A 144,179-nucleotide genomic window follows, 5' to 3' on the forward strand; every position below is an offset into this window, starting at 1 on the left:
CCATGTTCACACACCACTCCATCCAATGAAATATTCACTACACTTCTAGAAGATTCTAATGGGTATAATGATGGCTGCCTTGTCAGAAACCACCTCCATGAGTGTCAGAAGTGATCAAAAATACTGAGGATGCCATGAGAAAGACCAGTGACACAGTGCCTTGCTCCCCTGAACTCAACAGGATCGTAAACTGCCTTGAGAAGGAGATGACCAACTGCTTATTTCTGTGGAAAATGCAGAAGGGAAGACTCACCTACCAAACCCGCTGAAAAGGAAGATTCACAAGCTATAAGTACAGCTCCCTTCAGACGTAGAACATTTTCCTACAGAAAAGATTATCCACAGAGACAGCAGCTGGATTCAGTGACAAAGACAAGGGATTAAAAAGTAATCGTGCTGGGAACAGAGCTCCACTTGACCCACAGACCCAACACCTTCTTAATGAGAGCGTGGCCACATGGAGAGACGGAATCTAGCCCATGGTGGCTACAGTCAACTTACGAGGGTCCTCTGGGCCACCTTTCAACGACCATCCCTGAAATGGCTGCTAAAATGGAAGGAGGAAAGTGTAGGGGGCAAACCTCATACTCACTGTTGATAAACTGTTACTAATAATTCATTACTGGCTGGCTCAGTTCATAGAACATGTGACTCTTTTTTTTTTTTTTTCAACGTTTATTTATTTTGGGGACAGAGAGAGACAGAGCATGAACGGGGGAGGGGCAGAGAGAGAGGGAGACACAGAATTGGAAACAGGCTCCAGGCTCTGAGCCATCAGCCCAGAGCCCGATGCGGGGCTCAAACTCACGGACCGTGAGATCGTGACCTGGCTAAAGTCGGTCCCTTAACCGACTGCGCCACCCAGGCGCCCCTAGAACATGTGACTCTTGATCTTGGGGTGATAAGTTCTAACCCCACGCTTGGGGTAGAGTTTACTTAAGAAAAAAAATAATAACAGGGGTGCCTGGGTGGCTCAGTCAGTTGAGTGTCCAACTTTGGCTCAGGTCATGATCTCACCGCTGGTGAATTTGTGCCCCGCATCGGGCTCTGTGCTGACAGTTCAGAGCCTGGAGCCTGCTTGCGATTCTGTGTCTCCCTCTCTCTCTGCCCCTCTCCCACTCATGCTCTCTTTCTCTCAAAAATAAACACTAAAATTTTTAAATAATAATAATAAACTACTTTTAAAATCCTTACAATGTGTCTAGCAATTTACATCCATTGATTCACACTTAACTCTTACAACCAGGAGGTAGAGTGTATTATCTACTTTTATCTGTTTAGGTAGCAATTAAAACCAAGTCTAGCTAACTTTAGCCTAAAAACGCATTTCCTGAAATATTACTTACTACCTCACAGAACGGAAGGTAAAGTCCGGTGACCAGTATTTGGAAGGCTAACTCATTCATTGGTCAAAGATTCATCAATAGTCTCCACATTCTTCCTGCCACTGAAATGACTGTTAAATCCACTTTCCGGATCTCTGCTTCTGTACCTACATCTCAAATTCCCAGGAAGATGCATCTTATTGGTTTAGCCTGGATCCCATGTTTGTCTTGTGATGGCCTTCCCAAAGCTCTTCTAACAGCTAGGAATAAGTTACCTGTCCCCACCCCCACCCCCCCCACCGCCACCCTCACCCCCCACCCAGGCAGGGAAACAATTACCTCAACAATAGGGAGGAAATTAGGGGAAGAGAAATAAGAGAAGATGCACCCACTCTCCCAAAACAAGTCTCGGGTAGAGAAACTGAAGCAAAAGCATTATTTCATTTGGTCAACATCACACAGGTTGTGGGCAGCAGCACAGGAATCATGCTCACCTCTATTTGATTTTCAAAATAATCCCCAAATACATAGCCTTTCCTATTCCACATCATAACTTTGTAGCAGTTTGTATTTTCCAAAGATGGCTCTGCACACGTGTGTTTTATCCCGTATGTTCTTCCTGCAGTGTGACCCTCACTCCTCTAAGCAGGAGTCAAGGCGTATATTTCCTTCCCTGGAAATTGCTCCAAGGCTTGTTATTGCTCTGACCAGTAGAGTAGAAATGATGCTATGTGATTTCTGAGGCTAGGTCATATTGTGGAAACAGCTTCCCCTCACTCTGACTCTGACTCTGTCACTCCCTCCCCCCACCCTGCCTGTCTCTCTCTCTTCCTTTATCTCTGTGTCCCTCTCTGTCTCTGTCTCCCTCCTTCTCTCTTTCTCTGGGTGCCTACCCTCACACCCCAGCCACAGCAGTATCGTAAGGAATCCAAAACACGTAGGGAGGTCACGTGGGCGCACGTCTGCTGGGTGCAGCATAGGCTACCAGATGCACGACGGATGGGGCAGAGATGAGCCCTGCCCACGGAGCCTTGCACACATTACAAGATTCTTCGGAAAAACTAATATTTTCGTTGCTGTAGGCCACAGAGTTTTGAGCTGGTGTGTGACTCAGCCGGGGGAACTGGAACAGATATGGTAGCTCAAAGTGGGGGTCTGCCGCACCAGATGGAAACATGTAGCGACGACTTCGAGATGGGGCCGTAAAAGGCAGCATGAAGCATCGTGAAGAGGTGGCTAGCAGGAGCCAGGGCATGCTTGCCAGGGAGGGCTTAGGAGAAAGCGGGCTTAGAAGAAAAGATTATTGGAAGCTAGAGCAAAGGGACCCTCGTTAGAGGCAGGACACGTTGCATCGCCCGTAGTAATGCAGAAAATGGAAAATTTGCCTGATGGGCTGGGTGGTCCAGGCAAGGAGACTTTCTAGGCAGACTCTTTCGAGCAGCACCTGGCTTCTTCCCACTGCCTGTAGTAGAATATAAGTTAAGCTAAAGAATAAAATACAAAATATAAAGAAACCAGGAAGTTTTGAGTTCACGAATGACAAAACTATTTCTCACGTCCAGCCTCCTTCCGTGGCAAACACCACTAAAGTTAAGAAATGGCTTCTGGGAAAAGATAAACTCCAAGACACTGGCAGGAATCATGGCCTAAGATGAAGCTAAGAATGTAATTATAAAACCCTTTGTTAAGACCTCAGAAGGCACCTAAAATAGACGAGGGCTTTGAAAGCAGGCCTTGGAGGTTCTCTTCACTAAAGCAATGAGACACCCAAGGATCAGCAAGGTGTGCTCCCTAAGCAGTCTTACCGGAAGCTCAAGGTAGTGAAAGGCTGATCCTGATGGCCAGTGCTGACTTTTTACAGACCAAGTATACCTAATGCAATTCACAGGAAATGCAGAGGTTTGTAATGAGAACTGATTTGCAAAACCACGACCAGGTAGGACTAAAAGTGACAGAGACAGTACAGAATGAAAAGATGACCACGAAACTACTACAGGCAGAAAAGCTCTCAGAAAACTACCAATCCGCGAGTGCCAGGCACTTCTTACGGAAATGAAAGGTCATTCGTCGTGAGCCATCAAGAGCCCACAAGGAGGACCCAACGGCCGTGGAAAATGGTCTCCGGGCCACGGGATGGTATGTTAGTCACAGAACTTCCAACATCATCTAGCTAGATTTCAGAATTACTACGGACCACTCCTCTGTTCCTTTCATCGCCCCTCCCCATTTTGGAATGGGGGGCTCTAGAGTGGTTATCCCATGCATGCATACTGGGCACACAGGAGGGGTGGCGAATGCCCTGCACTTCCCAGGGATAGAGAACAAGAGAACTGTGCTCAAATAATTGTGAGGAATCACACCTGATGAGCCTCTGCCCCATCTGGACCTGATGGAGATAACAGCATCTTAGACTTTGAGCTTTCAGTCTGATGCCCAGAGGGGAGTCTCTTGAGAGTCCTGGGGGAGAGCAGCAGTGAGTTTCTGCACGGGTAAGGGATGTGAGGTGCTGCGACCAGAAGGCAAAGTGTGGTAGGTTGTCCTTTCCAGAGATGGTTGTGTTGCATTCTCCTTGTTCCTCCTGCACTGTGACTGTGGTTCTCCCACCGAAGGCTGGCATCAATTTTCCTCTCCTTGAATCAGGGTCTTGTGATTGCTCTGACCAATAGTCTATGATGGATGTGAGAGGGACTGAGCCCTCCCTTACTCTCTTTCCTTCCCTCCCACCCTACCATTCTCTCCCTCCCCCTTTCTCTCCCACCCTTCCTCCCTCTCTCTCTTTCTCTTTCTCTTTCCCTCCCTCTCTCTGACACCCTCCTTTGGAACCCAGCCACTGGGTTATATGGAAGCTGAGGCTAGATCATAAAAAGAAAGGAAGTGACTCTCTCTCTCTCCCTTCCTTCCTCCCTCGCTCTCCTTCCCTCTCTTCCTCTCTCTACTTCTCTCTCTCTCCCTCCCTCTCCCTGACACCCTCTCGTGGAACCCAGCCACTGCGTTATGTGGAAGCCCTGTACCTAGATACTCACAATCCCAGCTAAAGCTTCAGCCAGGAGACAGCCTCAAAACCGGATGTGTGAATGAGCATGCCTTTAGATGATTCCAGCCCCAGCCTTTGATTCGGCCAAGCTGCTGCTGAGTGGAGCAGAGACACACTCCCAGCCCCGAGTCCTCCAGAAGTTGTAGACCCATGAGCAAAATAAACTTTGTCATTTATTAGGTAGCCATAGTAACATAAGGACTCTGTTCATACTAACATTACCTCACTTTACCCAGAGTGAATATTCATCAAGACACAGAAAGCAGTTATGTCTTAGTTAAAGGCCTCTCGAGACCTAAACTGATGCCTTATGAAAGCCCTGAAATTACTTGATCTCGGGCTCTGAGTGACCTGTGATCTTAGGTAGACTTAAATGCTCCATCCTTACCCCAAAGCTCTTATGTCTTGCTATTATAGCACCAATCACCTTGTATCTTACTTGGTATATACATTTTTGTGGATCCCCACTTGAACACACTCTTTAAGAATAAATGGTTGTTCTTCAGTTCTATGCCCACCACCAAGCGTAAGTCCTAGCATATATTAGGGACACAGATTTCTGAGTTTCTTACAGAATGCCGGTAGCCTGAAGCTGACATCTCTGAACCAGAGCAGAAGATCTGAAGAACAAAATGCTGAAAAGAGGATGCGAAAAGGTCACACAGACGTGGGTCAAATCACAGTGTTGCATCTGGGCAGCTGTGTGGCCTCAAGGAAATAACTTAAGTCCTGGTAAGCCTCAGTTTGCTTGTCTGTTAAATGTGTTTAATAATGCCCGTATCTCAGAATTGAGCATGAAAATGATCTGACAGAAAACACCTATAGCTCTATATAAACGGATTGAGTCCTATCAAGGAAAGAAAACATTGTAAGTTGTGCATTAATATTCATACGCAAACCATGCTTTGTGAGTCCCATAGAACCCATGGCTTTTTTTTAAAGTTTATTTATTTATTTTTGAGAGAGAGCAAGCACAAGTGAGGGAGGGGCAGAGAGAGAGGGAGACACAGAATCTGAAGCAGCTCCAGGCTCTGAGCTGTCAGCACAGAGCCCGAAGCGGGGCTTGAACCCATGAACCATGAGATCATAACATGAGCTGGTCAGATGCTTAACTAACTGAGCCACCCAGGTGCCCCTCCCAAGGATTTAATAATGGAGTTATTGACAAAATTCAACATCCTGTGCGTGCGTGTGTGTGTATATATATATGTATATATATGTATATATATGTATATATGTATATATATGTATATATGTGTGTGTGTATATATATATATATATATATATATATACACATATATCCACATAGCACAACACCTGATACATGGTAAGAACTCTGTAAGTATTAGTTATCAGCATCATTATTATTATTATTACATGTGGCAGATAGTGATACTTTCCTACCCAATCCTCATTCTTGCCTTCATTCTCAGTAGTAGAATCCTGCTTTTTACTTGTGGGAACAACGTGCCGAGATAAAAATGACACTTTCAGCCTGCCTGATGGTTAATAGTGGCTCAGTTCTCACCATTGCAGATGGCTTCCGAGGGTTTTTTGGTAGAGGAAGATAATCTCATATTTTGTTTGGGGAAGTCACGTATTCAGCCCAAAGTGCGTGCTCTCGATCTCTTGTAGCTGAAGGTGGCCATGCAACCCCATTCTGTCGATGAGGACACATCACGTTTCTCCTGGGTATTTGAAACAAATTTGGCCTTCCTAATATGGGCACCATGTTTTTTGCCTATTATTTCAAACTTATCTCTGCTCAAGACGTGTCAAAGCCTGGGTTCCTCAGGCAGCAGACCCTCAGAAGAGAGTGGCATACGAAATATTCTTAGGAGCTCTCATCATATCAAAACTTACAAAAGGGAAGGCAGAGAACTGGGTGGAGGAGGATGGGTCGTGTCAAGGTAATGTTGACAGAAGACTCAGACGAATCAACAAGGAGCAGCAAAGACAAGACGACCTCTCAGGACCATCCCACGCAGCACAAAAGGTCTCTGCTCTGTGTCGGGCAGCAGCTGGGTGACCGCCACCCCAGAGACGGGGCACGACTTTGAGCTGTGGCCAGCCCTGAAGGGGGATGCCAGCTGACGGCTACTAGCCACACTCCTGACCTCCACTCCCAAAGGGCGAGCTGAGCAGGGCTCCACAACACCCTGTGGGAATACGAGGCTAGAGGGGCAGCAGCCATCTTGAGGGGATGAGGCAGAGAAAGGAGGATGAAAACCCTACACGGAACAGAAGACAGAAGGGTCTTCCGACCTTGATAACATTGTGGGGTCATTTCACCAACTTCAGATGGACTTTCTCTAGCCTTCTTATTATAAATCTTAAAAATTTTAAAATAATAAAATCTTAAAATAGCTTCCTACTTGCTTAAACTACCATACACGTAACTCTGATATACTCGTTTTCTCATTTGCCAAAGATACGTGTGTAATAACCAAGATAAAATTATGAATGCTTTTTCCATTGCTCTAATTTATTTTCCAAGGTCCGTCCTACATCTTCCCCCTTGCAGGTAATAGTTTCTTTCTTATTTAAAAAAATTTTTTTAATGTTTATTTATTTTTAGAGAGAAAGAGACACAGAGTGTGAGCAGGGGAGGGGCAGAGAGAGAGGGAGACACAGAATCCAAGGCAGGTTCCAGGTTCTGAGCTGTCAGCACAGAGCCCAACGTGGGGCTCGAACTCATACGAACCGCGAGATCATGACCTGAGCCAAAGTTGGATGCTTAACTGACTGAGCCATCCAGGCGTCCCTGTTTTTTCAATTTGTTTTAAAAGTTTATTTAAGAGAGACAACAAGCACGAGTTGGCGGAAGGGCAGAGAGAGAGGGAAAGAGAGAATCCCAAGCAGGCTCTGCACCGTCAGTGTGGAGCCCGATGTGGGGCTTGAACCCATGAACCGTGAGATCATGACCTGAGCCAAAATCAAGAGTCTGATGCTCAAGTGACTGAACCACTGAGGCGCCCCTCTTTTATTTATTTATTTATTTATTTATTTATTTATTTATTTATTCGTTCATTCACTCATTCATTCATTCACTCCTCCAGGAAGCCCACCACCATTCACAGTCAGTGATCTCCTGTGGCAGCTGTTCAGCAGCCCTCATGGCATGCTTCATTCATTCAAAAAGACAGCGTATGTTTCCTTTGGCTCTCGTGTTCTGTGCTCAGGCATGTGCAACCTGACTGTTTCACGCGCCTCAACAGGTCTTCCCCAATTCTCCCAATGTCAGCCATTCGAGGACAGCTCTTACACCACGCACGCATGGCCTTTGTGTCCTCCTCCGTGTCAATGCCTAGTGATACGCGGCGTATAAAAGTGAGTGATCAGTACTTGCTTAAATGCGCTAGAGCTCTAAAAGCACAATGTGAAATCTACGTGAGCTCTCTGTTAATATGATAAACTCATAAGGTAGCCCGTCTCTTAAAAGAAACAGAATAAAAGGCCTATACAGTAAGACTGCTTCATTTTTTTTGCAGCGAACTTTCATTGAAATGAAAAGGGTATTTGCACACACTGCTCTCCTCTCCCAAAGTAGGCAACACTCGGCCGGAATACTGAGCTTTGTTTTAAATGCCCTTGGAGAACAAAAGGCAAGCGAAAGCAGTGACCTGACATGCTCTGCAAAGAGATCTCATCAATAGTAAATAAGGCACAGACCTCAAGGAGTGGTGGGGAAAGCGCCCTCCTCCTCCATATGCATGGAGACTGCCTGCTCCACGAGGGTCCAAGGACAGAGTGCTTCAGGGACCTTCGGGTGGTGTCCTGGGCCTGCCTTTTCTCGATTGCTCCTTTCAGAGCACATTCGAGAGTCACTACATGACTCACCGCACCCACGGGGGCTGAAGAGAAGGGCACACACATCAGGGCAGGGACGGTCCAATGCCAGATGGCGTAGAAGCTTTTGCTGATGACGTCAGCAGCAGCAGCAAAACACTAGTGTTCACCCCAAACCTACTTGCTCATTACCGTTGAAAAAGGGTCTGAATCACCCCTTCCACTCTGAGGATTCATGAGGGAGGGAGGCGGTGCGATCTCAGAAAAACAAGGGAGTTTGGAAAGAAGGAAGCAGAAAGGGAGAAAAAGCAAATACAGACTGGCAAGTGTGTTCCAAGAGCAAAGTCCATCAGAGGCAGAAATCAAGCAAAATGGATCAGATGAAGAAATTAAAAAGAGTATGGTAGCTTGTAAAAGTGTCATGGTTTTAAAATTTTAGCCTTCCCACTCTTCACATGGAATATTTAGTAAGTAGTGCCTAGGTTAGGGCTTGGGAAGCCTTCCTGAGATATCGGTGTGGTCCAACAGCAGTTAGTGATAAATCTGGGAGGGAACAAATAAAGGAAGGAAATGTTACGTCTCTGGATTCTGCCACTTGATACTAAAACCCTGAACTCCTTGCGCCAAAAAAAAAAAAAAAATACAGAAAGAGTTTTGTATATGTATGTGAAAAGCCTGATGCCATTTGGCATAATATATGTGACGTGTGGGAAGAAAATAACTAGCAACCTAGATATTCTACATGCAAAACACCCCTCAAAAAGAAAGATACATACTGTTACTTCCACTGACTTTTCATTGGCTAATTCAGACCTGCTTTCATCCTGGGGGCTGGGAAGCGGGGTGGGGGGGGGGATGGTAACATCCACAACAAAGCGCTTGTACCCAGAATATAAACTCCAAAAGTAAGAAACTAAACAATCCAATTAGAAAATGGGCGTTAAGACTGGGAGAGCCGCGTCATCAAAGAGAATGTATGGATGGCAAGTATACACAGGAAAGTTTCTTTTCAACATCACTGGCCATCAGGGAAATACAAATTAAGGCCACCAAGAGATACTGTCACATACCTACAGAAAGAGCTTACAGACAAAAAGAAAAGCAATATTAAGTTTTACTGAGAATGTGGCAAATTGCAATTTACCTGTTTTCAAATTCACATCCAACGGCATACTATTTCAAAAACAATACGTTTTCTTTTTTATCTCCATTCTTCTGTTCAGCCATTCCATTTTTTGTTTAATATTGCCTTTTTCAGTTTTAGAATTTCCACGTGGTTTTTTTATAGCTCTTGTTTCTCTGCTAATATTTCTTATCTTTTCATTCATCAGCAGACTAGCTGACTTGCTAAAAACAAAGCTATAACAGCTTTCATTACCCTTTTCCAAAAACCCACATCTGGGTCAATTTCAGGTTCATCTCAGCTGAATGTCTTCACCTTTATTTCCCTGGTTTTTGGTGTGGCAAGCAATTTTGAACTACAACCCACACATGGTGAGACTCTGGACTTTGCTGTTTTTCTTGAAAGGCTGTTGATGTTTTGTTAATAGGGCACTCTTGGTAGGACTCAAATTGCAAATTCTGTCTCTGGGGATGAAGCTCAAATGTCACTCCAATTCATTCATTTTCACCTATTTTTCTTGTGCATGTGTGTTTCAAGGACCCACCAGAGATCAGGGAGGAATTCACACACAGAGTTTGAGGTCTGTCCTCACTGGCCCCTTCCTTCCTGAGACTCCCTCCTCGCCTTCCATTGTCTTAGCCTCTGCTCTGCCTTCAGATGACAAACTGACTATATGACCATAGTGGGATATTCCCTATAGAAAACATACTATTAAAAAAATCAAATCTGGAATTGTTTTCAATTGTTATATAATCGGGGGGTGGGTAATAACAGCACTGTCTTTTTCCATTTCACAACTTAGGTTGTAATTACAGGAATGTTTGCCTTTCAGTGATTCAGTGAACCATATACTGTTCTCTCATCTATTATCTGTTTGTGTGATACTGTTCACAACAATAAAAATTTGATGCTCAAAGCTGAACAAGTATATCCACTGTTTACATTTGGCTAAAATGACTAATGCCATTGTTTCAATGGGAGTGAATTTGGGGATAATGAAGATTATATGGGACAGAAATTATGTGTTAATTTAATATCTAAATATATAGTCTTGGGGCACCTGGGTGGCTCAGTTGGTTGAGCGTCCGACTCTTGATTTCAGCTCAGGTCATGATCCCAGGGTCATGGGATCTAGCTCTGAGTGGGGCTCCGTGCTGAGTGTGGAACCTGCTTGGGATTCTCTCTCTCCCTCCCTCTCTCTCTCTCCCTCTGCCTCTGACACTCCCCCTCTCTAAAAAAAAGACTATATACATATATATATATATATATATATATATATATATATGTATATAGTCTTATTATATGGTTGATTATAATTATTTGCCTGTGTTTATTATATTGAGAGGCCTCATGAGGGAAAACAGTTATGTTTATCTTCTTTACCGTCTCTTAGCCCACTTATTCATTGTTCTGTCAATAATCAGATATTTATTGTTTATTTATTGAGTTGGTACCATTCTTGGCATGGGAGGTACAAAGGTAAATAATGGAGGCAAAAATAATGACCTCATACAGATTACATAGAAGTGGACCATGAAAAAAATTTTTAATCAATATATAATGCCAGGGAATGGTTGTGCAATAAATAAATCAGACTAAAATGATATAGAGAGTTGAAGAGTGTGATAATTTTTGTTGGATAATCAGAGAAGATCTTTCAACAGTTGATTCTTGAGTTGAGATCAATATAAAGTGAGGCATAGGGGAGCCCGGATGGCTGAGTCGGTTAAGCATCCGACTTCAGCTCAGGTCATGATCTCACAATCCGTGAGTTCAAGCCCTGCATCGGGCTCAGTGCTGACAGCTCAGAGCCTGGAGCCTGCTTCAGATTCTGTGTCTCCCCTCTTTCTCTGACCCTCCCCTGCTTGCACTCTGTCTCTCTCTGTCTCTCTCTCAAAAATAACTAAACATTAAAAATAAATTAATTAATTGATTAATTTAAATAAATAGTGAGGCACTAAGGCAAAAGAATGTTCTAGGTTTGGGGAACAAGAACTACAAAGGCCCTGAGGCAGGCATGTACTTCACAAGTTGGAAGAAGAGTATGGGTCAGTGTGCTTGTAACACAGCGAATAAGGGAATATGCGTCAGGAAACAGGGCTAGAGTGTGTTAATCCTTGTATATCAGGGTGTGGCATTTTATTCTCAGTTTCATGAAAATCCATTGGAAGACTCAGCAGGAAATGACATGATCTGCTTTATATTTTAAAGAAAAGACCGAGGGGGTTGCCTGGGTGGCTCAGTCAGTTAAGCATCAAACTTCAACTCAGGTCATGATCTTGCGGTTTGGGAGTTTGAGCCCCGCATCAGGCTCTGCGCTGACAGCTCAGAGCCTGGAGCCTGCTTTGGATTCTGTGTCTCCCTCTCTCTGCCTCTCTCTCTCTCTCTCTCAAAAATAAATAAACATTAAAGCAATCTTAAGAAGAAAGAAAGAAAATACTGGCTATTCTAGTTGCTATGTAGCAGCAGGTGGTAGACTTGAGCAGGGAGGTATTCGGCAGGTAATCATGGAAGCCCAGTTATACGGTAATGGTGGCTTACACTGGGATGGCAGTGCCGGAGATAGTGAGAAGTATGTGGGAACTGGGTAGGTTTTTGAAAACAGACTCAACGGTATTTGTTGACAGAGTACGTAGAGAACTGGCTAGATTAGTACACTCATCAAATGGACACTGTTGCAGACAAGCACATTGGAGAGCATATAATCAAGAGTTTGTGTTTAGGTAGGTTGCACTGTGGTCCTATTAGTATTTAAATGACTAGATGGTTTGTTACGTGTTCTGGAACAGAAGGGAGAAGTTAAACATATGGAATGTATTCAGAATCATTGGCCTACTGAGTATAAAGAGAAATAAAACAGAAAAGAGGGGGTCTCTCTAGTCTAAGAGACGACGACTATACTAGAATAGGGCAGTTCATACCATGGTAACAAAATGACTAAATCCTTCAGTGTCTGAAACGATTGGGCCTCTTTCTTGGTCTCACTGCATGCCCTTGCTAGTAAGCTGGAAGTTAGTTCTACATTGCCCTTACTCCGGGACCCGACCTGATAGAGCTTCCATCATCTCGAGATGGCCAGATGCCATGACAGAGAACAAAAAATAATGTTTGCAAATCATCTACTGGTTCTTAAAGCTTCTACCCAGAAGTCACAGTGTCACATTTTCATTGGCCAAAGCAAGTCACAAGGCCATGATAGACTTCAAAGGGCCAAGCAAGTGCTGTATTAGCCTATGCCCAGAAGACAGAGATCCAGAAATACTGGAGGAACAGCATTATTGCATGACACACACTGACAGTAGATGTCAGGATGAAGTAAAGTAATTGAAATATTTTGTTTGATGTTTCACTGATTTCGGTATCTCTTCAACCTCAACACCACCAAATGACTGATTATTTATAAGATGTCTAAAAAAACCCTCCATACTTTCAGATACAGGCAAGGTATTTTCAAAAGAGTGACAAGGACAGAGAGTGAAAACAAGAAAATATTTTAACAGCAGAATCACCATCCATATATGACAAGATACTGAGTGGCATCTTTCCTGTTGTTTTAGAACTGTGGCTAAAACTGGGGGCAAATGGAGCTAAGCACCACATAGTCTAGGTTCAAAAGCTTCCAGAAGTTGGAGTCAGACATTTCACAGATGACTCTGTGACCCATGCAAGAGCAAATGTGGTCCTGCCACTGACCTCCGTCTCCCACTCCCAAGTCAACCCAATGGGAGGACTGAGAAGTCAAGGAGGTTGACACTTCTTTGAGAATGGAGTGCTCCTAAGCAGACCATCATCACACCCTTCTGAGGAGGAAGAAGGAGCCACTGACCCTTTCAACAGCAGGATGGTTCAAAAGATTCACTTTTAAAGATCAAGAATGGCTTCAAGAATGAAGGATGAGCATTTTACTCCCTGCTTGCATGGATGGATGGATGGATGCTTACTAGTGGAGAAACTACATTCTCAATATCTTATGTGGTAGGAATTTTCCAAGGGAAGAGTGAGCATTGACTGAGGAAGGTCTTTGGGCTTGGGCCATCTTTCTGGCACCCTACCAATAGGGCCATCACCCAGACGAGGAATCTCAGAAGATGGGAGCTATCCTACAAGGGTTAGGGAATGGTCGAAGAGGTCACACTTAGGCCAGAATGTTCACATCACAGAACAAGCATGAGGACTTTCTGTAGGGCTTTCAAAAGACCCACCCTTGCAAAACAGCTAGCATTTTGGGTGGTGTCTTAGTTTCCTGGGGTTGCCTTAACTAAGTCCCACAAATCATGTGGCTCAAACAACGGGAATTTATTATCTCACAGTCCTGGAGGCCAGAAGTCCAATGTCAAGCTGTCCACAGGTTGGTGGCTTTGCATGCTATGAGAAAGAATCTGCTCCACACCCCTCTCCTACCTTCTGGTGATTTGTTGGCAAATTTTGTTAAGTTCTTGGCTTGTATATGCATCACTCTAATATCCATCCTCACTTTTACACAGTATTCTCCTGTCTTCACATCATCTTCCTTCTGTGCAGGTCTGCTCTGTGTCCAAATGTCCCCCTTTTATAAGGACACCAGTCATGTTGCATTAGGGACCGCCTAATAATCTTATTTTTAACTTGACTACCTCTCTAAGGGCTATTTTTAATTAAGGTCACATTATGAGGTGATGAAGGTTAGGACTTCAACAATACATTTGGGGGGGGGGGCACAATTCAACCTATAACAAAAGGATAAAGCACAGAGGTCCATGTGGACAGTTCCTTACAAGGCCAAGAAGCTGGAAAAACCAACCCAGGGGGGAGCTGGAGGAACGTTTAGTCATTTCCTCTTTCCTCGCCCTTTGCTGCAATATGGCAATATCTAATAGCCGCAGTAGAGGAGAGGAAGAAGAGTATACAGGATGACCCCCTGTGCCCTCTTCAAGACAAATCGGCTCTGCTCTTGGAGAAGAAGGAAAGTTTTATCTTCAGGATGGTGTCCCTCAAGTGAAATCTTTAATGTTTCTATTAAAATAGTATAGTTTTCAAGTTTGGCGTCTGCTTCGAACATAAAGAATTAAATTCCTTGATGCGATGATTCACATTTCACTGCTAATTTTAAATTTGATTTTTCACTTTGGTTACAATTAGCTTAATGTCCTTACATGGTTACCAAAAAAAGTATTTAGGCCAATACTGTTAGGATTTTTATCCAAACTCAGTATGAAGTAATTAACTCCCCAAGTTAATTCTCCCTTTGTTTTTAGCCTGACTCTACAGAGACAAAAGGAAATGTAATTCTCTTTGATACTTGAAACAAATTTACTTACCTTGGGTCCTGACAAAGCCTTTGTTAAGATCTGTGATTTTGAAAGATGCCACAAGCCTCTTGACAAGTGTCGGCTGAGTTTATAGCATCCTATCAGATCACACTGAAACTTGAGGTACATTATTGCTATTTTAGAGGAAGAACAGAGCTATTCAGATACAATTGATAATTTATTTCCTTGGGAGCCATCTACAATTAATATTCTCTTCGGTAAGTCCCTGCACATCATCCTGATACTTTGAGATTTCCAAGACAAAAAGATAATACATCGAAAAGCCTGGTCTACAAAGGTTCCTTTTTGGCATCATAAACCCTAGAGTCCAAGGTTCAGTTAGTCAACATGAGCTAGAAAGAAAGAAACTTGGGATAAATTCAGAAACTGCAAAGTGGCATCCTGAGCCAATTATGTGTTGAATTTCCCTGATTCCAGGAAATTTTGGTGCTTTTTCTTTATAATGTATAGACTCAACAATACGAGTATAAATATACTCCCTTTGGGACCCCGTCCGTAGAGAAACATAAATAGAGTCGAAAGTGTTTAACTAGAAATACATTTTAAATAACAATATATACTAATGAGAAATGTTCCATCTGATGCACTCAAAGGTAACTATTTTCACTCAGTGAATTGACTGAAGGCTTCTATTGATGGGTGCTGTGTAATCAACACTATAGTCAGGAACTTCTTCAAACTGTCCAAACTGCAATATTCTCAATGCAATTTAGGCCTCTCACTCATCATCAGTATAAATGGAAAATTAAATGTATTCTCATATATATCACATATTTAAATCAATAACCTTTGGGACGATACACTTGGACTCTATTTAAAATAGCCAGCAAATAACAACAATTTCCTAGGAATAACCATAACAAGTAATTTCCATATTGCTCTGAAGAAATCATAAAACTTTACTGAGGGTCATAAAAGAAAACTTGAATAAATGGAGAAATATATGATAGTCCTGAATATGAAGGCGGAATGTTGCAAAAAATAATGGTTCTTTCTAAATCAGTGTGTGGGTTTAATATGATCCAATTAAAAACTGAGTGGAATATTCTTACGGTAACTCGTAAGTTTATCAGAGTAAATGAATAAGAATATTCAAGGAGGCGTGTCTGGGAGACTTAGTCAGCTAAGCATCCGACCCTTGGTTTCAGCTCAGGTCATGATCTCACAGTTCATGAGTTCGAGCCCCGTGTGAGGCTCTGTGCTGACAGCTCGGAGCCTGGAGCCTGCTTCGGATTCTGTGTCTCCCTCTCTCTCTGCCCCTCCCTCACTCATGCTCTGTCTCTCTCTGTCTCAGAAATAAATAAACATTAAAAAATAATAATAATAATAATATTTTGGCATCACAGATCAGTTAAAAATAAAGACTCCATATATTGCAGAGAAGTCAAGTAAATTTTGACAAAAAAGGGGGGAGGAGAGGCTCAAATGAAGTTTCATGTCAATTCTTCACCAAATAAACACAACATGGGTAGCTGAAACATAGGTATGTTAAATATAAAAATAAGTATAATCTTAGTGTTTTAGAAGCTCTATAGCAACATCAGTGTGATTTTCATAAAAATAACAAAGAATCACAAGGGGAAATCAGCATAAATTATGGCACCAAAGACAAAAATATTCTCTTGATCAAAAGGCATCATGAGTTGTTAATTTTAGCCATTCTGACAGGTGTGAGGTGGTATCTCATTGTGGTTTTGATTTGTATTTCCCTGATGACGCGTGATGTTGAGCATGTTTTTTCATGTGCCTGTTGGCCATCTGGATGCCTTCTTTGGAAAATTGTCTGTTTATGTCTTTTGCCCATTTCTTCACTGGCTTACTTTGTTTTTGGGCACTGAGTTTGGTAAGTTCTTTATAGATTTTGGATACTAACCTTTATCTGATACGTCATTTGCAAATATCTTCTCTCATTCTGTGGGTTGCCATATAGTTTTGTTGACTGTTTCCTTTACTGTGCAGAAGCTTTTTACCTTAACGAGGCCCCAAAAGTTCAGTTTTGCTTTTGTTTCCCTTGCCTTCAGAGACACGTCAAGTAAGAAGTTGCTGCAGCCAAGGTCAAAGAGGTTGCTGCCTGTTTTCTCCCAAAGGATTTTGATGGTTTCCAGTATCACATTGAGGTCTTTCATCCATTTTGAATTTATTTTTGTGTCTGGTGTAAGAAAGTGGTCCAGGTTCATTGTCTTGCATGTCGCTGTCCAGTTTTCCCAGCACGATTTGTTGAAGAGACTGTCTTTTGTCCACTGGATATTCTTTCCTTCCAAATGTCCATTGAGTGATGAATGGATAAAGAAGATGTGCCATATATGTGTGTGTGTGTGTGTGTCTGTACACACACAATGGAATACTGCTTGGTGATGAAATCTTGCCATTTGCCACAATGTGTGGAACTAGAAGGTATTACGCTAAGCGAAATAAGTCAGAGAAAGACAAATATCATATGATTTCACTTATATGTGGAATTTAAGAAACACAACAGATGAATGTAGGGGAAGGGAAGGAAAAATAAGATAAAAACAGAGAGGCAAACCATAAGACATTCTTAAATACAGAGAACAAACTGAGGGTTGTTGGAGGGCTGTTGGGTGGGGGGGGGGGATGGGCTAAATGGGGGATGGGCATTAGTAAGGGCACGTGTTGGGATGAGCACTAGGTGTCATATGTAAGTGATGAATCCCTGGGTTCTACTCCTGAAACCAAGACTACACTGTATGCAAACTAACTTGAATTTAAATTTAAAAGAAAAAAAGGCATCATGTAAAATTTGAAAGGCAATGAGCGGCTTTCCGACTTCTGATACATTCTTTGGCCAGCAGTCCATCACCGAAGCTCTCCCAGTTTCCCCTTACAAACTCTTTGAAGCCACAGAAAGGATAATACCAAAGCCCAAGACTGACAGCCAGCATATTACCAGAATCCTGGAGGATTGCTTACTAGTTTATCTAACTTATGGGACTGAACTGACAAAATGACAGGTAGCTGGCCCTGCAACAAGCCTTTTCTTTGAAAAAGAACAGATTTGGTAGGTAGATGCTCTATATCCCCCCCTCCCCCATGCCTGCGGTTTATTCGGAAGTCCAGAGTTGGCTCCAAGCAGGACACCAGGCCTTGACTGCCCTCCCCAGACTGGTTCCCTGGGCCCTCACCCAGCCCACTCTAATGACCCCCCGAGAGAACCACAGGACATTAAAGAGACACACTCTCAAAGGCCTTTGCGTTCTGTTTAAGGAGGTCTTTGCTATCCTATGATAATTATCAGAATTCACCTTTAAAATAAGTCCATGGATAATAGGAACCACGTTTTCTTTTTTTTGTCTTTTAGTATTTATTTTTGAGAGACCGCAAGCAGGGGAGGGGCAGAGAGAGGGGGACAGAGTATCCGGAGCAGGCTCTGTGCTGACAGGCTGACAGCAGTGAGCTGGATGCAGGGCTTGGACTCATGAACTGTGAGATCACACGACCTGAGCCACAGTCAGACGCTCAACTGACTGAGCCACCCAGGTGCCCCTAGGAACCACATTTTCAGTGTATAATAACAGAACAATTTGATAGGTACTTCACATCATGAAACAGGACTAAAATTTATCAAGGGGCACCTGGGTGGCTCGGTTGGTTAAGTGGCCAACTCTTGATTTTGGCTCAGGTCCTGATCTCACGCTTGGGTTCGTGAGATGGAGCCCCCTGTGTGGATTTGCACTGGCAGCACAGAGCCTGCTTGGGATTCTCTCTCCCTCTCTCTCTATGCCTCTGTACTTGATCACATGCGTATGCTCTCTTCCTCAAAATAACAAAATTGGAAAAAAAAAAAGGGACTAAAATTTATCAAGATCCTGCCTAAATATTTTTTAATAATTTTGATAATGGAAAAAATAGGACGTTTTGTGTATATTTTGAGACAAAATTATAATGACAGCAATTATATGATAATTATGGAACAGTTCTGAGACCAGTGTCCCCTAATGTCACCCTTGGATCACTTTACCTACTTCTCCCTACTCCTACCCCACCCTTGATCCCTGCTAACCTCTGGCAATCACTAATGTATTCCTTTTTTTTTTTTTTTTCATTTCAGGAATGTTATGTAAATGCAATCATACAGTTAAGCGTATCATGAGTTTTTCCTTTTTACTGGGCTAGAGGGACAAAAGGCCCACCTTTGAGAAACACTGCATTAGGAAATATTCAATTCCATGATGTTTTGTAGTTTTCCTCTGTAACTCCTATAAGTAATTGGAATTTTCAATTCTTCCACTACAAGGACCCATTTATACTACTTGAAAAGGTTAAAGAGTTGGTGGAATTTGTTCAGTCCAACAGAATGGCTCTAGACATACCTGTGGAAATGCTGATAATTATTTCCCAAACAGGCAAACCACCATGATGATTATAGAGAGAAACAAATTCCATGCCACTTAAAAAAATATTTTTTTAATGTTTATTTATTTTTGAGAGAGAGACAGAGACAGAGCATGAGCGGGGGAGGGGCAGAGACACAGGGAGTCACAGAATCCGAAGCAGGCTCCAGGCTCCGAGCTACCAACACAGAGCCCGACGCGGGGCTTGAACCCAAGAACTGTGAGATCATGACCTGAGCCGAAGTTGGACACTTAGCTGAGTGAGCCACCCAGGAGCCCCTCCATGCCACTTTTTAAGTGTTGTCTGTCTAGCTGCTTCTAACAATTGAATTTCTGAGAAAAGCAGGGTAGCACCTGAAGCAACAATGCTATTACCCATTCTAGATGAATACTAGATGCTATTCTGCTGATGTTTTGCTTGGATACAGCAGAAACTATGCTGCCTAGAATTTCTAGGAAACTGTTCTGTAAATCCTGCATGGTTGACAGTGAGTGAATTGAGTCACAGGTAATCCAGTCACCTTGTCTGTTGCTAAACACTGAGTCTGGACAAAGTTTTCCTCGTCCACATGTGAGTTAAGAGAAAGAAATAGTAAAACAGAGTAAATAAATATCACTCTGATCCCTCCAGGAAGAAAACCCTTAATATATTAATAGAAACAAATTAAATCCAAGATTTTCAGAAATATTTAAGAATAAGTTTTCCACTAATAAAAGTTTAGCATATATACTGTCTAATCCCAACCAAAAAAAAGGAAAATTGTTTTCTAAAGGTAAAAACATCAAATTTTCATTGGTAATCAAAGAAATGATGTAAGGTAAACACAACAACATTATACTTTATCAAACTGTCAGTTTATTTTATGGTATTAAATGCAGAGTTTTCAGTAGTATAGATATTATACTACTAATAGAGTACTATATACTATATAGTATATAGTATACTATATACTACTATATAGATAGATAGTATAGATAAATGTTTTAAGTGCTAATGATGAAAATTAAAAAATACCCTAGTTAGTGGGAAATTATCATATACATATACAAGACATATACAAAGAGTCTTATGCATGATTATACCTTTGGCCAGTAATGTCACTTTTTTAACTCTGTCCTAAGACAATAATCAAAGAAATACAAAGGGCATCATGTATAATATTTTCCATAGTTAACTTATTTATATTATCAATAAATCATAAAAAATATAAATTTTCAAATATATTAATATTTAATGTAACTTTTGTGCCTTCATATCATGAAATATTATGTGGTCATTAAATGCCAAATTTTAAATAACATTTTATGAATTGGCATAATGTATATAACACAATGCATTCTCATAAAAATCAGGATAAAACCTTTAGTACAATCCCAATTTCAAAATGGATTTACATGTAAAGCAATTTTATGGGGGCCCCTGGGTGGCTCAATAGTTTGAGTGTCCAACTTCAGCTCAGGTCACGATCTCATGGCTCATGGGTTCGAGCCCCGTGTTGGGCTCTGTGCTGACAGCTCAGAACCTGGAACCTGCTTCAGATTCTGTGTCTCCCTCTCTCTCTGCCCCTCCCTTGCTAGCACTCTATCTCTCTCTCTTCCCAAAATAAATAAGCGCTAAAAAAATAAATTTTATGTATATTCATAATTATAGTGCTATTTCCAATGATAAAACGTGAAAAAAATTGCTAAGTTTCCAGCACAAAGCTCTGTACTAGAAGATAACCATAGCATGTAACATTATGTATGTACTAAAAATCATGTTAAAAAATTAATGAATTGACAAGTTGCTCATAATATAATGAGTGGGAAAAGTCAGCATAATAAATTACATATAGAGTATGTTTCTTGTAACACAAAATAAACATAAATGCATATGTGCTTTTACTGGAGAAATAAGTACAGAGAATAAATACTAAGGAAATATAATGAATGGCCAACAACGATCTTTGCTCAGTGGTTAGATTAGTTTCATGTGCCATTTTTTTTATGTTTTGCATAGTTTCGTTTGGTGTTTTTAAAATTTTTACAGTGAGCATGAATTAGCTTAATGACCAGGAGAATGAACTGTATATACTACCTGTGTGTGCTTAGGGAGTATATATGTGTGTGTTCTCTAGAATATATATTTGTATATACACACATAGATTTTATTCAGATTCATCTCTATCTATCCATCGATGTACATATCTATTAGCTACAGAAGATGAACACATGTACACACACATTATATTGGTTATTCTAGAGACCATATTCGTGGTGATTTTTTTTCCCTTGGTTATGAAATTGCTATGTACTTCTCTATGATGCTAAGTAAAAGCTCTTGAGTTTTTTTCTTCCGTGTTCTTTTTAAAGGAAACCGCTTTGTGTTCCAAGAATGTTAAAAGAATTTTTCAATTATTTCTAAAGTACAAACAGTTGTAGAAGGACCACTGGGTAATTAATAACAACATGGACACAGGCATGCACTGAACTCTAATTAATTTATTCTGTAACGTGACTTGAAATGGGTGGCTAATTTTAGCTACATTAGATGCATGTTGTATCATATTTTCTTTCTGTATTTGCAATTTAAACCAAAAGACTTTGGCGGGAGGCATTGTTTTCATTAATTCAAGAATAAAGGCTCTGTATTTGTCTTCCTACCAGCTGAAATGAGGTAAAGACAGTAGGAGACCAATTAGCAAAGCGCACATATTGAGTAAGTCCAAAGTAAAGGAATGGACGGGAGTCCAAATGAAGAGACTTTCTACTCTTACATGGCCATCGCAACAGATTTAATGCCGTGTGACGTGCACGCTTCTTCTCATGAGTCACCGGTTAGAGTTTGATCCTGGATTTGGTTGTAGAAAATGAACATAAGTAGCATCACTTGCGCATCTGTTAAAATGAGACACAATGGTCTTATTCAACAGATATTGGCATCCCCAATTCTAACACAGTAGACAAGGCTGATAAAAAGGATTTTGGCAAATACGGCCACTCTGTCCTGCATGCTTCAGTTTACTTGAAATGATTATGAAGACTTGTATTGATGCTAATATTCCAAAATTCCAAAATTATGAAATCACTCTGAGTTTTCTTTCTTAAAGAACAAATGAAGAGTTTGTTTAGGAGTAAAAAGGGTGAGACAAATTGTAATCTTGGGGTCTGGGTATGAAAGCTGCCTTTCACAATTTTCCTTCATGACATAAAAACACATTTGATTTATTATTGAGTGTGAAGGACATTCACTCATTCACTTCACCCAAGGTTTTTCAGTCTTTGTTGGGGTGCTGTCCCGCATGCATCATAAGTTCTCCGGCAGCATCTCTGGCCTCTCCCCACCACATTCCAGGATCAGGCCTGGTTTTAACAACCAAAAAGGGCTTCAGATGTTGCCAAATGTTTCCTAAAGGATAAAAATCTCTACTACCAGTCAAAAACTCCTGCATTAATTCATCAGTCAATTCTTAAACATTTGGAGATCTTACTTTTTAAAATTTTTTAATGTTTAGTTTTGAGAGAGAGAGAGAGAGAGAGAGAGAGAGAGGGAGAGAATGAGCAGGGAGGCGCAGAGAGAGAGGGAGACACAGAATCCAAAGCAGGCTCCAGGCTCTGAGCTGTCCGCAGAGCCCAATGTGGGGCTTGAACCCACAAACCATGAGATCATGACCTGAGCCAAAGTGAGACACTTAACTGACTGAGCCACCCAGGTGCCCCTAGATCTTACTTTGTGTGTAACACCGTGCTGAGTACAGAGACAGACCTAAATAAAATGCAGTCTTGGGGCACCTGGGTGGCTCAGTTGGTTGAGCATCTGACTTTGACTCAGGTCATGATCTCGCAGTTCAGGAATTTAAGCCCCACATCGGCCTCACTGCTGTCAGTGAGGAGCTGGCTTTAGACCCTCTGTCCTCCACTCTCTGCCCCTCACCCACTCACACTGTCTCACAAATAAATAAACATTTAAAAAATGCAGTCTTGGCTTCAAGGAGCTCAATTTCAACACATGAACAGACAATCAAAGAATGGGTGGTGTGTAAGTGTATATGTGTAAGTATATATATGCGAGATGTGTAAGTATATGTGATGTGTGGGTATATATATTGTTCACTTCACCTAAACAATCAGAGAAAGTTTCCTAGAGAGCGAAATGCAAGTTTTTGAGTTCTGAAGAATGAGTAATAGTGAGCCAGGTTAGGAAAGTATACAAATTTATATATAAATTATACAAATTACATATTTAGGATCTACTGGGTGAGCGGTTGGAGGTCCAAATGTCAGATTGTGGTTGTAGTACGTAATGGAAACACTCTGGTTCCTGTCATCCACTCACCTCCGAGCTTTTTCTCAAGCAGAAGGGATGAGGGAGAATGTTTTATAGTTCAGATTCTGAGTCACATCTTCATCACAAGAGAGCAGAGGTTGTTTATAATAGGATATTATACATTAATATACATAATTAGATCAAAGATGTGCCTTAAACATCAGATCAGAAAACAATTCACCTTTAGGATTTATCAGATATAAACTTGAGTTGACAGAGGCCAGCAGGCAAAGAAGATTCCTGGAATTTGGGTCATAGTTAGTTACAAGGGAACAACAAAAAATGTTCATGACGTAGTCAGGACCAGGGGGAGAGCTGAGTGTCTAGTGTCAAGGTGTGATCTTCCTCAGCACTTTCCTTTCTTATTAATCTCACACCAGTCAAATAAAACTCTTTGGCTCCACTAAAAGTTAGAAAAAAAAATTCCTGGGTGGTCCATAAAAAATAGATTTCACTTACCATGAAATCATAGGGAGATAGATACATGATGAAGTTAGTGAAGATTAAGCTTCAGGACACCTTGTATTTATGGGCCCCTCCTAAGAATCTGGGGGGGTGATGGGGTCCTAGAAAAGCCCCCTCATAATCACATCTTTTGTAAAATTTGTAGAAATAATTAAGCTCTTTTAACTAAAATCTATGAAGATTCCCATCATTTTCTATTCCGACTTCCCTTCATCACGTCCACACTTGTGTAGGGTACACCTGAAGTCACTTTCTCTTGCGGACCCCCATGTAAGTGAAAGTGTACCCAGGAATGCACTTGGTTTGGTTTTAGGGGGATACATTCGTTTGGTGTGCAGCCACTCCCACCAGTGGTTATAGCATCGCTAAGTCTAAGTCCATGAATGGCTTTCAGGAACATCCCTTCCTAAGACTGTGTCGTCCCATGTGGTACAGAGGTACCATGTTTACAGTACCACACACACACACACACTTTGGGTAGTGGAGAAGAAACAAAGCTGACAATATAGGGAACCAAGTGGCAAATCATGTCAAAGCCCCTCTCCAATTTCTTCAGATCCCATTGTGCCACTTTGTACATCTCTTCTCTTTGGTGTGGAGAGCCAGAGTTGCCTGGTCTAAAAATTCAACCAATTTCTGACTGGCCTGTGTAGGGGGAGGAGTACCCAGATCCCTAGGTTTCTGGGCAGGAAACCTGTGAGGTCAGGGCATGTATCTTCTGGGGACTCTGCCTGAAATCCACACATTCTTGGCCTCCTCCTCTTTCCTGGAGGTAATACCTTCTTTAAATCCCTTACAGGAGGGGCGCCTGGGTGGTGCAGTCGGTTAAGCGTCCGACTTCAGCCAGGTCACGATCTCTCGGTCTGTGAGTTCGAGCCCCGCGTCGGGCTCTGGGCTGATGGCTCAGAGCCTGGAGCCTGTTTCCGATTCTGTGTCTCCCTCTCTCTCTGCCCCTCCCCCGTTCATGCTCTGTCTCTCTCTGTCCCAAAAATAAATAAACGTTGAAAAAAAAAAAAATTTAAATCCCTTACAGGAAAACCCTAATCTTGAGGTCTGTTTCCAAGAAACCCAATCTGATACAAGCCAAAACTATTCGGGATGCTTGTAACATTTATCAGCTTTTTACAATTCTAACTCAAGGTTATTTATTTTATTACTATAAATAAACATTTGTTCCTATGCCTAAATTTGTCATGCTGTGCTCTTTTTCTTAAAGAAGGACACTCAAACTGTGTAAGGTTCAGATCCCACAAAGCCAGGACCTTCTCTGTGTGGGTTAGAATAGGACTAGTGTTATCCATACAGGGTGGAGTCAAGGAGAAAGTGAAATATCAGTTTTTGCAGACATGGTATGAAGGGACATGTGTACTCTCCCCATTAGAAAGCCCAGAGAAACAGTCCTTGGAAGTCCCTGATCAAAATCCATATAACTGATGACACTTAATGTACATCATTAAGTTACCTGAATATTTGGCCAGTTATTTAACTAGCCATACTCAAGAAGAAACCAAGGAACACTTGGATTATAGAAAGTCAAATCCAGAAGTGAAGACTGATAACAACAGTTCGATATCAGAAGAATAAAGGTAATTAGGTCTCACCACTCTTAAATGTAACGATTTCATACAATCTATGCACTCTATTTTCCTAGAAGTACCGAAGTTCTGCTAATAAGTTTAATAAATAAAGTCCACAGCATCTGAATTAGATACAAAAGATATTCTGCTTTGAATATCATCTTCTACACTAAACAATGTTAATGTTTTATTTATAATGTTTTACTTAGGATATTACTATACACTTAAGATTGAGTGAGTTACTTAACCTGATTAATGCCCACAAAAAACTTCCTCTTTTATCTGTGTTTTAGAGAATTGTTTATGAATTATGTGATCCTTGAAAGATTTTTAAATGCAACTATAAAATCATGTGGTCCTGGAGAATAGCCGAAGCCTGATAATTTGAGTATCTTCCATAAATGTCCATTAAGTTTGCGAATATTTTGAGTTATTTCTTTTAGTACTAGGGATAAGTCATTTAAGAAAAATAATCTTTTTGTTGATGTTTTTACATTTCTTATAGAAAGATTTACAGATATTTAATCACAATTTTATACTGTACTAAATCGATTTGTCACATATTTTAAAATTATCATACCCATCTTAGCATACCTAAACATTTGTTTTCACTTTTATCTCTCTTTCTCATGTACTGAATATTTTTTTTAATATATGAACCTCATCACTAGTTTCTCATTTTAAATGTCAATGTTATTTCTTCAGGATCCTCTTGGCATTTTTTATTCTGAGTCTATTCATTGTAATTGTTACTTGTATAGAAATACACATGCTTAAAGGCATACATTTTCCTGTGACCACAATTTTCACTATACTCAACATGTTAATATACATACTGTTCTCATGAACATTACTTTCCTAAGAGTTGATAATTATGTCAGAAATTTACTCTTGAACCCAGAAACTGTTGAGAACAATGTTTTCTTTTCCTTTTTGGTTGGATATATTGTTTACATAATTATTCTCTACTTAATTTATATTGTATTAGACTAGTAAAGGCGGCCTAAAGAGAACTTATTTTGTGCACCTATAGAAGTTTCCTTTGAATCTATATTATGAAAAGTTTATTTTTTTTTGGTTTTGTTTTTGTTTTTGTTTTTTTTTTTTACTATCCAAGGATTCTTACAAAGGATGGAGTGGAAATTTGGTATTATTCTCAAAATTATCCTTGTTTGTTACATTTTTTTCAAATGACTTACAAATTCATTTATTGTCTACTGGATCTTTCAAGTGGTTTAGGAAAGCCTTTCTTCTGCTTTTTTACTCCATAATTCCTATCAGCTCTGATTTTTTAATAAAACATTTCAGTGTATTTTGTCACTCTTGAATTCATCCTCTTACAACTCATTTTTCCTTCCTTTATGTTTTCTCTTTTTATTTTTTAGCTTCTTGTTTATTTCCTACTTCATTGACTTGATGTTTTCTGACACCTCACCTAGACTTATGTGCTCACTGCAGTCTCAAGTTTTGATCCTCACGTAGTGCAATGTCCTTGTTAATCCTTATAGACGTAGATTAGAATTTATGAATAATTTTCTGTCGCAATCCCAATAAAAATGCCACCAGGTCTTTTTCTGGAGAAAGTTACAAACTGATTCTGTCATTTACAGGGATAAGAAAGGATCAAAATTATTCAACATGATTCTGGAAAGCTATACCAAAGCTAGAGAATTTATGCTACCATATCAACAGATTTACTCCAGAGCTATAGTCATTAAGAAAGTGTGGCAGCTTAAGAACAAGGAAATAGAGAATCCAGAAGAAGACACATACCTGTATGGACAAAAGTAACAGAGTAAAGAAGCTTTTGATTTTCTTTTAAATAAGTCAACATGGGAAAACTAGACTTTTTTTTTTTTTTGGAAATACAAGTGTATCTAGCTTCTTTTTTTTCTTCTAATATAGATATTATTCTAAGGGCATTACAGATATAAATGTGAAAGGCAAAATCAAGAAGTTTGCCAGAAGATAGCCAGGGGTAAATATCTTCATGAACTTAAAGAGAACATAAAAAAGTATTTGCCATAACTAAATGCTCCAATCAAAAACTATAGGGTATAAGAATGGATAAAAAACAAGATCCATTTATAGGCTGCCTAGAAGAGACTCATTTTAGACCTAAAGACACCTGCAGACTGAAAGTAAGGGGCTGGAGAACATTCTATCATGCTAATAGACATCAAAAGAAAGCTGGAATAGCCATACTTTTATCAGACAAAGTAGATTTTAAAACAAAGACTGTAATAAGAGATGAAGAAGGGCATTATATCATCATTAAGGGGTCTATTCACCAAGAAGATCTAACAGTTGCAGGGGCATGTGGATGGCTCAGTCGGGTAAGTGTCTAACTCTTGGTTTCAGCTGAGGTCATGATCTCACGGTTTATGATTTTAAGCCCAGTGTTGGACTCTGCATGGCTGGGGCAGAGCCTGCTTGGAATGCTCTCTCTCTGCCCTTCCTCTGCTCTCTATCTCAAAATAAATAAACTTAAAAAAAAAAAGATCGAACAATTGTAAATATTTATGCCCCAAACACGAAAACACCCAAACATATAAATTGATTAATAAAAAAATGTAAAGAAACTCATTGATACTAATACAATACTAGTAGGGGCCTTTAACACCCCACTTACAACAATGGACAGATAATCTAAGCAGAAAATCAACAAGGAAATAATGGTTTTGAATAACACACTGGACCAGATGTAATACACTAACAGATATATTCAGAACATTTCATCCTAAAGCAGCAGAATACACATTTTTTAAAAATTTTTTTTTCAACGTTTATTTATTTTTAGGACAGAGAGAGACAGAGCATGAACGGGGGAGGGGCAGAGAGAGAGGGAGACACAGAATCGGAAACAGGCTCCAGGCTCTGAGCCATTAGCCCAGAGCCTGACGCGGGGCTCGAACTCACGGACCGTGAGATCATGACCTGGCTGAAGTCGGACGCTTAACCGACTGTGCCACCCAGGCACCCCAATACACATTCTTTTTGAGTACACATGGAACATTCTCCTGAACAGATCACATACTGGGTCACAAATCAGCCCTCAACAAGTACAAAAAGATTGAGATCATAGCATACATATTTTCAGATCATAAAGACATGAAACTTGAAGTCAACAACAACAAAAAATTTTAATTTTTACTAAATGTTTTACTAAAGAAAGAATGGATTAACCAGAAAATTAAAGAAGAAATAAAAAATACAAGGAAGCAAATAAAAATGAAAACATGACAGTCTAAAACCTTTGGGATGCAGCAAAGGCAGTTCTAAGAGGGAAGTATATTGCATTTCAGGCCGATCTTAAGAGGCAAGAAAGGTCCCGAGTACACAACCTAACTACACCTAAAGCAGCTAGACAAGGAACATCAAATAAAGCCTAAAGCTAGCAGAAGGAGGGAAATAATAAACATTAGAGCAGAAATAAATGATATAGAAGAAAACATACACACACACACACACACACACACACACACACAACAGATCAACCAAACTAAGAGCTGGTTCTTTGAAAGAATTACAAACCCCTAGCCAGACTTATTAAAATAAAAGAGAAATGATTCAAATGTATAAAGTCACATATTAAAGAGGAGAGATCATAACCAACACTACAGAAATACAAACAATTATAAGAGAATACTATGAAAAGTTATATGCCAACAAACTTGGGAATCTGGAAGAAATGGACAAATTCCTAGAAACTCACAAACTACCAAAACGGAAACAGAAAGAAATAGAAAATTTGAGCAGACCCATAACTAGGAAAGAAATTGAATCAGTTATCAAAAATCTCCCAACAAATGAGAGTTCTGGGACAGATGGCTTCCCAGGGGAATTCTACCAAAAATTCAAAGAAGAGTTAATACCTATTCTTCTCAAACTGTTCCAAAAAAAACAGAAATGGAAGGAAAACTTCCTAATGCATTCTACAGAGCCAGCATTACTAGACAAAATCCCACTAAAAGGGGGAATTATAAACCAATTTCCCTGATGAACCTGGATGCAAAAATTCTCAACATTAGCAAATTGAATTCAATAGTACATCAAAATAATTATTCACCATGATCAAGTGGGATTTATTCCTGGATTGCAGTGCTGGTTCAATATTTACAAATCAATCAATGTGATACACCACATTAATAAAAGAAAGGATAAGAACCATCTGATCTTGTCAATAGATGCAGAAAAAAACATTTTGACAAAATATAGTATCCATTCTTGATAAAAGCCCTCAACAAAGTAGGGATATATGGAATATATCTCAACATCATTAAGGCCATATAGGAAAGACCCACAGCTAATATCATCCCCAATGGAAAAACTGACAGCCTTTTTCCTACAGTCAGGAACAAGACAAGGATGTCCATTTACACCATTGCTATTTAACATAGTAGTGGAAGCCTTAGTCTTAACAATCAGACAATAAAAAGAAATAAAAGGCATCCAAATTGGCAAAGACGAAGTCAAACTTTCACTATTTGCAGATGAAATAACACTATATGTATAAAACCCAAAAGACACCACCAAAAAATTGCTAGAACTATACAAGAATTCAGCAGTCACAGGATACAAAATCAGTGAGCACATATCTATTGCATTTCTATACACCAATAAAGAAGCAGCGGAAAAAGAAATTAAGGAATTGATCCCATTTGCAAATGTATCAAAACCAATAAGATACTTAGGAATAAACCTAACTAAAGAGGTGAAAGACCTATACTCTGGAAACTATAGAACACTTATGAGAGAAATTGAAAAGGACACAAAGAATGGGAAAAACATCCTGTGCTCGTGGACTGGAAGAAAAAATATCGTTAACATGTCTATACTATCCAAAGCAATCTACACATTTAAAACAAATGTTTTAATCTAAATACCTATCAAAATACCACCAGTATTTTTTGCAGAGCTACAAAAAATAATTGTTAAATCTATATGGAAGCACAAAAGACCCCGAGAAGCCAAAACAATTCTGAAAAACAAAACTGGATGCATCATGATTCCATATTTCAAGCTATATTACAAAGCTGTAGTTATCAAGACAGTGTGGTACTGGCACAAAAGCAGACAAAGATCAGTGGAAAAGAAAGCCCAGAAATGGACCCACAACTATATGGTCAACTCATCTTTGACAAAGCAGTAAAGAATATCCAATGGGGCAAACACAGTCTCTTCAACAAATGGTGTTGGGAAAACTGGATGATAACATGCAGAAGAATGAAACTGGACCACTTTCTTACACCAGACACAAAAATAAACTCAAAATGGATGAAAGACCTAAACGTGAGACAGGAAATCATCAAAATCCTAGAGGAGAACACAGGCAGAAACCTCTTTGACCTCAGCCAGAGCAACTCTTACTAGACACATTGCCAAAGGCAAGGGAAACTAAAGCAGACATGAGCTATTGGGACTTTGTCAAGATAAAAAACTTCTGCACAGGGAGGGAAACAATTAACACAACTAAAACACAGCCTACAGAATGGGAGAAGATATTTGCAAATGACATATCAGATAAAGGGTTAGTATCCAAAATCTATAAAGAACTCATCAACCTCAACGTCCCACAAAGCAAATAACCCAGTTAAGAAATGTGCAGAAGACATGAATAGACACTTTCCAAAGAAGACATCCAGATGGCTAACGGACACATGAAAAGATGTTCAACATCACTCATAATCAGGGAAATACAAATCAAAACCACAATGAGATAGCACCTCACATCTGTCAGAATGGCTAAAATTCACAACACAAGAAACAACAGGTGTTGGTGAGGATGCAGAGAAAGGGGAACTCTCTTGCACTGTTGGTGAGAATGCCAACTGGTACAGCCACTCTGGAGAACAGTATGGAGGTTCCTCAAGAATCTAAAAATAGAACTACCCTAAGACCCAGAAATTGCACTATTAGGTATTTACCCAAAGGATATAAAATACAGATTCCAAGGGGTACATGTACCCCAATGTTTATAGCAGCATTATCAACAATAGCCAAGCTCTGGAGAGAGCCCAAATATCTATCGACTGATGAATGGATAAAGAAGATATTGTGTGTGTATGTATGTATATGTATAAATATGTAATTGTGTGTATATGTATACGTGTGTATGTATATATACGTGTATGTATATACATATGTACACATATACATATACATACATACACATAAATATAATGGAGTATTTATTACTCAACCCATCAACAAGAATGAAATCTTGTCATTTGCAATGACATGGATGGAACTAGAGGGTATTATGCGAAATTAGTCAGAGAAAGACAAATATCATATGACTTCACTCATATGAGGACTTTAAGACACAGAACAGATGAACTCAAGGGAAGGAAAGCAAAAGAATATAAAAACGGGGGGGGGGACAAAACATAAGAGACTCTTAAATATGGAGAACAAACAGAGGGTTACTGGAAGGGTTGTGGGAGGGGGAATGGGCTAAATGGGTAAGGGGCATTAAGAAATCTCCTGAAATCATTGTTGCACTATACGCTAACTAATTTGGATGTAAATTTAAAAAATAAAATTGAAATTAAAAAAAAAAAACAACAGGAGAGCAACAAGAGAAACTAGAAGTATTATCATCTATGTAGAAAGTTCCAAAGAACCCACAAAAACAGTTCATGGCACTAATGAGCAATTATGGAAAGCTTTTATTTTTTATTCCCAGGCTTTACTTTTATTTTTATTGTCAGGTGGTCCTTTTGATTTAGTTACACCCCAAAGCTCAACCATTGCTTCTCATCATATAACTACTGCTTTATAGTTAGATATTTTTTTTCTAGAATCAGTCACATGCTGTGCTGAAGCCAGTTATCCTCCTGAACACATGACATTATTATATTTAGCCCATACCCTTGGCCTAGACATCCCCCATCCGCCAAGACAAATTCATCTGAGCAATCTCATTATCCTTCACTGTCGCTGGGGCTCAGTCAAAGCCACCCTGATCCAAACTGATTGGGGGTAGCGTCACTTAGGAACTTGCCTTCCAGAAGTTCTATAGGATCATTATGCCATAGTTTCAAATATGAAAGGGAGAAAGAACTTTTGATAAGTCTCACTAGACAAAAATTGTTACAGAGCATTTTCCGTAAGCAAAGAGGTTTATTGTGTTAGGATATAGAACTAACAGAGACTATGTGGAATCCATCTTGCCAATGCAACCACTAATACAGGACTACATAGGAAGAGGTGAGCACGTTTTCTCACCAAAAGCAAGGGAAGTAGGTAGATCGACCAGTAGGTACACAGAAGTTAACAATCTCCAGTAGGCTGTGCCATTACATCATCATTCAGGGGCAATGAAATGCAAACAGGACAGCTGTCTTGACTGTTACTGTATAAAAGATGTCACTTAATACCTACTGATCTCGTCAACTTAAATATATTAACAAAGGCATGAAAAACTCCTTTTATAGATACAAGATAGGGAATATAGTCAATAGTGTTGTATGGTGACAGATGGTATTCACTACATTTGGGGCGAGCACAGCCTAACATGATAGATTTATTGAATCACAATGTTGGACATCTGAAACTAACGTAATGTTGTATGGCAACCATACTTCAATAAAAAAAAAAAAACCCTCCTTTTGGGGTACCTGGGTGGCTCAGTCCATTAAGCATCCAACTTTGGCTCAGGTCATGATCTCATGGTTCAAGAGTTTGAGCCCCACATCGGGGTCCACACTGGCAGTCCAGAGGCCGCTTGGGATTCTCACCTCCTTCTCTCTCTACGCCCCTCCCCCATTCGCACGTTTTCTATCTCTGTGTCTCAAAATAAATAAAGTTACAAAAACACCACCTCCTTTTATAATTCTTTTATAATTGTACCCAAGTCCTGCCAAAGGAAATATGCCTAATTTTAATTTTTTTTATACACACACACACACGGTACGGTATACACAATGCATATGTATGTATATATATGCATATGCATATACACATGTTTGTAGACATATGTATACATATGTTTTCAAATACAAACCAGAAACAGCCACTGTTAAAACTGTTCAGTTAAATTTAATAAAAGATCTGAAATCCCAGGGTCCTATGGAGTTTAAAGGTTCAAGCACCCCACCCTTGAAGTGTTTCTATTTGTATTAGTAATTCAAGCAAACACAGAGGGCTCTTGTGGAAATAGCCATAAAATGAAGCTCTGTTGTTATCTGACAAGTTATTTCCGGATCTGGTTCCCTCCTTTCTCTTCCTGATCCTAGTTTCTTTAAAGTTTCTTCCTGGGACATAACTGCTATTATTTCTTGTGGTAGAATTCTACTTCTCCCCTGAATTAAAAATACAGTAAAACCTTGGATGGTGAGTAACTTATTCTGTGAGTGTTCTGCGGGATGAGCAAACATTTCTAATAAATTTTAACTTGAAAAACGAGCAATGTCTGCCAATATGAGTAGTACATGATGGCGAATGTCACATGACCACAACTAAGCCAATGGTTCTTCTCTCTCTCTCTCTCTCTCTCTCTCTCCCCCCCCCCCCCCCCCCCCGTCTTTCTCACTGCAGGATTGTGGATGAACATCTCCCATGCTCGAGTGATCAGTCTCAGGCCACGGTGTTTGGCAGAAATCAGTGATTTTTCAGAACATTGGAAGGTGCCCACAACTGGCACTGGCGTATTTTTTGTCACTTCCAAGCACCTGTGGACAGTCCTTTGCTCTTCCAGACAAGAGTGAGCCTAGGAATGCTTTGCTTCATTCTAGGTCAGGCTGCCTGCAGACCTAGACCCTTTCCTCTGCTGCCTTATTGCCAGTCACATTGCATACAGTACATGACAAGAGTTTATTAATACTATACTGTAGACTACATCCGTGCAAGTGTATACAATGGCCCCATGCAGAAAAAGATTCCATTGAGCCCACAGATAGCAGTAATTCTGTGAAAGTCGTCCTACACACTAACCCTCTTTCTCTCTTGTCTCTCTCACACCAGCCACGAAGGTTTTCAAAGGGAAGCACAGATTTATTTTTCTTTATATTTTGCATTTTCTTTATCATTTTGTATTATATTACAGTATCGGAATCATTTTTATATGAATAGTTTTGGGTTGTGGAATGAATCATCTGAGTTTCCGTTATTTCTAATGGGGAAATTTGCTTTGATATGTAAGTGCTTTGGATTACAAGCGTGATTCCAGGGTGAATTATGCTCGCAAACGAAGGTTTGTGAAATTACACAAACCTTGAAATAAGTAGTGAAATTACATCAAATGCTCTTACACCCAGGAAAAAAATGAATGACCATATAAGATCTGTTTTACAAAGATATCAAGAGGGGATAAGAAGTGCTTAAAATTGGCCAAGCTTTTGTCTTCACGAGAATCAGCATGTTGCAGTGGCTAAGAGAAGAATCCAGGCAGTGAATTCAGCTTGCCTCCCTGCTCTTTGGGCAACTGGCTGCACTTCTGTAAGCTTCAGTTTCTCCAGTGGAAACCTGCAGCCAATAACAGGAACTATCACCAAAGGCTGCTGTGAGTAATAAGCAAGAGAATATCCATGACCAGCTCAGGGTCTGGCACAAGAGGATTCACTCAGTGTCAGCTGCCCTATTAATATTTTACACTATCATTGCTATTGTTATTCTTATTTTGTATACGCATCAGTCTCCACGTTTGATTCCATTTGTTCAACTACTCATTGAAGTTTTTAAATACATGTATTTTGAGGGGCACCTGGGTGGCTCAGTTGGTTAAGTGGCCGACTTTGGCTCAGGTCATGATCTCACGGTTGGTGAGTTCGAGTCCCGTGTCAGGCTCGGTGCCGAAAGCTCAGAGCCTGGAGCCAGCTTCAGATTCTGTGTCTCCGCCTCTCTCTACCCCTCCCCTGCTCACGCTCTGTGTCTCTCTATCTCTCAATAATAAATAAATGTTAAAAAAATTAAAAAAAAAATATATATATATATATTTTTTAGTAGCTCCCTTACTCCTCATACTAAAACTATAGTGGCGAATGAGTGTGTTGCTGTATCCCAGCAGACTCTAAGCCAAGGGTGGATGATGGCCTGGTGAGGCCAAAGACTTGGAGACAGTGATGGAGACATAGGTTTATTGGGGGAACCTACGTACAGGGAGTCCAGGAGCAGCCGACTGGACAAAGCACCTGCTGCTGAGATCTACATGCAGTGAGCTTTTATGGCATAGCAACTGAGCCTAGCAACTATCCGTAGCCTCTCTCTCCTGCACAGGCTGCGTTCCAAGGAGATCAGGCCTGCCATCCAGACATTCTTTGTTACAAAAGGAGATGCTCCAGATTGGCCACCCGCAGAGTCCTTGACCTCCAACGCTGAACTACACATTCTCCTACACATTCTGCTTGATGGGAATATAGAGGGAGGGTGGGGTCTGCACATTCTCAAGCTCGTGATTAACAGGGGCATTCACGGCGTGCTTGCACAAACCCGCCTTCGAGAGCGTATCCTATAACAAGACAGTATGGTCTCGGCCCTGATCAGAGTTCTGTGCCTTTGCTAGCCTGTTTACTGTGAGACAGCACAGTCACATAGAGTGGTCAGTACGTTGTTTTGCCTTCCCAGAGAGCCTGAGTACTGAGATCATGCTAGAATAAAAGGGAATGGACTCTGTATCACATGCTAACCATGTTCCGTGCCTGGAGCTTGGTGTTGAGAAGGATGCAGTGTCCGTGGTCAGGCTCACCCGAAAGAGGGCAGCACTCACGACGCCCACCACAGGTGCAGGGGGAGAACGCACCCGTGACCTCTGACACCTATTTGCAATGCATTTCATGACTGAACGCATGAATTCGAAAATAAATAAAAGAACTGGTAATTGTATAATTCCAGATTAGCTCTTGGTAGGATTTGTCATTCCATCAAGTTTAGCTTTAAGAAAACAAAATTAGTAGCATGAACCCCAGCTGTTGACATTTTCCCCTGCTTCTTGGCGCCCTATTATCTCAGCTGGTCTAAGCATAGCTCATCAATTACCGTAGTTCTTTAGGCGGCTCTCGGGCCACTTAGGCTGACACTTTGAAATATTAGTGGGGAAATGCTGCAGGTGTGGTGGGTTGGCAGCGACCCAGCACAAGTCTGCACCAGCCCAGAATTTTAAAGAGTTTTGTGCACCATCCCTTATGTTATTAAGCTGTTTCAATTAGAAGCAAAAATGCTATTTCCTTTGGCAGGCACCTTGTTTCATCTATAAAGCCATCACGCTCCCCGTGAAAAAAGAAACCATCGCTTTCTAGGATTCTGTTGTGAATGTGATCATCTCTGCTCCCGCTACCGGGGAGCACAGCAAGAGCTATGGATGACAGGTTGACAGGACACTGCCGTACCCACCAAGGCAGCCCACTCTGCTTTCTCACTTCCCTGGATGCTTCAACTGCTTCCAGCCTCGACCACGAAGCCCAACATGCACCTCTCTGTGGTCACATTTTCCTGCTGAGTGCTTTCGTCTGTGTCACTCTTATTTGCCTTACTAGATTTTGATCATCTCACATACACCTGGGTATTGGGCAAGATGATTAGCTAAGATGAGATAAAAATATTGTGTAATCAAAATCACTTTTCAAACCCTCTTAATATTAGATGATATTAGGGATTTATTATACATGTTAGATGTGATAAGGGAACGGGGTTATGTAGGGAAAATAAAGTACCTTTGTCAGTTCGAAATGCATCCTGGAGGGCTTGTGTGCCAAACGACACGATGTGTAAGATTTGATTTAAAGTAAGGTGGCAGAAACTATAAGTGTGGTGGGTAGATAAACCCACGATTGAAAAATACTGATAATGACTGAAGCTGGGTAATGGATATGAGGGGATTTATTATCCTATTCTATCTTTGTATGTATTGGAAATTGTTTTTTATATTCAGAATGTAAAAAAACACTTCAAGTGGCCTATTAAGGACACACACACACACCCCCACACACACAATTTAATATGCATATGCTTACATTTGAGAAGAGTAAACAACATGAAAACTTTATGCAGAATTTGTTCAAAACCATTTAGACCTTTAGAAACTCTCAAAGTTCATGCTGGTGAATCCAGTCTAGTGGTTGATTCTATTGCATTCCTATCTGCCATTACATTTTACTCCATGAGATGGTTAACTTTATGTGTCAACTTGATGGGGCCACAGGGTGCTCAGATATTTGATCAAACATAACTGTGGGGGGGGGGGGGGGAGAGGGTGTTTCTGCATGAGGCTGACATTTGAAATTGGGAGACTGAGTAAAGAGGCTTGCCCAATCAACCGACATCTGACTGCAACCACATGAGAGTTCCCAGGCCTACCTGAGCTCAATCAACCCCCAGATTTGTGAGCAAAATGATTACTACTGTTTTAAACCCACCGTTTGGTGGTAGAAACCAAACTACCCACTGTTTGTTGCGCAGAAATAGATAAGCAGAACACAAAGGAAGACAATGCATTTCAAGGTCACATCAGTGAGGCAGAGGCCAACTTGAAAAGAGAAGATGCATTTTACACACCCACTCACTTTTGGTTGGGGATTATGCTTCGGCATAATGTTACTGCTAACTGGTGTTTCCTAACGTCTGACTCTATTAGGGACATCTCTGATTAAGATTCTACAAGCTCAGGGATGCCTGGGTGGCTTAGCTGGTTAGGCATCCAACTCTTGGTTTTGACTCATGTCATGATCTCACGAGATTGAGCCCCACGTCAGGCTCTGTGCTGACAGCGTGAAGCCTGCTTGGGATTCTCTCTCTCTCCCTCTCTCTCTGCCCCTCCCCTGCTCACATATGTGCTCTCTCTCTCTCAAAAATAAATAAATAAAAACTTTACAAAAGAAATATATACTTTAAAAAAGATTGTACAAGTTCAGCCTCTTGTTCATAATTAAAATAGTTGAACTTATTCATGCTCTTTGATAATCGCCACTGTTTATTCTTTTCCTTTTTTCTTCATGACAAAATAGAAAGGGCCCTGGTCCAGGCCTCAGATGATCTGCTATCTAGCAGGTTCTAATGCAGCCAGAGTTTACCAGTGAAGAAGCTGAACTAAAAACTGCTTGAACTAAGAGAGAGAGAGAGAGAGAGAGAGAGAGAGAGAGAGAGAGAGAGAGAGAGATTGTACTGTGTTGGGCAACTGAAAATTCCAGTAAACTGATCCAGGGCCTCAACAATGCCATTAGAAATTGATATTTGTTCATTTCTCCTCTCTGTTGATGGCTGTGTTGGCTTCATCAGTACGTGGGTTCTCCTTTGTCATTAGCAAATAGTCTCCAGCAGTTCCAGGATTGTCCCCTACCATCTCAACCACCCCAATGGGAACCAGAGCTCTCCTTCCCTACTTTAAGTCAATTCCGCAAATTAAATGTTGTCAGCCTCGTTGTGGTCACAGCACACGTCTAGCCCAGTCACAAACTGGCCAAACCTGGGCTCCATCTCAACCACTGGACCGTGGCATTTGTCGGCTGGGCCAGAGATACTCTGGTCAGCCTCATCCAAACCGTATGTGCTGAGAACTGGGAAGACTATTTCCTAAAAAGAAAAACCGAGGGACTATTCTGTTAGGAAGGAGACAGAAACAGTAATATGTCAACTGGACTCTGGTTTTCCTAATCTCACCTAGCCATTCTGGACCTCTGATTGTTCATCAGTGAAATAAGAGATCAGAGTATTTGATGGCTATATCCCTACCCATCCTGAAAGTTGAGTGATTCACAGTGATGCAGGCAAAACCTATTATTGTGGGAGTACAACAGAAACCAGCATTGTGATGAATTCTGCTGCTAGAGACTGTCAAACCCAGGGAGAGGTGGTTTGAATCGGTAAAAGACAAGAAAAGAAAAATCTGAAGTTCTTTTTCTCCCCTCTCCCTGACTCCTCCAACAATTGTACAAACTGAACCACTTGCCAGGGTTGTAAAGTGTGCGGACTATTCAAGGGTCTGTGGTGACTCTAGTCACCACCTGACTGTCGAGGAGTAGAGCCCGGGAAGGATTCTCTGGTTTTCCATAATGCTAATGAAGCCTGCTTTGAGGGACAGCCCCAAGTCTTTTGGAGTGTCAGTGAATCTACCATGATTCCAAGCACCCAAATTCGGCCAGGCTGACTTAATGAGGCACTGTGTTAGAAATGATTACCAGGCTGGTCTACGTGCCACGGGGGATACTGAGTGACTCAAGAGTGCTATCTGCTGCTAGGAGCCTTTGGGGTGCATGGGAAGCAGCTGAGTGCTATAAGGGAGGACAGGCAGCAAGAAGGTGGTCGGAATGTGACTCTTCCAGGAACGCAATTAGCCTTCCATTGCTCCCGCTGCCACTGAATTAATCGGTCTCTTGTTTCATTCACACTTCTGCTCACCCCGAGGAGCCTGCACCTAGCTGTGGAACAAGTTCACACCCTGTGCTTTCCAGGTGCTGAGCAAACCATTTGCACTTGTCACCAGCACTTTTACCTGTGACTCACTGAAGCACAGAATGGAAGGTTACCTCTCGCACTTCACCAAGAGGCGCACATACGACTTCTTCCCCAGCCTCTGGCATCGGAGTCTCCTGGGGCCACTCATCCATGCCCATGACTTATAATTATCCGTGAGAAAGCAAGCCAGTCACCAAGCTCCACTGGAACTCTCATGTTACTCCTTATTTTTCTTTTGCCTCGTATTACCTCCTCGTGGCAATGATAACAAGAATAGTGAAATGATGAATGGAGAGTGCCCAATACGCGCTAGGCACCGCGCTGGATGCCTTCCACGCCTGATCTGATTTAAATCCCCTAGCAATTATTTTCCCCACTTTACAGACAAGGAAACCACAAATTAGATGGTTAGGAAATGAGCCCAAGATCACGCAAGGGACTCAAATATAAGTCTATCTGATGCCAGAAAACATACTTTAATTAGCACGCACTATTCACACTGCGTTGGTGTAGTACAGAGGCGGAAAATACTCTGGCTAAGAGAAACAGACTTAAGTTGGTAGACTTGGCATTGGTACCTCTAAGCCCAGTAACCATACAACTAGGGGGGTCGGCAAGTCAAGGATTTCTGTGACCCTGGGAAGTTGGGCTGGACAATTTTGGCTTTGATGCCAAGAGCCCAGAGAGACTGCTGTCTGGGAGGCCTGAGGGGTTTTGTGACCATCCCAGGCCATGTATGGAGCTGATGATCACTGGTATGTCCTTGGGAGGTCCTTGGACTTCCCAATATCTACCTTGCTGCCTGCCTGCCTCTCCTTCTGGGAACATCAGGAGGGAGAGGAAGAGAGAGTACGGCCCAGTGAGTGTAATCAGTTCTGTGAGGCAGGAAGTGGTACCACAGAGATTCTTCTAGAATCTCTGCAGTGATAATTAATCCGAAAGGTAACTCCAGGGACTAGGGTCATTCCTGGCTTCACTTCCCTACTCTCGGGTCATTTCAAGAGTTTAAAAAGTCAATACAATTCTGGTGAATACGAGGCCCCAGTACAGTGCTTTGGCTAGAAGTTGTGCATTTTATTATTTGTAGGTATCATACAAAACAACTTTTTTCTCCTCTCTGCCTTTGCAAAGGCTGCCTGTTCTTTAATCATGGCTCAAGTTCAAGCGCTGTCACAAAGCTGTCCCGGCTTACTCAGGACAAAGGTCTACCTCCATGCTCAAATTTCTGTATCACCTATTGTCTATACCACAGTCTCACACTATTGCGTCCTGCCCTGATCTGTTATATTCTGGCTGCTTCATTTCTGAGTCATCACCTCCTGACCAAATCTGTGGGCCTCCACAGTGTGTCCCTTCAGGGCATTGCTTCAGAGGCTTCAAACGGAAATGACCACAGGCGTTGAGTAGGTGAAGCAGGATGGGCAATGACAGCCTCCGATGATTGAACGGGCTGCTTCTCCACACAGGCAGCTATTTCCACACCAAAATGTGAACAGAGTGGCCGCTTCTTACTGTTTTTTTCAAAAGAAGCCACAAATTCAGATTGTGTATATATGTGTTATGAATTCTCCCAATTTAAAATGATGTCCCCTAATTTAATTAAAAAAAAAAAAAAAAAACAAGCTTGGGAAGACCGAATAAAATATCCATGGAATAATTCTGGCTAAGGAACTCCCATTCTGTCTAGAAGCCTAGATATAAAGTAGAAGTTTTAAAGTTAATCAGTCAATTGGCAAATATTTCTTACAGATATGTTTAATGAATGCACCATGGGCTGGACTCGTTGCTTTTACCACTAGGGGAAAATGTTCAGCTTTTTATTTTATTTTATTTTATTTTATTTTATTTTATTTTATTTTAAACAATTTTTAATGTTTATTTGTTTATTTAAAGAGATAGGAGGGAAGGGGCAGAGAGAGAGGGAGAGAGAGAATCCCATGCAGGCTCTGTGCTGTCAGCCCACCACCCTACGTGGGACTCGAACTCATGAACTATAAGATCACGACATGAACCAAAATCAAGAGTCAGTCGCTTAATCGACCTCAGCCACCTAGGCACCCCTCAACCTTTGATTTTAAACGCTCAACTTTTTTATGCTAGAACATTCTCGCCTAGAAAGTAGGGATGTTAGTACAACCAGAGGCACATAGTAAAAATGAGAATGAAATAAGAAAAATGCACAAAAGTCTGTGTACAATGGATGGCACATAGAATATACTAAATAAGTAGCAGCAATAATTAGTAAAACAAATACAGTACTAATTGCCATTACTGTCATGATCACAGTAGAAATAATAGCTGTTACTATTTACTGAACACTTGTTAATCTCTACAAAACTCTAGGAGAAAGGAAATGCAAGTAATCGCAGGGGTGATAATGGTGTTAGTGATTGAAGAAGGCGCAGCTGTGGTCGCAGTAACAGAAATAACAGAAAGGGCCAAATAGAAATCTATTCAGTGATATTAGAAATAGTAGAAACAGAAAAACAGACCGCTCATTCCTTGTATCTTTCATGTATTCCCCTCACCACTGTGAAGAGTCCGTATGGCTTTGCAGGGCACAGAGCACGTTAATAAATACTTGCTCAATTGGTTGTTTGTCCCTAGAAACCCAATGGAACCTAGTTCTCTTCTATCCTATTTATTTATATCCAGGAAAGATTTACAGTGTGTGGCTCTTTTTATATTCCCTCTGATAAGCTATCCTTCTACACCATTGAAATCTTCACCTAGGAAACAATCTCCCAGGTCTCAAAAACAGAGAGGTGAAGGTACTCTTCACTTCTACAGCAGGGGAATGCTGTCCTGTTGGGGAAAATAAGAATGCCCACAACTGAGTGTTGGTTTTTTGTTTTTTTTTAAACAGCTGAGTATAGCAAACTGTGTCTTTTAACGCCAGGAACTGTCAGGGAGATGCACCAGTGAAATCTTTCACACATTCTGTCCACGCAGCAAGATCACTTGCTTGGCTGTCTCATCGCCCCAGCTGTGAGATCCCTCATTCCTACCCCGCTGAGGCCACAGCCAGATGGTAGGGGCAACTTGCCGCACCCCCGTGACCTTCCTGGCACAGAAGAAGTCACCGGCCGTGTCCTACCCTTCTTGATGCCTCATGGCAGAGTTTCTGACCTTGTCTTTGTGGTCACAGGGTTTGAGGCAAGACATGCTTCTTTTAATGTAGGTCTCCTTGGGGAGGCACCCCTAGACTTAAGGGTTAAATGGATGCCCTCCCTACCTTCCTGGAACCAGAAACCATGAAAAGAAGCAGATATCCAAAGTGCTTTCCAAAACCAATGAGGACAGGATTTACATTTTCGTTTTGCAAAGACTTTGGTGTCATTGCAAATTTAATTCTATTACTCAACCTTGGAGGCTATTCTTGGTAAGGAAACCATTGAAGACCTGTATTTGTACACCTGATTATTCGTATCAACAGAGTACCTTCTCATTTAGACATCTTTCCATTTCTCCTCAAACTTAACAGTATCCAAGCCGAAATATTCATCTTTTATTCTCACACCTGTTTTTACTCTCCATTCACAAAACTCTTACACCCCCAAATGCCAAACAAGAATTCTGAGAACCATGATCACCCTTAGATTGACACCTCACATTCAATCAAACACTGACATCTTCTGACTCCACTACCCACATTTCATTATAATTCACTCAATTTCCATTTCTCTCCATTCCAAACCGTCAGGACTGCTCATGATTTTTAGTCCATTCTCTACCCAGCAGTCAGAGTGTAAATCTGAAACCTTTATAGAAACCAAGTCTGACCTTCATCCTCCAGCTAAAACTCCTAAATGTTCTCCCATTGCTCTAAGACTAAGAGTCTAAACTCCTTGACACAGCTAACAAGATTCTCAGGGATCTGACCCATATCTGCCTCTCTAACCCCATCTCTGCTTTCTTCACATGCTATGTTCCAACTCAACTGGATTCATTATTTTTTAGTTCTTAGAAAAAAAATATAATAGTCAACACTTTGTTAGTGTAGCCAGTTTCCAAGATGACTTCCAAAGACCCATGTCTTCCGGCCTTCATGTCTCTGTATAGCGCCCTTTCACACTGAATTAGGTTTGGTCTGTGTGGCCAAAAGAATGTGGTTGAGGTAATGGTGTGATTTCTGTCATAAATGCCATTGTCATTTCTTTCCTGTTACCTTTCTGAAGGAAAGGATAGTTTCTTTCTGAAGGAAACTAGCTGCCATTATGTGAGGGCATTTAAGCAGCTGTGTGGATAGAGCCACAAAATGGGGCACTGAGAACCCCTGACAATAGCCTGCACCAGTGGACAGCCCTGTGTGTGAGGGCGCCATATTGAAAGCAGATCCTAGAGACCCAAGGTTCACTTCAGATGACTCCAGCCCCAGTTGGCATCTTGACTGCAACCTCGTGAGATGTCCTGAGCCAAAACCAACCACCTGAGCCCCTCTTGGGCTTCTGACTTTCAGGCACTGTGAGATTAAAAAATATGCATTTACTGCTGTTTCAAGACACTGAATTTTGAGGTGATTTGTTAAGCAGTAATAGATAACTAATTCAACTTACAGAACACTTGCGTGAGATGTGTTGTGTTAAATATTCTACATATAGGCACATATTCAATTCTCACAACTCTCCAAAGTAGATACTATCATTGTTCCCATTTTACAGATGAAGAAATGGAGGCACCATGATGTTGTAAGGGATTTTCCATGGGCTATAAAGTTATTAAATGTTAGAGCTAGAATTTGAAGCCAAAGTTATACAGCGTCCTATGAAATACGCTTTTATCCTCTTTCATGATTCACTCTTGGGTCTTTCCAAATATAATTATGCAGACCTATCTTCATTAAAGGAACTGCCCATCATGTGTACACTCTTGCTATTCAGGAAGAATTTGTTTTATCTGTTTCCCCTGCCCTGAGTAGCTGGGAAGGGGTTGCAAGCAACTGTATCATTCCAGCAGATGACTGATAAATTTCTATCCAGCCTTAGCACACTGTGGAAGCATGGCTTGAGCTCTAATGGAGTATTTATTTGTACCATATCCAACCACCCTACTTGCCCCTGTCAACTAAAAACTACCTCTGAAACTGCAACTCCAAACATTAACAAGCTGACCCGCAGTTAAGGTCAAAGCCAAACGGAAAAATAAAGAAAAAAAAACAAAACAGAATAAAGAAACACTCCCTGTGTCATCTGGCAGATTTACTAATGGCCTGTACTATTAACAATCCTTCCAGATAATTCCCAATTAACAAAATCACCTGGTATAATGATCCCATAAGCTCCCAGAACTTTGAAAAAGACCTAAAGAGTCATTAAGAGACCATTATCAACCTTGGAACAAGGTCACCTATGGTGGAGATCCAACCTCCACAACAATGTGAACAAAGTCACTTGCCTGGATAGCCAATAGCAGTGAATGAATTGAGTAAATGCTTAAGAAATCTGCAGATACGTAGGGAGCTTCATCTCGGTACAACTATTGCCAATCTCGGAGTATTTTTTGTTGAAAGTTTTTTTCCTTCCTTGAAAGTTTCAACAGAATTTTTAAAATTGAAATTCTTTTTCACAATCCCACATTTTACCTGTTTTCAGCTTCCAAATGATTAAAAATACTTTTTAAAATAAGCTACTATCTGGAAAAAATAGAAATTTATTTCTATATTAAGTGGCCTCAGATTTAGACTCCATAATATACATGCTTTCATATACTAAGCATGATCTGTAGTTAGAATATTTTGGGGGGTTTAGAGATCCTAACAGGTGCCTTATTTATCTCCCTTCTACCTCAAGTGCCATGGTATATTGAATAAATCACATTCATCCATTCATTCATCAAATACTTTATTCACTTAAAAATTGAATTAAATTCCTATTTTCTATTTGGCCCTGGTTTGGTTGATGGGGAATAATGCAGTAAAAAAACAGCCAAGTTCCTTGTCTTCATGGAACACGTTATCATGTCCTAAGGGAAACAAAAATCAACAACAACAACAACAACAAAAGTGAGTAAAAGTAAACAGATCAATACATAAATTTGGATGTGAGTCCAATAGGGCAAAATAAGGCAGAGTAAGTGACAAGGAGAGACTTGGGTAAAAGAGCCATTGTGTAGGAACGGTTCAGGGAAGGGCCTTCTGATGAGGCAGCAGTCAAGCAAGGACCTAAATGAAGTACTTCAACGATGAGGAATTTAGGAGGGAAGTACACCAGGAAGACATAAAAACTAGAGATCACTTGTGGGAAGGATGCTGGCACGTCTAAGAAATAATAGGAGGAGCAATGTAAGGAGATAAGTGAGTGGGTGGGAGTGTCTGGAAATGTACCACCATGCCTCCATTTTTCTCCTGCCTCATTGCGTGTGAACAGTGACGTCACCTGGCTAATATCTGGCCAGTTTCATTACCTATTGCCTGCAGTGTTAGCTGAAATTTACTGAACATCTACCAGATACCAGGTATATTCATACACTACCTAGTTGCACAAGTGTCTTTAGCCACATTTTGCAGATGAAAAAAACTGGGGCTCAAAGAACTTCTGTAACATGGCCAAGGTTATATAGCTAGTAAGCGGTCAAGCCAGGATTCAAATCCATGGCTTTCTGATACTAAAGTCTATGATATATAAGGGGGAAAATGTAGAAGAAACTATAGGACACAAACAAAATCTACAGCCCTGCCTTAAATTTCCTACTAATCCTTCATAACCCTAGGACTCTGGTTCAAAGGATAATGGTCTTGCCTCAAAAGTTTAAACCTAAGCAATTCTCTCTCTCTCTCTCTCTCTCTCTCTCTCTCTCTCTCTCTCTCAAAAATAAATAAATATTGTGGGGCCCCTAGGTGGCTCAGTTAGTTAAGCATCTGACTTCGGCTCAGGTCATGATCTCATGGTTCACGGGTTCATGCCCCGTGTCAGGCTCTGTGCTGACAGCTCAGAGCCTGGAGCCTGCTTCCGATTCTGTGTCTCCCTCTCTCTCTGCCCCTCTCCTGCTCATGCTCTGTCTCTCTCTGTCTCAAAAATAAACATTAAAAAAAATTTTTTTTAAGTTTAAACCTAAGCAGATTTCTTTGACAAGACTCCAGTGGGTTACTAGACATGGAGGACCAACTGAAATGACTTACCCAGTAATAAGCATGCTATGAAATTGACACCCTCTAATTTATATATACACACACACACACACATAACACATATGTGTGTGTGTATATATATATATATATATATATGTATATACCTCTGTATATATGTATATATGTACCTATGTATATGTATATATATATGTATATATCTATGTGTTATATGTGTGGGTATATATATATATATATATATATATATATTGAGAGAGAGAGAGACAGACAGAGAGAGAGAGAGAGAGAGAGAGACTCAACAGAGACTAAAGAGAAAGTGGCAGCCAGAGTATACCAGAATATAGCTTCCCACAGTAAGCCTGAAGGCACCAACACAAAAAGAACACTGAGGCAATGTCTAGCCATTGACCGATGAAAGCTTTGAAATAAGAACTTATAAAGCAGATGAGACATAAACAGCATAATTACTCAGAAGAGAAACCAAACTCAGACAGCCCCAAATGATTCCACTAAGCACAGGCCCACGCACCTCAAACTCAAGGTACTCTGAGAGTTACCAGAGGCGGGCCAGGAATGCTTTAGGAACAGCATAGCATTTCTTTCTGGAGCTTTCATTTTTCTTAATTCCACTAAATGACTTAGAATAGGAAATCTTTTTTTGTGTGTGCATTTTAAAAGAAATTTTAGAAGTATTTTTATATTAAAACAAGCAAAAATGCCAAACAACTTCTCCATGGATTTTTGAAACAGATTACAAGTTTCATAGAACTCCTTTGTGCTACGTCCCAGCACCCCAGTTAATTTCTACCATTCGTATACAATGCTGCTTTCATTCATACACACATTACATAAGTCAACTAATGATTCTTAAAATACATGCCAGGTTCAATGTTAACATTATATTGTACACTAGTATGGACACACTAGTATGGTTCTCATATTTTCACACGGAATCGCTGAGCTCTTGGTAAGACACAGATGGCTGGATCCCACCACAGAGTTCCTGATTTATTAAGTCTGTGGTAGGACCTGAGAATTTGTATTTCCAATAAGTTCCCAGGTAATACTTCTGCTTTAGGTCTAGGGATCACACTTTGAGAAGCTTTACATGAATGGAAAATTTAAGAGGCACCAGATTTCTAGGTAATTAATGCATAGCTACGTCATTTTATAAATGCAAAAACTAAATCACAGAGCATAAATAATTGACCTACAATGCACAGCTCATCAGTGACCAATAATTTTTACTTCGATCTCAGGCATCTTGTTTTGCTTTAAGATTCCCAGAGCACCAAACGGAGACTGGATTACGTACAGTAACAGGAATTATACACCACAATCTTCTTCTCTCTTTGTGGCGGCAATATAGCCGCTGAACTTCCCTCTGTCTAGAAAACTTTGAAGCAATCTTTGGTTCAATAAAATGAAAGCAGTGCTACACTGAAGGGCGAGCATCTCCTGACCCTTTATCCTGGCACCTCAGTGTAATCGCAGACAAGACCAGAAGCACAATCCAAAGACACGCTTGTCAGAAATGAACGACGCATGACTCAGAAGAACAACAGAAAGTGTAACTATTTTTTAAAAAAAATTGAATGTTTATATATTTTTGAGAGAGAGAGAGAGAGAGAATATGAGTGGGGTAGGGGCAGACAGAGACGCACAGAATCCAAAGCAGGCTCCAGGCTCTGCAATATGAGTGCAGAGTCTGACGCGGGGCTCGAACTGATGAACAGTGAGATCATGACCTAAGCCGAAGTCAGACGTTTAACCGACTGAACCACCCAGGCGCCCCAGAAAGTGTAACTCTTGAAAGACAAATGTAAAACCCAAAGCTACCCTGGGGCCTGAGCAGGACGTGAGACTGAATTTCAGAAGACGTGGGTATTTCACAAGCAGGCAACACATCTCTGTGTTCATTCTTACAGCCAAGTACCGTCCGATGAGCATCATCAATTTAATAGTGGCCCCTGGTCTGCAAAGATTTCACACCACTGCGACAGTAGTTTCAAAAAGTAGACGGCTGACAGAAAGTTCATCTGGGCAGTTACACCTAATAATTACTGTGAGAAATGGAAGTTTACTTTTTCTAAAACACTTGGAGAAACAAAGCATCACTTCCCCTGAAGAAGAATAAACATGACTGAACTGCGGTGAAGATAAACATATTTTATCTGGGTAAGACAATGACTCAAAAAAGCGTATCTGCATTCGTGTTCTGCCGCCGCGTGAAAAGTGACCACACGTTTTGTGGCTTGAAACAATATCCGCTCATCATTTCGTAGCTCTGTAGGTCAGAAGCCCGGGTGGCCTTGGCGGGTCTCACAAGGTCAAAATGAAAGGATCAGCAGAGTTGTGTTCTTTTCTGGATGTTCCTGGGAAGAATCTTCTTCCACATTTATTCAGGTTATTGGCAGAATCCAGTTCCTTCTGATTGTAGGACCAAAGGCCCTGTTTTCTTACTGGTTATTGGTGGGGAACCATTCTCTGCTCTCAGGGGCCATTCCTAGGTCCTTGTCCTCTGGGCTCCTCCATCTCGGTAGTGGGTAATCTCTCTCCCATGTCAGATCCCTCTCATGTTATGAATCTCTCTGATTTTCTCTTCTGCTGCCAGTAGAAAATAGACTGCTTTTGTGGGGTTTATGTGATTAGACTGAGCCTGCATCAGTAATCCCCCTCTCATAACCTCTACTGAGTTGTTAATTGCACTTGCAAAATCCCTTTTATCATATAACAAAAGGAATCAGGGCAATAACACCGGGGAGCAAAGGTCATTGAGGCCATCTAGAGTTCTGTCTGCCACACTATCTGACATTTTTAAGCATAAGAGTGACCACACATGCATCCTTACACATGCACATTGATGTTGCCGGGCTCCTATTATAAAGAACAACAAACACCAAAATAGGAAAAACCCTCTAACTTCAGTGAGCACCACTGAAGGATCAGTTCCTACGTGAGAAGACTTAATCTGTGAGATCTACAGCTGTGCCTGCATTAAGAAACAATGACCCAACATGACCCAGACAAGCAAATCATGAGAATGAAGATCCTACTAATGCCCCCTAACTTCAGGGGTAAAACCTGGAGGAATGGGGTCATGGTCATGGGGCTTCCGTGGTCATCTCCTCAGCTCTGGAGGTGCAGGCTAAATCAGGTGAGGTCAGCTACCTTGAACAGGAGGGCTATGACAGTGCTGACTCTCGGTGTGCATTGATGGGGAAAATCCAATTAAACTCACAAAGGCAACTCAGCTGTGACTGTGTGTCCTTGAGGTTACCAGGCCCCAGCAAACAGCTATTCAATCAGCAAATATTTATTGGATGCCAAACATGGTTCTAGGCACCAGGAATGGAATCAAGAATGAGAAGGGTGAGGTCCTTCCTTTCATAGATTCCAGTCTAAAGCATAAGGAGAGCAATAAGTTAAAAAATGGATGAGCTACGTGAAATGGAGATGAACTTGACAGTGATGGGGACAAACATGGCCAAAGGAAGATGTTTAAGTTGAAAAGTGTACTTTAAAAAGGGATAAGCAGGGGGTGCCTGGGTGGCTCAATGGGTTCACGTCCAGCTCTTGGTTTCAGCTCAGGTCCTGATCTCACAGTTTATGGGATCAAGCCCCACCTCCGGCTCTGCACTGACAGTGCAGAGCCTGCTTGAGATTCTCTCTCTTCTTGTCTCTCTGCCTCTCTCTCTGCCTCTCTCTCTCTCTCTCTCTCAAAATAAAAAAAAATAAACATTAAAAAAATAAAATAAAATGGGACAAGCAGTAGTACCTTGCGGGGTTGGGGGGGGGGCGGCAGAAGGTCTTTTAGGCAGTAGGGGCATTTCCTGAGTAAGGAGGTAAGAACAAGTCTGGGAAAGAAGGCCTCTCTGGACTCAGAACAGGAAGCAAAAGAGATTGGTAGGTGATAAGGCTACTGAGATCATTAAGAGCCACACCACAAAGGGTCTCATAAGCTATGGTAAAAAAAAAAAAAATTTGATTTTATGTCAAATACAATGGGAAGCCACTAGGAGATTTCAAGTTTATGGGTAAAATTAATCTCATTGATGTTTTTAAGAGATCATCCCACCTACGCCGTGAACAGGGGCAGGGAGCCAGGAAGCAGCCTTTGCAATGGCCGAAGCAAAAGCTGCTGCTGGCTTGGACGGGTGTGACAGATGGAGAGAAGTGGTTAGATGGGATGTGTTTTGCAAATAGGGTTGGGAGGACAACCTAGAACATTAAATATTAAAAGGCACTTTTCTGAATTGTAAAAGCTTCAAAGTCCGCTGCTGGCTGTGCCCTCACCTTTGCTCCTACACTCTTCCCAGGCTGTTTGCAATTCAACAGGGGAAAATACAGTAAATAAATAAAAACTTTCCCACTTTCCTAAAAAAAGTCCTAAAAAATTAAGCCTAAGAAAATGAAGATAAAGTCCACATAATGGTGGAGACTTCCTCTCCATAGCCAATGCTGGAAATGCATACACCTTGGCCAGGAATGCAGACATGAAATGAAGACAAAAGGACACCAGGGTGGCCAAGTTGGTTGAGTGTCTGACTCTTGATTTCGGCTCAGGTCATGAGTCCAGGGTTGTGGGATCGAGCCCTATATCAGCTCTGTGCTGAGGTGGAGCCTCCTTAAGCTTCTCTCTTTCTCTCTCTCTCTCTCTCTCTCTGTTCCCTTCCCCCACTCATGCTTACTCTGTCTCTAAAATTTAAAAAAAAAATTGAAGAAGAAAAAAAAGATCATCATGCAAATCTTATATATAAATGCTCATAGCATCATTATTTATTTATATTCCCAAAGTGGAAACAGTCCAAGTATCAACTGGTGAATGCAAAAACAAAATGTGGTATATCCATACAATGGAATCCTATCAAGAAACAGAAAGGAACAAACTGCTAACATCTACTGCAATAGAGATGAGCCTCAAAAAGAGGTAAAAGAAACCAGGGGCGGGGGGGGGGGGGTGGGACCTATATACTTCATGATCTCATTTATATGAAATGACCAAAAAAGGCAAATCCACTGGGATGATATACATCCGTGGCTGACTCAGGCTGGAGTTTGGCACGGATCAGGGGACTGGCTGCAAATGAGTCTGAGGACATTTTGTGGGGGGAGATGGAAATCTAAATTTCGGTGGTGGCAACAGCTGCATCAGTCTGTAAAGTTACAACACATTGCTGAATTATAGACATAAAAAAATCATTAGGCAAATGAAAACTTGCTGGTATCTCAAAAGAGAGTTCAAAGAAAGGGTCATCCAAATAAGAGTTACTTTATAAGCAGAAGAAATTTGAGATAATTATTAATTCAGTTTTGAAACAAGTGGTGAAACTAAAGACAGAACTTCCATTTATTTTTTCTATTGTGGAAAGTTTCCATTTAAACAGCAGTCAGAAAACATTCGCTAAAAGAAAAAAATGTCCAAAAAAAAGGGCAGAGGTCCTGTTCCAGGTGAACGGATAAACAGACTGTGGTAGACCCACACAATGCACTTCTCGGCAATAAAGCCACACAAAGCCAGGCATTAATCTTAAATGCATATGGGTAAGTGAATGAGGCCAGTGTTCAAAGGCTACACAACTGTAGAGTTCCATTTACGTGACATTCTGCAAAAGCTCAACTACATGAGAGTAGACAGGCTACATGGCACCAAAAACAAGAGATTAAAATCTACAAGTCGTTCAATTCCTAAGAGAGAAAGCTCAAAAGGTATCTCATAAAGCAGAGAAGAATAAAGATATTGAAATGAACAACATGAGGATATTAAAGCTTAGAAGCAAGATTTTCAAAAACATATAACATGAATTTAAGATGAAGAGGGGCAGGTGTGCCTGGGTGGCTCAGTCAGTTGAGCATCCAACTTCGGCTCAGGTCATGATCTCGTGGTTCATGAGTTCGAGCCTCACGTCGAGCTCTGTGCTGACAGCTCAGAGCTTGGAGCCTGCTTCGGATTCTGTGTTTCTGTCTCTCTCTCTCTCCCTCCTCTGTTCATGCTCTCTCTCTCTCTCTCTCTCTCAAAAATAAATTTTAAAAAAAAACATTAAAAATTTTTTTTAAAAAGATGAAGGGAAAACATACAGAAAGAAAAGCAATGATTCAGTAACAAAACTATATAAAGTCTAGAATACAGATCGTAGGAATGGTCTGAGCCACACCTGTTTGAAAGATAGGGAGATTTCACAAAATACATCTTTTCAACTCTTGTCAAAATTCCAAGGACTGGGCAAACCTGAGGAGGTTTGTAAACGCTGTTTTATATTTATAAGAAGATGCTAGAGGAGAGAAGCAGGGGAAAAGTGGAAGAGGCCAAGGCAAGAGGGAAACAAAGACAAGAAAGTTATCAGGAATATTGCCTTTTGTTCAGGGAAAGAAATTCTTAAAATACTGAACATTAAGTCTTGCGATAAATGCAACAAAATCTCCCTTTTTATTTCCCTGAGGATCATCAGTAAAGATCTGGGGGCACCTGGGTGGCTCAGTCAGTTAAGCGTCCGACTTCGACTCAGGTCTTGATCTCACGGTTCGTGGGTTCGAGCCCCATGTCGGGCTCTGTGCTGACTGCTCAGAGCCTGGAGCCTGTTTTGGATTCTGTGTCTCCCTCTCTCTCTGCCCTTCTCCTGCTCGTGCTCTGTCTCTCTCTGTCTCAAAAATAAATAAACATAAAAAAGTAACATAAAGGTCTGTATCACTGAGTAAAGTCAGGTATGTGTGTATGTGCATGCATTTGTGTGTGTGTGCACGCATTTAAGTGTGTGTGCGTGTGTGTGTGTGCACGCACACATGTGCACAGTTATGTGACAGATGCAGTAACATGCTGACTCTAGTTTAAAGACAGGCACAAAATGGCTGGTCCACACGTAGGTTACAGAGTAAAGAGTAAAGTAGGTTTTACAGTAGTAGTTAAATCATAAGCCTGGTTTGATAAGAAGAAGAATAGCCAAAAAGGGCAGGAGCAGGATGTATATTTTACAGTTAACGATATCTTTGAGAAGGGAATACAGATGATATTTGCTTTTCCCTGTTTCAAACTTGATTCAAAGGATATTTATTGCCTTTACAATCAGAAAGGCTAGTAGTAGTGGTTGAGCTTAGAATGTCTCCTCCACGCTGGGACTATGAGAGACTCCCGTCAAGATAGTTCAAGTGGCACAGTTGTTAGAAAGAAAACCGCCACCCAGGCAAGCTGCTGAGGGCCAGGAAGATACAACTCACCCGTCTAGAACAGTGGCTCTCTGGTCCGGGGCAGTGCTCCTCACCATGGGAAATGGGGATCTGAGAAGCCATTCCTCCACAGGGAGGGACATTCAGCAGTCACTCCTGCTTCATGCGGCTCTGAAGTTCCACTTCCACTACTTGTGAAGAAACTTCGCGACCTTACGTGTGTCTGTGTCCCTCTGGGTCCTATCACAGTCCCCTGAGGACAGCCATGCTCCTCCCACTTCACCCAGTGTAGGGGTCAGTCCTCTCTGGGGTTTAAAAGATCCGGAGACTCCCCTGAAACCCTCTCCGTCACTCTGCACCGTTGCTTTTCCCTCTGTTCTCTGTTCTTCAAACACACTGGTTCTTCCTGTCAGAAAAATCACTTCCTCCACCTGAATCTCTCTCAACCTTGCTGACTCCCTCCCTTGTCTCAACTCAGCTCAGTCTTGTCTGAAAAATTCCTTCCCCAGGTACCTTGATCGGTGCACCTCCCCTGCTATTCTTTATCCCACACCCAGTTTTTATTCTTTCACCAAGGACAGCAAAGGCCACGTATCTCTAGGTCACCATTGGATACACGGACCGAGTAAAGTCCCCAATAGGAAATGGCGTCCAATGGCAAAGTGCCCAATGGCAGAGCTCAGTAAGGAAAGAGCACTATTCTCACATGTGGATTCAAACAACCGGGACCACAGACAGACGGGACCTGTGACGGTAGCCTCGTTGGCATTGTGGTGCTTTAACAAATTGAGTTTAAAAACTACATTTGAAGAAAGCTGGATTTGTCAAGCATGTATTATTGTCTAACACTGAGCACATGGGCGACTAAACTCCCCAAACTCTCTAAGATATAAGTGTAAAACCACATAGGTCTTTTTTTACTATACTGTTTTCTGCCATTTTTCAAATAATGTTGAGAACAAAATTAGAAAATCCATTAAAAAGATGTCCTATAAAATCCTGCCAACTAAGGACGATCATTGTTAGTGTCCGATGTATTTCCTTCGAGCTTTCAGGCAAGCTGGCTATGTGGATAGATGGCTAGCTATCATTCTGTTTGCCTTTCCATATTCCATCCATTCATCTAGCCAGATATCCATATCCCTTTACATAAAACACACACACACACACACACACACACACACAGAAATGCTCACACATGTGTATATGTGTGTATCAGTCTTGACGGTAACATACTAGCCATATGGTTTTATGGACACATTGAAAGCCGAATAAGAAGTCAGTCTTCAGAATAGCTGGAAAAGGATGGCAGCTAGCAAGGGGGAAGTACCGCATCAACCATGTCAATCAATATTCATCTAAAATAGAATATTAACCAAAAGTCATTGCACTATATGGTGTCAGCACATATATGGGCAAACAATTAGGTTGCTCTTATTTTCTTATTTACAGTTATTGACATAAAAAGATGTCCACGCTTTGCTAAAGAACATTTATATCCTTATGTGAATATTAAAATGATATAAAAATGTTTATTCATGTGGAAAGATGCTAATAATGGAATGTGAAATGAAAAATGTTATCAAGGAGATGTAAACCTGACAGCGTAATTGTGAAAACAGATATTTAAAAATGTGCATTTACAATATAAAACTTTTTTTAATGTTTATTTATTTTTGACAGAGAGAGACAGAGCATGAGCGGGGGAGGGGGAGACAGAGAGGGAGACACAGAATCCGAAGCAGGTTCCAGGTTCTGAGCTGTCAGCACACAGCCCCATGCAGGGCTCGAACCCATGAACCATGAGATCATGACCTGAGCCAAAGTCAGGCGCTTAACCAATTGAGCCATCTAGGTTCCCCTCTATTTTTTTTTAAAGCTTATTTATTTATTCTGAGAGAGAGAGAGAGACAGAGTGCAAGTTGGGGAGGGGCAGACAGAGAGAGAGACACAGAATCCAAAGCAGGCTCCGGGCTCAGAGCTGTCAGCACAGAGCCCGACGCGGGGCTCGAACTCACAGACCGTGAGATCATGACCTGAGCCGAAGTCGGACGCTCAATCAACTGAGCCACCCAGGCGCCCCAAAGATGTGCATTGACAAAATAAAGATAACTTATGAATGGGATAGATGACAAAATAATACACTAAAAACTTACTATTGCTGATCTCTGACTGGAGGCCATCCAGTAAATGGCATTGCCATTTTTATATTCTGAGTTTCCTACAATGGAAACGTATAACTTGTAACATGACTGTTTTTAGAGAGATTACAAAAGTACCTAATTGTTATTCCATTTTTTAAATGTTTATTTTTGAGAGAGAGAGCATGAGCAGAAGAGGGGCAGAGAGCGGAGAGGAGAACGGAGTATCTGAAGCGGGAGCGGGCTCTGTACTGGCAGCACAGAGCCCAACGCGGGGCTTGAACTCATGACCGATGAGATCATCAGGCGGAAGCCTGATGCTCAACTGACTGAAACACCCAGGAGCCCCTGGTTATTCCATGTTTTAAAGAATATATATTGCCTTTTTAAAGACAATATATGCGTATTTGTTTATTCCTTTCTAAAACTTAGGTGTGTACATGTAGCAATTGTTACCTCTAAGTTGGGAGACTGACTTCTTTTTTTCTTATTTTACCACCTGTATTTTCTATAGTTTAATAATATATCAATTTTATGATAGAAAATGTTTGTCATAATATTTTCTCATAAAAATAAAAGACCATATTCATAGACATTTTTAAACGCTGACCATATAAAGAGAAATTAAGATTATTTCAAATCTTTAATGACCAATATTAATATTAAAATATATATAAATACAAAGATAGTCACATAAAAAATTGCAACTAGTTGCAAAATATTTCAGAATACACAAAGTTGCTTACAGGATGCAAACAGCATGAGGATCTTACATGTAATTATGGCCCAACTTTTTCTGTAAAAGGTCAGATTGTCAATATTTTATGATTTGTGGGCCATGTGGTCTTTTTTGCAACTGCCGATTCGCTGTTGCAACAAAAAGTAGCCAGCGACTGCTATGTTACCGTAAACCTTTATTCATGAATACTGAAATGTAAATATCATATAATTTTCACATCATTATGTTTTTAATTTTCAGTCTTTGAAAATGGAAAAAAACCACCTATCCTGAGCTTATGAGCCATACAAAACCAGGCGGTAATCTGGATTTGTACCACAGGTCACAGTTCAGGAGCTCATCTATTTACCTTTTTAACTTTCTTTTACTATGGTGCGACTCGTGTATAAACATTCAGTGCCCGTCAACTCTGGGTGGCAAAACCACGCCCCTTCTGCAGCTGATCTGAAAATAAACTACCGTTTAAAGTCTTGTCCACAAAATTTTCCACAGGCTTTAAACTGAAATGTCCTTCTCAGTATCAGACCATATTTCGATTTCATCCTGAAGAAATATTGCTCTGGCAGAGAACAGAGTCCCTAAATTTTCCAAGCAGTACCTAAGGGCAGCTTTTAAACTAACATTAATGTCAATGAGAACTGCCCAGAACAATCTGTGTTCTCAGGTGAAACACGGTTGGCAGCTGGGTTGATTGAAACAACTCGAGGTATAAAAAAGAGACAGACTGTATGGAATACTTCCCCAAAATCTGAAGATAATTACAAAAAAACAGGTGATTTTTCAAACCTTCCACTTTGGAACCTATCTTTGAGGAGGTAATTCAAATAAATGGTATGTGGTGGTAATACCTAGCAATGCAAAAAAAAAAAAATCATCTGACAGTTTTTAGACTGCTATTAAATGCTCAGTTTCACATACAGCTGTACTTAAAATAGTGCAGGCAATGCCCAATCATTGAAATTCAGCCATATAAATAATTGTGACCCTAATTTACAAAAATGTGCATTCAAATTTACACAGTAAAATATGGCAAAGAGACAGCCACAGATCTCAAGGAAAAACACCTTTATGGCCAGTGAAGACAGTTATAATTCAGGGCATTTAATTAAGTTCCAAGGCCCTAACAGACAGTTATTCATTGCAATGAAAATGCTTTATATACCAGGAACATTTTAAGAGTCAGTATCATTTTTTTCCCAAAGTTTTGTCCGAAAGAAGCTAGTGATCGCTAAGATGTCAGTAGTTTGCCCTTTTCTCATTTAATAAAAGATCATGAACATCTCTTGGTATACAAGAGCCCTGGGAATAAAGAATTTCAATATAAATTCCAAGTCTTGCTTCCATAATTTTTCTGAAATAATTTAGTAGAAAAAACACTAAGTTCTAAAGTGATTAAGGAATTGAGTATTTTTTTTCCAATTATATTCAGTACAAATTAGGTAGCAATGACTATGATGTTTTCAATCTCAATCATTCATAAATGACCTGAATGTGCATGCCCCAGGACTATGAAATTTTGCCAAGATACAAAGTCATGTCTCAGTAAAGATGAGGTTGGTGGGAAGGATCCTATTGCTTAAGTAGAAGCACATGCCCCTCACTACCACCACCCCCCCAACTCAGTTTTCCTGTGCAAGTACCATACTTGAGCTTTGTTATTCTTTTTCTCTGCCTCACTCACATACACATCAAGTTTCCAAAGAAGTCATCATAATAGGTGTGCCTGCGTAGCTCAGTCAGTTAAGCCTCCAACTCTTTATATCAGCTCAGGTCATGATCTCATGGTTTGTGAGTTCGACCCCTGCATCAGGCTCTGCACTACCAGTGCTTGGAATTCTCTCCTTCCCCTCTCTCTCTCTTTGCCCCTACCCCACTCATTCTATCTCTCTCTCTCTCTCTTCTCTCTCACTTCTGTATCTGCAGACTTGAGAGGCAAGACACGGCCATGGGGAGTACTCTTGGTGATGTCAGTGACCTGCTGCTCAATGGAGAAGGCTATGATCAATGCATGGATGTCTGGATTTGAACTCACATCTATGGTAGATGACCTTGAAGATGATGGTAACAATGGCAATAATAGTAATGATGATGATGGTGATACTGTGAATACATCAACAGTGCTATATACTGTCAGGTTAATCAAAGTTACACTGACAAGAAGAATTTCCTACCAGACAGGTAGGAAGCAAGGTTAGAAGTTCTCCATGCACAGACCCCCACCGCCCACCATAAAGAAGTTTTACTGCTGTTTTTTTTGTAAATAAATCACATGTCCATATAGTTTTAAGAATATATATGTTCTTAAATATATATTTCACATACATTCTTAAATATATTATATATGATATATTCTTCAATATATATCTACTATATATCATATATATAGTATATAAATATATAAAATATATGTAATAGTATATAAATATATATAAAATATACATCAAACTATGACAAAAAGAGGTGTTTAAGAGGCAAGTCTAGTTTAATATTAAAAAAATTATTCAATGCAATTCATCGTACTAATGGATTAAAGAAGAAAAAGCACATGATCATATCAATCAATACAGACAAAGCATTTGACAAAATTTAGCATCCATTTTTGATAAAAGTTCACGAGATGAATAGAAATAGATGACACTTTCTTCAACTTGATAACAAGCATCTTAAAATCCACAGATAAGAGGGCCCCTGGGTGGCTCAGTCGGTTGAGCATCAGACATCGGCTCAGGTCATGATCTCATGGTTTGTGAGTTCAAGCCCCACGTCAGGCTCTGTGCTGACAGCTCAGAGCCTGGAGCCTGCTTCTGATTCTGTGTCTCCCTCTCTCTCTGCCTCTCCCCTACTTGCGCTCTGTCTCTCTCTCTCTCAAAAATAAATAAAATGTAAAAAAAAATCCACAGATAACATCCTTCATGGTGAAAAATTTAAAGCATTTCCTGTTAGATCACAGGCAAGGATGCCCACTCTCACCGCTACTATTCAACATAGTTCTGGAAGTTTTAGCCATCACAATGAGGGAAGAAAGTGAAATAAAACCTACACAAGATCAGAAAGGAAGAGGTAAAACTGTCCCTATACACAGGTGACAGATATCCGCATAGAAAATCGCAAGGGATCTCCAAAAAAAAAAAAACCTTATAATTAATAAGTGAGTTCAGCAAGGTTGCAGATACAATGTAAGTATAAAACAAATTTCTATATATTGTAAATGAACTCATCACCATCAAAATTAAGAATGCAATACCAAATACAATCGTTCAAAACATAAAATGTTCAGGTATAATTCTAACAAAATTTATAACATTTGTATGTTGAAAATGATAGAACAGATTAAAGAATCTAAAGAACATCTAAAGAAATACATAGGCTCATGGATTTGAAGACTCAACAGAGTAAAGATGTCCATTCTCCTAAATTCACTCGCAAATTTTAAATAAGTCCTATCAAAATACCAGCAAGAATTTTTTGTAGATACATACAATAGTGAAGTTTATTTGGAAAGGCAAAGGGACAAGAATAGCAAAAGCAATTTTGAAAGCGAAGAAAAAGTGGGAAGAAGGAATCTATCCAATTTCAAAACTTATTTGTAGCCACAGGAATCAAGACTGTGTGTTTTGGCTGAGGGGAGACACACGGATCAGTGGAACAGAATAGAGAATGCAGAAATATGTTCGACTGATATTTTGCAAAGTTACAAAAGCAATATGATGAAGGGAAGATTATGTGTCCAACAAATGGTGCTAGGGCAATTGGGCATCCATTGACCAAAAAAATGAACCTCTCACGTATCATGTAAAATTATTACTATCATAAGATTGTAAAAATGGACCACCACTCTGGAAAAGTGGCTTATGGTTTGTCAGTTACTTAAAAAAAGAAACATGCAATCAGTATATGACTCAACACTTGTACTCCTGGACATTTATCCCAGGGAAATGGAAGTTTATGTTAATACAGAAATCCAAAGATCCATGTTTTTTTTGTTTGTTTGTTTGTTTTTTAATTTTTTTTCAACGTTTTTTATTTATTTATTTTTGGGACAGAGAGAGACAGAGCATGAACGGGGGAGGGGCAGAGAGAGAGGGAGACACAGAATCGGAAACAGGCTCCAGGCTCTGAGCCATCAGCCCAGAGCCTGACGCGGGGCTCGAACTCACAGACGGCGAGATCGTGACCTGGCTGAAGTCGGACGCTTAACCGACTGCGCCACCCAGGCGCCCCAAGATCCATGTTTTAAAGATGGTTTATTTGTAAGACTCCGAAACTTAAACAACCCAAATGTCCCTCAAAGGCGAATGGTTAAACAAAACTGAGAGCCATATTATGGAATACCACTCAACAACAAAAAGGAACTCATACCGACCTATGCAACAACCTTGATGAATCTCCAGAGAATCGTGCTAGATGTAAGCCAGTCCCAAAAGATTACAGACTATATAATTTTATTTATATAACATTCTTGATGTACCTTAATTATAGAAATGGAAAACATTTGTTATTCGTTGCCAAGGGTTCTGGATGGAGATGTGGGGAGGGGGAAAATGGGTGGAGCTAGAAAACAGCACCAAGATGGGTCCCCATGGTAATGGAAGCATCCTGGATCTCATTTGTGTTAATGGCAACACCCTGGCCCTACTCTTGTGCTGCAGTTTTACAGCAGCACAACACTGAGGGAAAGTGAGGACAGAGGACCTAGGATCCCTCCGTAGCACTTCTTACAACTGCACGATAAAAGCTAATTCTCTTAAGATCAAAATTCAACTTATAATAAATACATGAGTCTTGGGGCACCTGGGTGGTTCCGTTGGTTAAGCGTCTGACTTCGGCTCAGGTCACGATCTCATGGTTCGTGGGTTCGAGCCCCGCGTCGGGCTCTGTGCTGACAGCTCAAAGCCTGGAGCCTTCTTCGGGTTCTGTGTGTCACTCCCTCTCTCTCTGCCCCTCCCCCACTTGCAGTCTGCCTCTCTCTCTCTCTCGCTCGCTCAAAAAATAAACATTAAAACAAATTTACAATAAATAAATGAGTCTTTTAAAAATGTGTCTACCGCTAAACTGTTCACACATTTTCCCATCTTTTTTCTAGATCTTTTCCATATGTCTCCAAGTTAGCATTCAGTATGATTATCCCACTCAATTGATTTGGACACTGTATAACGTGATTTTCTCATGGTCAACAAAGGCAAAACTGACACTACCTCATAATTCTTTAATTGCCTACAGCATACACTTTTCACCTTCCTTCTCCAGAGTGCCAGCAAAATGTAGCTCTTTCCACACGTGAAAACAAATTTAACAAACATTCAAAATATGCCAACGACTCTGCTTTCATGATCTTGTGACTTTTTTTTAAGCGATCAAGAAGAAAAATCCTCAAGCAAAACTTAATAAGAAATTATACATTTTATAAGAAATTATGCATTAAATTTTTATAAGAAATTATACATTTATAAGAAATTTTATAAGAAATTATACATAAATTGAGGAATTAACTGAGAGAAATAACTGTAAATTTAAGTTTATTGGATTTTCTTTTGTCATTTACCCATATCTCTTTTATAAAGAGCTTTTCAAATCAACTGTGCATTTTCATTCAAAAAAGTTCTTAAATTTACATTTAAATTTTTCTTTAAAGATTTAAGGAGAGGGCATTTCTTGGCTTAATGAGAATAATATTAATTGAAAAAAAATAATGTGCATTATGTTTGTTGGAATGCTATCATAATAACAAACCACTGGAAGCAATAAACACTTCTCATAAAATAAACATCGATGTATCTATCAACCAGAATACTACTATTATTGACAAGGGAAATATTATAAAATGTTCATTGAAAATATAGTTTCTAATACAGTTCGTAAAAGTGTGTGTCCAGTATTATGTGCCTGTGAGAAAAAGCGTATGCATATTCATAAAGGTGCATATGCACAAAGGGGAAAAAAGGCTAGACAAATCTACATCAAATGTTACAACAGTTGACTGACAAAAGTTTTATGACTGCTTTACACTTTCCTAATAGTTTCATTTTATTTTCTCGGTAAATAAACATACATTCTTAGTATATGGTGGGGAAAAGTTAGTTTATTATTTTTAAAAATTTTTTAATGTTTATTTATTTTTGAGAGAGAGAGAGAGAGAGAAAGTGCACACAAGCAGGGGAGGGGCAGAGAGAAAGAGGGAGACAGAGGATCTGAAGCAGGCTCTGTGCTGACAGCAGAAAGCCCGATGCAGGGCTTGAACTCATCATCGGCAGGATCATGACTCAACCGACTGAGCCCCCCAGCCCCCCCCAGGGGAAAAGTTACTTTAAAAAATATTACTAAGGTACAGAATATGTGGAAACCACAGAACCCAAAACAGCATTGGTTCAAGCTCCCATTAATCAAGTACCCATTGATATTTCAAGATGAATTATAATCATATATTTTAGTTCCTGAGAGAAAACAATTAGAATTCCTCTTGAACTTGACACAACACGGTTGAACAGAGGGGACCGGAAGGGTTTTAAAATGACAGATATTGGGAGTGGGGCACACAGCTCGGGCTCCCCTGCATCTGCCTGCTTAAACTTTCTCCTCAAAGGACTCAACTTTCCAGTTTCAGAGGGAGATACTTCTTTTTGACAAGTAAATCCATTTCAACAATATCATTAGCACAACAATGCTTTTGATGAGCAATTTTCAGCTGATGAATGTTACTAGGGTTTTACATGGATATTGCTTTCATTTTCTCCCCAAACTGCTAAACAGGAGAGTGGCAAAGTGTACCCAATCAACCCAGCTACTGATAATCAGGGTATATTTTGACATGATTGAAGAATCTTGGAGCTGTGGACCAGCAATTTGTTTCCTGTGGGGAGTCTCCAGAATGAACTGTGGGCCCCTAATTGTTTTGAACCCACTTTCTTTTTGTGATTACCATTCGTCAGAATTTCTCCTGGTCCTTTTATGTTGTCTTTCCCCTGTGCCATGAGTAAATATGAATACCATTCTCCCTTAAACTCAAAATTTCAGAAAAATTGATGTATTCAGTAGATGTTTCCAACATGATACTACCATGGTCAGAAAAATATCACCATATGACTGAAATATAAATCAAATGACAACTTCCTAACTGGAAAATAAAAGGCAGGCTTAAATTTCTTCAACGTTTCACCTCAGGGAAATCCCAAGGAAATGACACACAGGGTACTTTCCCTGAGTCACCGTGCTTGACCTACTGAGAGCCGTCACGCATTTTCTGGTTAAATTTTTGTTATTGTCGTCATTGTTATTTTATTCATTTGGACATAATTTTCTATTCTTTTTAAAAATTTTTTGCAACATTTTATTTCGTTTTGACAGAGTGAGCAGGGGAGGGGCAGAGAGAGAAGGGGAGACACAGAATCTGAAGCAGGCTCCAGGCTCTGAGCTGTCAGTACAGTGCCCGATGCAGGTCTCGAACCCAAGGACGGTGAGATCATGACCTGAGTGGAAGTCGGACACTTAACTGACTGAGCCACACTGGTGCCCCCATAATTTTCTATTCTTGCTATCTAATCCAGAGAAAGGGTGGACTCGATTGTCAAGGGAGGGGACCCAAAACAAGGAAGATATATGGGAAAATACAACTGAAGCCAGAGAAGAGAGAATCTGTCGTCATCCCCAAACTGTACCATGGAGACAGCTTCCAACTTGACTCAGTATTTGAACGTCAATGATAATTTTTTTTTAAGAGAAAGAAAAGACTCTTCAAATCGTGACATTTTATAGCAAAAACCTGAATCTTTCCAGACATGAAGCTAATTCTACACTGACACCATACCCCTCTAGCCTTCAAGTTTCCTGCTTACCCTTCAACGTAGACTCCTGTCTCTCCCTCTCAATCTCTATTCCCCGGGATCAGGGGATTTTTGTCACCGCATGTTTTTTCTAATGCAGTCACGTTCATTTCCTTTCACATTGCCTATGGCCATTTTTAGCAGCACGGCTCAGCAGCAGAGACCTGCTAGCCTACAATACCATGAATGTTTACAAAACTGGCTAACTCCCTCTCTGAGTTCTAATCAAACTCTTGTTTCCGGAAAATCTAGGCTCATGCCTTCTGAAAATTTTTTCCCCTGAAATACTGGATCCCTTCCCCTTCCCCTCTGGCTTTCTACCTCTCATCCTTCAGGGATGGTTTGAATATCTCCTTTCTTTAAACTAGGTCTTACCTGTTATTTGCCTAAACACACTTGTCACAATTTACAATCATTGGATTAATTCTTTCTCCCCCTCTAGAATGCGTCCCCTGTAATTTTATTTCCAAAGCCCAGCAGCACACTTGGAATGCAAACTGCTTATCCAATATATGTTGAATCAAGACCAAGTACAGAGCAAATTCTCAATCAAGAGTTAGGAGTGGGTTTCCAGCCACAGCCACCTGGGCTGCCCAGCATAACAGGGGCCTCCTCTCAGTGCTGGTGGTGGAGGAATTAGGCAGCACTCAAAGAGGGGTCTTTCCTGACTCCTGATAGGGAGAGCCTGGGACTTCTTCCTCTGGTGAACTTAGCTCACCTCCGACCAAGGCTTTCATTTCCCTCAGAACTTCCAGTAGGAAGTAAGATTGGGAGCTTCTAAGACTGACAGTGTGAGTGTTTGTGTGTGTGTGTGTGTGTGTGTGTGTGTGTGTGTGTAGGAGGGTCTTTGTCTCCCCTTCTTTTTGGGTGGGCTCTCCCCTCAGTCCTCACTCAGTGCCATACTTTGATGGCTTGTTTGTGCTCGGCTACCCCTCTTCTGCTAAACCCAAGGCCAAATCTGTCAGCAGGAGTACACCTGTGCCTTGGCCCTGATGAGCATTCAGACTATGAGTAGCAATGAATCTAGCTTGTTTTGTGCACGAAAGGCCATGGCAACTGCTCTCAGAAGACCCACCTGCCACCCCAGACCACCCAGACGGTTTGAGCTAAACCCGACTCATGCCTGTGCGGAGGGACCGTGGAGTGACCTCTGGAGTGACCCACGATCACCTTGATCACAGTATCATCCTAAAATCTCTGCCCAAGGAGGCCCCTCAGCCTCATTTACATAACACGCGGTATATGTATAGGCATGGTTCCTTGAGGTGCACGAACAGCCTTATGCCCGCCTCTATATACAATGACAAGGCTTCCCTATCTAAATATTCATCCTACCCCTAAGCAAAAGGAATCTATTCACCCTCTCTCGGGGAGTCACAGCTTTGGAAGCCATTCCCCATGATCTTATTTGCTGCAGCAAAAAAAAAAAAAAAAAAAAAAAAAGAGCTTCTTTGTGCCACAATTCAAAAACAAACAAACAAAAAAGAATTAGGAGTGGACAATGTATTAGAGTAGGTCTCCGATAAATACCTATTAGAGGAAGGGAGATAAGACAGAAAGAAAAAGCAAAGGGAAACATTTGCTCCAAGATAAAATAGAGTAGCTGTATCTCCACAAATGCGCACATTATCTGTAGACAATATGGCATAAGTTTCAAGTCCTGGATTTCTTTCCTGGCTCCCGTATTCACTGGGCAACTCTAGACACACCTCTGGAGTCTTTTGTGCTCTTGAAATCACATCTGTGAAAAGAGAAACTTGATATAGATGATCCAAAGTCCCTATGATTCTTTGGATGCCTGGGTGGCTCAGTCAGTTAAGCATCTGGCTCTTGGTTTTGGCTCAGGCCATGATCTCACAGTTCTGTGAGTTTGAGCCCCTGCATCGGGCTCCATGCTGATGGTGTGGAGTATGCTTGGAATGGTCTCTCTCCCTCTCTCTCTGCCTTTCTCTCTCTTAAAATAAATAAAAATGTTTAAAAAGTCCCTCTGATTCTTAACATATGATGATTCAACAGAAGTTCAAGATAATTTATATAGGCTAATTATTAAGCACAATTCAGTACACAAATTCTCATTTTTGTCTGACCTGTTTGCCTTGGAATAAAACCTCGATTTCTATATGGGACACCATGCAATTTCTATAGGTTAACCTTACCCCTAGTTCTGGTTGTGAGTACATGGACCCCATCTGGTTAATCAGGTGGTTCCATCTCTCAAGTATATGCATGGGATCTTTTATGGGTGTAATACCCAAGACAGGCCAACAAGACTTAATTCTAGGACTTCAGAGAAAACGATCAGGAAGAACTCACATTCTATCAGGATTATAAGCTACAAGATTTATCTGTCTGCAGCTGCCAGGGAGTTCCATGTATAGAGAGCTGGCCTATGAAGGGAACACACAGATAAGGAGGCAAGTCCAAGAAACAGAAAGAGAGATACACTCTCTCAAAATCCTTAGATCCCCTGGAACCAGCCCTACCTGAGCTTAGGTCACACTGGACTGTTAGGTCATTTGGATTGATAAATCCCTTGTTTTGCTTAAGTGACATAAATCCCTTTTTTTGCCTAAGTTTCTTTGAATTTCAACCAAGAGTCTCGGACAACACATGCAAATCATCTCTGTTTTTATGTACAAATTTCTTTTCTAAAGGGTGATTTGTCTACTTCATGCTTCAATCTCTACTCCCTGCTCGTCTACTCTCTGCCCACCCCCCCTTGACACTTCTCAGCCTCTGACACCTCATCATTAGCAAAAGCTTTCAATCAATGGAAGACAAAAACTGGACATGGGAATGAATATTTCCTTGTTCTAAAGATCTGGATGTCTATCAACAGCCGTTATCTTGTGTAAATCATTAAAATAATTGAGTTGCTAAAAAAAAAAAAAAGAATAAAACACCGTAAAACTTATCACCGAGCCATCAATGTCATACAAAAATAAGATGGCTTTGGCCCCATTAGGCTTAAGCTGAGATAAAAAGTAGCCCAGGATGTTTACCTTTCTAACTTTAAAGAGACCCAGTAGGGAGAAATCAAATCATACTGTGATTATTGAACATTTCAGGCACTCCAAACCACAGGCTTGCTGGGCTCTGAATGTTTTGAGTTGGAAACTCATCAGCACTTAACTAGTTGGAGGAGAGATTGACATACAATTAAAGTTCGACTGCTTGGTCATGATACCAAAAAGTAAAGAGCCTACGAGACCTTTCTGCACGTAGTTTACATTTTACACATTTTTCCATAGATTCCATCTTATCATTTCCTAACAATTCTATGAGTTAAAGAGTAACAATTCCATTACACAGATATCAAAACATAAACATGTACAGGTAAATAGCTTGTAGAAGATGCCACGATTACTTATCAGCAGCCACTAAAGCAGTCGTCCTTAATCTTTTGTTGTTGTTGTTGTTGTTGTTTGTTTAATATTTTAAAAAATCATCTAAAGCTTAAAAGTTAGATCAAGATTATTGAGAACCTGATAAAACCTATAAATCTTCTTCCTAGGCAACACATTTTTACATACAAAAACTTCGAATACAAAATGAAAAGAAATGGATCCCTAAAGCCTATTAAAGTCCCTGGGATCTTTAGACCCAAATTAAGAACAATTGACCATAAAAATATCATCACTATTGGTTCCCCTTGCTGTAGTCTCTCCATCATGCAATGATGGCCATTGTTTATTAACCTGAATACATTTTCAGAGATAAGAAGCTGCATGTTAACATTCAGCCAAATGCAAAGCTATGTGTATTTGTATCCTCATTTGTAAAAGAAAAAAAAAATGCAACCCATGTCTCATTCTTCTACCCTTCAAAATGGAAATTACAATTCTTCATTAGCCCAATTATCTAGCCACAACTTATCTGTGCACCTCTCAAAGATCTTAAGTTTCAAGTGCCTAGATGTTAAAGGAAACAAAAAACAGAAGGAAAAAAATGAGGGAGGGAGGGAGACAGGGAGGGAGGGAGGGAGGGAGGGAAGGAAGGGAGGAAGTCTTTGTTGTTGTTAATATTATCACTATTTACATTTCTTACATGACCAACAGTTTTTTTTTTCTTTTATTTTTGATAGTTTATCTTAAAATTATTTCTGGGGTTCCACTAGGACTTCTTACATATACTTACAAAAACATCCCATTAGATAGCTAGGGTTGTGCACCTTCCCGTTAGTTACTTTTACATTCTGCTGCCTCTGCTCCAGTACACACAGAGGACCTACAACCTCCTTATGCCGCTACCTGCACATGCTGCCACCTTCTCTCCATGGCACCACTACCATGGAGAAGCCAAGTCCTGCATCAAGTGTTTCTGCCATTCTTAGTACATCAGAGCCTCATGATGTTCCATCGACTGATGGAAAGGTCTATCTGCTCTGTCCCCTTTCAGTTAGGTTTTCTCAGATATCAACTTACTTCACCCCAAATCATATAGAGGTCTTAGTAATTTTTTAACCTATTAAACTTCCCCCAAGAGTGAAAACTAACAGTCCCTGGTAGGGTTGAGCAAATGAGCTGTCCCACCTCTAGTTTGGCTGGATGTTTAAGGATAAATTTCTCATAAAATTTTTTTTCAATTCTCCACTGCTTCCTGTATCTATGCCCTATACAGTGCGACTTTGTAGCTCTTCCATCAAGGGTGAAATGTATTTCCAACTCCGTGAATTTGAGATGATTCTGCCTTCAATTAAATGAATAAAATGTGGTAGGAAACACTATCTGCTGGTTCTGACCCTGGTCTTCTAGAGCTCTTTAATACTTCTGCTTTTATTTGGACCCCCAAGACAATCATATGAACATATCTAGCCTTCTGGAAATGAGAGACCATGTGGAATAAAGTTAAGTCTGCTGATTCTTCCTAATCAAGGCTCCAGACCTGTGAAGGACCCCAGCCATGCTGAGAAAACCCAACCTGTAGTTAACCACAGGAAAGAGTACAACTATACTAGACCAACCATCCCTAGTCAACCTAGGGACTTGAGAAAAAAAATGCTTGCTGTTTCAGCTTACTGAGTTCTGGAGTGGTTTGTTATGCAGCAAGAGCTAACTGATACATTTTTCTTTCCAAGGAATGATTTGCTTTTAGGAAGTCTTCATTTACTGATGCAAATACTGTTAAGAGAGCCTACTATATTAGTTTGGCAAATAAGCCTAGGTGCTCTGGATCTTGTCAAGTTGATTCAAGTTGTAACAAGCCTATTATATCTGAATTCTAAGTCGATGTTTGTGTTTTTTATTTTTAATTGGGGTATGTCCATGTTTCTAGTAATTTATGTACCCATATAATGCTTTACATTTTAAAAATAGTATATGTTGAATTATTTTGCTAATTATTCACATTGTTTACATATTTTTTGAAGTTTTCACATGGATAAATCTTTTCCTTAAAAACATTTCCTTTCAGATTCTGTAAGACCCAACCATCTGTCTGAGATTACTCCACCAATCATGTTGCTCTTAAGGCATTCATTTACTCAAAAAAATATTCTGTGGTATCTTTGACAGAGGTTGAATGAGTAAATGAAGGAGTTAACAAATGTAACCACTTCTTCCTTAACAAGGGTTGGTATTTAATGACGGACATTCACTGAGTCCTTACTATGTACTAGATATTGTGCTACATGCTTTAGATGAATTTTGTCATTCATCCTCATTTATCAGTTGGATGAGGCAGGTATTAATATTCTCCACGTTAGCGGGTTCAACTAATGTGATCAAGATTACAAAGTAAATGGGAGATTATGATTTAAATTTATGTCTTATAAAAGATTTATAGATGTCTCTGTGACCTGTGCTTCTCTCTCTGCCTCTAAAATCAACTTCTCCAGAACTCAGTTGGGTTTTTTTTCATTTATGGCATTTATTTTTTTTATATAATGTATTGTCAAATTGGTTTCCATACAACACCCAGTACTCATCCCAACAGGTGCCCTCCTCAATGCCCATCACCCACTTTCCCATCTCCCCCACCTCCCATCCTACAATCGATTGGGTTGTTTAGTTACCAATGGATGTGGATCATCCATCTCTAAGGGCAATGTTTTATTTATGTCAAGACCTTGGAACACCTTTGATATTTGAATAGGGTTAACACGATTGGTTTCCTCCCAAAGCACATGACCTTTTAGATCATGATTATTAGTGAGGGTTCTTCTTTGGAGGTGGGGGGTTAATTTGCTTTTTCTGTTTTTTGTTGTTGTTGCTGTTGTTACATTATAAACGGCCTCAAAATTTCAGTGGTTTACAAAAACAAGTATTTTCTTTTCTCACTTATGGATTTGAAGGGTGTGGCTCATTTGAACATAGCTGAGCTGGGTTCTAGGCTGCAGGATAACCTGAGGTCTTTTCTCTGCATCGTCATTACTGAGGGTCCAGCAGCTACCCAGGACATGATTTTGTTTGTTTTTGCCTTGGTATTGGTTTGGGTTCTTCATAAAGATTTTATCAATCATCTTTGAGTTCTTAAGAAGTCTCTTTCCCAAACTTTTCAAAAAGTCGTCTCATGTCACAGATGTTTTCTTTAAGGCTTGATTTGTTTTGTTTTGTTTTAGAACAATTTTACGTTCACAGAAAAACAGAAAGGAAGGTACAGAGATTTCCTGCATACCCCCTGCCTCACACATGGACAGTCTACCCAATTATCAACCTACTGCCAGAGGGTACATTCACTACAATCAGTGAACCTGTATTAACACCCCATAATCAAACAAAGTCCCTAGTTTACATTACGGTTCACTCTCAGTGCTGTACAATCTATGGCTTTGGAGAAATGTATAATGACATATATCCATCATTGTAGGATCAAACAGTCTTTTCACTGCCCTAAAAATCCTCTGTACTGCATCTATTCATCTCTCCCCGCCTTCCAACTGCTGGCAACCAGCAGTCTGGCAACCAGATTTTTACTGTCTCCATAGTTTCTCCTTTTGCATATCATAGAGTTGGGATCATAGAGTGCACAATCTTTCCAGACTAGCTTGTTTAGCTTACTAACATTGCATTTAAGGTTCTTCCAGGTCTTGATATGGCTTGATAGCTCATTTCCTTTCAGCACTGAATAATATTCCATTGTCTGGATGTGCCACAGTGTATCCATCCATCCACTCTGTATGAAAGAACATCTTGGTGGCTTCCAAATTTGTGCAATTATGAATAAAGGTACTATAAACATCCATGTGTAGTTTTTTTGTGTAGATGTGAGTTTTCAACCCCTCTGGTTAAATACCAAAGAGCATAGTTGCTGGGTTGTAGGGTAAGACTGTGCTGAGTTGTGTAAGAAACGGGCAAACTATCTTCCAAAGTGACTATCCCAGTGTTCATTCCCACTAGTAGTGAAGCCATGTTCTTCTCATGGTAGATCATAGGAACACAAGAGAAGAAGCTACTTGTGCAGATATATTTAAGCCTTGTTTGCACCACTAACCTTAACATTTCCATAGTCAAAGCAAGTTACTTGGCCAAACCCAGGGATAAAGAAATATACCCCACTCACCACAAAGTCACAGCAATGGTAGGGAAAAACAATTCCATAACAGAAAAGGAGTGAAAACCTTAATGACAGGAAAGCAGTGAAATTATGATGATGCAGTCTACTACAGGAAGCCTAGGAAGCACTTTTGAAGATCTCCATGTGTCTCCAGAACAATTTGACCAATTTAACTGAATGGAAATCTCTTAAAGGGGTGACCATTTAATAGCCCTCCAGAGCTTAACACTATCACTTTTTCAATAAATTCTCTCTGAAAAACAAGATAACTTCCAGTTTACTATCAAATGACTTGCATGCTGAGGGAGCCATATGGAAGCAAGAGGGACAAAATGCTTACACCTATGGAATATTATCAATTATTCACTTTTAGACAGTATGGGATGGTTCTGGAAAACTGGCTTCTGGAATCAGAACAGCATTCAAATCCTGGCTTTGCCATTTGCTAATTGTGTTACTCCTGGGAAGTTACTTGACCACTCTTTATTAATGTCTTTTCCTGCAAAATGGAGACAATAGCATTGCCCACTTTGGGTGGGCAGAACAATGGGCCCCCAAAGATGTCTACCTTCTAATCTCTGAAACCTGTCATGCTGCATGGTAAAACAGACTTGCTGAGATAATTCAAGTTACTGACCAGTGACCTTAAGATAGTGAGATTATAGGGGCGCCTGGGTGGCGCAGTTGGTTAAGCGTCCAACTTCAGCCAGGTCACGATCTCGCAGTCCGTGAGTTCGAGCCCCGCGTCGGGCTCTGGGCTGGTGGCTCAGAGCCTGGAGCCTGTTTCCGATTCTGTGTCTCCCTCTCTCTCTGCCCCTCCCCCGCTCATGCTCTGTCTCTCTCTGTCCCCAAAATAAATAAACGTTGAAAAAAAAAATTAAAAAAAAAAAAAGATAGTGAGATTATAATGGATTCTCCGAGTGGGCCCAACCTCGAGCCTTTAGAAGCACAGAAAGGTCTCCAGTTGACTGCAGAGAGATATATCAAAAGAAGTCAGAGGGATTCCAAGCAGGGGAAGGGGTTGACACACTGTTGCTAACTCAGATATGTAGGGGGACCCAGGTGCAAGGACCAAAGATAGGCTTCCAGGAAATTAGGGCAGCCCCACCCTGCAGCCAGGAAGGAAACAGGGACCTCAGTTCTATAATCACAAACAACTGTAATTGCCAACCTCTATGATCACAGAATCCGACTTCTTCCCCAGAGCGTCCGCTAAGGAACGCAGCCCTGCACACACTTTGACTAGAAGCCAGTGAGACCTATTCTGGACTTGAGACTTCTAGAATACTGTGAGATAATAAATGGGTGCGGTTTCAGGCCACTACACATGTGGTGATTTGTTATGGCAGCAATAGAAAACTGATACGCCACCTCATAGCGTTGTGCTGAGAATTCAATGATGTAGAGCACTAATCATCAATCCCTGTTCACTGTTGTATTTATGTGTGTAACTTCTGGGGACTCCTACTGTTTTAAAACATCCAAACTGGAGCGCAATTTTGCAAACTCTCCTGGCATAAGAATATCATTAGCGGAAGATTTTTGGGTTCTGGCTAATTAGATGTGGTACCTAACAAGCAATGTTTTCTGTGTTTGTGTGCACAAAGGCCTTCTGCTGTCTGGCAACCACAGAAAACAAGTTGTTACAAATCCAACCACTGTAACTTCTCATTAAGTTTCCCTGGTTACTGGCCATCAGCGAAAGCCTTTGTCTACCTTGAAATGCAAATGCTACATTTCTCACCAACCAACTAGGCAAGATGAAAAGATTCTAGAACATGGTTACAGAATTTAGGAGAGAGGAAAGTGAATTTCCACGCTTTTCTTCTCCTCCCAAAATCTCTTTCTCTTCCCATATGATTCCTTTCTTTTCTTTTGCTTTCTTCTCCAACAGTAGTTTTCACCCTAGAAGCTGACCCAAAGAATGACATATGAAAGGTGAAAAAGTCGGATTTGAAAAGTCTAGAGGCAGAGTAATTTGAGTATGAAAACAAAACAAAACAAAAACACAAAACCAAACCCAAAGCATTGAGTCAGTAAGAGCAGGCTTGAGAGCCATGGACACAATGCAAACTAGGTTATTCTTGCCTTTCTAAAAACAGGTACATTTCTTTTAAATGATGCAGTAAGCATTACCTCCCTCTCAATCAGATGTGTAACTCCAGGAGAGAAATGAGTATGGCCTGCCACTCACGGGTTAGAAAACCAAGCTGCTGCCTCTTCCGATCCAGCATTCTGCGACCCTGATCCAAAAAACCCCACCACTGTGCACCTCCAATAAAAGAAAGCCACTTATTGTGGTGGAGAGTGGGGTATCAGAACAATCTCGCCAATCCCCATCACTCCACCTTGAAATGTCTGGTGTGCTTAGCAAACAACGATGATTTTAAAAACTGCCCACTGCCCTGAGTGGGACTTAGGCAAAAATGGCCCTCTCCCTAGTTTCACAAATTATAATTGTGCTCAGGCTTCCATGAGACCAGGAGGGAATATTTAGTCATACTCACCAATCCTGCAGCAGGGGAAAAAAAATCATAGTGGGGAAGGTCTACTAAGGGCTTTTATTTTCAATTACTCTTACCTGAGTTATCACAGTTTGGGTTCTGGACAAACAATTGCCATGGCAACCATTATCTCCAGCAATTTGTATTCTTTGCTCATTTTTGTTCCAGTTTTGCAAAGCATTAGTGTTTTCGTGTTCAATTTATTTTTACCAGTCAGTGATACTCACATAGGCAGCCATGCTTAACAGCCCCTCTCACACTGATATTATATTTTTTTAATGGCCATGCATAAGGGAAGATGGTTTCTTTTGTTAACCGGGCATTAAAATGTACCTGCTCACACATCTGCTTTTTTTCTTTCTTTTTTTTTTTTTTTTTTACTGAAGTTTCCTTCAAAATGATTGAAAAAGATGGGCTGTCTTGAGGTAGCATCTTGCAACTCTTTGTAGTTGGGAACTGGTGAACAGGGCTGGCCTGAGCCGTACAACTTTTAAGGATGAAATTCAAAGAGAAAAGAATGGATGCCTAACTAGATTCCAGTAGCCCTTTCTCTAATCAAAGTACCAGCCTTATGGATCATTGCCTCTCCCAGCTCTATACCTGCCTCTCTATCACTTTCATAGATAAAAGTGCAACGTGCTGAGATTTGTCCCTTTAAAGGTCTTTAATATCGACTTTCCTGTACTTTTATGCGAAATAATTACGCATCTGTTTAATCCTCTACCTTACCGAAATGTTACTTTGGTCTTTGGTGCTATGATTAGCACATACAAGAATAAATGCATAGCTAGTTTCCTGCTGGATGAGTTTTGGCTCCTCTGTGTGGATCATTCCTCCCGACAGACAGCACAAGGGAATCAGTGCTACTTGTTACCAAATGGCTGTGGCGTAGACTCCCGGCGTGGTTTTTGGTGGGTTTTTTTCTTTTCCCACAAAATATCAAGCATTATTACTCCAGGCTAATTGCAGTGCCATGTGCTGTATTTAATTTAATGCTTGCACTTTTCATTTTGCATGGAGGTAAAAGAATATTTAGGAACATTAAGCATTACTACAGTTGTTTTCAAGCGGTAGCATCTTCCAGAGTCACCTGGACGGCTTCTTAAAACTCAGATTCTGGGGGCGCCTGGGTGGCGCAGTCGGTTGAGCGTCCGACTTCAGCCAGGTCACGATCTCGCGGTCCCTGAGTTCGAGCCCCGCGTCAGGCTCTGGGCTGATGGCTCAGAGCCTGGAGCCTGTTTCCGATTCTGTGTCTCCCTCTCTCTCTGCCCCTGCCCCGTTCATGCTCTGTCTCTCTCTGTCCCAAAAGTAAATAAACGTTGAAAAAAAAAATTTAAAAAAAAAAAAAAAAAACCTCAGATTCTGCATGTCTTGGGTAGAGTCTACGAATTTGCATTTCTAGTAAGTTCCCAGGAGATACTGATGCAGCTGGTCAAGTCGCCACGTCTTTAGAAAAACTGCACATAGTATACGTGATTAAAATATTTAATTTGGGGGCACTTGGGGGGCTCAATCGGTTGAGCATCTGACTCTTTGATTTCGGCTCAGGTCATAATCCCAGGGTCACGGAGTGAACCCCAAGCCAGGCTCTGTACTGAGGGTGGAGCCTGCTGAAGATTCTCTCTTGGGCAGCTGGGTGGCTCATTGGGTTAAGCCTCTGACTCTTGGTTTTGGCTCAAGTCATGATCTCGTGGTTTCATGAGTTCGAGCCCCACGTCGGGCTCTGTGCTGAACATGCAGAGCCTGCTTGGGATTCTCTGTCTTCCTCTCACTCTGCCCCCACCCCCCGCATGCCCTTCTAGTTCTCTCTCAAAATAAATAAATACACTTAAAAAAAAAAAGGTTCTGTCTCTTTCCTTCTTCCCCTCTCCCCCACTTGCATGGTCTCTATTTCTCTAAAACATAAAATATAAATTAAAATACCTAATTTGGTTCAAGTATAACAGGGATCACAGATTCTTTCTAAGATTCAAATAAGTTGGGGGGTAGGGAGCCTGCAGACCCTCCCAAGAGAAATTCATCCCCACAGAAGTAAAAGAGCATAATTAGTGGGCCCCGGAATGAATAGTTTACAAAAGAGGGATAAGCCTGAGTTAGGAGTGATGTCTCTCAAGTCTGTCTTCTGGCCCAGCCCCAGTATACTAACATCTATGCCCTGTGGAAAGTAGGAAGCTCTAAGGAAAATCTGCAAGATAGTCCATTGGACCCCAAGAATCTCTTGCTTTGGGGTCCTTCGAAAATGGAGCTGAGTAGAAGGGAGAAAGGGAGATCTCTCCCAGCCTTCCCTCTTCCCCAGTGATGTCTCGACTCTGCAGTTTTGAGATTTAAAGGCAGTGCTTAGCAGCGCATTGGTACATCAGCACAGGCTGCCAGCAAAGAGGCAGGAGATGCCCTGCAGGAGACAGACACTTCCAACAGTGGCCAATACAGTCACACCCAATGGATGCTCAGCAAATATGGTGGAAATCAGCCATTGCTTAGAGGGAGACAGTGTTGCACAATAAACCACAAAGACACCGGCTGAATATCCAGAATAATTTTGACAACTCTGAGAAGAAACAGTTTATGAGCATGAATGAGAAAACCCTGAGACCAACTCAGTCACTTTACATTCATTTATTCACTCAGTCAATAGTCACCAAGTGCCGACTATATTTCAGACATTGTGCCAAGTGGCATAAAAAGAGAACAGCTATACAGATATGGGCCTGTGTTGAAACTTAAAATTCACACATCAATAAAATAATTAGAGCATATATGCTGTATATGCTGGTTGTTCAGGGTCAGAAACAGATGGAAACTTAGTTAAGAGTAGAGTAGAGTAGAGTAGAGTAGAGTAGAGTAAATGGTGAAAGAAATGTTTGGCCAGAGTGCCAGGTAAAGAAAGGAAGACAAAAGCTTGGTCGTGGAGCGAGCAAAGTTTACACTGTCATGTTTTGTGTCCAAATAACATGTCTCGGTGGGATGCTGGGTTATAAGTCCTTTACAATAGTGGCCAAACAGGGCTGGCCAGACATGGCTGAGCTCCTTGAATGAAAAAACACCAGAATCTGAATTCATCTCCTGAGTTCAGGGCAGCAGTTCCCAAGGTCTCATCAAGGACAAAGAAAGAAATTCTAAAGTAGGATGGGTAAGCTGAGCATATCTTTACTGCAGAGTGATTGCTCTCTTTTCATAGTGAGATTATTCAGGTTCTTTTTTCTCTATATAATTTCCCCGAATGGTCTCATCTCTTCCCATGGATGCGGACTCCTGTATTCACGGAAGCAGTCCTAGCTGCCACTGCATGCTTAATGCAAGGTTATTTGTTGTTCTCCCAAAGCCTGAAGTCTGTCTGGGGGACTTCCTCTGTCTTATAACTACACCACTAGGAGCACGTGGCCCCCAGGGTTGCTGTGAAGGAGAGTTACTGAAGAGTCTGCAGGTGTTTTTAAGAGTCAGGCTGGCAATGGCTTTCATCGTTACTTCCCCATTAGCCAGGACCCTGTTACATGATTCCAGTTTTCCTGTAAGGAAACCTGGAAAAACATGCATTTTAAGGATGGCTAACAGTCTCTGCCAGATGCCCAGTCTCTGTCTCCACCTCTGACATCTCACTGGGGCTTCAAACCCACTTATCTGATGGCCAAATGGGACCGGTCCTCTCCAAAAACAGCCTCTCTCTGCATTCCATTTATGAATACATAAGGCCACCTGAGTCTCCGATTGGAAAGCCTTCCTTCTTCCTTCCTCCTCCCCAGGTCTATCCATTTATGGTCATAGTCTGTCTCCTTCTCCCCATCTTCGCCACGGCTATGCCAGGACATAGCCGTATCTGCAGACTGCCTCTCTGGCCTCTCTGTCTCTGATTACCCCCCTCCTGCTTCCTTTCCTCTCCACTCCCCAAATTCAAGCTAAGTTATTTATTATGAATGGGAATTTGATCATTTCTCTTTTGTACCTTTTTTTTTTTTTTAGCTTCCTTTTGTCCTTAGGAAAAGTCCAGCTTCTCACCCATGGATTGTGAGACCTTGAATAATTAAACTCTCCTTCTATTCCCAGAAAAGGGAATAATTATTGAAGCAATTCAAAAATAAGAATTATTATTTAATTATCACTTTGATAAATGTTACAGGAAAGTACTGGCTGCTAGGAAAGTGCTAGGGATATTTAACCTAACCTGGGGTGACAGGTCTAACCTCAACCTGGGGGTCGGCACAGGCCCCCATTAATTGAAGAATTAATATTTAAGCTGAGAGTTGGAGAAACCAAGGAAAACAGTGGGGACAGACAGGCAGTTCAGGGCCACAGGCTCATGGGGCTCAAAGACAATGGGAAGGGTGCCCCAGTATACAACATGTTTTTCTATGTAAATGCATTTCTTGAGTGCTACAAAGCTGTGACCCTTTTTCAGAGAAACAACATTTCAGATAAGAAAGCAGTGTGTAGAAAGGCTATGGGCAACTTAAGGAAGGTGTGCTGATCTCAAATACTTGACTCGAATCACTCTTTGTCAGTTTACTTGCTAAAATTTGATTTTCTAAATGTGAACACTCTCAAGTCACTTGGGAAATGTAAATTAAGCTTTTACCAACCCTCCCATATACGCACACTGACCAGTAAAGTAAGACTTCACAGAGATGAAGGCCAAGAGTTTGTTCAGACTTTTTTTTTTTTTTTAATTTAGAATCCTCAGAAAAGTCTGGTGTATCCCATTCAAGGACTGGAACTTGAGAAAATGCTACCTAAAATATCAATAAATCTGGACCAATTCCTGCAGTGGCACAGGGTACCTCTCGCCCTGATTATACTAGAAAAGAGAAGTTGTCCAGAAGAGAAGGGAAAGGAATAGTGGCACCATCAACTTACCTCTCATTTTGGTGTCCAGAATGATGCCACTTCATTAAAAATACAAACAAAACAAAACAAAAACATTAAAAATTTTTAAACAACTAAGGATGTTTATCAAGCATATTTTGCTTTGTCTTCCTTCTTTTTTCCCTTCTTACCCGAGTAGCTGTTACTAGGCCGGAATGTGGAAGTGATAGACAAGTTGGATAATCCCAAAGGCTTGCTCTTTTTAGAATGAAATCGATCATTATGTAAATTAGCTAGAGCTTTCTATTGTAGCTGTTTGTATATTCATCTTATCTCTTTCAATGAACTTCGAGCTTCTGGAGTCCTAGAGTCTGTATTTCTTCAGTAAATCCCTTCTTCATTGTACAACCTTGCTTATAATAGTCTAAATGAATGTAGTGAAGGAAACACTCTAATCACGGCCCATTTCAAATGGAATAAAATCCAAGTTGGGTTACAAATAGCTACAAAACACCGATAGGGGCTCTGCCTAACTCTAGGATTTCAGTTCCTACTTCCAGTCTCCTTAGTCAATATGTTGAGGTGACCTTGGCCCTCCTGTGCTCAAACACTCCAAATTCCCTTCCCACCCCCCAAACACCGGGATTGTGGCACAGCTGGGTTCTTTACATAATCCAAAGCTCGGCTCGGATGCCACCTGCTCAGAGAAGTGAACACAAACCATAGTATCTAAAGCAGGACCACGTCTGCCATTGCTTCTTGTTTCGTCAAGTTCTCGGACTTTCCTCATGTCACTCTATAAAATGACCTAACTCACTCACCTGTGGATCTCCCTCTCTTTCTGCTGTGTAACAGACAGTCCATGGCTGTCATGACTTGATCTGCCACGTGACACATACACACGTACGTGCAGGGACCGAATCCACACAAGTCCCCACATTCCACAACCTAGAGCCTGTACAAGTCAGCATCTATACCAGCAGAAGACGGATGTCTCGCTCAGATTAAGACAGCAAGAGGAGAGTCTAATAAGCAATTTATTTACTAAGTTGCAGGCAGTGCATAGAAAACTGCACTAGTATCCAGGGGCTGGTTAAAACAGAGGTGCTACCCAAGGCCAACCTAAACAGATGAAGAATTGAAGGGAATACCTAAGGCTAGCTAGAGAGCACCATGGAGAGAAGACTTCCTTGCCAGGACTGCAAGACGATGGGAGTGTGAGGGGCATTAAGGGAAATAAACACTCCTTCCTCTGAATTCTTCCCTCTGTTATAATCTCCTTAGGTTCCCCATTAACGGAACTAAAAGGAAGTTAGAAAATAAGAAAGAGGACTTTTTATACCTTTTTATCTGAAGATGATGCTAGATTCACAAGCAGTGGTGAGAAATAAGGCAGAGAGATACCCTGTAGCCTTTTACCCAGTTGCCCTATTGGTAACATTTTGCAAAAGTGTAAATTTGTAAATTTGAAAAACAATGTTATATTGACATTCAAGATACAAAACACTTCCATCAGCCAAAGATCCCTAATGCTACTGTTTTTATACTCTGTATCCATTTCCTTCTCACCCATGCCAGTGCACGAACCTCTGGCAACCACTTCTCCATTCTCTAATTCTGTAATTTTGTTATTTCAAGACTGAGATACAAATGGAATCATACTGCTCCTAAACACTGGGGTTTGGCTTTTTCACTCTGCACAGCTCTCTAGAGATTCATTTAGGTCATTACATGTAACAATAACCCATTTCTTTTTATTACTATTTCATTTTAGGCGATTATTACAACCTGTTTAACCATTCATCCATTGAAGGATATCTGTGTTTTTTTAGTGTAACGTTATTATAAATAAAACCATTATGAACATTTGTGTACACGCTTTTATGTGAATGTAAGTGCTCATTTGTCTGGAATATAAATGCCAAGGGTGCAGTTCTCGAGTTGTATGATAGTTTAAAACTTAGTGTTCTTTAAGCAACTGCCAAATTTTTTTCCACAATGGGTACACCAGTTACATCCCACCAGCAACGAAGGAACGATACTATATTTCCACATCCTTGCCAGCATTTGGTGTTTTATTTTATGTTATTTTTAAATTTTTATTCCAATGTGTGTGTATTATCAGGATAATCATCTGCACTACCATAATGGCCAATGAAGTTGAACATATTCATATATGCCTGTCTGTACACCCTCTTCAGAGAAAACTCTCCTCGTGTCTCTTGTCCATATTCTAATGGGTCTGTAGTTCTTTACTCCTGAGTTTTAAGAGTTCTTCATGTGTTCTAGGTACTAGTAGTTTGACAATATGTAATTTCTCCCACTCAACAAAAATGTTCCCACCTTTTTATCCTCTTAACAAGAGATTTCACAAAAGTTTTTAATTTTTACAAGTCCAATTTATCTTTTTTTTTTTTTTTTCATTTTAGAAAGCACCCTTTGGTGTCCACTAAAAATTCTTTGCCTGGTCTTACCCCCAAAGTTTTTTTTCTATTTTTTTTCCTAACAGAAATATTCTCTGTACATCTGGAATATATGAGGCCAAAGGAAGACCATGGAACTTATTCCCTTGCCTTTTGTCCTGGCACAAGGTTGTTAGCCAGTCTGTCTTCCTTCTTCCATGTTTCAGATACTTTTTTTTAAAATTTTTTTGCAACGTTTATTTATTTTTGGGACAGAGAGAGACAGAGCATGAGCAGGGGAGGGGCAGAGAGAGAGGGAGACACAGAATCGGAAACAGGCTCCAGGCTCTGAGCCGTCAGCCCAGAGCCTGACGCGGGGCTCGAACCCCCGGACCTCGAGATCGTGACCTGGCTGAAGTCGGACGCTTAACCGACTGCGCCACCCAGGCGCCCCTTTCAGATACTTTTTACATTTGTTTCACATATAATGTCCAGGGTTGTTAGTTGTGCTTAGCAAGGTGAATAGGAAAAAGTATATCCACTCCATCTTCCTAGAAGACTTTTATGCAACCAAATGTCATTCTCTCTAAGGACCGAGCCTATTTAAGAATAAATACGGAAAGAAAAATGGAAAATATCCAATACAGGGCTTAAGTAAGAGAGGACATACACCTGCTTAGGCTCCTTTTGCTTACACTTACATATTTTGCTAAAGAAAAGCCAACAAACACTTGGAATATACTCTCCTAATTAAAAACATTTTAGTAATGGCACTGTACTCTATTCTATGATGCTATTTGTGAAAAAAAAAATCCTTTTGGTAGTTTCTGCATCATTTGGAAGTATTTACACAGTTTTTTAAAGAAAAGAAAAAATATAAATGATGGCTAAGAAAGCTTAAGTACTATGAAAAGCTGTCAGAAAATAATCTATATCCTTGTAGAAAGAACTTTGTTTTTTCTGTCCTTACATCCTTGTACCTCAGTAGAATATCTAATGTAATTTCATGCAGATGTTTGGACCCAAAAGAAGTAGAGACAAGATTATTTGAAGCAGATGAATTACCGTTGGATTCTACCCAAAGATCTATTTTCTCATTGATTTTCTTTTGGAAAGCTTCACTTCTTATTACAATGTCTATTTTCACTTTGTCCCTTAAATATGTTTTGTGCTCAAGTAATAATATCGGAAGTCACAGACGAGGGAGAACTGGAAGCTGGGTCTTGTCACACAAATTGGAAAGCGTACTGCAATGTCCTTCCTGAAGGAGAGAGGAGAGAAGGCATCCCTCTGGATGGGCTTTTTGACAATATCCTTGACCATGTAACAATAGAGGGATAAATCACAAGCTACAACTCACGTATTGCACACAGCTTCACAAACAGTAAAAACTTGTACACATCTTTGCAGAAAGTATACATTTTAAATCAACAATAAGTGTGGAAAAATACCTTTTTTAAATGGTGGTCTGTATTTTCAGTGACCGTACAGTCTCAACAACATTCGATACTTATAAATTCCACTGGGCTAACAAAGAAGTAGTGAGAAAAGCCAGTTACAATAAACAAGCTTTTATCATCCTACCGCTTCATTCTCACATATTACATTGGTGTGGGATGGACACAAATTCAATAGCGAGGTAACATGTAAGCTTCTAACTTGCTCTATGGAATCATCGTAACATGACCATTTCAAGAAAATAGTGGATTTTTTTTTGGTATTAGCTAAAATAAAGTTCCAACTATCATCATAAAATGACCATTTCAAGAAAATAGTGGATTTTTTGGCATTAGCTAAAATTTCCACCTATCATTATTGGCTGAACTAAACTCAGAAAAGCATGAAACAACTCATGTGGAATATCAAAATCACGGACGTCAGAACACATCTTTAAACTGACACATTCTAGAGCAAAGAGTGATTGTTGTGACTTGGGACATGATAAAATCCAACTACATCAATTACCTATTTTTATCCCTCTTTTAAACACAGTTTTATTGAGGTGTAGTTGACATACCATATACACATATTTAAAGTGTGTAATTTGGGGGACACCTGGGTGGCTCAGTTGGTTAAGCGTCCAACTTCAACTCAGGTCATGATCTCCCGGTTCATGGGTTTGAGCCTCACGTCGGGCTCTGTGCTGACAGCTCAGAGCCTGCTTCATATTCTGGGTCTCCCTTTCTCTGCCCCTCCCCCACTCACACTCTGCTCTCTCTCTCTCTCTCAAAAATAAATAAACATGAAAAAAATAATAAAGTGTGTAATTTGGTAAATTTTGACGTGCACACAACTGTAAGAACGGATGATGAACATTCCCATTATATCTTAAAGTTGCACCCATTTTTATTTCTAAATGTTTGTCTTTTTTTAGAGAGAGAGCGTGCACAAGTGCATGTGCGCATGAGCTGGGGAGGAGCAGAGAGAGAGGGAGACAGAACCCCAAGCAGGCTGCACACGGTTGGGCGCGAACTCACAAACTGTGAGATCAAGACCTGAGCCAAAATCAAGAGCTGTATGCTTAACCAACTGAGCCACCCAGGCACCCCAAAGTTGCACCTCTTTATAATCCCTCTCGACTATGCTTATTACCTCGTTCACAGACAACTGCTGGTCATCACTATAGATTAATTTACCTTTTCTAATATTTCATATAAATGAAATCACTCTGTATGCTTTGGGGTTTTGTTTTTATCTTGTCTAGCTTCTTTAGCTTAAAATTATTATTTGATATACCGTCCTGTTGTAGCAATGTCAATGGTCCATTCCTTTTTATTGCTAAGTCGTATTCTATTATGTAATACCAAAGTGTTTTAGCCATTTAGCTATTGATGGACGTTTGGTTTGTTTCTAATTTTTCACAATGAAAACTGAAGCCACTACAGACATTTATGTACAAGTATTTGTGTGCCATCATATTATTTCATTTCTCTTGGTTAATACGTGGCTGTAGAGTGGCTGGGCCGAATGACAGACGTTTTCCAAAGCTGCTGCACTATTTTACATTGTCATCAGCAGCATGTAAGAGTTCCAGTTACTCGTGAACTTAGATGCAAAAAATCCTAAATACAATGTTAGGGAATCAAATCCAACAACACATAAGGAGGATACTACATCATTTCCAAGTGGGGTTCATCCTAGAAACACAAGTTCAGTCTAACATTTGAAATCAATCAATGTAGTGGACTTAGTCCATTCATTTATTCGACAGGTACTTGCTGAACACCCACCCTATACCTGAAACTAGAGCAGACTTTGGAGATATAGCAGTTACAAAATTATATATTAATATGTGTGTGTGTGTGTGTGTACGTGTGTGCACACGCACATGTGTGCATGCGCGTGCGCCTTTGCAGAGGGCAAAATATAATGGAATCAGAATATACTAACAAGAGACACAGGTAGTATGTCAAATGATAAATGCCATGGTCATAGGCAAGTTAATATTTGAGCGAAGACTTCAAAGAGATATGGAAGTAGGTCATGTGGTAATCTGGGGGAAGTGTGCTCCAGGTAAAAGGAGCAGCAGGTAAAAAATTTTGACGCAGAACTGTGCTTCTGGCCAGTTTTGCTGAAATGGAGGGAGCCAAGGGAAGAAGAGATGATATTAGATAAACAGCCGTGAATTAAATCATGCAGACCTGTGTGTAGGCATTTTCAGGATTTTGGTTCTTACGCCTTCATTGTAAGCCTTGCAAATGTGTTGAGCAGGGGACTGGCATGATCCGAGCTACATTACAGGGCATCATTTTCTTGCTGTACCAAGAAAAGCCTGTAGGAGGCTAAGGGTGGAAAATCAGGAAAAATCCCTAAGAGGCTACTTAAAGAGAAAATAGACAGTGTGTCAAGTGATAAATGCCATGGTCACAAGAAAGGTAATAGTTGTTTTCAAAGTGGATGAAAATTGTGACAGGAAGAGAAAAGATTCAAGAATATCACCAAGGGTTTTGTTTATTTTTTTCTGTTCTGTTGTATTCTGTTGGGACATCTAGAAGAGGTAACTTCTTATTTATTGAAATGGGGGAAGGAAGAACAGATGTTGAGGGAAGATCGGGAGTTTATTTTTAGATTTGTTAAGTTTTAGAGGAATCTGAAAGCCTTAGGTGGAGATGTTAAGTAGGCTATTGGATATTCAAATACAGAAAGAAGTTCAATTTAGAATATACATTTAGTAGTATTTGGTACAGTGGTGGCAGTTAAAGCCATGAAACCAAATGAAATCACTTAGGAAATGAATGTTCACAGAGACAAGTTGAGAAAAACAAGCACCAATGTGGCCAAAATTCACAGAAAATGGGAGGTGTCTTTGGGGCATGAATTGGTAAGTAACCCTTGAGACCTCCAACATGTAAAAGTTGTGGCCAGTAAAAAAGGAAAGAAAAAATGAGAGTCTACTGTCTCTGGACCCAAATTTTTAAAAATGTATGAAAGGGTTGGTAGTGACCACTTTCTATTCAACACATATTATCAAATATATTGAAAACCTGATCAGTCATTTCTCCTACCGTGGTACTAAACAGATGGAAATCAGTCTCTTTCACCATCTGAGTGGACAGACAAATATGGCTTCCATGACCCCTGCCTCACACCTTTCCTTCAATACTGTGATCCTCTCTCCTTGATTGTGTATGGGATCCATGACTTGCTTTTAACTAATAGAATATGGCAAAGGTGATGGGATGTCACTTCTGTGATTATGTTAAATTATATAAGACTCTGCCTTGCCAGTAGACTTGCTCTTATACATCTGCTGGTCTTGATGAAGCAAACTATCATGTTGCAAATTGCCATGGTGAGGGCTATAGGGCAAGGAACCATGAATCTCCTCTAGGAGCCGAAGGAGGCACTGGCCAACAGCCAGCAAAAGAAGGAAGGCTCTCAGGGAGCACCTGAGTGCCCTGTCAGTTAACCATCCCATTCTTGGTTTCAGCTCAGGTCATGATCTCACGGTTCGTGAGTATGAGGCCTGCATTAGCCTCTGTGCTGACAGTGTAAAAGCCTGCTTGGAATTCTCTCTTCCTCTCTCTCTCTGCCTCTCCTCCCTCAAAAATAAATAAATAAGCATTGAAAAAAAAAAGTAAGGGTCTCAGTCATACAATGCCAGGGAAAGTTCTGGGGCAGCTTGAGTGAGTTTGAAAGTTGATACTTCTCCAGTTAAACATCCTGATGAGAACATGGCCCAGTTGATACCTTGACTATAGGTTGCTGACACTTGATGTCCAGGTGTGCCTGGACTCTTTACCCACACAAACTATGAGATAATTAATGGAGGCTGCTTTAAGGCACTAAATTTGTAGTACTTTGTCACACTACAAGTAAACACACACACACACACACACACACACTATCCATTTGGCTTGAGGCATAAGTCCTGTTCCATATATCCATAGACCCATATATAGGACAGGTGCCTTGTGAACCATACTGACCTTGGTCCAAAACCAGACCACTAACCAAAGTCTATCCCTATTTCTAAATGATTCTTCTGCCAAGTATATCCAGTTTTTACCTACTAGAAACACAGCTAAATTGGCCTAGACCCAATTGTGCTTAATGGCATTAACTCACCTGCTTCTGTTAGACTGAATTTCATTTTTAGGTCTACTTTCATTCAGTAGCTTCAATACAGATGCATCTGTGCTGATCATGGTAGCTTGTGACTAAAACTTGCCTAGTTCTTAAGAGTCTGGCCTTCTGTCTAGAATCCTTGAATGCTACATACCCTGCCTCCTAACTAGTTGCCTGAGTGATTCTAATACCACTCAAAGTAAACTACCTCAAATGCCATAGAAAATTCAAAGGAATATTGGCTTTGAGATCAGATACAATTCTCCATTCATCACTTGCTGAGTGACCTGGGAGAAGTGATTTCATGAATCTGAGCCTTAATTTCCATATCTATAAAATGTGACTACTTTCTTCAAGTTTGCGGTAAGGCCTAAATAACAAATACTGGTGAAAGGACTGAGATTGATTGATAGTGAAGAAGAAGGAGAAGGAGAAGGAGAAGGAGAAGGAGGAGGAGGAGGAGGAGGAGGAGGAGGAGGAGGAGAAGGAGAAGAAATTGTTAGTTTTATTGACTCTCCTTTCTTTCTGGAATTAAACAAACCAGAGTTGGTATTGTTTTTTTTTTTTTCTGCTTTTTTGGGTTTAAGTTTATTTAATTATTTTGAGAGAGAGAGAGAGAGAGAGAGAGAGAGAGAGAGAGAGAACATGAGCAGGGCAGGGGCAGAGGGAGACAGAATTCCAAGCAGGCTCCAAGTGTCAGTGCAGAGCCCAACTAGGGGCTCGAACTCGTGAACTGTGAGATCATGACCTGAGCCAAAATTGAGAGTCAGCCGCTTAACCAACTGAGCCACCCAGGTGCCCTGCAAACCAGTGTTGTTTTGAAGTTCCACTCATACCTCTGAATAGAGAAAAATGTAATTTATTATTCCAAATATGTCTACTAAGATATTGACTTGTTTTTACAGCATCCATTAAATTCTGAAAAACAGTTACTCTGAGAAGTTAATGCTCATTAGAAGCTTCAGAAAAAAATATCATTTGCATAGAGAACCAAGAGCCCTCATCAGACCAGCAGGATGCCCTTGACACTCAGTTCACCAACAACTTCAATGGGCTTCACAGATGAAGTTCACGGGCAGAAATATACTTAAAACATTCTCAAGCAAGCTTTGATCAAGAAGGCAAAGAGCGGTGTATTGAAATGGTCTTTGGGTAATTGATACAAATTAAACTAAGCTTTCAGTCAATACTATAATTACCAGGGTAATGAACAGTGAAAAAAAGAATATCAGTTGGTGTACATGAATTTCAGTTAAGTTTCAGAGTGCAGCTCAGACCTACGTCTGTTCACCTATCAGAGAAGACGCAGAAAAGAACCTTATGTCTCGGCTTTCATGGGCTGGAGGTCTCAAAATTCCTTTATATAATTTTTATCCTTCTTCTACTTTTGGTAAAAAGGTCTCAGAGTTGACCTAAAATGAACCATTTAATACATTTTTAAACCTGTATTAAATACAGGTTTACATTAAATACATTTAATACATTTTTAAACCTGTATTAAAAAAGGTTGCATATGGTTTGTATTATTCTTGATAACAATGGCCAATTGAATGGAACAAAATACGTGAAAGTCTCCATTTGCACTATTTTTATTAATGTCTTTTCCTTTGGTTTTTGAATCTTGAAATTTTACTTTGTCAATGATGTCATTGGCCTTTTCAATTTCCTTTCAGCATGTTGATATTTTTTCGGATCAATTTGTAATAATATATATATATATATATATATATATATGTAAAGAATCAGAAGCTTTTTATTTTCTGTAACATGTGACACAAATATTCACCCTGGGTTTAGTCTTACCTTGAAATCCATTAAAAAAAAAAAAGCAAGATACTTGAGGAAGGGCATTTTGTTTGCTTCTTCCACATTATATTCTTAGCACATGCAAAAATTCCTGGCAAGCAATTGTTTTATAAGCTACAACGATTCTTCCGCTGGAAGGACACAGCACACTAAGGCTCGGATGGAAGGAGACTGACAGCTCTAAGGGGAAGAAGGCAGCCAGACAGGGCCATGTGGGGGCATGGGGGGGGGCCTGCACCCGAAGGTGAAGCAAGAGCCAGCTGGAGTTCTAGGAGGCAGCTTATTTGTGGGAAGCAGGGTGAGGTTAGCTGGGTTTTGTGAGTCTCTTGGGGACAGGCTAATTTGAAAAAAAAATTAGGGTATACTGGGGCATAGGGACTGTCCCTACTTTTACCCCAGGGACATTAGGGCTCCAGTGGCCCTGGAGTATGGGAGTCTGAGAAGAGGAAGTGGGTACAATTTGTCCTTAATTAATTTCTGTAGAAAGGGAAGCAACCAGGCTCTAGCCAGGACTTCCAAACTAGCTCAGGACTGGGTTTGAAGGGTTTTAATATAATCTTAATTATATTACAGTAGATGTTCAGTATATATTTGTTGAAGGAATTGTTTAATGTTCAATATCATTTATGTTGCGCTTCTGAAATGGAAATTTTTTTCATGTTTTATGCATTTTAATACATAAGTACAGCTTTATAAATATGATCAGAAAGAACATCAGCACATTATTTTCACTTACTACTTTTCACAAATGGATATTCTCTCGTGTCTGTTCTTTCGGATGAGCTTCAGAATAATTTTCTTGAGCGGCAAACATTCCTTTGAAAGGGTGTTTGGAACTGAAACCAATTCGTAAGATGATTAACGAGAATTATTAGTCAATGATCTTGAATCGTCTCAGCTACGGAAATGGTATGTGCATCAGTAGCTATCGCTGTGTAAGAGAAGAACCCAAAATGGGTGACTTAAAACAATGATGATGCATTGTTTACCCCGGATTGGGTGAGTACAGCTGGGGGATTATTTTGTTCCACGTAGTTATCTTCTGGAGTTTCTCACTGTCTACGTTGAGCAGGAAGGCTGGTCTCACCCTCCCACTTGCCATTTAATGACGGCCATCTGCTAGAGACATTCGTCTTTCTCCAGCTGCTCCCTCGTTCCCCAGTACTTCACTTCTTCCCCCCAGGTCTTCACCGACAAGACAGCAAATACTTTGTTCTGTAGCAGCTGGTTTGCAAGTGGACAAGCCCTGATGCACCTGCATCCGTGTCAAACACGGATAGTTCATTGGCCAAATCATGTCACATGACCAAAGTCGAAGTTAAGGTTATGGACAAAGAAATGACTTCTGGATAGAAACGCAGCAAGGCCACGTTGCAAATGGACATGGAGACGTGGAGAGCAGCTATTTACAGGCATTAAACTAACACAGTGGTCCCCTTAGCCAAAAATTGTTTCTATCACCCTTACATGCAAAGTATGCTAATATCCAGGACTTCCAGGAGCCTCTCAGGCTCAGGCTCAATCTTGAAGTCCAAGGTGGGATCTAAATTAAGTCCAGATAGAAATGAATTTCCGTAATTGCAGAACCTCTTGTTCCAGAGATCCGTTAAGGTACCTGTATCTTGTGCACCCAAAGAACACTATACATTTCCATTCAAAATGGGAAATAATAAGGGTGCCTGGGTGGCTCAGTCAGTTAAGTGTCTGACTACGGCTCAGGTCATGATCTCATGGTTCGTGTGTTCAAGCCCCATGTCAGGCTCGGTGCTGACAGCTCAGAGCCTGGAACCTGCTTCGGATTCTGTGACTCCCTCTCTCTCTGCCCCTCCCCTGCTCGTGCTCTGTCTCTCTCTCTAAAATAAATAATAAACATTAAAAAAAATGAAAAAACAACAACAAAAAAAATGGAGAATGGAAAATAGATCATAATAACTAATCCGTAACAATTTTGAAATCTGCTAGGAACTTGCCCCTAATATACATACTCTTGGGTCAGGAAATGATCTTTGATTATTGCCTATTTCTGGTCATTAGAAGGGCTTCCTGAACGTTCTTTAAAAAAAATAAAAAATAAAAAAACAAAGCTTTCGCTCCATCTGCTATGCTCCTTGCTACCTATAAAAATGTTGAAACCTCTCTTGATTTTTAATTTTTTTAATGTCTATTTTTGAGAGAGACAGAGACAGAGTGTGAGTGGGGGAGGGGCAGAGAGAGAGGGAGACACAGAATCGGAAGCAGGTTCCAGGCTCTGAGCTGTCAGCACAGAGCCTGACACTGGGCTCAAACTCACAAACTGCAAAATCATGACCTGAGTCGAAGTCAGATGCTTACCCGACTGAGCCACCCAGGCGCCCCTGCCTCTCTTCGTTTTTAAATGCCTTTATCACTTTTAGTTCAAGCTGGCAGTGCTTTGCCTATATAATTCTCTTAAAAACTTGGCAGGTTTTTTTAGAAATCTTACTGGGGTCACTGAATGCCCCAATATATCCCTCAGCCATTTTATGAGATAAGTCCTTCCATTTCAGGTGTATGAGGCTTCTGTGTTATAAATACCTTGAGATTTTCTAGAGCTATTTTGTCTAATTGAGAGACAATCTTTTAAATCTTTCTGAGGTCTTAACAAACGCGCTCAAGGTCAAGTCTGGATCTGACCTTTACCCCATCTGTTACTTTGGGGATTTCTGCCAGCCAGATAAATTTTCAGGGCTTTCTATACGCGCTTTAATTCTGCTTGAAAACTAAGTAGTTCCTCCCACCTTACTTCACCTTCCCATATTTATTTATTTATTTTTAACTTTTTTAACGTTTACTTATTTCTGAGAGAGAGAGCGAAAGAGACAGAGCGTGAATGGGGGAGGGGCAGAGAGAGAGACAGAATCCGAAGCAGGCTCCAGGCTCTGAGCTCTCAGCACAGAGCCTGACACGGGGCTCGAACTCAAAAACCGCGAGATCATGACCTGAGCTGAACTCAGACGCTTAACAGACTGAGCCACCCAGGCACCCCCTCACCTTCCCATATTTATTATAAGCAGCTAAAAGAAGACAACTGACACTTTTTCAACATTCTGCTAGGAATCTCGTGAGCAGTAGCCACAGGTCGATTAGGTACATGTTTTGGTTTCTACGTTATTACCCAACGTTCTACTGCACATAAGACAGGCCATCCTTGCTTCATTCTCCATTAGCAATCTCCAGTTTCCACCCTGAGTTTTCCTGCTTCGACTGGGAATGGATTTCTTTTTTTTTTTTTTTTTTTTTTTTTTTTAACGTTTATTTATTTTTGGGACAGAGAGAGACAGAGCATGAACGGGGGAGGGGCAGAGAGAGAGGGAGACACAGAATCGGAAACAGGCTCCAGGCTCTGAGCCATCAGCCCAGAGCCCGATGCGGGGCTTGAACTCACGGACCGCGAGATCGTGACCTGGCTGAAGTCGGACGCTTAACCGACTGCGCCACCCAGGCGCCCCTGGATTTCTTTAAAAGATACACAAAGACCCATGAAGGGAAACTTAAGAATGTATATTAATGAAAAGTCACATTTAAAAGGCAAGCAATTCATATAACTGGCAAAGGGCCCATATCTCGATCATGGGAAAATAGCTCCAAAACCAATAAGAAAAACGACAACCCAGAAGGAACATGGAAGAGAGGAACAGGCAGTTCAAAAACAAAGAAAATCCAAATGGCACAAAAAAAAAAAAAGAGAGAGAGAGAGAAAATATGCTATTTAAGATTCAGGCAATGGACTTTAAAATGCAATGAATACACTCACTATTAAGACTAATACTAAATCTGACCAAGGGTACAAAGTCTCTGTTAAACAAGATGGACAAGTCCTAAAGATCTATTGTATACCATCATGCCCGTAGTTAAGAATACTGTATTGTATACTTAAAAATGCTTTAGGAGAATAGATCTTATGCTAAATATTCCTTTTGAAGTTTTATTCGTTTATTTTAAGAGAGAGAACAAGAGGGATAGAGAGAGATGGAGAGAGAGAGAATCCCAAGCAGGCCCCCCAGTGTCAGTGCAGAGCCCGATGCCCTGACATGCGGGGCTCAGACTCACGAACTGTGAGATCATGACCTGAGCAGAAACCAGGGGTCTCCCATCAACTGACAGAGCCACCCAGGTACACCTCTTAGGTTAAGTATTCTTATCATAAAAATATAAAGAGGGAGGGAAGAGAATTTGGAGGTGAAGGGGGTTGATGGCATGAATTGTGGTGATGGTTTCATGGGTATATGCTCATCTACAATCTCGTCAAGCTGTATGCATCAAATACATGCAGGTCTTTGTACGTCAATCACATCTCACAAAAAGTAGCTTTAAAAAAACTGACAGAGTTGTAAAAAATGTCAACACACAGCTGGTGCTCAACAGATAGAAATCACCAGCTTCTTATTCTATTTCTTGACTCTTTAAAAAACTTACTTTTTTTGCAAAGCAATATTAAAATAACAAGAATGCGAAAATTAAAGATGTCAATTGTTTACAATTCCACTTGATAGCCGAACAAATGTTTAAGTTTTCACTAAGAAATTAGACTGACAATAATAACTGATAACACAGAGCAAAACAAAATGTCATACACGGGGGGTGGGGGGGGAATATAATTTGGTCAACTATTTTAGAAAAAAACTACTGCACAATCCACAGAAGTTTAAGATGCACTTATCCTACTATCTAGAAACACCAATCAGAAGTATAGCTCCAAGAGAACACTCACAATCATTTTTAATACACTTAAACTGGAAATGATTTAAATTTCCAAGTGAACTGAGATATAATTACACATCCATAAAAATGGTCGCCCTGTATTTACTCCAGACAACACTGATGAAATACGGACACAAAATATTGGTCAAAAGAAACTCTACGTTATTCCAATTATATAAAGAAAAGGACTCACCTAAGCTTCAGGGTTTTAGGGATGTATACTTGAGCAGTAAAGGCGTGAATAATCGAAAGGATTATGATAATCACCGTGGGGTGCTGGAAGTGGCCCAGGATGCACCAGGAGAGCTGACTGGGGCATTTCAACCCAGGTCTGTGTTGGCAGCTTGAAATGAGTGATAGTAGGAATATTTACATTATTGATATCAGCAAACACTACAGACGTGAGTTTTTGTTTTGTTTTCTGGAGAAGGGGATGTGAAACATTTATCAGCACACCACTGCCTAAAAGCCATGATAGTGGTCATCGTTAGGAGACAGAAGGGGACAGTTATCGGGGACAGGAATATTTGGGTCTGCTCAGACTCGAGAACCCATTGTGCTTTTTTGCCACAGCTGTAACTACATAGATTTTCCCATATGTGTTCTGTATCATAATAATCAGTTTTTCCAACACCTAAAGCAAATGCAATAAGGCAAGAAAAATAAATAAAAGACAAAGGTATCACTTTTACAGATGAGATGTTGATGATCAATTTGATATAAATGGGAAATAACTGAAAGATTCCTTCACTTAGTAAGTTCAGTAAGGTGGGGCGCCTGGGTGGTTCAGTCGGTCAGGCGTCCAACTTCAGCTCAGGTCATGATCTCACAGTTTGAGCCCCACATCGGGCTCTGTGCTGACAGCTGGGAGCCTGGAGCCTGCTTCGGATTCTGTGTCTCCCTCTCTCTCTGCCACTCCTCTGTTTGCACTCTGTCCCTCCCTCACTCAAAAATAAATAAACATTAAAAATTAAACAAAAATAAGTTCAGTAAGGTGTCCAAATATAAGATTAGTTTATGATACTTGAATATATGAAATATTCCTCACATCAGCAATAAACAATTTACAAAGGCAATGCAAATAATTACCACTACAAATAGATGTATTAAATACACATGTAAAATCTAGCAAGCACTGTAGTATGCTATAGCAATGAAAAGAAAACTATAAACCTTTTTTAGAAAAGACCCTAAATAAGCAGAGAGAAAATGTATGTCTTCAGCTGGGAAGGCTCACTATTTTGTCGATGTCAATTATCTCACCAAATTATATATTCAAATTCATCGCAATGAACATCAAAACAGAATATTTTTGAACACTTTAAGCTGATTAAATCCAAAATCCAAATAACCACAAATATAACTTGAAATGTATAAAGAACAGAGGATGACGTCCTATCAGATAGCTTCATATTTTATAAAGTAATAGTAAAGCAAGCTTTGCAATATTTGTAAAGGAACAAGTCGATTAACCTAATAGATAAGAGAATCCAGGAAAAGATTTCTGCTAATTTCAGCTTTTCCGCTTCTTGAAGCAAATTCAACAAGCCCACAACCTCATCTGGTGGAACGAAGACAGAGCTAGGGCACAGTTCCCTGAAATAGTAGCCCTTTCTCTATCTGTTAAGCTTTCCAGAGGGTCCACGTCCAAGCATTCAGTATTTGACTCTGATTTAATATTTACTTCCTGAAGAAAATGCAAATGCAAAAAAAAAAATCTCCATACGTAATTAAAAGGATATAAAATAAAATAACAACGGGGTGTTTTGCCATCAAGTTGGCAAAAAAAATAAATGCTTGGAAATGTTCAGTACTGGCAAAGATGTGGAGAAACCGGTTATTCTGATACAAATGAGTCACTGTAAGCAGTAAAGCCTTTCGGAAGGCAATGTGTCAGTAACTAATAAAATTTGTATGCTAATTCCTTCCACAACAAACACTGCTTCTAAAAATCTCTCCTAAGTCACATAGCACAGGTGCGCAAAGACAGATAGATCACCATCATCAGCATCATAGAAATACAAAAGAGCACTAACTGTACCATATTATTATAAGTAAGCATATCCAGCAATATTTGAATTTTAATGAGAAAACTACAGACACATATTACTTATTTTTTAAATTAAGATAAAAAGTAAAGCAAAACAAATCTAAGTTAAACTTTGGTACGTTTTCCATTTTTCTTATCATCTAAGCCTAAATTCACATTTTGAGAAGATTCTGAACAGACAGAACTTTCATGGGGAAATCTGTTCTCCTCTGCGTGGAATTTAGAGTCCTTCAATGCCTATGTCTTCAGTCTTTGAAGTAAGCTCTCTAACTTTTTGAGCAACCAAGGGATGAAGTAAACAAGACAGAACACAGTCTCTCTTTGTTTTTCTTTTTCTTTAAATCTGCAAGTTAGAAAAAGGAAGGGGGGGGGTGGCACATAAACACAGAAGTTATGTGACTCCTATTGTCCAATAGCAAAGTTTCTCCCTGTTGCTATGACATCTCTCAGGCTGAGCTCTCATTTGCTTTTCAAAAATAATAGTTCCTGTTTGCAAATGACACATTTCTACCCCATCATCCCCTGGCCCTCTGTCCCTACCTACGCATCGTTCCAACTCACAAATTACAAATTTAGAAGGTAACGTTTCCTAAAGAAATACAAAATTGTTACCATTCTTCTACTTTTCTCCCAGTGGGTACGCCTACAGTAAATTTACAACAAATGTGACAGGTCAAACCAGCAGGTTATCTTGGAAATAGTCCTGAGAATTTTCTGCGGGACAGCGCCTCCCCAGAGTAGAACATTTTGAACAAAGTTGAACAGAAGACTTTAGAACGGAGGTTAGCCTGGCTTCATCACAATGATACGCATGCAGTTGTGAAAGGAATAGGAGAATCCTCAAATCGTGTAGAAAAGTGAAGAAATAAACATAAAGGGTTTCAAGATCCTTCTTCATGATGTATATCTAGTGTCATTCAAGGACAGAAGAAGTAACCAGAGTGAAAGGCAGGTGCTGCATTTTATTTATTTCTGTATTTATTTATTTTGAGAGAGAGAGACAGAGCACAAGTCGGGGAGGGGCAGAGAAAGGGAGAGAGAGGCGCTCAAGCAGGCTCTGCGCCGTCAGCACAGAACCTGATGTGGAGCTCAAACTCAAGAATGGTCAGATCATGACCTGAGCCAAGATCAAGAGTCAGATGCTGAGCCACCCAGGTACCCCAGGTGCTGCCTTTTAAAGAATATTATGTTCTATGTTGATAAACTAGTAAAGCACCGTGTTAACCGACATGAACAATCAGGCCTTCTGAGATTCTTATTTGGGCATATCCCTTTTTCTTTCATGGAGATGCCCTAGAATTCCTGATGAATGGTTAGCAAGAACTGGAGAAGAGCCCATTCCTGAAATAAAGGCTCTGAAAGAAGGGACACAAGTCCACAGAGAACCTCTCACAAGCCATCTTGTTATCCTACATTTTGCTTGAATTGGAATTAACATTCTGGAGACACATCTGGAAGATTTGGGTGTGAATATCTACCAGAGGAATATAATGTTATCAAAATACACTTAGAAATGAGGATGCAGAACAAAAATCAGATCTTACAGTCCCACCTGAACTTTGATTTATGCAAATGGGAATAAATGTAAGATAGATGTGTATACACACACACACACACACACACACACACACACACAAATACCTGTTGTGTATCTGTTGTTTGGCTAGATAGGTAAATGGATACATAGGGTCTGACAGAAAAAAAGAAAAACAGAAAGATACACAAAATTATGAGCCATCAATTACTCAAGGAAAGGATACACTTTCATTCTTTTAAAAATATATACCCCTCAAAAATGGAATTATGGGTGTTTTCACTTTTGTTGTGCTTTTTTTAAAATATTTTTCACATCTAAGTAATGACCTAGACTGGACTTTATTACCAGAGAGAATGCTTTAAATGCCTTTAAAAAACGATCTTTCCTTCAATTAGCCATATTTCTAGCCAGGATACTAGTAACTAATCACATCCTCACAAGAATAGTATAATCCTGAAAAACTGTATGAAGATCAATTTCTCAAAACTGTATTTCTCTCAAGTACTCAAAAGTGGCTTTCTCTTTTAAGAAAACACTGTTGTGAATCTTCTTATAAAATTTTGCCATACTCAACTTGATTAAATAATTCTCTGTTAAATCAATGATGATATATATCCCATTTGTGATTAAGGAAGAGGAAAACACTGTCAGTGAGTGTAAATCGGTAAATGCTTTCTGGATAGCAAGTTGGCAATAATGATTAAAATTTCAAATTCCCATATCTTATCATTCAATAACTCTCCTGCTTAAAATTATTATTAATAAAGCTCACAAAGATATGCATTATAGCATTGCTTTTAATAGCAAATATCTGGAAATTATTTGAAATAAAATATTCATCCACAGAAGACATCTATAAATGGGGTTTATATTCCTAAAAACTAAGTTGTTAAAAAGAACAAGCTGTGTTTATGGGTGTTGATGTGGGAAAGGTAAGTGAGCAAAGGTAAGGGTCAAAATAATGTATGTGATATGATCTCATTTAAGAGCATTTAAAAGAAACAGAATATACAGAGATAAAAATACATAAACACTACATGCCAGTTTGAATCTTTTTTCTTCTGAAATGAGGCCCAGATATTATTAATGGTTTTCTTTATGAAAAGGAATGGCAAGAAGAAAAATTGGGAAGAAAACTTTTAATATTTTTTAAATTAACCCTTTATATTTTACTTATGTCTTGCCTGGTAGATGTCTTTTATTTACTATGCAACAACTACAAATATTTAAGCATTTAAAAATAAAACTCAGAAATCATATGTGGCTCTGGTGAGTCTATACAAACACATATTCATCTATCTACATAAACATGTGAATGTTATGTTTGTGAGTATATATGTAAGTATTACATACAGGTAATCTATATATAAAGGTGTATGCATGTGCATATACATGAAATACACAGGGATATCTTTCTCTCTTTGAATTAAGTTATGTCACCAGTTGGCATCTAATTTTAAAAATTTCCCTACAAAGAATTCATTCTCATGCAGTTTCCTTCCAAGAAAAAACAGTGTCTAGATCTGCATGGGGAAAAGTATTTCAGTGAATGTGCCAAGGGTTAAAATATAATGGAAATTAATTACTATCTCCCCTACATTTTATTAATCTGGACATTTTCTCGCTTGAGAACACATGATGTGTTGAATTTATGGTATACAATCCTGTTTCAGGGAAATAAAGCATCTTAGATTATATCCTTTTTAATTCACTGAAGTATAATGGATAATAAATTATTTAGTTTAATTAAAACCTCTTTATCAGATGGGCATTTACCCATGACATTGTTATGCACAACTGGTGTTCTACAGAAGGCATCATTTCCAATCCTCTTCTCATTTCATTCACGGATTCCTTTAATTGCATTTCAAATTACATCTATTTCCACAAAGTCATACTATAAACCCATCAGACATTTGTGCCTACTCCTTTACCTTCAGAATTAGAAATCCCTCTCTTCTGTTTGCTTTAAAATTCATCCTTTTCCCCTCCGGTTTGGATGGAAAAACCAAGGAACGCTACAAGATGATATTTAAGGGGTTTAGAACATACTGGCCTGGCTTGACCCTCAGCTCTCCCTATAGGAAAATTACTTCTCTTCTCTGAGACTCAGCTTCTTTTCTCATCCAAAACATGAAGACAATAATGGTTTTGCAAGACAATGAGGTAACGCATGTAAAATAGCACATTTCTAGGCACTTGGTAAAAAGATAAGTTTGATATAATCATAATGACTCTAATCAAATTTTACTCAATGTCTTGAGATGAATTTTCATTTGGGAGGCTAGAGCAATGACACGGTGCAAATACACTAAAACCTAAGGCTCTGAGTTTGGAGATTGCACTGGAACATTACTAGGATTCTGGCATCAAAGTTTAATTTCCTTTGAGCACGAGGTTCCCTGAATTCTCAAGGGTCCCACTTCCCCTCTCCGCTCCCTCCCCTTATAAGTTCATTATATTCTCAATTTTAATATCATTTGAAGCTGCCTTTTTTTTCACCGAAGTGGAGCAGACACACAATGTTACATTAGTTTCAAGTGCACAACATGGTGATCCAACAATTCTGTATGTTATGCTATGCTTAATTGCCTTAATTTTTGTAAGTTGCCAGATTCTTACACTCTTTATTGACGTGTTATAGGAAAGACAAAGAAATTAACTGGATCAAAGTATACAGGAATCTATAAGGCGCCAGAAATAAGGATTTTACTAAAGGTTTTGTGAGGAGGCAGGAAAAAGAATCATCATATATACTACAAGACAAGATCTATCATTGAACTTCTCATAAAAGTGTATCTCTTTTTTTCCCCCAATGACCTTCTTCTCTTTAACAACCTCATCTCTCTCCTTTCCCTTCCTAAAATAGTCTAGTGAAAGAGAACAAACAAACAAACAAAAAAGCCCTTCCATCTTTTAATCTTCGCTCTTTGGTGCCCCATGGAGCAAAATAAGGTTCAGGTATTGGCTAAAAGCGCATCATCTGATTTTCCTTAAGCGCATGACTTGGGGCTCCAGGCAGAGCAATGGCACTGAGCACAGCTGTCTTTCTAACTATTTGAGGGTACCGAACTCACATGCCTTTGTTCTTCCTTCTTTCCTCTTAGGGAAAAATCTATCCTAGGTGTCATTTCCCTCATTTGCATAAACTTGAATATTTTTAAAAACATGACTCCTACTCACAGTCTATACTCTCATAGGCAAATACCTGACTACCTACACTTGAGGAGAGGACTTCTTAATTTCAGCAAATGCGGGGTTAGTAACAATAATGATGATGGTGGTGGCAGCGGTGGTTGGAAATGAAGAATAATGACAAGAATACAGGAAAGGTAAGCAGGATACAGCAGGATCCCTCTTAAACTGCACAACAAGTGTACAAATAGGTACTGTGTCTGTGTCTTCTGAGCGGGGATCCGGGCGTTAGAGAGGTGGGGTCATGTACACTAATTCACACCGGCAACGTGCATCTAAGGTGTGCCCCTGTCCAAAGCCCAGTCTCTTAACAAAATTGTACTTTATACTGACTCCTTCAAATGCGAAAAAATAATTAAAAAATAAAGTAAAGTAAAAGATGCTCACTGGTAATGGTTTCCATTTCTACTCTGCCCAGCAAACATAATTTGTGTGCTTATGATATGTCAGATACTAAGCTGGTGGGTTGGAAATTTCTTTAAGTGGATCTCATTTATATTTTTCATGTTATCCTGCATATCTGCCTTGTCCAAGCAACATGCTTTTCCTTTTGTTGAATTAACTGTTTTATTTTATTGTTTTTGTTACTGTTTTGGTGGCAGGAAGAAATAGAGATGCTAGAAATCAGACCTCGATGATTATTTCTTCATCAGAAAGTATCTAAACTTTGTCCACTTATCCATAAAGCCCTCTCTCCTTCCCTATCCAATTTGCAACCTCAAGTGGATCAGACTGCTCTGAAAAGAAGATGACACGATTTCTAAGTCACAGTGACCGTGACAGTGGAGACACCTGATATCCCTGTGATGTGTGCTGGAGTTGGTAGAGGAGGATTACGCCCAACTACTTACATGGAAATTCTTATGCATGTGAATAACCCTGGGGGAAAGATAAAGGGATCTCATCTACCTTTTCATGCCATTACATAAAACTACATTACTTATCTACTTCTGTCCTTGCGGCGACCTTAGAAGATAGGTATTGTTATCTTCATTGTTTAGATACGAAAAGAGAACCCAAGAGATTCAAGGATGGACTAAAGACCTCAGAGCTGGCGAGTGCAAGATGTGGGTCTCAAGCCATATTTTCTCATTCTACCCCATCACTTATGGCTTCCCTTCAATATAACATTATAGAATCTTGTCTCTATATCGTAAAATTCTGGACAATGGTACAGATTATTACTTACAGGCATAGTAGGAATTCTTTACATCCTGAAAATATGAATTAAACCTTCTCCATTCCCTAAAGGAACAGCCTTTCCACTTATGCCTCATGATTCATCTTGCTGTACAACAGAACACATCTGCTTTGTTTGCCGCTGTGCAACTTGCACCTGCTCTAGTGCCTGTTACATAGGAGATACTCAAGTAAATATTACTGAAAGCATGGATGAAATAATTATGGATGAGCAGCAAATGTTTATGCTATTAGCCATATTCACTGTAGCATAAATTAATTCCAATGTTTTTCCCCCTTGAATCACTTGCCCTTTTCAGGGTTTGAAATTGAAAGCAGAGAGAAAACAAAACAAAACAAAAGGCTGAGCTAGAGAAGCTCTAACTGGGGAGCTCCTGGAGGCCCCCCAGCAGCCTATATATTCTCGTAGGACAAAACCCATAAGCTGAAACAAACAAGCAAACAAAAGAAAAAAGACATGAAAAGGGCACAGTGGCATAGGAAAAATGTGAGCCCAAGTACCAGGATTGGGTAGCATTTGGCCAACAGCAAGGTGATGGAACCACACACAAAACTTCAAGATAAATCTGGGAAGCCTGGTGGGGAGGGGTGGTCAAAGTTCCACCTGAGCAAAGTCCCCTGCTTTCTGTTAAGAACAAACGTAAATCCTCTCTGAAAAAATATGTCCTCGATTTAAGCCCAAATTTCCCACAGTTCAAGGTCAATTACATAGGAGTCTAGAATTAAAGACTACAGAGTGTGAAAAGAAACAAACCACAAGGGTAAATGTCCATATGAGTTGTAAACAGCAGAACTGGCTTCCAAAAATTTCACATAACAGAATCACGGAATATGAAATATGCCATAAAGGTAACTTTGCAAAAATCTTAAAGACATGAAATAATAGAAAGATCAGGGACATTCAGTAAGAGAATCAGAATAGAAAGGAAAAAATATAAGGCTTTCAAAAAATGTTTTAAAAAGCCATTGGAATGGGGGGGTGGGGGGAGAGTGGTTACCCAGAAAATTAGGCAGAACTAAAAAAAATCCCAAATAACTAGAGAACAGAAAAATTGAAAATAATTACTCCAAATGTAAGCCAGGGGTAAATATTATGTAAACTAGTGAAAGATATTTAATCTGAGCTGCAGAAAGATAGAACCTGGGTGGGTTAAAGTGTTTTTGAGAGATTAACTGTATCTTTGAATCAATGATAGCTATCAGAGCAAATAAATGAAAAGAAATCCCACAGTATAGGGGAACCAGAGAAGACCAAACACCATGAGAAGATTGTATTAGCAGTCAGAGTAAGAAGACAGACCCGGATCAAGGAAAGAACTCTTCTCACAGCTTCTCTAAAGCAACATGAATCTTACAAAGAAGCAAAGAGGCTAACTCTCACCTGAGAGAGCCCATACCCTGTAAAATTATACTTCAAAAACAGAAGTGGAAACAAAGTCATTTTTATATAAACAAAAACCAGGAATTTTTACTGTCAGCAGGCTTTTATTAAACAAAATCGTAACGAGTAAACTTGAAAACACTACAAGATGCTTTAAATTATCTCCCAGAAGGAAGGTCTGAGGTACAGAAAGAATGAAATGAAATGAAAATGATAATGAAGTGAAATGATAATGAATGAAGTGAAACTGATAATGGCAGATGTTGTTGACCAAACATTCAATGTAAAATAATAATAATAATGTCTAGGGGTGCCCGGGTGGCTCAGTCATTTAAGCCTCTGACTTTGGCTCAGGTCATGATTTTGTGGTAAGTTCAAGCCCCTCATCAGGCTCTCTGCTGTCAGCACAGAGCCTGCTTCAGATCCTCTGTTCCCCTCTCTCTCTGTCCCTCCCCCTCTCATGCTCTTGTTCTCTTTCAAAAATAAACTTTAAAAAACTTGGGGTGCCTGGGTGGCTCAGTCAATTAGGCATCTACCTCTTGGGTTCAGCTCATGTCATGATCCCGTGGTATCATGGGTTCCAGCCCTGCATCAGGCTCTGCTTGGGATGCTCTCTCTCCCTCTCTCTCTCTGCCCCTCCTCCACTTGTGCTGTCCCTGTATCTCTCAAAATAAATAAACTTAAAAAAAACAAAAAATAAAAAAATAATGTCAAATTTACTGAGTTAAATAATGAAAATAATACACTGAACGAAAGCCTATTTTCTTAAATATTTATTTGGGGGGAGGAGGGGTAGAGAGCAAGGGAGAGAGAATCCCATGTAGGCTCTGTGCCGTCAGTGCAGAGCCTGACATGGGGATTGATCTCATGAAACATGAGGTCATGACCTGAGCCAAGATCAAGAGTCGGCCACTTAACCAACTGAGCCACTCAGGTACCCCACACAGGCCTATCGTTGTAAGAGTATAGTCAGAGTTTAAATATTATAAGTTCCTTTAATTATTTGGCAGGGACAGTGATATTAAATTTTGAATAGGAATAGAATATACAGTTTCCAATATGAAAGTCCCACAAAAGGGGCGTCTGGGCGGCTCGGTCAGTTGAGCGTCCAACTTCGGCTCAGGTCACGATCTCACAGTTTGTGGGTTCTAGCCCCGTGTTGGGCTCTGTGCTGACAGCTCGGAGCCTGGAGCCTGCTTCGGATTCTGTGTCTCCCTCTCCCTCTGCCCCTCCCCCACTCACGCTCTGTCTCTCTCTCCTTCAAAAATAAATAAACATTAAAAAGAATTTTTAAACACACACCAAAAAATTAGAATAATGACATAAAGGAATCATGACACATTTTGCCAATGGTAGGAACAAAGAAAAAGCAGCAGCTTATGAAAATTGCAACAAGGCTGATACAAAAAATCACTATGACAGAAACAAGTCTAAACATATTAATATGTACCCGAACATACAGGAACTGGTTTGCAAATACCAAAACAAAAGAAAACCAAAAAACCAAAACACAAACAGCAAAACCCCTGAAAACCAGCCCTATTATTAGAACCCAATTCTGCCGAGGGCCTGTGGTGTCTAAGGAGAAATTCTTTCCAAGTGTTTATTGATGGCACAAAATGAAAACTGCAGTTCAAATCCCAACAACAGAACCCAGCATCGACTGGACCTTTATTAGGGAATAGATGCTGTTGTCTCTATCAACTAAAACGTTAACCCCACAACTCTGTAACTAGCATGCCTATAACCACAGAATGAGACAACTAATCACAGAACCACTGGGAAACTCACCCAAGGCTCTACCTCCAGGGAGGGAAGGAGCCAGCTTGGAACCCACAGCAGAGGCTGTGGGAGTCACCTCTCTGCTCTGCCGCGTCCATTTTTATTTTATGCCCTTGCCGGAAGTTCAAAGCCAAAGCATGCACACGGGGAAGGGTAGTGGGATGGAATCAGAAATTACCCTTCTTGGTTGAATTCAGATCTTCAGAGACTCAAAGAAACCAGCTCACTACAGTACAGCAATAAAGAAATTGCACGCCTGCCCAGCGTTGGGTGACGTAAGGATCCATGTGTCGCTTGCACGCTATCCTGAGTGTTTACATTAACCCACATTCTCTGTGTTTAAGGTGATTCCCTGGTGTGGGTGACAGAAATCCACTTCGTCCGTCTCTCTCTCTCTCTCTCTCCCTCCCTCCCTCCCTCCCTCCCTCCTCCTGAGCCCCATTTCCAATAGCTCAGCCCCCGCTGGGTGTAAGGGGAATGTGGACATGCATAATCAGAGGGGGACCCCATCCTGGTCACCGAGGCTGGGCGAGGACAGACACAGGCCCGGAATCATCTTCCTTAATATTCCAGACCATCCTCTGCCACACGTGCTTCCAGGTGATCATTGTAAGAGGTGGGGTTGAAACAGTGCGGCTTAACTGAGTTCATTTTCTGAGCCCCACAAGGTCTTTTCTTGATTCTGGACAAGCCTGACAGGGTACCGCAAGTGAGAAATTGTTTTCAAAGACGCACGCAAATTTGTCAATATGTGGTCTAGGACAAGCATGTTTACAGAGGTAGCAGTTTAGATGGGGTGGGGCCAAAGGTTGAGGGCTCAGAAAGTGGAGAGGAGAAGCATAAACAGGAAACTGGGAACATAATTTACAATTCTTTTTTCAAATCACATCTTTTTCGCCTTTTTTGCCTCAGATGATATGGACTGAACATCCACTCTGTCCTCATTGCAGAGGTGGGTTTTGCTTTGCTTTGTCTTGTGTGTGTGTGTGTGTGTGTGTGTGTGTGTGTGTGTGTGTTTTGTTTTCTTTTTTACCCTACGTAGACAAATTCAAACAGAATTAGGGACTAATTACCAGGAGGAGCTGATAGCGTTTCAAGACGCCCTCTCTTCTGTCAGCCCACACAGTCTCTATACCACTGTGATCTTGAACAGCTCTTTCTGCTTCCATGATTTCCTTCCTTCCTCTGTTCTCCCTGCCAGGGAACAATCGCCATTTCTCTCTACTTCCTTCTGCCTCTTGGCCTATAGAATACGCTAAATGCTCCCGGTACAAGTCTTCTTTTTCTGTCCATGTTCTTCCTCCCCCAATTAATCGCAGCATCACTTTCTTCAACGGAGTGAACCCGCTGCTCGATATGGCATACTTTCTGAGCCTGTGCTTTGGGGAGAGAAAGAGAATGGAAGAAACACGAATACAGTATTTCCACCTCCCCAAGCTTGTAGTCGTCATAATGTGCGGTGACGACACCACACCGGAAGCCCCTCGCACAACGGCTCTCACACCAAGTGTTCAGTCACATTAAGGTTGCATGGGATTTTCTTTTTTTTTTAAGTTTATTTATTTATTTTGAGAGACAGAGCGAGTGAGCAGGGGAGGGGCAGAGAGAGAGAGGAAGAGAGAGAATCCCAAGCACTGTGAGTGGGGAGTCCAATGCGAGGCTTGGACTCACAAACCGAAAGATCATGACCCGAAGTGAAACCAAGGGTTGGACGCCACCCAGGCGCCCCAAAGCAGGTTTTCAATATTCTTTTGCAAAGGCCCACACTTACCATGATAGTGGCTGCTTTCTTTAATAATTTTCATTGAATAATAATTTCGATATAAATATGAGTCATCTGCCAGGCATATGCTAAACTCACTCTACATCTATTTTACTTAATGCTCCCAAACATTCTGTGATCCTTGATCTTCCCCATTTAATAAATGGCTTCAAAGTCTGGAATCAGACTCAGACAGAATCACCAGAGCACATGTGCTCCTGTCAATAAGATGCAGGAGATCCGGCCAGAGCGGAAGGCTGGCACATCCCATGCAACCCCAAACTTTGGGGATGTCACGGCAGACATTGGCCTACAGAAAGACCATGACTTCCACTTCTCTCTCTCCTTCTGTTTCTCACTCTCCCTGCCTCACTGTGCAGTGTCCACATTGTGAGTACCTCTCTGGAGAGGCTCACGTGCCTGGAAGGGATGAGTCCAGCTGACAGACAGAGAATCTGAGACCTGCCAAGGGCCCCAAGAGTCAGCTTCATAGTGAAGACCTGCCAGGTGAGTGAACTTGGAAGCAGATCTTCCCCCCAGGCCAGCTTTGAGACATCTTGGCCTCAACCAACACTGTGATTACTGCTTGATGAGACACTCTGAAATAGAAACACCAGCTAAGCTGTGCTTAGACTCCTGATGTAGAGAAACTGAAATAATACATGGGGGATGGGTGGGCAAGGGGATACATTTGGGACAGGCAATGTATTCCAGAAAGTATCCACTCCTTCATCTAGAAGTTCTATATTAAAATCCCTTCTGGAACACGCCCAGCTTTATGGCCAAAACACACAATAATCAAATTTGCTGGAGTAACTGAATAAATACTATGTATTCATTTGGGTTCACCAGATTTCTATCAGAATTCTTTTCTTAAAAGTTATAGTTATTAGTTTTATATAATCACATAAGAAATCACATAAGAAATATGAAAATAGCCAACCATAAGCCCGCTAATATTTTGAGCATGCTCTTTAAATTATATATGTAATATAATTACTTATATATATTCAAACAAAAACTAAAATCCCATTGTAATCCTGCTTTATAACTTGTGTTTCATTAATATTTTTCCACTTAATTTTTAAATATTTCTGAATTTTATTAAATGTTCTACCAAAAGCCTAACACTTCTGAAGGGGTAAGGTTTGGAATCACTTTCATCAATTCTACATGCTGGCTGAGCTTAGCCTCAAAGAATAAAAATCCAGAACTTTGGAGAAGAGACATCAAAAAGCGGGAAATTCAAAGTTAATAATTTGATTTTACCTACTGGCAAGATAGATCCTACGTTACATTACTAATACTTTATATTTATGGAGAAAATTTATCATAAATACTTTACTATTTGCTTAACACTAGACCAGAACTATTCAAAAATTAAAATTATATCTGATTCATTGTGTGTTTATTATTTTTTTTAATTAAGATTATGGCCCCCTCTTGCTTTTCAATGGCAGAATCTCTACGTTCTGGACCCCAAACTAGTCAGACTTCTTATATAAGCAAGGCAAGTTTGCTGTGAACTTTGGAGAGCAAGTGACAGATACTAAGCAGTTGACCAAGAATGTCTTTCAGGTGGTTTCAAGAAGATGGTCAAGTTCTATTTTTAAAAGCATAAGATAGTAACATGTGACTATTCTGAGTGTTAGCTTTTAAAAAGGAAAGCAGGTGTTGGTGCCTACATAAGCATATCAGTCCAGTGGACTGCTCTAGGCTATTATCTGGAGCATACAGTCATGTGGAATTCTAAGAGATCACACCTAAGAACATTTTCTGTATTTTAGTAGACATATAAAGGATTTCCAGACAACGAGATCAGTAGGCTTAACCTCTCTGAGATTAAATTGGGGAGAGGGGAAAGGGGACATTCATTTGAGACATCCATTACTCTGGGGAAATACAAAGGCTCTTCTAGAGAAACCATGAGTTAAGAAGTGGTTCACATACTAGATTAAAAATACTAGGTTTTAAGGCTTACCTGAGAAAATGGCAGAAATTCTAAGACAGACTGTTTGGAGGCCCGAACACTGTCAGTACCGCTTTGATTTATCTTTCCTGCCAACCTCCATTTTTCCTTTCAAATCAAAAGCTAAAGTAAGACACACATTTGGGGAAAGTTGTCAAAATTCATTTTATGGAAATATGCTACTCAGGAGTATCCTTTGATCAGCTGCCGCATCTTTTGAAATTGAAATTGAATAGATTATATGGTGATCTACCTCTTCTCTCCTCTGAGTTCAGCTGGAAATAAATTGGAAATGCATGTGAAAAATACAAACTCTTTTTTGGCCTGAGCTTCCCTAATATTGCTTTTACCCCATCTTTCAGCAAGAGATGTCAAAGCTACTGGCAAATGTGGCTCCTGAAATCCTCACTAGAAAGACGGGCATGCTTAGCTTAAGAAATCATATTCATAAGTTGTTCACATAAAATGTGTAATTAAACTAAAAATTCCGGGTCTTTAAGATACATGGATTCCAGGACTAACTCATGCCCAGCTTCTAAAGAATTGCAAAGTTACCTTTGGGTTTGGTAAGTCCACCTCTAGCAGTGAGCAAATCAGGGGGATTCAAATGGTAGAAATGTAAATCAAACTAGATTAAAAATTAGATAATTATAAAGGCTGGGGGGTGGGTAGGTGGGTCTCCGCTTCAGTACAGATAGATCTAGGATTTAAACACTCGCATCAGAAGTTGATCTGAGAGGCTCTTCTTTCTCCCTCTCCCTCACTCTTTCCACCTTTAACTTTTCTTTCTGTTCTGTTACATTTCCTTCTATCTTCTTTTTTTTTAAACGTTTATTTATTATTGAGAGACAGAGAGAAACAGAGCACAAGCAGGGGAGTGGCAGAGAGAGAGACACACACAGAATCCGAAGCGGGCTCCAGGCTCTGAGCTGTCAGCACAGACAGTTCAAACTCACAAACCTCTAGATCATGACCTGAGCCGAAGTCGGATGCCCAACCGACTGAGCCACTTAGGCGCCCCTCCTTCTATCTTCTTATGGCTACTGATACTCCAGACTCAAGGTGCTCATGGCACTTGGTCTGTTAAATGAGCATGCCTCCTTCTTAGTAGCTTCTATAAACACCACGGTGTTCAGGCTACCTGGGCCAGGATGGGTCACTTGCCCATCACTGAACTAGACGGGGGATTCTTGGATTAGAATGTGCTGACGGGACCGCTTGGTCAGCACCCGTCGAGACTGAGGAGGGAATAGGAGAGTCATGCACATGTGACTCACAGGGAGTAGGACTGTGGACAGGTGGGCCTACAAAAGAAAAAACTGAAGGGGCGTTCTAGAATAAGAAATAAAATCCGAGCAGGAAAAAAGCAACAGATGTCCACTACACTGCCCACCAGCCAGAACTTCTGTTAAGCAGTGTGTCTTTTTCTAATAAAGCCAACGTGTATTTTAAATTCCTCATTAGGTTTGGAAATTCTGTGAGACCCTTCTTTTGTCAAAAGTGATGACAAACTCCAAACTAAGAAAAATAATCGGCAGACATTTATCACAGATGGCAAAGTCTATTCTAAGTGTAGCTTGGCATGATTTTCACCGCCAGCATATATAATGCCAAACACTGGACAAATCACTTGAACTGATTCCTACCATCTATTTGATTGGCAGTGAAAAACAATTTGACCAAAATCTGTGATGTGCTTGAGGACTGATTCTGTGAAGAGAAAGGAAGGAAAGGAAAGGAAAGGAAAGGAAAGGAAAGGAAAGGAAAGGAAAGGAAAGGAAAGGAAAGGAAAGGAAAAGAAAGGAAAGGAAAGGAGGAAGGAAGGAAGGAAGGAAGGAAGGAAGGAAGGAAGGAAGGAAGAAAGAAAGAAAGAAAGAAAGAAAGAAAGAAAGAAAGAAAGAAAAATGAGCCAAGCAAATGTTCTGGAACTGTAGCTACGGGGTTACAGCACAGCCGTGGTGTATACAGCGAACGCATAAATTCCACTTCCAGAAATGGTCTTTTATAATCTCTAGTGCTTCAAGATAGCTCGGCTGATAGCCCAAGGGATATCCAGGTTTCCTCAAAGCTCAGACAATTCAATCCAAAGGAAAAAAAAAAAGCACTTCCATGGCCTAACAAAACTGCTCTGAAATGGTCATTATAGACAATTCACTTGGTTTATGTGGGGGCTTCTAAACTGAGTAATTAGTCTGGTCTCTAAAATGAACACTGAAAAGGCCACTGGCAAGTGATGGTAACGAGTTCAGCCTCGTCTTCTTGGTCACGTCTATAATTTACAACCCATCTGTGGAAAAAAATTACAACTTCAAATTAACAGATGGCCCTGTCCGTGGCTACAGAAATGACAGATTCAGACTGAAAAATGAGTTCAATCAAATAATTGCAGGTGTACTCCGCTCTCCTCAAGTTCGTTTTGCACCGCTGCAACTTTGACCCAAGACCTATGTCAGTGCCTGTCTGTGCTCAACAAAAGAAACCCAGAGAGGATTTCGACTGCCACGTGAGAGGATGTTGCTTTGCACCATTTCAGGGTATACAAGGTTTCCTGGGAGCGCCCCACTTTTGGAGAGAGCAGGTCATACCTACATGTGCAAGACTGTTCCCTTCATAAAAGTTAATAGCCACAACTGTTTTCAACTTTTAAATCCATACCGCCATGCAGTCAATCAATATTTATGGTGTGCCTATTGTGGGCCAAACCATGAAGTCTTAGCAGGTAGGAAGGCAAAGATTCAGGATAAACCAATAATGAAATAAATACCACCATAACTTCAGAGCGTTCTGTGGTCTTAAGAAAAATGTACACGTTAGCATGACAGAAAGGCAGCGTGCAGGGGTGTGGGCGTTGGGAGGGAAGAGTTCACCTGACGCAGAATTAGCAAGTTGGGATGGCCTCTCTGACGGGCTAGAATGAAGGGAAGGGAAAGCCAAGTGAAGGTTTGTATATCTTAAGCCAAGAAAAGAGCAAATGCCAAGAACTGCCCAGGGAACAGGTTGAAGGAAATAAATGCATTCTACTGCTTTAATTGCTTTTATTTTGAACTAAGGGAAAAGATTTTTTTTAATTTTTTTTAACGTTCATTTATTTTTGAGAGACTGAGAGAGACAGAGCATGAGTGGGGGAGGGGCAGAGAGAGAGAGGGAGACACAGAATCCAAAGCAGGCTCCAGGCTCCGAGCTATCAGCACAGAGCCTGGCGCGGGGCTTAAACCCACGAACCGTGAGATCAGGACCTAAGCCGAGGTTGGATGCTTAACCGACTGAGCCACCCAGGAGCCTCAAAGAGAAAAGATTGCTAATGGATTTTTTTTCACCTAAAGCATTAAAGCTTTTTTGCCTAAAGCTTTAATTTTTAAATGCTTTAAGTTTTCCCTTTTCTTCACATGTGCGGGTACACTGGTCAGTCTGCAGATGGTTTCCTTCCTGCATCAGAATGCAAACTCCTCGAGGGCAGGGTTTCTTTTTTGACTATACTCCCAGCCCTTAAAGGGGCTCACCATATATGTGCACTCAAGTATTCACTGGTGGAATAGAAATTAACTACCAAATATTTGCAAAGTGGCTAAAAACCTAAAACTTTGCTTTGCGGTGCACGTTAAAGAATGTTCAACTGACAAAAGAGGGACACAGAGGGGCGCCTGGGTGGCGCAGTCGGTTAAGCGTCCGACTTCAGCCAGGTCACGATCTTGCGGTCCGTGAGTTCGAGCCCCGCGTCGGGCTCTGGGTTGATGGCTCAGAGCCTGGAGCCTGTTTCCGATTCTGTGTCTCCCTCTCTCTCTGCCCCTCGCCCGTTCATGTTCTGTTTCTCTCTGTCCCAAAAATAAATAAACATTGAAAAAAAAATTTTTTTTAAAAAAAAGAGGGACACAGAAAGAGGGAAAAGAGTCAGTGGAATCAATGCGGCAAGTTTTGTTTAGGTTCATGTCGCAGGGCTTTCGAATCCCACTTCTGACACCAAGGACGGCTCTGAAGGTGATTAGAGCTGAGCCTCCCATGCACTATATAAATTCTCAGTGATAGAACTTTCCACTTTTCATTTTCAACCACTTTTCACTATTTGGTATCTCATAATGTATTCACTCAACAGACATTTGAGCACCTTCTACATGCTGGGTGTCTCTAAAAAACACAACAGCTAACAAAACAGTGAAAAAGAATCCCTGAATTTAAGGAGTTTATATTCTGATGCAAAATTGGAATCATCCGCAGACTGGCAAATGTGACTCTCATATGTGCAGGGAGGAGCAGACACAACCTACGTGTGGCTTTTTGATTGCCCTAGGTGCCTCACAGGCCCCCCACCCCCACCATCACTTCCACCCACTCCTGAGGTGGAGCTGAGGAGGAAGACTAAGTCTTGCTATGTCTCTCTCTTTAATGCCCAGGCTTATGTCCCCACCCAGAGAAACTCTCATGAAGAAATGATGCTCTTAGGTCTTATGTTAGGTTCTCTGAAGATCTGTGGGAAAGCGATCCACCAAAAAAGTGGTCCTGGAAAACACTGGAAAACAAATGAGGAAGAAGGATTGAGTCTGGAAGGAGCCAAGAAATGGGGCAATATCAAGCGAAGTCCCATGGCAGACGACCTTCATTCAGTCCTACAGGGAAATCTGACCCAGTGCAGGTCACAGCTGAGTCACTGCAGTGGGAACAAGGCAGTGTGACCGTGGTACCGTCAGTCGTTGGTTGAGGGTTGGCACCAGGGGACTCCACTCTCCCTGTATTCAGGCAGAATGGGTTCTTAGTGATGGGTCTGGAAACTGGTTTGCAGGATCATGGTTAAGAAATCCAAGGGGTTAAGTGCAGAGTACAAACTACATCTCCTTCAGCAGTGGTTACAAAAGCATGGTCCCAGACCAATGGCATTTAATATCACTTGTTAGAAATACAACCTCTAGGGACCCAGCCCAGACCTACAGAATCAGAAACTCGTGGGGGTGGGGGGGGGGGTGGTTGGTAAGAAATAGTCCCATATGTTAACCAGCCCTCCAGGTGACTTTGATGCACACACAGTGTAAGAGCTACAGAGCCACAGGGATGTTCGCACACAGCAGGCTCCTCTTGCTCCTGAGCTAAACTAAGCTCCAGCATGTCCTCATCTTCGCCATGGGGAGATCAAGAAAAATTATGCCCAATTGGACCTGAACAACATGTCTCTTCCTCAGTTTTCCAGTGTCTAGGCAACCTAGACTCTCCAAGCCAACTCTGTCTCTAATGTAATACCTTTTTACCTGGGTTCTCCTAATATATAGTCAGAAGATCAAAAGGGGGGCTCCATCCACCCCCCAATGAAGACAGTATCTCTGTAAGTAGTAATGCATCCTCCCTACTCATGACAATAAAATACTGTGTCTGAGTCTAACGTCCAAGAAATGTGTGTCTGAGTCCAAGAAATGAGGATGATTCTTTAAGAAATAATGAAAACACCTGTATCCCTCTTGGCCATTCTCCAAGTAGCTTTGGAGGTCAGAATTTAAAATCTATTGTCAGTGGAGCACCTGGGGGGCTCAGTTGGCTAAGCATCCGACTTCATCTCAGGTCATGATCTTGCAGTTCGACTTCATCTCAGGTCATGATCTCGCAGTTCGTGAGTTTGAGCCCCACGTCGCGCTTGGTGCTGACAGCTCAGAGCCTGGAGCCTGTTTCAGATTCTGTGTCTCCCTCTCTCTCTGCCTCTCCCCTGCTCACGTTCTGTCTTTCTGTCTCTCAAAAACAAACGTTAAAAAAAATTTTTTTAAATAAATAAATAAAATCTATTGTCAGTTGTGAAAATGGGAAGAAAGTTTTAATTTCCTTAAAATGTCTGACATCCCTACATATATATTTTACTCTTTGTTATGAAAACCACATTGTAAAGCAGTATAACATAGGGATTAATTATAAGGTGTTATCCTCAGACAACCTGGGTTGGAATCCTGTCTTCCACTTACCAGCTGTGGGAACTTTGGTTTCTTATTTAATGTCTTCAGACTTCATTTCCTTAGAGAAGGGAAAAATCACAAGGCCTCCCTAGCAGGGTTGTTAGAAAAACCATGTGAGATGAAATATAGAAGTCCAACACGTTGATCACCATAAATATTCTACACACATTTGTGACTCTGCCTTCATTATCACCATTAATATTGGCAGGTACCAGCTAACTTCTAGTTACCTTCACGCAAAACAATGTATTAATATTTGTCCCCTGGAAGTTAATGAAATGGTGATCCTGCCTTTTCATAGCAATTGCTAAGCTACTTGTCTTAGGAAGTATTTTCTGCCCTTCCCTACAATCAACTCTAGAGAAATAGAGAAAATATTTGCTACAGGTCAATTCTGAAGTAGTAAAACTTTGGTTTGTGAGCATAATTCATTCCGGAAACATGCTTGTAATGCAAAGCACTCGTATATCAAAGCAAATTTCAAAAACCATTGGCTCAGTTGTGATCATGTGACCTTCGGTGTCACATGCTACTCATATTGCAAGACATTGCTCGTTTATCAAGTTAAAATTTATTAGAAATGTTTGCTCGCCTTGTGGAATACTTGCAGAACAAGTTACTCGCAATTCAAGGTTTGACTGTAATTACTTTTGATAATTCCTTCCAAGGATCTCTGCTTATCTTGTTAGGCTTTGCATCACAAGCCTTTAAAATTTTGGAAAACAAGGTCTCCAAACCCTTTTCAAGAAAAGAAACCAAAAGAGCGATCATCTGCTCTCGGTCAAGGCAGGGACAGCTGGCCACAGACAAAAGGTACCGTGTCCAATGTCTAATGCAATATGGAGGTAACGCCTTGTCCCCAGCTGTTCTGAGCCCTCAAGGAGGTGGAGATAAACTGTGCGTGCGACATTCCTTAAAACCGGAAGGATTCAGTCCAGATGTCAGACCTACTAATGCAGGAAAAAGGCTCATTTTGACTTTTTCCTAATGGAGACAGCAGGACACAGGGTCTGGGGCGTTGAGTGGCACCCTTGTATTAGCTTAGGTTTCTCCTCTGGTCCCTGTGGGTTTCTCTATTAATGGGTTTGCTATTACCCAGGCTTTGATCTATGTGGACTTCCCACTGGTTTTCACAATACGAAGCCTCCCTGGCTTTATTACAGTGCAGCCTATCCATAATGCATTTAATATTATTTCACCATCCACACCTCTACCCATATTATAGTTTCACCGAGAAGTGATTTTCCTCTCTAAAAATAAGGCACTGTACTTAGAATTACACTTTTAAGATGACAGTAATCCAGTAATCACTTCTAGGAACCCAGACTTTTAGGACAATATAATTATGATACACTTAGATATGGAGATGATGTGAAGAAATGCTAATTCCATCATTCCTGATAGTTCAAGTCCATTAAAAGTTGATATACATTAAAGGTGAGCCTGAAAGAAAAGCAGTCTTAGATCAAATTCTTCCCTGGTACAAAAGAAAAATGACCTAAAACGTTGAAAAATTAAAAAAATATTATCTAAGACATGTTGCACGAAGTTCTTTCCCCCACGTCACTTAAAAATAACCCAGACAAGGGGTGCCTGGGTGGCTCAGTCAGTTAAGTGTCTGACTTCGGCTCAGGTCATGTGCTCACGGCTTGTGAGTTCAAGCCCTGCGTCAGGCTCTGTGCTGACAGCTTGGAGTCTGGAGCCTGTTTCGGATTCTGTGTCACTCTCTCTCTCTCAAAAATAAATAGACATTAAAAAAAATTTTAAATAACCCAGACGAATAATTTTCTCATATTATAAAATATGATATGACTTCAAAGAAGGTGGTCGCTTTCTCTCACCTTTTCCCCTTCCACCTCTATTTTATATAAGATATTGTTCCCCATTACGTACTTCTCCTTGAGGCACTTTATCTCCTTGAGGAGGAAAAATGGAAGGTCTTTCTGTATTATTAGATTTGTTTCTATTCTTTTATTTTCTTTACAAGACACAGTTTTCTTTGCGTGGAGAAGGTGGGGATGTCAAATGCCCTTCAGCATTCAGTATCTGTTAAACTGTATCTGCTCATCAGTAAGTCTGAGGGCGGGCAGCATGCAGTGAGATTAAAAGTTTCACTCCAAGAAATCCCTTCCATCTAAATTGCGGACAGACAGAGACAGAGAGACAGAGAAAGAGAAAGAACTGCCAAAGTGTAAAATGTATCTGACTACAATACAAAGCAATGTTTTTTGTGACAGCAAAATTATATCCTGGGCCACTTCCCTGAGGACAGTTCACTGAGAAACAGTGCTGCAAAGTCAATCCGTAGGAAAAATATTTCCATCTTCATTTGAAAGATTAGCACCTTGTTCCTTTTTGTTACCAAATTGGAAATAAAACCAGTTTCCTTGCTTTGCATAAGGCATGAAGGAGGAGAAATGTCTAGTTTATGAGATGGACCCTTGGGGCTCCGGCTCTGTCTCTAGTGTCAAATCAGCTCCCTCCACTGGGCTAAAAATGACCAAAGTTGTTTGCATGGTAGGATTTCCATCCATGGCGTCTGCGAAAAGCTCCAACCTGGTTGGACACCAGCTTACAATGGTTCAAGGCTAATAGTGCTATCCGGGCTGCTGTGTGTGTTTGGACAGCAAAATGCATTAGCCAGCGTACCAGCAAAAAACATCTCCATGCAGGAGGGTGTGCATTAACACATTTTGATCTTGTCCATTTAGATCCTTTCCATCTATGTTGGCGTGTGTTCCTGATAAATATGAGGGTACCCCCCCAAAACTGGAAAATGCATTTTAAAATCAGGACATAAATATTTATCAATGGAAGAATAGAAAAAGTAGGCGCAGGGAGAAGAATGGTGTAGGCAGACTCCGAAACATTCAGTCTCCGCTACGTGTGATCATGCTGACCACATAAGATTGTTGTCAAGCCTGAAAAGACACTTTTGGGTAAGTTGCTGATATGAAAATAACATGTAGAGGGTCTGTCACAAAGTCGTAATTCATAGAGGGTCTCTTACAACTTTGTTGTTTGGGTTAATTTGTCTTTCTTCAGCTGCAAATGGCAGAAACCTAACTGAACATGATTCAAGCTATTGGAAAGCACAAGGGATTCTTTTAGGCACAGCCAGATACAGGGTTGCAGATATCCTTCCATTTCTCGACTCTGATTTTTCTCTACATCCTGAGGCAGATTCTCTTAACACGGCGGTAAGCTGCTTGCCAGCAGCTGTATACTCATGTCTATGGGGCTAGCAAAGCCTATTTGAAGGTAGGGAATAAAGAGGCACCTAGGGGCCTCAGCCGGTTAAGCGTCTGACTTTGGCCTTGGTCATGATCTCACAGCTCGTGAGTTTGAGCCCCGTGTCGGGCTCTGTGCTGACGGCTCAGGGTCTGGAGCCTGCTTCGGATTCTGTGTCTCCCTCTCTCTCTGTCCCTCCTCTGCTCATGCCCTCTTCCTCCCTCAAAAATAAATAAACATTAAAAAATTTTTTGAAGGTAGGGAGTAAAGATAGGTCGGAACCTTATCACCTCCCCCTAATTCCAGAAATAGTCTGGAGGATAATTCTCATTGGATCAGGAGCACCCTATGTTAAACCAAACCAATCACTGTGACCCTGGCCAACTATAATCCCATGAGTTGGGAACTGATCACTCCCACCAAAACACAATGGGCCAAGGGTAAGAAAGAGAGGCCGCCTCAAAAGAAACAAAAACAAAAACAAAAAACGTGGACTTATGTGATCAGAAAATAGGGAATGAATGCTGAGAAGGGATCCACTATAAAATGGCTGCTGAAATGAACCAGAAAGCTTTCAGTGGGTCAAAGAGCAGGACAGCAGTAAAGAGAACATTTAAGGTAGAAAGAACAAACGTTGGGGGGGTAGAAATTCACAGTACAGGGGCGCCTGGGTGGCGCAGTCGGTTAAGCGTCCGACTTCAGCCAGGTCACGATCTCGCGGTCCGCGAGTTCAAGCCCCGCGTCGGGCTCTGGGCTGATGGCTCGGAGCCTGGAGCCTGTTTCTGATTCTGTGTCTCCCTCTCTCTCTGCCCCTCCCCCGTTCATGCTCTGCCTCTCTGTCCCAAAAATAAATAAATGTTGAAAAAAAAAAAAAGAAAGAAATTCACAGTACATATGCGAGAGGTAAACAAAGCAGACTAAAGTGGTCTGTTTAGAAGAATAATGAGAAATCAGGTTGGCTGGTTATAGGGCAAGAGGGAGAACAAATTCGTGTCAGGACATAAAAGTAAAGTTTCAGAGTCTGAACTTAACACAATTAGCTATAGGGAACATCTGTATATTTTAACAATGGTTTCAGGTGGGAGAGGCAGGATCGAACACGGTTGTGTTGGAGAACAGAGGCCCCAGCAGTGAGGAAAGTGCTGGAAGTGTGTGTGAACACATGAAGGATATTTTTTCCATGTCTAAATGTTTTCGATAACTATTTAGCTACAGAAATGTATGTGGTCTCTATCTGAGCCCGAGGCGGGAAGGACAAGCCTTAAAAAATTGTAATGGGATTAATTTCAGTCCTTCACCTACATTCTAGAAATGTGTGTGTGTGTGTGTGTGTGTGTGTGTGTGTGTGTGTGTGTGTGTGTTTTCCAAAAGCTGTTCTGCAAAAGGATGTGAAAAAATATTTTATGATCATAGAGTTCTGGGGTCAAATTGATTAATTCCAACATAAAGATTTCTCTAGAACTTCGCAAATACGAATACCCAAGTGAGAGACATGGTCAGCAGCATTTCCCAAACTTATTTGTCTCCAGAATCCTGGCCTTCCATAGAGTGTCTCATGCAACTAGGGTTCCACAGAACATACTTTGGGAAATGCTCTTCACCCCCACGCGTGAAGAGAATTCAAACATTTACAAAATATTATCTTATCGTGAGTCTTTGGGCAAGCAAAACCAAGGTAATTCTGGACCAGTCTCAAGCTGCAATATTTTTAATGTTATAATAGGGTAGTGGGTCTCAATTTTCTGTCTTGAATAAGTCATCTCTAGGCTAGATAGATATACGGCAAATATCTAGCCAGACTAGAGTTTCGGTGTGTAAACATGGTGGCATTAATCTTTAGATGACCATGACCATAAGGCAGTCAAATTATGGTCAAGTCCAAAGTACCAGAAAGAGTCACTAGCCCCTGGAATAGTGTTCCAGGCCCCATGACAGCTGAATATACAGTAATCGAGACTGAACTGAACAGAGTGGAGACATTTTAGATCTTCAAAATTTTCTTAAAATGAACATAATCTCAAAAGGGAATTATTTTTCTGGCAAAAAGAAAGCAGAGCAGTGCTTTTCCATCTAGTCCAAATCATTTTACGCTATTTCCTTCCTTATGATACACATGTGTTCAGGGAGGGAATTGGACAAATCGTGACCTGTACTGAACACGATTGATAGGTCTGCTTCAGATAATATGACAAGTTTCTCTCGGCTCCTTCTCCCCCCAGACTCAGAAAATGTGTTGTGATTTTTCTCTGAGAGAAAAAATGTGGTTCTACCAATGATCAGTGTGTAAGTCAACACTCACAAAGATTGAAAAGTGGCTCTCTAGCATGTATCCTCTTTATCCCATTGGATTTTTAACCTTATTCTCCAAACTATAATCAGAGACTCAATAGTAGATCCCCAGAGAGCATATGGGAAGGCATTTCATGGTGGGAAAGCAGAAAATACTCCTTTCTATTCATAGAAATATAGTAACCTCTTCTGAGTGTGGTGTTATATGGGTTGGATTGAGATCATTCATAAGATCTTTTGGGAATGAAGCTATTCTTCCTAAAAATAGGTTTCTTTTGAGCATAATTACCTTATTCAGAGGATAAAGAATCAGGCTTAAAAAAGCAAGGAAGAGTTAGAACAAAGCCACTGGGCATAAGAGACATGAAAATGAGAACTGAGTATGGATGAGTGCACGCGTTAGGCTATCCATGAATCAGAAGTCATACACTACGACAAACACTTCATTGGACTTGATGTGTACATAAGATTTAGACCTCATCCTTTGTACAGGCAAAAGGGTATGCTAGAATAAGTAACTGTCTTATCAGCTACTCTACAAACACTAAGATATTCAGTTGGGACCTCTCAATGTTTTCACTGTATTTATATTTATTGAAAGTAAAAAAAAAAAAGGTGTTAAGATACTATCAGTTGGAACTAAAGAAGAAAACTGTGCTCTTCTTCAGGCATGAGGGGTTAGGCATCATTGTTTTTCCAGAATTAAGAGAGGATATAACAATATGTATGTCTTCCTCCTGGCTGATATGTCATATTGTGGCAACCATTGCTAGCTGTCAACCGAATGGTCATTTCTATGGTTCCTATATTTTTTTTAACTAACAGAACCCTCATTTTGTTTAAGCAGGCATTATATTCATCTACAAACATTTCCTAACCTTTTCTTGATGTGTCCAGGCATCCCAATTCTGCCCAAGGAAAGGCAGACAGACACTCCCATGAATGGCACCCGTTCCCCAAACCAAACAGCAGATCTCATTTTGTCTTGTTCTCTCCTCCCTTCCTGGATCATGAAAGATTCTTGAGGTTCTGAACTGGAATTAGAGTATGAATGGAGGAGTCCACATGTACATGTACATGCACATGTGTTGACAACTAGTGCCTACATCGTTTATGATATGCCAGTATGCACAAATATGGTTGATTCCTTGGCCAGAACAGAGAAATCTAAGGAGCTTTTGAATGTATTTCTGTGCCAAGATGTACAGAAGAGTTGAAAAACTGATGAGAACATGCCAAAAGTTCCAAAGAGACAGCCTGATGTCGAATCCAGAAATTTTTGAGCGTTTCATGAATAATGACAGCAGGTGATTTTCACATACTAAATAAAAATGAACCCATGTAACTCTACTGGACAGGAGTATACACATGCATTAAGGAGGAAGGGAGAGCGTCTGATTTTTGGGTTTTGTTTATTTACTTGTTTTCCAGTACAGTATTCGTACTACCAACAAATAAATGTTGAAGTAATGAAAGAGTTATAAATTCACTATTCTGCAAGGACTACAGCAATAATTGATTCAGGCAAAATCCGTGGTGGAGATTAAAATCCTCGCGGTGAACAAGATATTCACACAATTTAAAGTATCTTCCCACAGATTACTTAGTAATTACAAATGGAGGAGAGAGGTGACTTCGTAGTGCAAAATCTGGCAGGCACTACCTAGAAGAAGTTAGCAAATGTCATCTAATAAAAATTGACTCAAACGGGGCACCTCAGTCGGTTGGGCGTCCGACTTCAGCTCAGGTCATGGTCTCGAGCCCCGTGTCAGGCTCTGTGCTGACAGCTCGGATCCTGCTTCAGATTCTGTGTCTCCCTCTCTTTGCCCCTCCCCCACTCGTGCCTCTGTCTCTGTCTCTCTCTCTCTCTGTCTCTCAAAAGTAAATAAACATTAAAAAAACATTGACTCAAACTGATCTTGTACCTCCTGGTGTAACACATGTAGAAAGACACAACACAACATCACTGGTACAGTATTCCTGCTAAAAATGCACTGCCTGAGTCCAATCACAAGGAAGAATCAGAAAAGCCCAAATGAAGGGAATTCTATAAAACAGCTAACCTATATTCCTCAACATTGCCAACATCAAGAAAAAAAAAATGGAAGATTGGAAAACTGTTAGCGATTAAATAAGAAACTAAAGAGACACAGCAACTAACGGAAATGCGTGGCCCCAGATTAGATTTTAGAGCTGGAAAAAATACTGCTCATAGAAACTTATGGAAACAATATATATAACATACAACTTTGTACTTTGGGACATGATCTTAAATATTTGAATATGGAGTGTTATGTCAGATAATGAAATTCAAACAGTGTTAAATTTCCTGATTTTGATAAATATGCCAAGATTTATGTCAGAGAATGTCCCTTTACTATGAAAATACAAGGTGATGACACAGGTCTAGAAGGATTGTGATGCCTGCAAATTACTCACAGATTGTTCAGGAAAAACAAATATGGAGAGAGAGCCGAAGAGGGAATGTGCACGAGAGAGAAGAAGAAAATGTTAATCATTGATGAATCTAGGTAAAGAGTATGTCACATTCATTGACTCATTTTTAATATAACATAAACTGAGAAAAAGCATTTTTTAAAAATCTGGTAAACAGGATATTCAAAAATATATTATGCCTTTAAGTCATTGTATTATAAATACAGGATGGTGTCTGGGTGGCTCAGTCGGTTGGGCGACTGACTCTTGATTTTGGCTTATGTCATGATCTCATGGCTCACGAAATCGAGCCCCAAGTCAGGCTCTGTGCTAATTAATCCCCTGCTTGGGATTCTCTCTCCCTCTCTCTCTATCCTCCCTCCCTCCCTCTCTCTCTCTCTCTCTCTCTCTTTCTCTCAAGCTAAGTAAACTGTAAAAAATAAATAAACTAATTAAAAAGTAAATAAATGGAGGATGAATTGAAAAATAATAAACTATCTAAAGAAAGCAAGAAAAAGGAATAAAAATAATGACTGATTGGTGCACTAGATAAAGAAATACATGACAAATAAGCTTAAGAGATCATTTCAAAACAATCATTAAAGAAGTCCTCTTTCTGGTCAAAACAGAAGATTAGGGAAATCAAAGGAACTTAAATTAGATGCACAATTAAATACATAAGAGCCTATAAATGTTATAGAAAAATAAAACATGTTGGGAATGCAAGCTGGTGCAGCCGCTCTGGAAAACAGCATGGAGGTTCCTCAAAAAACTAAAAATAGAACTACCCTATGACCCAGCAATGGCACTACTAGGCATTTATCCAAGGGATACAGGTGTGCTGTTTCGAAAGGACACATGCACTCTCATGTTTACAGCAGCACGATCAACAGTAGCCAAAGTATGGAAGGAGCCCAAATGTCCATCTATGGATGAATGGATAAAGAAGATGTGGTATATATATACAATGGAGGATTACTTGGCCATCAAAAAGAATGAAATCTTGCCATTTGCAACTACATGGATGGAACTGGAGGGTATTATGCTAAGTGAAATTAGCCACTCAGAGAGAGACAAAAATCATATGACTTCACTCATATGAGGACTTTAAGAGACCAAACAGATGAACATAAGGGAAGGGAAACAAAAATAATATTAAAAAAGGGAGGGGGACAAAATAGAAGAGACTCATAAATATGGAGAACAAACTGAGGGTTACTGGAAGGGTTGTGGGAGGGGGGGATGGGCTAAATGGGGAAGGGGCACTAAGGAATCTAGTCCTGAAATCATTGTTGCACTATATGCTAGCTAATTTGGATGCAAATTTAAAAAAATAAAAAATAAAATTAAAAAAAATTGTTAAAATGCATGTAAAATACTAAAAAAAAAGAAAAAGAAAACATGCAACTTTGTGCTAATAAATTTGAATATAATGGTTTCATTCATTAATTAATAAGATAATACAAATAAAATTCACATGGATTTATTAAAACTCAATTTTAGAAACTAAAAAAATGGTTCTTTCTCAGTTACTGCTCTTTAAATTTTAATACACACACGTTCACACACACAATTTGTACATACATATACAATAATAAAGAATTCTGGACTTACATGAGCTTAATTTTTTGTTTTAACTTCTCTTTCCCAAGAATGTGGATCCCCATTTTATGTGCTATTCCAGAATTTTTTAGAAGATTCTCCAGTAAAACAAAATCTCTATGTAAACCTGACATAGATAAAATACAAAAAGCATAGATCTAATTCATCCATAAATACAAATGCAAAAATCCTAATAAAAACTTGGCAGATTATATTTTGTAGTATATTAAAAGATGATAAACCACTACCAAAGAGGGCTACTTCAAGGAATGAAGAATGTTTCAGAATTTAAAATAAGTGAATTTTATTTCATGTAAATTACACCTCAATAAAGCTTATTATTTTTAAAGTATGAGATTATCTAATATTTATAAACTATATAATCACATCAAATATGTATATATGCAGCAAAATCTGTACATTAGGTTGGCATGGACAAATAGACTAGAGGAAATATAATGTTTGGTGATAGATTTGGGCAATATTTATTTTTCTTTGTGCTACTTTTTTTTTGTAGTTTTCAAATCATCTACCATTAATATAAGACAACGTCGTGATAGTATGAAGAAAACCATGCATATCACTGTTCAGATCCTCAGTAGAAATTAAACAATCTAATGTGTGTGTTTGGGGTGGGGGGTGGGGGGAAGCCAAACTCTTTAGTAATTTTGGTTTTAAGGCATTTCAGTATATAAGCTTCCTTGGGAATGTATCTTAACGCCTAGAAATACTACTCTAGTCAGCAATAGCAAAGCAATGAAATGAACAACCTCAAACTGTCTCCAGATCTTGGCTTAGACATTGCTTTTTATTTACTTAGTTTTGATCCTTCACATTCTCTTCTAATGAGTCAGTTGATTGCAGGTTGATTAAACAGAAAAAAATGAACGACAGTGATATTGTTTTTTCCTCTAAAAAGGTCTCCAATGATCTCTGAAATAGATAAATAACTTAACACTCTGATATTTCAAGTTAAACTTTCTGCCTTTTACAAAAAATACACTTTCTTAATGAGTTTTGGACTATATTATTTAGCCTGAAAGAAGTCCTATAAAATATAAAATCTGACAGTTGAATTTTATAATCTTATTTTCTTTTTAAAATTTTTTTCTAACATGTATTTATTTTTGAGACAGAAAGAGACAGAGCATGAACGGGGAAGGGTCAGAGAGAGAGGGAGACACAGAATCTGCAACAGGCTCCAGGCTCTGAGCCATCAGCACAGAGCCCGACATGGGGCTCGAACTCACGGACTGCGAGATCATGACCTGAGCCGAAGTCGGACGCTTAAACAACCGAGCCACCCAGGCGCCCCTATAATCTTATTTTCTGACAAAATTGACATCGCCTCCATTTAAATTTATAGACACTTCATACTAGACATCAATTCTGATGACTAATTAATGTGGGCAAATGATTTTGTTCTTTCTGAGATTCATATTTTATTGGCTTTGTTAGTGTTGTGATCCACTCCTTTTGAAATGTCTTCAGAGTTTATATGTAAATAGCATCAATGTATTTTCTCTTTTTTAGGATTAAAAGAGGTAAAGTTTAATATTATGAAATTATTTTTTAAAATATTTCTAGTGTGTGGTTATTAAAACTTGTTTGGAAATGTACTGAACTGGAATTAATTGGCATTCTGATTTCATTCCTAATGTGCTGCTGTCTATTGTTTGGAAAATAAAGGAAGATGAACTGAGCTGTTGAGACTGAATGATCTATTGACTATCTAATTAATGTGCTGGGCCATTTCATTAGCATTCAGATGTTTTATGTAGATTGACAAAGCTCCTGTGGTTTTGTCATCTGTGGAAAGACTGGGAATTTAGATGACCACTCTGGCAAAAAGGCCAGGGCAGTGTCTCAAGGTGCAAGATTAGGAGGGACCCTAGGGAAATTGTAGCTCCTGGGTGCTAAGGATGTCACCATTCAGGCAGATGTCAGTCACCTGAAGTGGTCTGAGGACAGAGGGTGGCCTTTTCTTAAGGCAAATAAACCCCCCCTCTCCCTTCTGCCATAAAGAAACCATCTCACCTCTCCGTCCCTCAGTTTCCTTATTTACTAAATGGTCTCTGGTGCATCTTCCAGCTCTATCCATCCTTCATTCAAACTAAGAGTTAATAACCACTGAGGCATCTTCCTCCATACAATCACTTTGGAAGACAACACTGGTGATTAAAATGGGGTTATTCTTCTATGACCCAGGAATTGTACTACTAGGTATTTTTCCAAAGGATACAAAAATGGTGATTCAAAGGGGCACATGCACCCCAGCGTTTATAACAGCACTATCAACAATAGCCAAACTGTGGAATGAGCCCAAATGTTCATCAACTGACCAATGGATAAAGAAGATGTGGGGTTTATACACACACACACACACACACACACACACACACACACACACACAATGGAATATTACTTGGCAATCAAAAAGAATTAAATCTTGCCATTTACAACAACATGGATGGAACTAGAATGTATTATGCTAAATGAAATAAATCAGTCAGAGAAAGACAAATACCATATGATTTTACTCATCTGTGGAATTTAAGAAACACAACAGATGAACATAGGGGAAGAGAAGGAAAAATAAGATAAAAACAGAGAGGGAGGCAAACCATAAGAGACTCTTAAATACAGAGAACAAACTCAGGGTTCCTGGAGGGGAGGGGGTGGGTAGGTGGGCTAAATGAGTGATCGGCATTAAGGAGGGCACTCGTTGGGATGAGCACTGGGTGTTATATGCAAGTGATGAATCACTAAATTCTATTCCTGAAACCATTATCACACTACACGTTAACTAAGTTGGATTTAAATGTAAAAACAATACAGCCATTTTTCAATACGGTATTTTGTGTGTGTGGGAAGAGAGTATAAAAAAAAGTTCTTAACTGCTCAGAGCCACTTCACAAACCAGAGGAGAAAATGCCTACTCATTTAATAGTTAATATTTTTCAAATAGGTCATCAAATAGGATATCTTCCTAAAGCCCAAGCTATTGATTTTCTTCCAAGAAAACGAGTATAACCAAGCATACTGCCTGCCAAGCAGGAGGGTCACAAAGATGAGCAAGCACACAACAAACAAACAAAGATCTCTGCCTTCCTAGAACCTCCAGTATAGCTGGAATAGAGTCGGCAAATTAGTAAGTAGCACCAGAAGAATCAGAAAGTGTGCTAGGCACAAAGGAAACAAACAGGGTGATATGCCAGCGCATCCAAGGTAGAACCTTTACATAGAATCTCTCCTGTGAAGAGATGACATCTCAACCTGATACTTTGAAGGAGCCAAGGAGCTCACCAAACCAAAACCAGAGGGGGGCTTTCTTTACGAGGGAACAGCAGGTCAAAAGGCCATGAGGAAGCAGAGAGCTGGGAGTGTTCAAGGAACGGGCAGAAAGCAGGTGAGCTTCGGCGTGAGCTTCGGCGTGAGCTTCGGCGTGGTTAAAAAGCAGCAAAGAGGCAGCAAAGAACTGAGAGGTAAAGTTGCAAGGAGCTCAGCCGACTCCTGCAGAGTCTTGTCAGACACAGAGGCACCTGGATTCCATTCTGCGCACAGTGGTTTCCTTCCGGGAAGTTACTCGTATATTTCATTGTAGCAGACAATGCACATACAGAGAGGTACACTAAGCATTAATGTATAAATTATAAGGTGTGCCATTGTAAAATCAAATGCAAGACAAAAAATAGAGCCTTGCCAGCATCCCAGAACCCCTGCCTACCCCCTGTCACTCAAAGCTACCTTCCCTCCTTCCATAGGTAAACGATAGTTTCACTTTTCAAGTAATAATTTTCTTGCTTTCCTTTATACTTTTCCCACCTAAGTACAAACTGCTAAACACTACAGCTCAGCTTTCCAGGTTTTTAAAGTGAAATGAAATTGTTCTTTGTATCAATTTGTGTCTGGCTTCCTTTGCTAAGTATTACTGATATAGGGTCCACTGGTGGCTCAGTTGAAGAGCCAACTTTGATCTTTGCCACTTTTGATCTCCAGGTCATGAGTTCGAGGCCCATGTTGGGCATAGAGATTACTTCAAACAAACAAACAAACAAACAAACAAACTTTTTAAAAAAAATCACAAGAAGTATTACTGATACAACTGAAATATAATTTTGGAAACTCATGTTGTGACATGTAGTTACAAGTCATTCACTTTTATTCTCTATAATGTTCCATGGCCTGCCTATCCTTCGATTTAATGCTTGTATCCATTCTGTTGTGGATACACATTGGGCATTGGGTTGTTTTGGGGGTCTGCTGATATGAACATTTGTGTATACACTTCGCAGTGCATGCATACACTCTTTTTGTTGGCTGGCAGGCCTTTGGTGATGGAACTGTGGTGTATCTTCAATTCAGTAGGCAATACCTTCTCCAAGTCATTTTGCCTCTTCTTTTCTTTTCTTTTCTTTTCTTTTCTTTTCTTTTCTTTTCTTTTCTTTTCCTTTTCTTTTCTTTTCTTTTCTGACGTTTATTTATTTTTGAGAGAGAGAGAGCACAAGCAAGGGAAAGAAAGAGAGGGCAACGCAGAATCTGAAGCAGGCCTCAGGCTGTGAGCCATCAGCACGGAGCCCGACGCAGGGCTGGAGCTCAAGAACCATGAGATCATGGCCTAGCCAAAGTCGGATGCTTCACCAACAGAGCCACCCAGGCACCCTGCCTCTTCTTTTCATTGTCATTAAAACTTGTGCTGCTAGGAATTTACCCAAGGGATACAGGAGTACTGATGCATAGGGGCACTTGTACCCCAATGTTTATAGCAGCACTCTCAACAATAGCCAAATTGTGGAAAGAGCCTAAATGTCCATCAACTGATGAATGGATAAAGAAATTGTGGTTTATATACACGACGGGGTACTATGTGGCAATGAGAAAGAATGAAATATGGCCCTTTGTAGCAATGTGGATGGAACTGGAAAGTGTTATGCTAAGTGAAATAAGCCATACAGAGAAAGACAGATACCATATGTTTTCACTCTTATGTGGATCCTGAGAAACTTAACAGAAACCCATGGGGGAGGGGAAGGAAAAAAAAAAAAGAGGTTAGAGTGGGAGAGAGCCGAAGCATAAGAGACTCTTAAAAAGTGAGAACAAACTGAGGGTTGATGGGGGGTGGGAGGGAGGGGAGGGTGGGTGATGGGTATTGAGGACGGCACCTCTTGGGATGAGCACTGGGTGTTGTATGGAAACCAATTTGACAATAAATTTCATATATTGAAAAAAAAAAAAAAACTTGTGCTAACAGTGTGTGAGACCTCCTGCCCCGTGACTCACTACCGATTGGTACTGTCATTCTTTCCAATTTTAGCTCTTCAATGAGTGCTTTTATTTTTGAAGATTATTGTGGATGCTGCATGATGGGGCCAAGTAGAGCGGGTATACACGGCAGGTTCTAAGGACAGAACAAAGAGGACCGGCTGCTAGATTGGGTTGGAGAGCTGAGAAAAGGGCAGTGTCACGTATGACTTTCATATTTCTGGCTTTAATAACTGGATGCTGATGATGACGCTTTCTGAGACAGAAAGGATCGGAAGCAAAGAGAGTCAGATCTTGCGTGGGCGTGTTATGCGTGGGATGCCTATTACACACCCACCTCATGTCAAATCAGTATTTCAATACACGGGTCTGGAGCTCAGAGGAGAGGTAATTGGCAGAGGTACATTTTTACTATTTGCAGAATGATATCATTTGGGGAGAAACACAGACACACAAGAAAGATGGTCCAAAATTCAGCCTTGAAGAATCATAACTTTTTTTTTTAATTTTTTAATGTTTACTTATTTTGAGGGAGGGAGAGTGTGCGGACAGGAGAGGGGCAGAGAAAGAGGGAGATACAGAATCTGAAGCAGGCTCCAGGCTCTGAGCTGTCAGCACAGAGCTCAATGCGGGGCTCGAACTCGACAACCGCAAGATCATGACCTGAGCTGAAGTTGAACACTTAACCGACTGAGCCACCCAGGCACCCTGAGGAATCATAACTTTTGAGAGATCTTGTGAGAAAGCAGGAAGAAAGGAAAGAAGAAAAGCTGAGATAGTGTTAAAAGACAATAAAACAACAATCAACAATCAAGAAAGAAACTTCTGGGGAAGTTTGGTGAACTGCACCAAATGTTGCCAATAGGTTAAAAAAATAATAATACCATCCCATGGACTTGTCTACACAAAGATTGGTGACCTGGAGAAGATCGGTTTTAGTGTGCTGGTAGGAAGATAAGCAGGACTGTAAAGGGCTGCTAAGGACTCTAGAAAATGGAGATGGTGTGTGTAAATTATCTTCAAATTGTTTGACTGGAAAGGAGAGCAGAGAAATGGGTCAGAAGCTAAAGGAATGAGAGTCAAGGCAAACTATTATCAAGATGAAAAGCAGCAGAATGTTTTTATGTTGGATGCAATAATCTAGAATCAAGAGATAAACTGAAGATGGAGAAGAGAGAGGAGAAAATAAAGGAGCAGCGTCGTGGTGGAGGACAGATGGAATGCAGGTGCACAGCAACAACAGAAGGACCGCCTTGGAGAGAGAGATGCAGGAGCACATCTTTTCCTGTAGCCAGTTGAGGGTGGGGAGTAGTGATGCAGGAAGAGGCAGATGTGGTAGAGGGCAGAAGGATAGAGAATGTTCCTGGGGGAATCACATGTTCTGAATGAAGTTTGAGTGACTTTCTCAGGTTGTTGAGAAAAGACAGTAACTAAAGCCTAAGACAGATGGATGGATGGATGGATGGAAGGAAGGAAGGAAGGAAGGAAGGAAGGAAGGAAGGAAGGCAGGCGAATGGACGGAAGAAGGAAAGGAAAGGAAAGGAAAGGAAAGGAAAGGAAAGGAAAGGAAAGGAAAGGAAAGGAAAAGAAGAACTTACCCTTAAGAGGAAAGCATCATAGACTTGAAAGGTCTACCATATAAGCATTGAGTTAAAATTGGGATCAATCACAAAGGTTGATTTTCTCCAGCATGTTTCAGCTATGAATGTGCATGCAGGAATGTGGTTAGTTATGTGAGCTGCAAGAAACAGAAAAACTGGTGCCTGGTGGGTTAAATAGGGATTTCCTTGTCTCTTACATAATAGGAAGTCTGGGGATAATGATTGCTGGTGTTGATTCAGCAACTGCTAAATATTTTCATCATCATCGGGGATGCAGACGTTTTCTATCTTTCTTCACTGCCATACTCAGCCTATGGTCTTGACCTTGTCACGTTAGCGTTCAAAGCAAGGAGATGAAGAGAGGGGATTCACCAGCTTTGGTAAGCTTCTTTTAGAGAAACAAAGGATTTCCAAGAAACATCCACCAGACTTGCACTCACACGCCAGTGGACCTGTGGCCCGTGGCCAAGTCTAGCCGCAAGGGAGCCAGGAGACGTGAGTCTCTGGCTGTGTGTTGTGGCCCTGAGTGAAATCAGGGTTCCTGAGTAAAGAAGAATGGAGAATGAACGTGTGTCAAACAAAGAGCTCTGCCTGCCGCAGGCAGATGGTGGATGTCTGAGTTCAACCATACCGGAGTTCACTAGGCTCATTTAATAGAGGGCGGGAGAGACAGGATGGATGCTCTCTGCAAGACAGTGGATATCTGCACCACTGAGGGTACTGAAGATGAAAATGAAACGTATTGTGGGGGCTGAGAGGAAGCTTCAAGAGAATTTAAGGACAATTTGAATGCCTCTACTTTGGAAAAAAAATAACTCACACAAGTGATTTCTAGTATTGGCTTGTTTTAAACAATAAATGTCTTAGAACATATCTTCATATAAAAGAAAATAATGATCAATCCAGCCGATTACAGAGGTGGGCTATTTTCTAAATGCATTCATTCTGAAATACTAAAATATATGGCACCATGCTATGATTTCTTTTAATTAAGCAGAATGAGATATGGTACTGGTCTAGCTCCAAATTGCTACTTTCTTTTTGGTGACCTGTCATGTATCTACAACTGAGGCTGGATTTTTGTACACCAAATAACAGTGAAGCTCTACACTTCATCTAGGTTAGCCAACCCTACCTGAAAACAAGTAAAATGTTTAATTTTTCAAAAAAAAGAACACTTGTTTTCACTGAATCAACATATGAAACCACTCACAAACAAGTATAGATCCTCACCTGTGCCATTCAAAACAATGGCATCATCTAAGCAAACTGAGATGCCTTCTAATATCCTGTGAATCTGTTTCTGTTCAACCTGTTATGATGATGACAATTTCATATATAATTTGCTGCCAGAATGGTTTTCAACAGCAGAAACTCACATGCAAATTGTTCCCACTCACTGCTTGGTTGCAGGGTAATGCAAATCCAGTCAGGGACACGCAAATAAGTGGTAAAGAAATTCTAGGTTTTAGGTAAATGATGACAGTTTGTTATCCTTAGTATCTACATTCCAAAGGGTAGCTTCCGCTGCCCTGAAAGAATCAATCAATCTTGCCGCAGCCTGGCTTTAAAGATAGTGTAATAACACCAGTGATAATGAAGGAAGCTAACGTATATTGGGTGCTTGTAAGGTACCAGGTCCTTCACCAGGGGCCTTGCCTTATCCAATCATCCCTGTTCTGCAAAGGGAGCTGAGGCTGGTGTAGATTTAATATATTCCTGAAATGACACACCTAGAACAAGATGAAGCCACTGTTAGAACTCAGGCAGCCAGATCTCAGAAACTAGGGTTTCCATCATAATTTTGTTCCCCACCCCTCAATGTACAGGAGGAAGTCACACCTCAGAATCATTTCCTAAATGACATATGTCCCAAAAATATAATGAATGGGGTATTCTCAACTCCAAATCCCAATTTCCATCCTCCCAAACGCTCAACCCAGAGTAGTCGAAAGCTTCCTGACGACACAGCTGTCTACATTGATAAAGTCAGCCCATGATTGGCAGATCACGATTTCTCTGCAATCTTAGAAATGAATTTTCTCAGGAGAAATTTGTTCAAGGGAGAAATAAAACAACAACAATAAAAATCTTGTTGGGGGTGCCTGGGTGGCTCAGTCGGTTGAGCATCCGACTTCGGCTCAGGCCATGATCTCCTGGTTTGTGGGTTCGAGCCCCGCATTGGGCTCTGTGCTGACAGCTCAGGGCGTGGAGCCTGCTTCGGATTCCATGTCTCCCTCTCTCTCTGCCCTTCCCCTGCCCATGCTCTCTTTCTCTCAAAAATAAACATTAAAAAAAAAGTTTTTTAAATCTCACTGAACCTGAAACCGACACAGATTTATACATTTAACATACACAGCATGGTATCACTACACTCCCTTGATTCCAAGAGGAAAATACTAGTGGTCCAAGTGATTTGCCACTGCTTCATCCTCGTGCTCCTCTTTTCGTTTTGCTAACATCTCTTTATTTGTATTTCTGTGAGTTCTGGGCATTTCCTACCTCTAAGGGACACAAAAATAATATCACAGAGCTCCCGCAGAGTCATAAAGTGGTAAGTGCCACTCCTAAATCCAAGCACTTACTTCATAATATTGGATTGAGGGGCCAAACACAAGGCAGACATATATTTCAATAGTTCTTCAATCCTTTGGCCATTTATTTCCAAATTGGATATGCCATTTACATTTAGACGAGCCGCCCATTTTCATTTTTCCTCAAGTGCTGTTAACGGAATGGCCCATATAATATAGTAACTTTGATTTTTCCTGAGGATCGATCTTTACTTGGTAGGGAGAAAACTTGCCAAAAACCTACTGCATTCTAAACAGTTATCCAAAAATCTCATGATAAACTTACACAAGTTGAAAGTGTTTTATTTCCTGTTATTTATCTTAATAATATTGCGATATAAGTCTGGCAGTGTGAAACACTCAGAAAGCCCCTCTATAAATAGTGTGCTTTTTAAGAAAAATACTAATCCACTCTTGACCTAGTTCGCCAATTCCTATTCAGACAGGAACAGCCAAATCATACGGATGAATTTTTTAAAATCAGAAAGCACAGTACTTTCCATTATGAAAAGCACCCCACTTTGCTAATTGCCAAACATCAGTGAACTTGCCATTTAGTAGAATATCTATTATGTAGATTCATAACTGGCAAACTGCATACCACACACAATGAAACACAAACAAGGTAATTTAAATTATGGGTTATTTCTGTAAAAACAAACAAAATGTGTGCTTATTCAAAGTTTCTAAACTGTTTTGGAGAGGTGGTTGGTTTGGTACCCTTAAAGCACCCACGCATGCCTCCTGTTAAAAAGTATGGTCTGTTCTCCTCAATACCTCTTCTGTGATGTAAATTAGCTCCTAGGTAAACAGGGAATAAAGGGATGATGTCAACATAGGGTTGAAGGCTTGGTGCACAAGGGGCACTGGATGATGCCTGTTTGCTCCAAGTTCTTCTCTATACCTGACCGACCTAGGAGTTTGTCTTGGAAATAATTTTTGTATGATCCTTTCCACTCTTCATGCATTTCTTTATCTATTCATTTATTTTTGCAGCTTCCACCCTTCCTTACAGTCTCTTCCAATGAGTTTTCTTTACTTCTCATCAAAGATATAAAGTCCTATACTTACTGTAGTATTTCTCTATTAAGAAGTAATATCTTGGGGCACCTGGGTGGCTCAGTTAGTTAAGCATCCAACTTTTGGTTTTGACTCAGGTCATGACCTCATGGTTTATGATATCAAGCCCTGCACTGGGCTCTGTGCTGACAGCCCAGAGCCTGCTTGGGACCCCCCCTCTCCCCCCCCACCCTCTCTCTCTGTCTCTCTCTCTCCCCCTGCCCCTCCCCTGCTCACAGGCACTCATTCTCTGTCCCTCTCAAAATAAATAAATAAACTTTAAACAAGGAAGTAACATATTTGTGTTGCATTTATTTTCTTTTAGAATTCTTATTATTTTTATCATTGTCGTGATTATATACTTGCATGGTTTGGTTTGTCTAACGTTATTTGCCCCCAAAGCCCCGTTATTTTTACCAAGTAATTCTGCAAGGTTTTTCAGGAACACATATATTGCATTAGAGGGACATCGATGAACAACAGTATGCGTACAGATCCCATGAAGACTCTCATGAGACATGTGCCTCTCCTTCAACTCAAGAATGCTAGTGCCTTTCATAAAGAATTAGTTTGCCTTTATCTTAGTGCCATAAACGATGTCATTTCCCTTTATTAGAAGCCTGATAAGATGCCTTAAAGATGCCTTTGTTCCCCTTATGTTAGATTCCCATAGAGAAATTTGAGCTTTGTCCTGTCAAACAAGTATATAGGGTTTGATACTATACTTTTTTTGTGTTAAACTCATTCCTGGTTCCATTTCTTTGGATGATGGTGAATGTTAGTACTTTCTCCTTTTTGTATTCCTTTTACAATCCTGTTGCTTTAGATGTTGTTTCTAAACTGCCATTAATACTGCCTAAAGGTGGGAGGTTTTATAGATACACACATATATTTATATATACACATACACATACATATAAATAGCACATACATATGCAGATAGATACACTCTGTATTTAGAATTACTCGGTTATTTAAATAGAATTTGAATGTAAGTAGCAGGTGGAAGGAGCCCAAAATAAGTCAATTGGAATTAAAGAGAAAAGACCAATTGATTACCTGCCTTCTTTATAACTTTTCCACTGTTATTTTGGAGTTGTGCAAAGAATGTCTCTATTACCCACCAGGATACCATTTGTCACATTGGAATAGAACCAAAATTTCCTACAAGGCATTGTGGATTCATTAAGAAGCTAGCACATTCTCTCAAAGCCCCTAACTTACCCCCAGTGTGCGTTAACAGACTGAGGGAACCTGAGTCAGCAAGTCGTAAACTTTGTATAAACACAAACAAGAGAGAAGAATCGGAGGCACAGCACGTTCTGCCTGTAAAATGTAAGATATCACCAAGGTATATGATAGAAGAGCTTGAGGAAATCATACCGTCTCAGTCACGCAAAATCCAAAATGCAAAACAACGGTTGGGTTACTCTGCTTAGCACAGGAGGAGAGTGTAAGTTTCATATGTTTCATTCCTTCGTTGACCAAATATTTGTTGCACACTTAGTAATGTAAACATTATTCCGCCGTTGGCTCCCCTAGACCCTCTTCCCCAAGAAATGCACTGGTGCTGTTAGGATTACCTGCTAATAGCTCACAACGGTACCCTTCTCTGGGAAGTGTCCTCCGCTCATGGGAACCACTCTCATGTCAATGACTGATCACCCTGGGAAAGTAGGGTGGGAACCCAGTCTGCTGGCTTCTAAGTGGGGCAACTGTGTGATGGAATTCATGCTGCAGAGCTCCCGATGGGATTACACTGAGGCTGGGTGGCCAGCAGTTCTGGCTTCCCCGGGACTCACTTCTCTCCCGGACACCACCTCAGTGAGGGATTTGCACAAGAAAATGCATCCCAGGCTCTGCATCTGGAAAACCCACCCTAAGACACCTGTTTACCATGGGCCAGAGTCAGGTTGAGGTGCTCAACAGACAGGCGAGGTTACTGCCATCGTGGAACTGACCTTCTACCGATGACATAACTTCAGAAACACATTCCATAAACACACAAGGTCTACCTGGGAACAGGTAAGCAATGTTGGATAGAGTGGTCAGGACAGGGCCTCCCTCAGGAGCAACACCTGAGCTTTGGCTAAAATGTTGAGGAGTATCCAGCTGTGTGAAGACACAGAGAAAGGGTGGTTCAGGCAGAGGTGACAGCAGATGCAAATATCCTGGGGTAGAATATGTTTTGTCTGCTTTAGTGGGGATTCCCTCCTCTCCATTCCTGAGGTTCCTTCCTGTAAAAACAGCTCATTTGGTGTCATTTCCAACGTCTCTCCATTCTCAATTCTCTTTGCCCCAGAGTGCAGGGGCATCTGAGTGGTAAATTTAGGCAGAACAACAACCGTTCATGTTCAACTCATCTGTACCCTTTCTCTCAGGAGCGAGCTGCCTGCCCTACAGGAGCAGGTTTCTGATTAGCTTCTCCAGAAGTGGCTCTGCCCTGCTTCAGGTGGGAGAAGGGAAAATCCTGCCCTCATGACGTGTTCCCTGTGACTGGCTAGGTTTAGTCTACCCAGCTTTGGAATTCCAAATCAATAAGGCTTCTTGACTAACAGATTTCAAGCCAAGTCCTTCCACATGGGCTCTACAGGAATCAAGGTGTCGTTTGACCTCCATCGACCATGCATGCCTCACTTCATCAGCTTCCTCTCAATTTGTTCAGAACTAGGACAGGCAAGGCCTCTTCCCCCTCTCAGAGGCCATATGAACTTGTAATCCACCTCACTAAAGATAGTTACTTGAAAAAGAGAAATATTCAAATACGGCAATTCTTTCCATTAAAAATAAGTTAAATAAAGGAGTGGATGTTGAGAATAGCAACCGTGATTTTGCTTCCATTAAAGCCAGAACAGTCAAATTATAATAAATTCTGTTGTTAGTATAAGTGATATGTCTAAAATTATATTAAAGTTATGAGTTTTAATACACCTACTTTTCAATTATTCAATACATTTTCAACGGCTTTAAGGTTTTGGAAAAAATTAACTATTAAAAATACATTAAAATTTGTACATGGATCCACATTTTCCTTTTGCCTCAATTTTAATTTTTTAAAAAATATTGCATCACAATATTATTTCTCTTGACTACTGACTGTAACCCGCCCTCCCCCCCCCCCCCCATATGCACACACACTTAAATTCTGTACTTGAGGCAAGTGACATACTGGGGCACAGAAATTAAGGTAAGGGCAGGGGTAGGGGTGAAGGGTAGGGGTGGGTGTCAGGGACAGAAATTAAACATGGTGCTTTATTTGCTTCAGGCTAATCCCAGACCCACACATTAATATGTTCTAGAAACAGGGGGAGAAGTGTAAATTGGGTTTCGTGAGCCATGATAGGGAAAGATGAAAGAGTCAGAGAGGTGGGCTAGAATGATACCACTTAGGGCCTTTAGATAGGAATTGAAAGAGAGGTTTCATCCTGAGTTTGGAAACTAACAGCTGGCCCATGCCCCCCCCCCCCCAGACAATAGCACCAAATATGGCTGACTTCAAAGTAATCTCTGCTCTTACTATACAAAAATTAATGTTTCAGTTTCCCCCAGAAAGTTTTCTAATTTATTTCCACCTGAAACCTCTATAGTTATCCACAAAATCTATCCGCAATCTCACCTTTCCCATGATGCTTGATGTTTTAAAGAGCTGTCTTATATCTGTAAAGTTCACATAATTGTGAGCACTTCTAACAATACAGAAAAGTACACAAGGATGTTAAAAATCAAAAGAATATACCAGGCACCACGAAAGCTCAACACTGGTGAGAAAAGAAAGAGCAGAGCAACTCTTGGGTTATTTTCATAAATAATAATAGTCATTTTCTTTCCAAATTGTAAAAACAATGAGGTTTGTCTGCCCGCAAACCTGCCTCATGTGCGGTCACGTTCATTTCCTTGCCTTTTCAGGCTGTAAAAAAAAAAAAAAGTATTTTCTCATAAGTAATTAGTCAAGGAATATAGCCATAGAGCAACTCTTATTTCCTCTGTATTATTAAGGAATAAGATATAAGCTTAGTTCCTACCATCTTAGTATTTTGGTAAAATTAATGAAAATATTTCTAATATTTTCATTCATGGTCTCATCTTTTTAAACATCCATGGAACAGAATTTAAACTTCTGTCGATGTTTCTGGAGAATCTCAAAACTAAATGTTCATGGGATTAAACAAGTAACATAAATACGTATCAGGTGCAAGAGACAAGAGGGAACAGTCAGGACTGTGGTAAAAATGGAGAGTGTTCATTTCCATTTCAAAGGGTGCTGCTCAAAATTCTTGGACAGAAAAGCTAAGGGTTTTCACAACGCAACCCAGGCTTCCTATTTGTTGATGTGGACAACGAAGTCATTTTTTAAGGCTGTATAAGCCAAACAAAACATACCTTTCAGAGTCCTTACAAAGCTGGTGAGCGTTATCATTCTGAACATGCATCTTCGTGCTGAGTTGAATTACAGGATGGCTTTCAAAGGATGCGAAGGTATGAAGAATTAATTGCCTTTAAGAGCTCTGCTCTTCCTACCTCACTTCTACTTCTTTTTTTTTTTTAAGCTTATTTACTTATTTTGAGACAGAGGGAAAGAGAGAGTCCCAAGCAGGCTCCACACTCAGCATGGAGCCTGATACAGGGCTTGATCTCATGAACCGTGAGATCATGACCTGATCAACAGTCAGATACTCAACCGACTGAGCCACCCAGGTGCCCCCTCACTTCTACTTCTCATCTGCTTCTCAGTATCTATTATAAATGGAAAACCAAGTAAGGGAGCTTGTTAAACAATCACCTTATGTTTACCAAAATCCTAACTGAATATACGTTGGATTGCAGGCAAAAGTTGGCTTGGGAATTCTCATGTGAAGGAAAAACTTCATAACTGCGATTTACTTCCCCATTCGGAGAAGTGTTTTCATCTCCTTGTGGATATTCATCTCTATGCAGGATTTTCTGTTAGGATCAGCCTCGTTACCCAGTCAAGGCTACCTTCTCCTCTGTCCCCAGCAACCAGAGAGATCTTCTTCAAATATGCACATCATAGTTCTTTGTTGCAAGCGAGATACCACCTTAGATAGAACAACTGATTAGAGCAACGTTGTGGAGTTCGCCAGATTGACACAAAGGCTGGGGAGCCAGAATGGAGAAATGAAGAGGAACCAAGGGAAGACAAGCCGTGGGACCCTTTGCCAAGGCCATGCCCAGAAGCAGCCATTAGATTAAGACCACACTGTTAGAAGTCATCCCCTACTGTCCCAAGGCCCAAAGTACCGGGGAGGAGCATGTGACTGGCCAAGCCAGGATCCTGTGGCATACACTTCTAGCTGACAGTGGGTGGAGAGAGGAAGGACTCTGCTCCGGAAATTGGCAGGGGGCCAGCGCTGATCACAGAATGCGCACAAAGGAGAACCACTATCCATGCCCCCAACTCCCAATACGGGAAGGTAGGTGAGATGCTGTGCAGCCAAAACATGACAGATATCTATGAAATCACTTTGCTTCATAAACTCTTTTCATGAATTCCTGGGTCTTTAGGAATACAATCCAAACTCCCAACCGAAGCGCTTCAAGAAGTGGTCTCTTCCTACCTCTGCAACCTCCGCCCTTACCCTTGGTAGATATTTCCCAACCACAGTGGCTTCTTTAGGTTCTTAAAAGTGCACCACATCTCTCCTATCCTGCGGCCTTTACACACGTCTTTCCCTCTGCCTGTAATTATCTTACCATTGCTGCCCACCATTCCCATGTCTGGCTCCACATTATTTAGAGCTCAGCTTTAATATCACTATTTTATAGAGGCCTCTCCAGACCATGCTGTCATAAAATTCTCACCTGTGGCCACAGGGCTCTCTAGCAGATTCATATATTCACTTCATATTTCTTACAACAGTCTAGAAACATCTTGGTGTGTGTTCACGTGGTGCCTGTTTACTCGGTGCGTGTTGATTTGTAAGCTGTCCCTATTCCGCAGCAGTCCACAATCTGGGGGAGATGACAGTGGGCCTTTCCGGTTTGTTTTCTCTCTAGCACTGCACCAGGCACAGAAAAGATACTCAAGAGCTATTTGTTGAACACATGAAAGAATGCAGTCTCGGGGCACCTGAGCGGCTCAGTCGGTCAAGCGTCCATCTTCAGTTCAAGTCACGATCTTGCGGTTTGTGAGTTCAAGCCCCATGTCGGACTCTGTGCTGACAGCTCGGAGGCTGGAGCCCGCTTCGGATTCTGTGTCTCCCGCTCTCTCTGCCCCTCCCCCACTCGTGCCCTGTCTCTCTCTCTCTCTTGCTCTCGCTCTCGCTCTCGCTCTCTCAAAAATAGATAAACATTAAAAAAATAAAATAAATAAATTAAAAAAGAATGCAGTCTTTCAGAAGACTCACCAAGGGAAGAGGATGGCATCCGTGCAGACCAAGGGTTTCAAACAGTGTTTGGCACAGTGGCACCGTGGGCTATTTTGAAAGAGGAAGAAAACAGGCAACGTTTCTTGGACCCTACTCCCACTTCGAACAGAGCACCTCCTCTTACATGTCTTTTAAAATTTAGGCTTCCAGGAAAGATTTAACTTAAAGGATTTGCATCTAAATGAGGCTTGACAATGGAGATCTAATTGGAAGAAAGGAAAATCTTTAAAACAGGTCAGTACTTTGATAATTCTGATAAATAGTCTAGGTGGTGATGAATAATACTGATAGATCATGATTATTCAAATTGACCTGTATCTCTTATCAGTCTTGTCCAAAGAAGTGCTATTCCTGGAAACACTCTGCTTATGTTGACCTAAGTTGGAAAAAAAACTTTTAATGTTTATTTATTATTTTGCGAGAGAGAGAAAGAGAGAGACAGATGTGGGTGGGGGAGGGACAGAGAGAGAGGGAGACAGAATCTGAAGCAGGCTCCAGGCTCTGAGCTGTCAACACAGAGCCCAATGCAGGTCTTGAACTCACTGACCACAAGGTCATGACCTTAGCGGAAGTTGGATGCTTAACCGACTGAGCCACCCAGGTGCCCCATGTTGACCTAAGTTTAAATCTGTTTATAATGTTTCCACATATATCAGTCTTTGACCCTGATATGGTTTATATGACCTCTGGTGAGGTTTTGTGCCTACTAAAAAAAAAAAAAAATTCAAAAATATATTGGTGTCTTCCAATTAGAAGGGAGGCTCCTTGTGAGTAGAAACCAGGTTCGTTTTGTTCACCCCACCATCTCCTGTCTTTGGAACAGTGCGTGCCACACTGTGAATGTGGTTCACAAATATATGATGACCAAGAGTTTGAAAGGGGTGAAGAGTTGACCGGGGTTGAGGGTGACAGTGGTGGCCTGGCACAAAGCCTCAGAGACCAAGTAAGGTAAGGATGGACACCAAACAAGGAAGGCAGTGATGGATGATACACAGGGGGATTATTAATCAGATGAATAAACATATTCAAAATAACAGCAGCTAGTTTGTTTGCACTGTTGGGGAAAAAGGTTTCACATACGGACAAGGAGAAAAGTAGCTGAATTATATATATGTAATATATATATATTATATATATAATATGGATATATCTATCTATATGTATGTATACATACATACACATACACACATATATCTAGTCCAGATTTTACTTTCTAAATATCATTTTCTCCCCAAATTTCTTGGAGTAAAGGTTGATTCAAGGCTGGGATGGAAGCAGGGCGAAACAAGCCTAGATCATCTTGTGCCAGAAAGTAAGAACGGTGATAGACAGTAACTACACTTCTCATGGTGGGCACTGCATAATGCATAGAATTGTCAAATCGCCATGCTGTACATCTGAAACTACCATAACATTTTATGTCAACTTTTCTTCAATAAAAGCAACATAAACTTAAGGAAAAAAAGATTAAATAATGTTCTCAGAGAAGAGCAGACACATTAAAAAAGAAGCCAAAGTCAGCTTGAAAAGGTTCTCACTGGTCAAATCTGGTACAATTTCATCATCAAAATAAACAACGTAGTAACAGATTATACCTAAAATATGAATCCATGAGATCGTGCTGATATGAACACATGGGAAAATAAAAATCTTGCAAGAATGTCAACTAATAAATGTAGAGAGAATGATGGAACTGGACAATCACCATTCAGCAGCTATCAGAGTAATAATTGAGCCAAGAAATATCAATGAATATGGAAATAATTAGTAAAAGTTTGATTAGGAATCGGATATTTACATAGTGCATCTCGCCACAAGATGCACATTTAATTGCAAAGGGAAAAGAGTAACTTTCCATTGGGAAAAGCTCAGAAGTGATCAAAGTAAACATTATGGGAAATGACAATCACGCTTCTCTTCATGGGGTGTAATGACAAATGCACAGCTATCACAGATGTGTCGTTATAGTATGACATTCTCGCCCCTTATGCACAACCTCAATCAAATTCTGAGGAAATATCAGATAAATCCAAATTGGAAGACATTCTAAAAAATGACTCATCTGTAAAGTTCCAAATTATCAAGGCAATGTCATGAAAGACAATGGAAGACTGAGGATATATTCCAAGTTGAAGACTAAAGAGTCATGCCAGCTCAATGCAATACGTGATCCTGGATTGGATTCCTTTGCTATAAATGACATTATTAGAATAACTGAAGAAATCTGAATGGGGTGCATGGATTTGATGGTAGTAATATGTCAATGTTAATGACCTGAATTTGATGGCTATATTGCGGTTATATAGAATAATGCCCTCATTTGTAGGAACACACACTAAAATATTAGCTGTTGATATGGCATCATGTCAGCAACTTACTCTCAAATGATTTAGAGGGAAAAAAAAGTTCTCTGAACAAGGCTTTTCTGTAGGTTTGAAGTTATTTCTAAATAAAAAGTATATTGACATTGCCCTACATTCTGTGAACAGTATAGCCAGTATATTGGTTAGTAAAAATCAAGACAAATTAAAACGACGTAAGATTGTTTCAATGCGAGGAACAAGAGGCTTCTTAATTGACCAGCTGTATCTCCTTTTGCCTTAACAATCAGACTCTCATTTAGCAAATATATAAGGACAATGCCTTATGTACCACTTGATGCACAAAGACGAACAAAATGAACCAGGTCCCTGCTTGCAAGGAGTCTGCCTTTTTTTTTTGGCAAAGTTGAACACTGAACACATTTCTTTTTTCTTTTTTAATGTTTTATTTATTTTTGATGGAGAGTGCGAGTGGGGTAGGGGCAGAGAGGAGGACAGAGGATCCAAAGCGGCTCGATTCTGTGCTGGCGGCAGAGACCCTGATGCGGGGCTCAAACTCACAAGGCGTGAGATCATGACCTGAGCTGACGTCAGATACTTAACCGACTGAGTCATGCAGGTGCCCTGATAAAAAAAAAAGTTGAACACATTTCTATCAAGGAGAGTGGGGAAAGAGACAGACAGACAGGCAGAGAATGTGTGTATAATCTGTCACCTAC

The sequence above is a fragment of the Prionailurus bengalensis genome, chromosome A3 (genome assembly GCF_016509475.1).
Source record: "Prionailurus bengalensis isolate Pbe53 chromosome A3, Fcat_Pben_1.1_paternal_pri, whole genome shotgun sequence".
Lineage (NCBI taxonomy): Eukaryota > Metazoa > Chordata > Mammalia > Carnivora > Felidae > Prionailurus > Prionailurus bengalensis.